Source organism: Antechinus flavipes, chromosome 2 (genome assembly GCF_016432865.1).
Source record: "Antechinus flavipes isolate AdamAnt ecotype Samford, QLD, Australia chromosome 2, AdamAnt_v2, whole genome shotgun sequence".
NCBI lineage: Eukaryota > Metazoa > Chordata > Mammalia > Dasyuromorphia > Dasyuridae > Antechinus > Antechinus flavipes.
This window is the reverse complement of record NC_067399.1, coordinates 613132689-613255515: the sequence shown is the minus strand read 5'-3', so window position 1 is coordinate 613255515 and position 122827 is coordinate 613132689. Positions and strand designations below refer to the sequence as shown.

The following is a 122827-nucleotide window of genomic DNA, read 5'->3' as shown; positions in this document are numbered from 1 at the left end:
AAAATTCCATATAAATGAGGTGATAGCAAGAACCAAAACAGTGAAATGGATGAGAGGAAGATAGCTGATAGTTTTGAAAAACTACTTGAATTGGGAATAGGTTAAAGAGGGAACCATACACAGACACACACATATACCAAGAAAGGTACAGCACTCTAAAATCTATAAAGAAATAAGGAGGCAGGAAATAGGATAACTTGGGAGTATAGAAGGGTATGTAGATGAATGGGGATGGGATAAGGTGTGTAGATTAATAGAAAAGGAATAATGGGGAGAAAGAGAGGATAAAGGAGTACAGAATGGTGTTTAGACTAATAGGGAATGGGATAAAGTACATAGACTAATAGGAATCGGATAAAGAGGGAGGGAAAAGGTGGGGAGGTGGCAAGGAGGTTAAGGAAATACCAAGGCATATTAACAGATAAAGGTAGGAGAGTTAGAAGGAATAGGAAATAAGAGATATACACAAACATAGCAATAATCAAGTCTCAAAGTCAAACTTTAAAGATTCAAAAGAGATAAACATATGTCAGCCATATTAATATTGTTTTAAATGTGTATATATGCATATGAATATATGTATCTATGTATAAGTATATGTGTAATATATAGACTTGCACATCAGTATATACACATAACTACAACACAAAATAAAAATAAATTCAAAATAGATACAAAGTAGTTGGGAGGAAGGACACTGGCCCTGGGAATAGATGAGGGAGGGCTTTATGGAGAAGACTGTGCTTGATCTGTGACTTGAAAGAAAAATTCTATAAGAGAGTTGAAGAATAGAGAGCATTCAATCATAAAGATGATTAGTGCAAATGTACAGAGAAAGAAGATGGAATGTCATATGTAAGAAAGGGAGATAAAGCTAATCTGGCTGAACCGAAGAGTATGGAATGGGAAATACCTAAAGGAGCTGGAAAGATATTTTGGGGTCATTTCATCAAGGATTTTAAAAGCTAGAGGATTCTAAATTTCATCCTGGATGCATCAGGTTGTCACTGAATATAGAGTAGGGCAGTGCTTAAGGAAAATCATTTTGCTAACTGTATGGAAAAAACTAGAGTGGAGGTAAGGGGATCAATTAGGAGGCTGTTGTAATAATCTAGGCAAGAAATAAGAGTAACAAATATGGAAATATGTTTAGAAGAATTGAACATGTTTAACTATATTGGATTATTTGCTATCTAGGGGAGGGCAGTAGGGAGAAGGGCAAGAGAAAAATTTGGAACATAAGACTTGCAAAGGTGAATGTTGAAAATTATCTTTGCATGTGTTAAAAAAAAAGACAAACCAAGTTATTATTAAAGAAGTGATAGAATTCTGAATTTAAAGTTGTGGTTAGGGAGAAGGGGTCAGATTAGAAAGATATTGTGGAGGTTAAAAAGACAAGCCATCTAGTTAATTTGAAAGGAGTGAAAGAATCCAATTTCAAAACTGGATGAAATTCAGAGATAGATACAGCTGAGGTTGCAAACCATGATTCTATTTATTTAGTGCCTACTGTGTGCATTTAATATACTTTTTACTCATCTCCTTACTCCGGCTCTTAAAGGGTTTCAGGTGAATGGCCACATGACAACCCAGGTTTCTAGAGAAGTCACTAGCATTCTATTTATTGACAAAACTCACTTTCAATGCTGCAAGGCAGTACATTGTCTACATTGTCCATAATTTCAGAATCTTTTTTATATTATGATGGTGACATGAAATGGTGAATACAGAGCTGGATTTAAAGCTAGGCTGGGTTCAAATCCAGCCTCCGACACACATACTGGCAATGTGATTTCTCAGTGTTCTAAGGAATGTTTTTCTAAGAGCATAAAATATAGATAAGATTGCATTAGTGGAGGGAGATTCCTTACCTGAGAATCCTCTAATCCAGTGGACTCATAAGTTCAATTCCCATCTTTATTTGCATGCTACAGCTCTAATTGATATGATCATGGGACAGTATTGCTAATTTCCTACCTCACAGTCTCCTCATCACTTCTTTTAATATGCTGTTTGTGAAAGTGTTTGAATTAAAATGTGACTTCCTATCTTTCAGAACAATAGCAAACATGTATTAAGTACTTCCTCTATGCGTTCTGAGTAGTTTATAGATAAGACACAGTCCCCTTCCTCAAAAAGTTTACAGTCTAGTAGAATAGAATAGTCAATACACAAAATAATACAAAAATGTATTTTTGAGTAAGGTTCCAAATTATTTTGTATTTTGCTGCTATATACATATTCCTTTAAGAAAATCTGATATATGACACTGAAATCTCAAAGAATTTAGTGCATGTGAATATATCTCACTTGAAAAAATTTTTTTTTTGCCTTTTAACTTGTTTTCATTTTAAGAATGGCTTTTTTAGAGAACAGTTTCTTAGGATCTCCGTCAAAGAAAACAATCTATAAGTTGTAGATTGTGGGGGCAACTTTCAATCCTAAAAGAAATACTACTATATATAAAAGATAGCTACTTGGCACAGTAGATAGAATGCCAATCCTGGAGTCAGGAAGACTCAGGTTTTTTTGAGTTCAAATCTGACCTCTGATATTTAATAGCTGTGAGATTTGGGCAAGCCACTTAACCCTATTTGACTTAGTTTCCCCATCTGTAAAATGAGGTGGAGAAGGTGCCATGCTACTCAATTTTGTCCAAATGGGGAAAAGTGTATTTAAAAGTTTAAAAGAAAAATTGGATTTACATTTGAAATTCATTATGATGCCATATGCATTCTTTGATCTTTTTTTTTTTTAATTGAAGCATTTTACATTCAAAACATGCAAGGATAATTTTTCAACACTGACCTTTGAAAAACCTTGTGTTCCAATTCCCCCTCTTATTCCCACCCTCTCCCCTAGATGGCAAGTAATCCAATTATATTCACATTTTAAAAGACAACTGTGTTATATCTGGCTTTATCTCAGTTCTCCCATCTCTTAAAATCCTCTTCTTCCTTCCATGATGAATAATACAGGGTTCAAGTTCTATATGACTCCTTCTTTGAGGATCCTAAGGGTTTCTTAAGCAGTACATCTTGTTGGTCCATGAGTCTTGTCTGAAATGACTAGATTTAGGTGTTCTTGGTGATAGAGGCATTGGAAATTTGGGTCATGATGCAAATGCTCTTTTTCTTTGAAAAATGTCAAGTTCCTTTCTTCTGCTTAAAGATAGTCATAAAGCTTCCCATTATCATTGTGAAGATACAGTTATGGTTAGGGTCCTTGCTTTCCGCTTTGGCCAGATGAAGGAAGAAGACACAAGGGAGTTAGGAGAAAACAGCTCTCAAACCTTTGTCCTGTCCTCACCATTGCCTTAATCCTGAAAACCAGGAAGGTCTATATTTCTCCCACATTATTTTCAAATTGAGCCCAATTCTGTTTGAGGGAGTACATAAGGAGCCTATATCAATCACTCTCTGGATCAATTCTTTTGCTCATCTTTGCCTTTCTTGATGCCGTAGCTGTTAGCAAGCACCCTCTGCCATTCACTTGATATTATTTTTTTATGTGTTCTAGATTTACTAACCTGTGAACATGTTTTATTCCCTCAGTAGAATTTAAACTCAGTTATATTCTCCTTGGCAATAACTGTCTCTTGTATTTTTGTATTATATTCTGTATTTTTATATTTTTATTCTCAGTTCCTGGCACATAATAAAAATAATAAAACAACATAAATCATCCTTATTTCTGTATGTTGTTAATAAAACACAGCAGGAAGAACTAGAAAAAGAAATCTTATTTAAAGTAATTACAGAATATACAAAATATTTCAGTCCTTCTATACACTTAGGACTTGGATAAATGCAACTATAAAACTTTTATAGAAATAGAGAAGGCAAATAATTAAAGATGCAGTAATTGTTTATAGTTGTAATATATCAACAAAATAAAATCTGAGGCATCACCTAAATTAATTTACAGATTTGACACACCAAACTATCAAGGAGTTACTTTAAAGGTCTATACAAAATAATAACCACACTATCTGGAAGAACAAAAATTCAAGAATGTTAAGGGAAATTATGAAGAAAATTATGAATTGTGAAAACTATGAAGGAATTTAGTGGGTTTAGCTGTATCAAATTTAAAACTTTATAATAAAGCAATTGTAGCCCATACAAATTCCGAGATCCTTATCCTAATACCTACTCTCACCAACAAATAGAGTACTCAGAGTTAGGACAGTATCTCTTCCTCGGGGGGGGAGGGAGGGGGGCACTGAGGAACAAAGGGGTAACTTTGTTTAATGTCTTAATCCCAGGATACAAAATTGGCCTCTACCCTCCTAAGATTATTGGTTGAGAAATCAATTAGTGAGCTAGCCTTAAATAGTTTTTAAAAGGCACATTTACTAATGTGGTCCAATAGGAACAAGTAGTAGAAAACCTCTCCTCCTTGGATATCTCATGTGGCAAATGGTAACTCTAGTCCTTTTCTCCCATTCATGGGATGCTCAAGAGATTCTCCTTAAGAACAGTGAATCTGTGTGTCTAGTCTATCCTTGGTTCCCAAGGCAGGCTCTCCCCTTAGCTGATCTGAAAATACCTTTGGAATACTAGTGAGAGAAGGATGGAAGGTCCCTCCTCCAGCCAAAGGAAAAGAGGGAAAAGGACCTAGCTGAGGCTGAAGCTGAGGACTCTTCTTCCATTAAGGCAATTCCTCTTCCGGGGTATGCTAAAAATCATACTTGGTACATTTTCTGGAATAATTCATCCTTTAACTTGTTTGATAATTTGTAGATAATCCCTGGGGCATAACCATATTCCTTTACCTACCCTATTTATTTTAGTTTTTTTTCTTAATTTTAGACTATATTTTTCTAAATTAATACAAATCTTATTTTCTGTCCCACCAGCACCCCATATGGAAGTAAAGAAAAAAGAAAAAAGGAAGCCCTTGTAATAAATATACATGGTCAAATATAACAAATTTCCACACTGATTATGTCCAAAAAGTAAAATCTCAGTCTGTCCCTTGAGTCCATCACCTGATAGCCTGCTTTATCATTAGTTTGTGGGAATTGTAGTTGGTCATTGTATTGATCAGAATTCTTAAGTTTTTCTAAGTTGCTTGTCTTTTATATATTGTTGTTATTTTACAAATTGATCTCCTTGTTCATTCTCCAATTGAGGGGTACCACCTTAGTTTCCAGCCTAACATGATTCTATCATTCCAAGCCTTCAGCATTTAGTCCAAAGGCTAGAAAGGACTGATTAATTGCGATGTTCCTAAGGTAGCAAGATGGGGTAGTTTCAACCTTCTTATACAGTATGTGAGGATCATTAAAACAGTGTAGTTCAGGTTAAAAAATTAATTAGTGAAATGGATTAAGTAAACAAGTCTTATACACAAATATAATAGGATATCAGCTAAACTCAGGGACACTTAATACTGGGTTAAGAATTCCTTGTTGGATAAAAATTACCTGAAAAAATTAGAAAATATTCTGGTAGTAGTTAGGTTTAAATGACTATGTCATACCACATACAATCATAAACTCCATAACACCTAAATATACAGGGTCGTATCAGTAAAAAATTCACCACCGTATCTTACCTAAATGAAGGACAGAAATGATTTAAAAAGATAAAATCAATTTTGTTTAAAATGTAAAAGCTTCCACACAAGCAAAATAAATGCAGCTAGATTATGTCCAAAGGTGATAAATCTTTGCATACCCTTACTGGATCTGCATCCCAAAAAGGTCATAAGAAAGGAAAAAGGACTCACATGTGCAAAAATATTTGTAGTAGCTCTTTTTGTAGTGGCAAGAAACTGAAAACTGAGTGGATGCTCATCATTTGGGGAATACTTCAATACAATATGGTATGTGAATGTAAGGCAATATTATTGTTCTGTAAGAAATGATAAAAAGGCTGATTTCAGAAAGGCCTGGAAAGACTTACATGAACTGATGCTAAGTGAAGTGAGCAGAACCAGAATATTGTACACAGAAACAACAAGACCAGTATGATGATCAAGAGTCTTAGCTCTTCTCAACAATACAGTAATATAAGACAATTCCAATGGACTTGTGATGGAAAATGCCATCCACATCTAGAGAAAGAACTATGGAGAATGAATGCAAATCAAAACATACCGTTTTCATTTTTTTCTTCCTTTCTTGTCGTTTTCCCTTTTATTCTGATTTTTCTTTCACAACATGACTAACATGGAAATTTAAAATGATTGCATATGTGTAACCTATAGATTGCTATGTGTCTTGGAGTGGGAGGAGGTAAGAAAAGGAGTTAAAAAATGCATGGAACTCAATCTTACAAAAATGAATGTTGAAGACTATCTTTACATGTAATTGAAAAAAATAAAATACTATTAAGTGGGAAAAATGCAGTTAGAGTCAGATGAGAAACAATTTGAAAAAATATAACAAATTTATCAGATAAAGGTCCAATATACTAGGAAATGATTAAAACATCAATGAGTGTGTGTGTATGTGTGTATATATATATATGTATATATATACATATATATGTATATATATATATAAGCACATACAGTATAAATATAAAGTAGATGGAAAATAGCTTTAGAGAAGACTATAGAAGAAAAAGACCCATTTCCCCATAGATAGATAAGTGGTCAAAGAAGTTAGACAGTTTTGAAATGAAAAAAAAAAAAAAAAAAAAAAGGAAACCAATTGTTTTTTATAGCTATTATTCTTATTCCTATCCCTCTCAATCCAACCTCCCCTAACATATCACTCTAAAGCTACTCCCTCCAGCCATGTGAAACCTACAGTGCCAGGCACATAGTAAGGGCTCAATCAATTCTGGTTGACTGACTGATTTCCACAGTCTTTTTTTAAATGCTTAAAACTTTTTTTTTCATACTCCCTCTATCTTCTTGCATTCACTGAGAGTTGTTTCCTCCTAAAGATGCTACTCCCTGGCTATTCTTTCCAGCACTCATTACACATTTTCCATGTCCCAACACACAAGTTATGACGGGAGAACACTCCTAGCTTCCCACTGCCACTTCCACACTTTTCCTCTACCATTCAGTAACCTCTCTTCTTTTGATTTTCATTCAATCTATGTTTCTTACTCAAGCAAGATCCTGGTACCTGTAACCACCAACCTATTAGGATATTCCTTTCCTCAGTGAGTTCGGTGCTTACAATTTCTCTCTTCTCAACTTTTGCATTCGTGTGAGGGTACTTCTACACATATATTGACATTCTCATTCAACATCCCAATTTTTCAGTTTACTTATTCCTCCACTTGACTTCAGCCACACACAGAAATAGTTATACCTTGATCTTATCATCATGCAAGAGTTCTACTACTATGATCATGAACCGTGAAATTCCTTTATCTGATCAGAATCTATGGTCATTCTATCTTTACCTTTGCCTTGCAGCCCTTAATTATGTTCTTTATTCTCATCATGACGTTCAATATCTTCTCTCAATTCTTTTCCCTGGAATTACTTGAATTACTTCTACCATCTTCTGCCTTCACTTCTACTCACATGCTATTGAAAAAAGCTAGAGAAGTTCACATAACTGTGCTCTTTGGGCCTCTACAAATGTATGCTACATAATCTCAACTGAGTTTGCATTATGGCAAGGCATATAACTTGCTAATTAATCCACTATCCCATTCACTCAGTAACTTTTTGAAGCTTTTTCATCTATTCTCAAATCTTTCAGGGTTTTCTCTCCAACCTCTCAGTTAAGAAATTTGCCTAATATTTTACTGAAAACATTGAAATCATTTGCCAAAAGCAACCTCTTACCTCTCCTCCTCATCTCATATTCTTCAGATATTTTCAAAACTGTCTCCTTTCACTTTGCCAAGAAATGGGCCTTGTCTGCGTGTCCAAGTGAGCCATTCCATCCAGTCTTCTCCAACAGATTATCCCCTCTGTCATCTCCACTTTCTCCTTAATCTCTCCTTCTTTACTGGATATTTCCCTGCTGCCTACAAACATGCTCGTGTCTCCCTCTTCTTCAAAAATGTCTAGTTCCTTCCATTCCCATTATCTACTACACTCTAGTTCTCATCCCTTTCATGGCTAAGTTCCTTAAGAAAGTAATCTACAATTAATGCTGCCATCTTTTTCCTTTTTCTTTTTCTTTTTAACTCTCTTCTGTTTTCCCACACTATCACTCAATTGAAACAACTTTCTACAAAGTTACCAAAAATCTTTTAATTGCCAAATCTCAGGACTTTTCAAATTTCATCTTTTTTTCATTCTTTTCCTTAATCTTAAATTTCTCTGATGGCTTTTGATTAATTATCCTATTCTTATTGATGTCCTCTTTTCTCTAGGATTTCATGACATTGCTTTTTCTTGGTTGATTTCTTTCCTGGATAATCTTTCTCAAGTCTTGTTCATTAACCTTGGGTATTAGCCATCACTCTTTCCAGGGACCTCCTTTCCCTGCATATTATCTTACTTGGTGATCTCATCAGCTTTCATTAATTCAATTATTATTTCTATGCAGATGATTCTCAGATGTTTATCCATTACTAACTTCTTTTCAGACTTCCAAATTTATAATTCTAATTGCCAATTGGTCGAAAACTGGATATCTCATAGTCATCTTAAACTCGATATGTCCAAAACTGAACTCACTATCTTTCTCTCTTTCTAATTTCCTTTTTACTGTTTTGATTACTACCATTCTCCTAATCACCCAAGCTTGCAACCTAGGTGTCATCCTTGATTCTTAACTCTGCCTTACCACTGCCATTACCCCATATCCAATCAGTTGGTAAGTCCTGTTGAATTGACCTTATTGACATTTGTCACATACACTGCCTTCTTTCCTCTGACAGCCACCCCCCTAGTGTAAATGCTCATCATCTTATGTCCAGGAGATTTTCCATTCAGCTATCAGATTGATCTTCCTAAAGCACATACGTGACCATGTTATCCCACTATTCAATAAACTCTGGTGGCTCCCTATTGTCTTCAGGCTCTTCTGTTTGGTTTTAAGACATCCATAACCTGACTTTTCTCTGCTTTTCTAATCTCCTTACATCTTACTTCCCTCTATATATTTTGCAATCCAGTGATATTGGCCACCTTGCTGTTCTAAGAACAAGACTCTCCATCTTGTGATTGTGCATTTTTGCCAGTTGTACCTCATGCCTGAAAGTCTTTCTTTCCTCACCTCCACCTCTTGCCTTTTCTAGCTTCCTTCAAGTATCAGGTAAAGTCAAAAAGCCTTTCCTGGTTTTTCTTAGTATTATCTCTTTCTGAGATTATCTCCAATTTATCATATATACGTATGTGCATATGTATGTATCTTGTTTGTACATAGTTGTTTGTATATCATATCTCTCATTAGACTGAGATCCTTGAAAGCAGGGGCTGTTGATTTTTTTTGTGTGTGTGTGTTTCTTTGTTTCTTCAGTGTGTAGCAAAGGTGATAGAAGAGGAAAATAGAGATTACTAGAGGACTTGTGGGGGACTATCATATTAGGGCACTGTTTTACACCTGTGAATTGGTTCAACCATTTTAGAAAATGATTTGGAACTATTCCCCCAGTCACTAAACTACTTAATCCTATAACTAAGAATACTATTAGACATGTACTCCAAAAAGGTAAGGAACCAAAGGAAGGAATCTTATATACAAGAATATTTATGGCAGCACTTTTTGTTTAGATAAAGAACTGAAAACAAAGCAGTAACTAAAAATTTTAATGGTCTATGTGACATGATTTATATTGTGAAACATTCACAGAAACATAAAAAGACATTTAAACTGATATGGAGTCAAGTTTCCAAAAGAAGGAGGACAACATACAAGATAGAAAAGGGAATAACTCTGAATGATTCTAGAACTTTGACATATCATATCTTTAGAAAACTGATAATGAAGCATATTTTCTACCTATTGATAGAGATGTGATTCACTAATGGCACATACATTCTTACATGTAACCAATATCTTGCTTTCTTTAGCTTTATTTGTTATAAGGGAGGGCTTCTACTTGTGGGGAGGTGAATTGATGGGCAAAAGGGACCTAAGTAATATCTTTTTAAAATTACAAAAAACAAACAGTTGTCTTTAGCTATGAATCTTTTAAATGAGCATTCAGTCTAATTGGGCTGCTTTTTTGGACTTTGTTCTCTATAGCATAAATTATAAGGATATCTGGGATTCTGATGTGAGATCCCACAATTAGTATTTCTTGCTTTACTTGATGGTGAAAAGTTTGTTATAAATATATTTGCACATCTTTTCTATTTTTCTTTTTTTTGTTGTTGTTGTTTTGTTTTTTTTCCGTTCTTGTCTTCAAATACACCAAGGATAGTTTTACTTAGTTGAATGTCCTGCCAAGTTTTCTTTAAACTGATTTTACTCTCCACCTTCTCTCTGTATTATGAAGAAATACTGTTCATAATCATCCTTTCTTTGTGAGATTTTGTAAAGGAGTTTATATTCTAAACTGGTATTGCCTTTGGCCTCCATCTCTGCTAGGAAAGTAAGTCAAATGTTGATTGACTAAGATGTTTTAGAGTTTTTTTGTCTATGTGTTTTATATATAACAATTGATTTATATTCATTAAATGTCTGTATAAAACAATGATAATTGATGTCTATGTCATTTACACTATTATCCTTCTTCACTGTTAATTATTTCTGATATTCAGGACTGATTTTTTCATTTATACATCATATGATTTTCTCATTATTATTCTTTCTTCTGTTTTTTTTTTGTTTTTGTTTTTGTTTTTGTTTTTTGTTTTGTTTTGTTTTACTAATTCTGATCTTTGCTCTAAATTGGTTGTCTGACTGTACACCAGCTACAGATTCAGGGCTGATGTCCACATAAAAATGAGTTCATAGGATCAGAGCTACGCCTTCTGGATGCAGTTGGGTCAGGACTCTTTCAGGTGATCCTTCTTTCAGATGATCTCTAAGATTGCCTTCCTTTTTGGTGATACATCATGCATAAATGAATGCATTATACAATGAATTTCTAAGTAAGCAAAGAAGACTATTAAATAGTTAGTGGGGCACTGAAGGTAGATAGGGCCTAGACAAGCTGATCTGGGACATGTGGTGGATCAGATGAGCAATAGATATGAGAAAATAATCACAAAAAGCCTAACCTGACTAAGATAGAATTAGCAATGAAATTGTTACCAAGAAAGGGAAGCCGTTAAATTGGTAAAATTTCAAAGATGAATTTAAAACCAGTTACATTGCAAGGAAATAAAGAAGAGAAAAATTAAAATTAATAATTATATAGGCACTTTCCAAGTTACACATGAACAAGTTCTTCAGGATCTAATGAAGTAATATTTGCAAAGTGCTTGTCACAGTACCTGGTGTATAATAGGTGCTATATGTTAACTATTATTGCCATCAATTGTTATTATTCTTGTTATTCAGAAATTTTCCCATTTTTTCCCTGTTATATGGTATCTGAGGGTGGAAGCATAGGGTTTACTTATTGAGTACAAACAAGTTGTAATTTTTGTTTAGGCTCTCTTAAATCACTCTAAAGTGGTCTCCCTGCTTCTGGTCTATCTCTTTTCCATTCTATTCTTTGCATTGCTGCCAAAGTAATCTTCTTAATACGTGGGTCTGATTGTATTAGTTTCTTCCTTAGCCTTATATAATTCCCTATTATAGAAGATAAAATGAAAATTCTATATTCTGGCACATAAGGAACTCCATAGTCTAACACAAACATATTTAGTTTATGCTGTTATATTCTCTATTCTAGTCAGATAGGACTACTCGATGTTCCCTGATCTTGTTCCACCACTCTTCCATCTCTGTACATTTGTGCTTATCACATCTAGAATACACTCCATTTGTATTATCGCTTATTGAAAGCCTTTACTTTTTTCAAAAACAAGCCCTAGGATTGCCCCTTTTTCCATGAGGCTTCCCCTGATGTCTTCAGCTAATAGTTTTCCCATCTTTCATGTCCATATGACCTCTCTGATATAGATTAGTTATAACTGGTCTCTTTACCCAGAAAAGGAGGAGGGAGATTCAGATAAAGGCAATTAGGACGATTGATGGCTACCTTTATTGCATCACAGGAACTTTCCTATCAACTCATGTCTAGCCTTAGAAAATCTACTGAAGATAAGTGCATTCAAAAGTATTTGAGGCCCATTTCCCCCAAGACTGGGACACATATGGGAAGTTCTAGATGCTTTTGTCTACCTCAGTGTGACCCAATCTTGGGCCATCACCCAGAAAAAGTCTTTTGCCTAGGGAGACTGCTCTGTTTTTGGCTGTGTGTCTGTGGCTTCATTTTCCCAAGAGGACAAAATGGAGAACTAAGATAGCCATGGTGTGATCCCTATCTCTTCTACCCTTCTTATATTAATATTTCAACTAAATTTATTTGCAAACTATGAATATATAAGGGGACAGCATGGACTCTATATAGACTCCTCACAGATAATATTTAAACTGTAACATCCACCCAATATTTCATTTCCTTTTAAAAATACTAAAATAATATCTAAAATCTCTGTGGGAGAAGTTATCGAACTAGTATTAGCTTTAAAGTATGACTGAATAAAAGGAACATAGGCCCAGACTCCTAAGCTATGGTTCTGAATAAAATTACCCTTATGGACCAAGATGTAGCTAAGAAGGAGAACACATCAAAGAGCATAGGCTGTGACAAAAGAACCCATGAATTAGATCAACTTAGTGTGAGCCTTTGTCTACGTTCTTTGGAATCTCACATCTTACTAATATACTTAATCATGCACTTTGCCATTATATTGCCTTATATTTACTTATGTGCTTGTTTTGTCCCTCTTGCTAAAATGCAAGAGTAACTACTATTTCTTACTTCTATTTCTCCAGACCCATGCACAGTGTGCCTTGCACATAGAAATCATTTAATAAATGCCTATTGAACTAAATATTGTCATAGGCATAGCTCAACAAAGGAAGAGACAATGTCTTAATTATTTTGCTCATCTACTGGTGTCACTATACAATTTAGGTTTTAAACTTTAAAAACAGAGAAGGCTATTTTCTGGCTATAAAGCTCACTAGCTCTGGTCTTTTGACATACTTTCCCTATGCTTCTTTAAGTCACTGAACAAGCCCATTAATAAAGATGAAGAAAAAAGGGAAATTATAGTGGTCATAGGTGTGACCCCATTAATGTCTTATTTGAAAGTTTGGTGAAGCAGTCCTAATTTATAATGTAATCTTGGGCCTGGTACAACCTGCTTTACCACATCTTTATCATCCCATTCCTGTGTCCTTTAGTCATCTTTGATTCAACATTCTCTTTCAATCTCCATATTGATCCATACCAAGTCCTACTAAATTGCTTTCAAACTATCTAAAGATCTTTTCTTCATTTTTATATTCATTGCCACTAACCTAGTCCAGGCTCATTTCCCCTCATAGTTAAATTATTCTAATAGCCTCCTAATCCACTTCCCTGCCTTTGACTTTTCAGCTTATTTTTCTCATACATTGAAACTAGAGTAATCTTAAAATTCTGTTTTCATTAAATCACTAACTTTAAAACAACAACAACTCATCCAAAACATCTTTAATGGTTGTGTTACCTGAAGGATAAAGTTTATATTCCTAAACTTGACATTCCAGAACTTCAGTAATTTGGCTTCCCCTCATCTAGCTCAAAGGTTCTTAAACTGTGGACTGTGACCCCTATGGGCTACTGTAACTGAATGTGGAGCTTGTAAAATTATGATTATCAGTAAATTCTTGATTTACCTATTTATTTTATACATCTACATATCTGAGACCATATAAAAATTTCTTGGGCAAAAAGGGGTCACTAGAAAACTAGAAGCCCTGATCTAACTAACCTCTTTTCCTAGGACTGCTTAATTCAGCCTTTTTATTCCAGTTAAGTCTAGAATCTTAATAATCAATTTTGTTCATCCCTTCTCGTGTGTATGTTGTTTCTCCCATTGAAATGCCTTATCTTTCCACTCAGAAGTGATCTTTCTCTCTCTTAGGGTTCTTTAACATTTATTTTCTGTAACATTCATAGGACAACCATGATAGGCTACCTCATATTATAATAATAGATGGCATTTATATAGCTTTTCAAGGCATGCACAGTGCTTTTTATATGTTATCTCATTTGATCTTCCTTGTGAAGTAAGTGCTATTATTATTCTCATTTTACAGCTAAAGAGAGGGGTTATAAAATTTGCTTACGGTCACTGGACAGCTAGCAAATGTCAGACAGGGTTTGAACTATCTTTCTGATTTCAAGTCCCATTTTGTTGCCACTGTACCATTTACCTGACTCTGCTTAATAAATGTTCTGTCAGCAACTTCTCTGTAGTTTAATGTCAGAATTAGCTAGGTACCAAGAGTGTAAGTGATTTGTCTGGGATCACACAATGAGGACACGTTGAAGGCAGACTTGCACCCAGGTTTTTATGCCTGAAAGCCAGTCATCTCCACTGTTACCCTGTGTCTCAGCCAGAGGATTTTTATTTTATTATTTATTATAAGATATAACAAAGAGAGAGAGTGACTTGCCTGTGGCTGCTCAGTAAGGAGGTTTGGACCAGCTTTCCTGGGTTTCCAGGTTTCCTGGGGTTAAGAATCCTTAGGATTCTTTCTACTACACGATCCTCAAGAGAGAGAACCTTCTCTGTATATGTTGTCCCTATGAAGTGGGCCTCTGGGGACTCACTCTTTCAGGACCCCTTCTGTCCCTGCTGTCAAGGGTCAACTCCAGTCGTCCTGATCTATATCTTGTAATTGGACCCAGATGGCTCTGGAAGAGTGAGGTTGGTGACTCTGTATGGGATTCCCTCCCTTAAATCCAATTCACTAGCCTATCATGGCATCCATCATCTCTCTGATGTCACATTTCTCTTCCAGAAGAAGGGACAAATAAGAGCAGCTGCTACTCCCAGAGAACTGATGCTTTACTAATGAAGAATCTTTGAAGGATTTAAGGAATAAGAATGATAATTTGATTTACTTTTCTTTCATTATCTGCAAAAATGAATTTTAGACAAAATGGAAACAAAAGCAATTAGGAGCCTTGAAAGCCACCTTAGTCTGCTTGTTTAACAAAATGGCTGGGCCCACAAATTTGCCTTAGTCCTTCTGGGTTACTGAAGTAAAACTTGGGGAACAATTTTGGGTATTCAACAAATACCACTTGGATTAAATGATCAAATGACTTAACATATGTAAAGCCCTTTGCAAATCTGAAAGTTTTATATAAATGTTAAGAGTTATTATTATTGTTATTTACCCCAAATTGTTGATTAATCTAGAGTTGGAGTGTTATGGTAAATTGAAATTTCTGGTTGTGAGTCTCCTGCTGGTGTTAACATCTGGCACTACTTTGTTGGAGCTGATTCTCTGTTCATAGCTTCTTGTTCATGGTCTTCAAAGATTGTATTTTGATCTATTGAGCTATTGATCCATTGCCCCCATTCATTCCTCCACCTGATTTTTGCATTTTCCAAGTCTCAGAAGTGGAATTCATTTTCTCCCTCTTTCCTTTTGTCCTTAAACAAGCATATTATCCTTTTGACTGCATAGTTAGTTAGCCAACTAGCATTTATTAATCACCTAATATGTGCCAGGTCTAAATGTTAAGCTTTGGGATACAAAGAAAGGCAAAAGGCAATTCTAGTTCATAAGTAATTCACAGTTTAACAGAGGAGATAATTTAGAAACAGCTAAGTATAAACAAGATATATAGGATAAATTATAGGTTACATTAGAAGGAAGCCTCTAGTGTAAGTGGTTAAAATATTTAGAGTTAGAATGAGGAGGACCTGAATTCAAATTCTACTTCCCATATCTAGCAGTGTTAGAAACTTGGGCAAGTTTCTTAACCTTTTAGTCTTAGTTTCCCTAGCTATAAAATGAAGATAAAAGCTTTTAACTCACAGGCTGTTGGAGGGATCAAAAGAGATAGCATATGTAGAGTGCTTTGCAAATGATTATATATATAAAACTATTCTTATTTTTGAGATTATCTAATGATTTTTATTGTTAGATTCTAAATTCTAAATCTCTAGCTAGATTGCTAGAGATTAAAAAATTACAAACACAGGAACATTTTACAAAGACTTGTTACTTATTTCCAGTCTTCAGTAACATGTCAGTCTATCCAGATATCATTTCTTAAGTCCTATTTTTCATTTTTTTCATTAATTGATCTTTCGTCTTCTATTGGGAATTAACTCTTCTAATCCCAAGAGCTGGTGTTCCTGAAGATCTAATTCCCTCCCATGAGAAAGACTGTGCTTCTCTGTAATTTCTTGCTTTCTTTGGACTTACAGATTGATACTAGAGAGAATGGCTGAAAGTAGGTTCTAGGGACTAACTGGTATTCAATCAGTTTCCTGGTTCAAGAGAAAATCAGAACAAAAGGGAAAAATCACTAGAGAAAAAAAGTAGAAAGGAAAAAAAACAAACACAAAATGTATTGATTTACTTTCAGTTTCCATAGTTCTCTCTCTGGATGCCGAAGGCATTTTTTTTTCAGAAGGCATTTTCCATCCAAAATTTATTGGGATTGCCCTGGACCACTAAACCACTGAGAAGAACCAAAATCTATCATAGTTGGTCATTACACAATCTTGCTGTTACAAGTACAATGTATTTCTGGTTCTGCTTGTTTCACTCAGCGTCAGTTCATGAAAATCTTTCCAGGCCTTTCTAAAATCAGCTTGTTCTTAATTTTTCATAGAACAATAATATTCCATTGCTTTCATATACTATAATTTATTCAGCCATTCCCCACTTGATGGACATTTAGTCATTTTCCAATTCTTTGCCTCTGCAAAAAGAGCTGCTATAAACAACTTTGCACATGTGAGTCTTTTTCCCTCTCCTGAAATGCTTCTTCCTTGAACCAGGAAAATAATTTTAGGTCATTTTCTGATCCTTATAAAATGAGGACTAACTAGAAAACCCTTTTAATTTCAATTCAAGATGCTGAAAAATCTTTCCTATGCCTACTTTTTCTGCTATATTAAGCAGAGTATGCTGAACCTAATTTAATCCTAGATTCAGGTCTTATAATACCACAGGGTCAATTTTTTGAACCTCAATTAATTGTTCAATACTGTGGATGTAACATTTTGAGAAAGTGTAGTAATCCTTAGAATTTAAAAAATTACTTAATCTGATAGAAAATCTTTCTTGAAAAGTGCGTTCTTCCCAAAATCAGTCTCCCTCTCCCTAATCTTGTTGATATCTTAATAAAAAGTGCCAGTTAGTGGAGATTTTTATTATAATATGAATTATGACTCAAGAAAAGTTCCTAAAGGGCAACAGAGAGAGATTTGGTGAGCCTATGATTATTCTTTTATTACTATTGAGTGCAAGAAGTGACATAAACGGGATCCATGTAAACATGTATTATCAAAAAAGAAGAAAGACAAAATAAACAAGTCTTGTAGTGAAAGTAAGCTATAATGCTGAAAATGAGGAAGAGGAGATGGATATTCCAAACCACTAGGATATACAACTTGATACAACATCAAGAAAAAGATGTGGATAGAATTTTTCATCATGAATGCTTTGAAATTTTCTTGGATCACTATTTCTGAGAACAACTACGCTATTCAATGTAACCATGCAATATTGCTGTTAGTACATACCATGTTCTCTTTATCCTGCTAATTTTACATCAGTTCATATAAATACTTCCAGGTTTTTCTGAAATCATCCTGCTTTGTCATTTTTTTGTATTGCTTTGAGATACAGACTTAGTAGGGCATTGATGCACCCCAGATTACACGGAGTCATTGTTATTTTAAGGGAATACTATAATAATTCCCATTAAAAAAACAAATATGACATTTTTGTACTTCTAGTAACATGCTACTGCTTTTAGTCTACCTTTCCAAATTTATTAAAAATATTTCACCTTTATACACTCTACTTACTAAATTGGCCTAGTTGCTATTCCCCAAACTTGCTGTTCCATTTCTGTTTGCCTTTGTAAGTATTGTTCCATGTGTCTAGAAGGTGCCCCTTACTCGCTTTTGCCTCTTAAAATCATCACTGTTCTTTAAGACTGTTCATTGTCAGGTGACATGTATGACCTTTCCTGATTCCCCCAGCTGTTACTGTTCTCTCCTCTCAAATTACAGTTTATACTTAGCCCAAAAATAGTTGTATATTTCACATAGAATGTAAGTTCTCTGTAGAAAGGGACACTTTTTCTTTTCTTTTTTTTGTCTTTGTATATCCCAAAAACCTAACACAGTACCTTTGATTGCCTCAGAATTAATGTAAATGTAAAAGAACAATGGTTTCTGTGTTAGCTAGAAACCTTGAGGGTCCTCCCTTCCCGAGAATGAATATATATATATATATATATATATATATATATATATATATATATATATATATATATATATATATATATATATACATACATACATATGCATATATATTTGTGTAGATAAAAGTGGTCATTTTTTGCCTCCTTTATTTCTTACCTAGTCTTAAAATTAAATGGGCAATTACCCAAACAGAGAACCATTAAAGACCTTAGCTTAACAAGGAAAATATCTCCCACAAGGAAAATATCATCCAGGGCTTTCTTTAGTCATCCGGATGTATATCTGGCCACTGGACACAGATAGCTCCAAAGGGAAATGTGACGCTAGTGACTTTGTACAACCTCACTTCAATGCACTTGTATGTCATGGCACAGCATCATCTCCCTGATGTCTTTGAGACTGAAGGACAAACAACAACTTAATAACTGTTTGGCTAAAAAGGTTGTGATCTGTAGTTAGCTACAAAATAATAGTTCCATGATTTATGTTTCTATCAACAACTTTTGTGACTAGCTGCTCCCTTTCAGTTTTCCCTTAACCTGTGCCACTCTGGGCCCTCCATCCAACCTGTAATACTTCTTTCCTTGTGAATCATGGTCACAAGCCTTCTTAGAAATTAAAGACCTTGAAAAATTGACAGCAGAGATTGAGATCTGGGAGTGAGTCCCACCCACAGCTAGCCCCAGACTGATTGTGTGGAGGCAATCAGTGCTAAAATTATTTAGTTCATGGTTTAGTTGGATTTAGTCCAGGGATTTAATTTCAGTCACATTGTAATTATTATTTTTATAGCTTTTTATTTATAAGTTATATGCATGGGTAATTTTACAGCATTGACAATTGCCAAACCTTTTGTTCCACTTTTTCCCCTCCTACTCCCCATTCCCTTCCCCTGATGTCAGGTTGGTCAATACATGTTAAATATGTTAAAGTATAAATTAAATACAATATAAGTATACATGTCTTAACAGTTATTTTGCTGTACAGAAAGAATCAGACTTTGATATAGTGTACAATTAGCCTGTGAAGGAAATAAAAAATGCGACGGACAAAAATATAGGGATTGGGAACTCTATGTAGTGATTCATAGTCATCTCCCAAAGTTCTTTCGCTGAGTGTAGCTGGTTCAATTCATTACTGCTCTATTGGAACTGATTTGGTTCATCTCATTGCTGAAGAGAGCCGCATCCATCAGAATTGATCATCATATAGCACCGTTGTTGAAGTGTATAATGATCTCCTGGTCCTGCTCATTTCACTCAGCATCAGTTCATATAAGTCTCTCCAGGCCTCTCTGAAATCATCCTCTTGATTGTTTCTTATAGAACAATAATATTCCACAACATTCATATAGTTATTCATCCATTCTCCAATTGATGGGCATCCACTCAATGTCCAGTTTCTGGCCACTACAAAGAGACCTGCCACAAACATTTTGGCACATACAGGTCCCTTTCCCTTCTTTAGTATCTCTTTGGGATATAAGCCCAGTAGTAGCACTGCTGAGTCAAAGGGTATGCACAGTTTGATAACTTTTTGAGCATAGTTCCAAATTGCTCTCCAGAATGGCTGGATGTGTTCACAGTTCCACCACAATGTATCAGTGTCCCTGTTTTCCCACATCCCCTCCAACATTCCGCATTATCTTTCCCTGTCACTCTAGCCAGACTGACAGGAATCGCATTATAATCAATTAGTAAACATTTATCAAATTAATACTATCATTCGCTTCACAGTATTATGGGAACTATAGCAGTATAAAATGTAGAGCCTGCCTTCAAAGACTTTACAATCTAGTTGAAGAGACAAGCCTGACATTACACAATACTGAATATAAGATGGTGCTGAATTAAGTGGTAGAGATTAGAAGGAATTTAGAGGAAAAGGTGGATCAATGAAGATTGGAGCAACTAAGCAAAGTTTCATATAGAAATATTTGAATTGTGAATAAAATCAGAACAGAATAATATACAAAAGAAGGCATTCCAGATAAGTAGAATCAATCAACCAATCAATAAGTATTTATTCAACTTAGAACTCAAAATCAACAAAAAAAAATTTAAAAATCTCAAACATTGCTTAAGTATCTATAATATAGTAGACACAACTACAGATAAAAAGACAAAAGCAAATCAGTTCCTCTTTCCCTTGAGAATCTTATAAGGGAAACCTCACATATATTTATTCAATATATATTGGGCAGCTTGATGGCACAGTGAATAGAGCACCTGCCCTGGAGTGAGGACCACCAAATCTGACCTCAGGCAGACCTCTCACACTTTCTAGGTGTGTGAAACTGTGCAAGTCACTTAACTCCAATTCTCTCCCTCCACAATAACATTTAAAAAACACATAGTAGCCTTGGAGGGGAGCATAGGTATTAGCAGCTAGGAAGCTAGGAAAGGCTACAAGAAGTATAAGCTGAGCCTTCAAGGAAACTAGAGATTCTAATAGGTGGAGGTAAGGAAGGCGAGGCATCCCAGAGTGGGTGACACCCAGTACAAAGGTACAGAGGTAGAACAAAGCTCTGTTGGAGAAACATCAAGGAGACCAGAATGACAGGCCCATTTACTGTGTCTGAGAGGAACGTATTATCATGCCAAATAGGCATAAGGGGCCAGGTTACAAAGTGCTCTAAGTGCCAAGAAGAGGGGACTGGAAGGAACATGTGTCAAGTGGCTTTTCCAGTTCTGTGTAGAACTGGAACTTTTGCGTTTCTAATGAGCTGTTCTCTTTTACTTCTTTGGAATGACTTGCTACAGTGGAGTCAAGTTTTTCTATTCTGATAATGACTGTAAAGGTCATAAAGTCTTCCATTTATTCTCTTGTAGCTTCCTTCAAGATTCTTATTTCTAATTAGAACATCTTAATGAAGTTCAGTGCTCTCTTGGAAGTCCATGTAGTTCTGCCTCGAGTGTTGGCTCAATGTCCTTTGTTTTGCACTATTTAGAGATATTTGCAGTCATTTAGATATCTTGGTAGTTATCTTCTTTTCTGTTTTAATAACTTGTCTGTTATTTTGTCTGTTTATTGTTGCGCCCTTACTTCAAACCTGAAGCAGTCCATAACTTCTTAGATTACTTCAATTCTTTCTCCTGTGGCATCCATGTCAGCCACGTTCCCCTCAAACAGGTATCGACCCATCATTCCCCAGACTCCCATCACCTCATCTTGCTCTCATGCTGTTGTTACCTTTCCCATCTCCCCCAATCTCATCGAATTTTCCATTTGAGTTGCCTATGGGTCATCCAGCTTAAAATGTCCAACAGACAAGTTGGTAATGTATAACAGGACTGAGTTAGGACTGGATATTTAGATCAAGAAGTCATCTATCTAGACATCTAAATCCATGGGAGCTGAATCACTATTCAATCAACAACCATTTATTAAATAAGCTCCTACATATCACAAGCATAGGTGCTGGGAATACAAAGATAAAGAGTCCCTGCTCTCACTGAATTTACATTTTGAGGGAAGATAGTATGGACATATGGAATATTTACAAAATAAATAGGTAATATTTGGAGGAGGGTCTCTAGGAGTTGGGGAGTGACCAGGGAGTGGTGCTTGAGTGACACTGTGAAGGTAACAAGGGGCTTGTAAGAGGTAGGGAGAGAATACATACCACCTATGGATGACCACTTGGGCAAAGGACAGAAAATCAAAAAAGCCAGTTTGATTGACTGGTAGAGATTGTGACAGAAAGCTGGAAAGGGAGGTTAATATCAGGATGTGAAAAGCTTTAAATGCCAAACAGGGTTTTTATTTTATCCAAGAGTCAATAGGAACCACAGAAGTTTATTGAATAGGGGAGCGACAGGGTCAGACCTGCACTTTAAGAAAATCACTGGCAGTTGAAAGAGGGAAGAGACTGGAAGGAGGAAGATTGTGAAGGAAGAGACAAGAGGCAGTGAGGCCAATTAGGAGGTGACTCCAATAATCCAGGTGAAAAGCGTTTGAGCTGAGTAACGAACACTTGCCTGTGTGGTATCTGGTGGAAGGAGAAATTGCAAGATTTGGAAAATGATTCGGTATATGTGATGAAAGATGAAGAGGAATAAAGAATAGCCCTAAAGTTGCAAACCTGGGAGGGGAAGGATAGTGGGTGCCTTTGATAGAAAAAAGGGGTGGTATTATGGGAAAGAAAGCTGAGTTCTATCTTGGATATGTTGAGTTGGAGATGTCAGCGGCAAATCTAGTTTGAAATGTCTGATGTTTGGTGCTGATGCTCTGGAGCTCAGGAGGAAAAAAAAACTATGGCTAGATACACAGATCTGCTAGAAGGGACCATCAAACCCGTGGGAAGTGATAAAGCCAGGAAAGAATGTGAAGGGAGAAGAGGCCCTACCAATGGGGAGGGAGAATCAGCACTTACACAATGCCATGTGCCAGGGACTGTGCAAAGTATGCCACAAATATTCTCTTCTTTGATCTTCACCCCAACTCTGCAAGATTAAGCGCCCTTATTATGCCCTTTTAACAGCTGAGGAAACTGGGCAGAGATTAAATAGTGCCTTGCCCTAGATCACCCAACTAGGAAATATCTGACGCTGAATTCGAAGTCTTCCTGATTTCAGGCCCCGGGCACTATCTGCCTCTAAGTGAGGCAGTGAAGAGTTAAGGAGAGCCTTGTCTTGAAGGATCAGCATAGCATCTAGGAAGCCTTAATATTAGTTTACATTTATACGGTACTTTGAAGATGAGAAAGCACTTTACATACAGCAACCTTATGAAGCAAGTAGAGAAATAAGTTTACACATTTTCTTGATTCCTCCTCCATTTGGAGCGCAAGCTGCATGCGGACCTTGCCTTGCCCTTCCGGGCCAGCTGGTGTGCATGCACTGCATGGGGGTGTGAATGCTCCTGTGTGCACGCATTCCTTGTGTGTGTGTATCTCACTGGCCCATCCTGTTTGGAGCACAAGCTGCATGCGGACCTTGCCTTGCCCTTCCGGGCCAGCTGGTGTGCATGCACTGCATGGGGGTGTGAATGCTCCTGTGTGCACGCCTACCTTGTGTGTGTGTATCTCACTGGCCCCATCCCGTTTGGAGCACAAGCTGCATGCGGACCTCGCCTTGCCCTTCCGGGCCAGCTGGTGTGCATGCACTGCATGGGGGTGTGAATGCTCCTGTGTGCACGCATTCCTTGTGTGTGTATATCTCACTGGCCCATCCCGTTTGGAGTGCAAGCTGCATGCGGACCTCGCCTTGCCCTTCCGGGCCAGCTGGTGTGCATGCACTGCATGGGGGTGTGAATGCTCCTGTGTGCACGCCTACCTTGTGTGTGTGTATCTCACTGGCCCCATCCCGTTTGGAGCACAAGCTGCATGCGGACCTTGCCTTGCCCTTCCGGGCCAGCTGGTGTGCATGCACTGCATGGGGGTGTGAATGCTCCTGTGTGCACGCATTCCTTGTGTGTGTATATCTCACTGGCCCCATCCCGTTTGGAGCACAAGCTGCATGCGGACCTCGCCTTGCCCTTCCGGGCCAGCTGGTGTGCATGCACTGCATGGGGGTGTGAATGCTCCTGTGTGCACGCCTACCTTGTGTGTGTGTATCTCACTGGCCCATCCTGTTTGGAGCGCAAGCTGCATGCGGACCTCGCCTTGCCCTTCCAGGCCAGCTGGTGTGCATGCACTGCATGGGGGAGTGCAAGCTGCATGCGGACCTTGCCTTGCCCTTCCGGGCCAGCTGGTGTGCATGCTCTGCATGGGGGAGCGCAAGCTGCATGCGGACCTCGCCTAGCCTTTCCGGGCCAGCTGGTGTGCATGCACTGCATGGGGGTGTGAATGTTCCTGTGTGCACGCATTCCTTGTGTGTGTGTATCTCACTGGCCCATCCTGTTTGGAGCGCAAGCTGCATGCGGACCTCGCCTAGCCTTTCCGGGCCAGCTGGTGTGCATGCACTGCATGGGGGTGTGAATGCTCCTGTGTGCACGCATTCCTTGTGTGTGTATATCTCACTGGCCCCATCCCGTTTGGAGCACAAGCTGCATGCGGACCTTGCCTTGCCCTTCCGGGCCAGCTGGTGTGCATGCACTGCATGGGGGTGTGAATGCTCCTGTGTGCACGCCTACCTTGTGTGTGTGTATCTCACTGGCCCATCCTGTTTGGAGCGCAAGCTGCATGCGGACCTCGCCTTGCCCTTCCAGGCCAGCTGGTGTGCATGCACTGCATGGGGGAGTGCAAGCTGCATGCGGACCTTGCCTTGCCCTTCCGGGCCAGCTGGTGTGCATGCACTGCATGGGGGAGCACAAGCTGCATGCGGACCTCGCCTTGCCCTTCCAGGCCAGCTGGTGTGCATGCACTGCATGGGGGAGTGCAAGCTGCATGCGGACCTCGCCTTGCCCTTCCAGGCCAGCTGGTGTGCATGCACTGCATGGGGGAGCACAAGCTGCATGCGGACCTCGCCTTGCCCTTCCAGGCCAGCTGGTGTGCATGCACTGCATGGGGGTGTGAATGCTCCTGTGTGCACGCCTACCTTGTGTGTGTGTATCTCACTGGCCCATCCCGTTTGGAGCACAAGCTGCATGCGGACCTTGCCTTGCCCTTTCGGGCCAGCTGGTGTGCATGCACTGCATGGGGGTGTGAATGCTCCTGTGTGCACGCCTACCTTGTGTGTGTGTATCTCACTGGCCCATCTCGTTTGGAGCACAAGCTGCATGCGGACCTCGCCTTGCCCTTCCGGGCCAGCTGGTGTGCATGCACTGCATGGGGGTGTGAATGCTCCTGTGTGCACGCCTACCTTGTGTGTGTGTATCTCACTGGCCCATCCCGTTTGGAGCGCAAGCTGCATGCGGACCTCGCCTTGCCCTTCCGGGCCAGGGGGGTGTATGTACGGACACAGACAGATATGCTAACTGTGCATGTACATATTGTTTGTTACATATGTGCACAGATGAATGTCTGTGTATGGACAACTCAGTCACAGTCTCTTCCCATCTGAGACGCGGACCTCATCTTTCTCATCTGTAAAACCCGGCAGTTGGACTCCGCGACCTCAAAGGTCCCACGAGATTACAAATCTACAAATTCACGATTATCCCCATCTCAGAGAGGGGAACGCTGGGAATCAGAGAGAAGTGCCCGGTTGTCCTCAGGGCTCTAATTAGTAGGGGGAAGGGGCAGGATTCGAACCTAGGTCTTCTACTCAGTTTTCCCAGTCCCCACGTGGTCTCTAAAAGGTTCTGGGACGCGGCGTTGAGAGCTTCGCCGCCTGGTTCTAGGAAGACTACTTCCGGCAGATTTCCTCCCTTCTCTTCTTCAGGCCTGGGCTCCGCCCTAGAGCAACCCGGGGGAACCAGCGCTTCACGCCCCGCCCCTCTCTGCGCGCGCGCCCTCCCTGCCCGCCCCGCCCCTCTCCGCGCGCGTCGTCCGCCCCTCCCCCCTCGCTCGCGCGCGCCCTCTCTTTCTCCCCAGCTCTAATTTCTCCTCCCTTCCCTCGGCTCGCGCACGCCCTCCTCCCCGCGGCGAGGTGGAGCAGGGCTCTCGTTTTCGCTAGCTCGCTCAGCCGCGGTCCGTGGCGGTTGCTGCCCCACGTTAGGGGAGGCACTTCCGGTGTGTGACTGGGTGGCCGGATGACGTGGCTGAGTCAGAGGAAGAAGCTGAGGCGAAGGCAGCGGCGGCGGAGCGGACTCGGCGGGGCGGGGGCTACGCTCGGCCGCGGGCGGTGACGGCAACGGCGACGGCGGGTCCGGCTCGGGCAGCGCCGAGGCGGCAGGGGCAGCGGCTGGGCCCCGGCCCTGTGCGTCCGTGTGCGCGCGCTCCTTGGATGTGAATCGGCGGCGGCGGCAGCGGCAGCGGCAGCGGCAGCGGAGGAGCCTCGGGCGGAGGGCCGGCCGGCGCCGGGCGGGGGGGGAGTGCGCACCATGGAGCCGCGGCGGGGGGTCGCCCGCGCGACGGCGGCGGCGGTGGCGCTACTGCTGCTGCTGCTGCCGCCCCGGGGCCGGGCGGACGAGCACGATCACACGGTGAGGCGCCGCGCGGCCTCGGCCTCGCTCCCGGGGGGCCCCGGGCGGGCCCGGCCCGGCCCGGCTCGGCTCGAACGAAGCCTCGGAGCTCTGCGTGCGGAGCGTCGGGCCTGGTCGGGCGCGGGAGGGGACCTGGGATACTTAATCCGTGGGGCGTGAGCTTTGGGGGGCGTCTTCCCGAGAGTCCGGATTTGGAGGAGGGTTTCCGCTGTCCCGGAGCCCAGGGTCTTATTACCGGTACTGCTTTGCCATACGATACAATGGGATTAAACACTGACCTAGCAAGCACATACTGGGAGGACAGAAAGCGCTGAGCACTTGTGGTGGCCGCCTCCGACCCCGGAGGGTTCGGTCTATGGGTCTGGAGGCGTGGGACGGGACCCGTGAGCCGTGTCAGGAAATGAGGGTCATTACACGTGTGCACGCCTCCACTTCCACCTCCACGCAGGCCCGCGCTGTGGCCGGGCCAGCAACTTTTCTCCCCCTCCCAGGCCTCGGCCCCGGTTCCGGATTCGGAGAAGCGCACTGGTTTGGCATTGTAGGCAAGTCTGGAGCAGGCTGGGGACAATTTACTTTTACCATTAATTGACTAGTTGACATAATCAACCCTTTAAAATCAAAGCAACTTTCTGCTCCTTGCTTAGGACGACTTTTCCTAGTGCTGGGGTGTTATTGACGAAATCTGAAAGTCTTACTTAGTTTATTCAGTGAGATAAAAAACGGGCTGGTCTTCTCCCGCATAGGCTTTCGGGTATTGAGTTGTTGCATTAGAAGTTACTGAAGTCCATGCCTTTGCATGGACAAGTCACTTCCCATATCCCTGAGCCTGTTTTCTCGGACAAGGTAGTGAAAGTTAATGACTTGATGAATGGGATTGGAATACCGATTTCGGTTATCTAATACAGTCATGGATAAATTAAAAAAACAAACACCACCACATGTGTGATCCTGTGATTCTGTTTGTCTATTTAATGGAACTTGAAAATCGAACTTGTTTACCCTGGTATTAGGCTAGCCCCTCGATCTGAGAACTTCTTGGGCTTCAAAAGTTAATATTAATTCCAGTATATGTAAATTATTATAATTGGTAAATGTCAAATGATTACATCAGGATACTTATTAGATTTGAAGAGCTATTTTAATATTGAAAATTTAAAAACGTATTTCGTTTTTTTTAGCGTTTATTTTGTTTAGAGGCAGTGTTTTGTAATAGAAGGGACACTAGTTTTGTAGTTATATTTCAGCTCCTTAGACTTAGTTTTTAAAAAAGTACATGACCTTGGGCAAGTTAAAAGTGAAGATAATAGAATTTGGGCCTTAGTTTTCTCATTTCTAAAGTAAGGAGATTGGGAATAGATAATTTTAAAAGTATTTTCTAATTGTAAATCTATGATTGGCTTTAAAAATATTTTGGTCCCCCTCCCATTTTTTTTTTTTTTTTGTTACTTTCCAGAGACTCAATCACAAGAGAACTTCTGTGTAGTAACTATAGTTAAATAAAAATATCAACAAGTTGGCAAGACCTACCTGTATGACTTAATATACACTCTTATTACACTAATTCTTTTAAAAGGGGGCAAGTCACTCCATTTATCATAGTTGTGAAGTTTTTAAATCTTGCTTTCCTTAATACCCTTGTGGACTTTGCATAAATTCTGGTTCTAGTCATTTGCTCTCCACTGGATAATGAACTTTTCCCCTTATGCTCTAAGTTCTTTGTTATTTGTGGTCTTTTATTGTTTTAACAGTATTTTAAATTCTCACATAAATTCTCACAAATTTGTTCACCCATTCGGTTGGTCAACGAGAGTAAATGCTAAGCTTTTGATGCTGGCGATACAGAGAATGGCAAAGATCACTGTGTACCCACAGGACACTGTTGGGGAGGGCCCAAGGACTGGGAACGACCTTCTCTGGAAAGTATTTGAATTGAGAGTCTTGAATGAAACTGGGAAATCTAGGAGAGATGGAAATTAAGAGGGAGGAGCTAGGCACTAAAGAAACAGGGGTTCAGCCAGTGCAAATGTTCAGTCAAGAGATGGAATGTCTTGTATTAGTAACAAGGAGCACAGTGTGATTAAGTCATAGTGTGTAGAATATAAAAAGACTGGAAAGATAGGAAATGGCCAGGTTATGAGGAATTTTTAAGTGCCAAAAGGAGGATTTTGTATTTGATCCTAGAGACAATAGGCAGCCACTGGAGTTTAATGAGTGGTGGGTGATATATTCAGACCTGCCCCTTAGGAAAATTATATATGGGTATTTTGAGTGGAAGATGAATTGGAACCCCCTTGGGGAAAACTGAAGCCAGTTGGGAAACCAATTAGAAGACTTATAATAATCCAATGGAAAGGTTATGAGGGCCTGAACTAGGGATGGCAGTTATGAGAATGGAAAGGGATGTTATAGGAGGGTTATCAAGTAGAAACAATAAAATTTGACAAAAAGTTGGGAATGAATTATTATTATACAATCTATTTCTTAGCCTCTTTTCCTTCACTCTTGCAGCATTAGTCCCAGTCAGTGGGTACTTACTTTCAGTTCTTTGTTACTACATAAAATGTTGCTGCATTTGACCTTGGTGGAGAAAAGGGGTGGGAATATATTCATTATATATCTCTAGTTGCTTGACTTAGTGTATCTACTATACACTTGATTTTTTTCCTAGTATGTTTCCAAATTGTTTTACAGGATCAATTCACATTGTACTTGTGTAATTCTACTTTCCATGTAAAAATGTTAAAAGAGAATTTTCATTTCTCTTTCCTAAATAATTGTAAAAGAGCTATTTTCAGTAACCACGTAGAACTTTCTTGGGTTAATTTACTTTTAATTTTTATTGGATGCTCTATTGGTTGAAAGGACAGTTGTTAAGTCTTTATTCTTTTGAATATTTAATAAAAGCCACTACTACATTTAGTTAGGGGAAAAACGTTCCTAAGTACAGGATATGCAAAGTTAACTTTCAACTCCCTTAGGTGCTTAGATCCAATAGGGAGGCATAACTGAAATACATTTAGGGAACTTACAGGGTCATAATTTTGAAACTTGGAAGGGACCTTAGCTGAAGCCCAATCCCTTTCATTTTACAGATGAACAAACTGAGCTCAGAAATGTTGTCATTTGCCTAGTATTCCATATTTGGAGTGGAAGTCAAATTCAGATGTTGACTACAAGAACAGTGCTATAGCTAAAACGCTATGTGCCTCTTATAAATTAGAATGATAGATAAGTTATTGTAAAGGAGAGGCCCAAACAAATTGTGAGTGAGAAAAATCACTCATAACATTGTTTCATTGTACCAGATGTGTACAAGTGTTCATGGGAAATGTTTGAACTTATATTTTATGATTTACAATACTATGCATAGGAAAAAGTTTGACCTGTACATTTAGTGAAGAAATGTTTTGAAAGTCTTTGGAATAATTAATCGTAAGTGATTAAGCAAAAACATGTTCTATTTTTAGGAATTTTCACTTCCAGGGATTTGTAGTAGTTCAGTGACATTTCAGAGATGAGAAAATTGTAGATAATAAATAATTTAATAATCATTGTAACTCATCATAGAAAGTAATATTTTGATGAGTTGCTGAGTAAAACTGGAGCCCATGTGCATGTCATTTCACTTAGCTGAACTGAATTGTACTCACTGATCTCCCATTACCAAGTATTAAATAAGTATAAAGTATTGTTTTAAAATTTGAGGAAATGTCCTTTGAAAATGGGCATTTACTTCAAGGACATAACAATGAATAAAAAAAAGAGATGAGGTACTGAGATCAATTGAAGTTTTTTCTCTTGTAGGAGAAATCTGTGCATTTTTGAAGACATAGAGGAAAAGGAATAAATGCAGAGGATATGCTGAGGGAGGGAGTGAAAGTTAAGAGACATGTTTTATGGGCCATGTAGGTGCTAGCTAAATGAGTACTTATGAATTGCATTTACAATTGGAAGGCAGTTTTTAATAGCTCAAGTCAAGTAACTTTGATGTGAAGGGTTTTCCAGTAGTAAAATTTAAAGACAAAAGCAGAATTAAGTAAAACTGTAAATTTTTATTGTTTGGGATGATGAAAAAGTCTTAGAAATGTTTAAGATTACTCATTTTGACTGTCAGCCACTTAATTTGTTGATTACATATTTGGCAGTGCCACAGAATGCAAATGCTATACTGTCTTTTATAAGTCATTTAGAGTAAAAGATTTAAGTGGGCAGCATGGACTATTCCCACCCAGCAGGACATTGCTTATATTTTTAAGTATGTAAATCTTTTGAGATTCTAGATCAGAGATTCTCATTCTGGGGTTCATGTGTTTATTAAAAAACAAATTGATAACTTTCAATACAATTGTTTTCCTTAGTAATCTTATGTATTTTATGCACTTAAAAACATTTTTTAAAAAAGGACATAGAAGCTTCAGCTTATTCAAAAGAATAAGCTTCCAGACTATCATAGGGAGTGTATGATGCAAAAAATATTAAGAACTGCTTTAAATGAAAATATGGCTAGAGTGGCTTCAGAACTCCAGTGGAGAAATCCTGGATTGTTTTGAAAAAACTTAGGATGCTTTGAAAATAGAACACTAGCAAAGTGAATCTTAAAGTCATTTCACTTTGTAAACCCCTTTTCTTAATCTATAAGAAGATAATATTGATCTTTTCTATTCTAATAACTTAAGATCCTATGAATTATGATATGAAGTACTTTATTTTATGTATATTTGTGTCAGCAAAATGACAGTGCATAGAGGCATTGGAATTGGATATGGAAGACTTGAATTCAAATTTGACCTCTGACCCTTGCTAGCTACATCAGCCAATAAACATTTATTAAGCTCCTACTGTGTGCCAGGCACTATGCTAAATACTAGGGATTCAAATACAAAAAGGAGTGACTTAAGGAACTTAGTAGCCAGAACTCAGGCCCTCTCACATGCCAGCCGCCCTTCCCCCGCCCCCCCCCCCCCCCAGACATCTTTGAAAAGGGGAGAAGGGAATGGGCCAGGGCATGGTAGAGAAGTGGGTGAGAAAATGAGCTATCTGAACTGAGCTGTCCACCTCTTTAAATGGAGGTTTGCAGTTCCTGGCCCTGCCCTTCCATTAGAGAAAGCAAGAAAGGTAGTGATGCAGGGGGTATATTGAAGGCTGATGAGGTCTTAGAAGAATTTATTACCCCAATAATGAGATTCCTGGGGTGTGGAAATCAGTCAAAGAAGTAAGACCGTAAGAATGAGTAGATGCTGAATAAGTCAGTTGTTGTCTACCTCAGTTTCTTCAACTGTAAGTTGATGATAATAGCACTTTCTCAGGATTGTTGTGAGGATAAAATGAGATAATAATTGCAAAATGCTTTTAATACCTTAAATGCTATATTCATGCTAGCATCCTCTTATGTTCTAGAGATGGGTTCTTACTAGGAATTCTTAAAGGGTTGTCTGTCAACTTCCTTTAAATATTTTTGTTACTGTGTCATAAATAGTCTCTTTGTACTCCTAATTATTTTATTTTATGCTTTCAAAAAAACATTCTGAGAAGGAATGCATATATATATAAGCTTCAACCAACCACTACTCAAGGTGAGGAATCAATGATTATTAGGTACAAATCCCTTTAGACATCTGTAAAATTTTTGGAAATTAAGTCACATTTTAAATACACTATTAGGATTTATACAAAAAGGAAAGCTGGTGCAGCATTTTGTAAAGAATTATTTTGTAAGGGAAGCTAATATTCTCTAATTTTAGGAGCTTTTGATATTTGATTCTGGGATGTGGGAGGCAATTGGGGTTAAATAACTTGCTCAAAGGTCACACAACTTACTAAGTGTTAAGTGTCTGAGATCAGATTTGAACTCTTGTCCTCTTGACTTCAGAGTTGGTGCTCTACCCACTGTGCCATTTAAGTGCCCCTGATCTTAATATGAAGCTTGATTTTAATTTTAAATTTATCATTATTTAATAGAACTATACTTCTGAATTGCATCAAGTGTTTTGTGTGTGTAAATGTGTATTTTTCTAGATGTACACATATAGATTTAAGAATCATAGAATGCTAGATCTGGAAAGAATTTGGGGGATTATTTAGTTTACTTCCCGGTTTTACTATTGAAGAAACTATGAGACCCAGCAAAAGGCTAGTCACTACTAAGACCTTGATGTTTGGATTATCAGTTCTTTGATACTGTCCCCTCCCCCCAATTTTGTGTTTTTTACAATTGTTATTAGAATTTTTATCTAGAAAGATCTCAGCATTAAAAACCAAAAAGCAAGTAAAAAGAATTACTGATAACACCTATTGAAGCTTTGCATTGCTTTGTATTTTTCTCTAGTTGAATGTTATGTCTTTTGTCAGTTAAAATAAGTTTCTCAAGGTCAGGGACTGAAAATTTTCTTTTGTGTCTCTCACATAGTGTTAAGATAAGATGTATCTTTATTGAATGTTTACTAAAATAAATTGATTGGGGCATGGCAGAGAAAAGAGTATTCAAAAAGGAAATTATTTTTATGGTAGCAGTCAGAACACAGGACGTTGTTTACCAGTCATGGGGCTCTACCTAGATACAGACTCAGATTAGAATTCTAATCCTTTATTTTGTGAGATTGTATATGTATTCTTTCTCCCTGGTCCTTTTGTGTCCTTGGCATTCTGAAGTCTCTAGTGTCAGAAGACTCTCCCTCCTGCTCAGTGCCCAATGAAGACAATACTCAACTCTTACCATAAAAACATATTACACCATTAGATAATTTCCAGAAATGACACTGTTACCTTGTGACTTTTGCTTGTATTTTTTTCAAGAAACTCTTGAAAACCGTAACGAAAGTAAAAATTAGCTCTTTCCAACAAGATCAACATCACCTGTGTTTTGTATAGATAGCAAGAAATCTTTTAATTTTGTTTTTATATCTCTACTGTTTTTGTGGACTGATGTGAACTAGGAAATGGTATAAATTTCTAGTGGGTTCATAGATAGAACCTGTTTACAAAAAGTTTGGAAGTGGGAAATTAATTTGAATAACTGAATGACTATAACCAAAACAAACTTTTAAAGCTTTTTATGTTGAAATTATGATATATTTACATAAGAGATATTGAAAGTTACTGAAATTATCATTTTTTTGCCTTTAATAATTTTAAAAAATATTTTATTTTATTTTATTTTATAATAACTTTATATTGACAGAATCCATGCCAGGGTAAATTTTTTACAATATTATCCCTTGCACTCATTTCTGTTCCAATTTTTCCCCTCCCTCCCTCCATCCCCTCCCCTAGATGGCAAGCAGTCCTATATATGTTAGATATGTTGCAGTATATCCTAGATACAATATATGTTTGCAGAACTGAACAGTTCTCTTGTTGCACAGGGAGAATTGGATTCAGAAGGTAAAAATAACCCGGGAAGAAAAACAAAAATGCAGATAGTTCACATTCATTTCCCAGTGTTCTTTCTTTGGGTGTAGCTGCTTCTGTCCATCATTTATCAATTGAAATGAGTTAGGACTCTTTGTCAAAGAAATCCACTTCCATCAGAATACATCCTCATACAATATCGTTGTCGACGTGTATCATGATCTCCTGGTTCTGTTCATTTCACATAGCATCAGTTCATGTAAGTCTTGCCAGTCTTCTCTGTATTCATCCTGTTGGTCATGAAATGATCATTTTCAAAACTTTCATAAATGAATTGTGCAATATTATGTTGTATATATATTCCTCTTAAGCCATGATAGTAAAAACTTGATTAATCATAAATCAAGCCTTCATTGATCTAATAATTTTTAGAATCATTTTATTTCAGAGTTTACATAGCTGCTATGCCATGAATTAGTGTTCTTCTCAGAGTAATTTAGGAAGAAAATAGTTTTCTTAGATGCACCAGCATAGTATACACAGTTTTAGATAAGTAAGGGGCTAACTATCACCCATGACCAGAGAATATTACTGGTTCCTTTTCAGAACAAAATTGCAGTTCCTTTTCTAGTGAATTTTAAAATTTTCTTTGTATTTTTTTCTTGAGATCAATTTCAAAGCTAAAAAATGGCAAAGTTTCTGTCACTTTAAGCTCTGTTTGCTTTTTCTTTTCATATTTACTTCCTAAACTTAGAATTTTATTATGTGTTAAAAGACTGGGAGTTAGATCTAAATGATTTCAGATTGAAATTCCAGATTATGTAAGACAAATTATTTCTTGTTTTATACATTTTTAAAAGTTCACAATTCTATATATCTAATTTACATAGTTACATATATTTGGGCCAATATATTATTGTGACTAGTGTCTTTGACCTTTGATAACATATAAAAAACTTTAGTAAAAAGTGAAATTGTCAAAATCCTTATTCGTGGGACTTCATGTACAAGAATTAAAATTTAGCTTTATTTCTCCTTTCTTGTTCTCTTTTTCATAGGAACACTAACTTAATCCAAATTATAAAATAAAGAAATTGGACTAAATCAGAGGTTTTTAACTCATGAGATTCATCCAAGGAATGGTATTTATGGATAGATTTCAGTGCATCTGTGAACTTGGATCAGAAAGAAATTTTCACTAACCTCTAACTGAAATACAGCTTTTCCTCTGATTATTTAAAATCATTATTCTGAGGTGTATATGATTGTCCAAGAGGAGTCCATACTCATAAAGGTTAATTTTTCTGACACGTTAATTCCTGAAAGTCCATTCTGATTCTAACATTCTGTGATCTTTGATAACTACATATTGATATTTTTCAAGTTTCTTTTAGTTTCTATTGAATCTTTACATTTAAACATTTCATAATATGTTTTTTCACTCTAATCCACAAATATTTAACACTTGTTTTGTGGCATTTTAAGGCAACCTAAATAGATATAGTCCTAATTCATTCAACAAATAACTGAGTTCCTACCAAATGATCTCATTATTAGTATTAGGAGGAGGGGTGGGAAATGCACAGAAATGTATAAGAAGAAAAAGTTATTGCCCCTAAAGATTATATATGTTTAGGGAAGAAAATAGACATTTGATATTTTCATTATTGAGATGCATATTTTATTAATGTCTATGTATAATGCTTCTTTTGGAGGGAGAGGGTCAAGTGCAGATGAGTCAGATACTTGGAAAGATCTAATTAGTTTATAATGAACTTAGTTAGAAAATAAGTCTGAAACTAGCATAATGAATCATTGGAGGCCAATGCTGGATAATATTGGAAGGAAAATTTTTTTTTAAAGAATACTAATGTCCACAACAGCAAATTTTCTCTGGGTCATAGTAAGTGAAAAACCTAAATGTGAACTAGCAATACAATGATAAGCATTTAAAAGAAAATTATTACAGTACAGATGTAGGTATATAGAAGAATATAGAGAAACTGGAGTAGTAGTGTGAATTATAACCAGCATTCATGTAGTGCTTTAAGGTTTGCTAAGCATTTCAAATACATTCTCTTATTTGATCCTTACAACACACTTTGAGGTGTATGCTATTATCTCAATTCACAAATGAAGATGTTGAGGATCAAATGATTTACCTATATATGGTAAATCAACTAATATCAAAAGAAATTTGTCATTCCAAGACCCCTGGGTGTTCTTTCCATTAAATCTTGTTTCTTTGAAAAGCTATAAGTTATAAGCTATGAAAAATTAGAAAATTTGGTAAAAATAAAGTTGGTTAACATGTAAAGTACTTTATAGATTTTAAAGTGATGTACAAATACAAGTTATTATTAATTAGCTTCAGACCATTGATTTCCTTGGTATATGGAATTCCTAGTGTGGATACTCCCCCTACTAATAATCAAACACCACCAACTATTTTTCATCTTAAACTCTTCAGATAGTTGCTTAGGACACCAAGAACTTAAGTGAGTTGCCCAGGAACATACCTAAGACTTGACCTTGAAAGGAATCTCAGAATCCCATTACTCTAATAAAAACTATTAAGGACCCTGAAGAGAAGAGAGCATTGGTTTATGCAGGTTGTTTTTACTGTAATTTACAAAACATCATAGTAGTATTATAAAAATAATTTTAACATTATGGACGTCATAAAAAAGTCCAGAAAACCTAGGGGTTCTGAACTACATTTTAAGAACTGCTATTATATACCATATGTTGCTGCTGCTTTTAAAAAGTTTTTATATTTCTTTAAGCAACTGACATTTTCAGAGAAAAGACAGTTTTTATGTTTATGACTATAAAGATATGAAATAGAGTTTAACAAGTATTTATTGTTATTGAGTCCCTACTACATGCAATACTTTAGGAGGTGCTAAGGGGCATGGGATAATAAATGACAGGGCCCATATCTCAAAGACCTGAGGTTTTTTTCCCTTGAGTTTTTAAATCAGTTAAAACATCTACAATTTTACTTTGAAGTTTAGTTGTTTTATGGAATAAGGAAAGGGAACTCATAACAAATATAGAAGATCAAGCCTTTTGCAACCTCAGAATAAATGGGATACATGTGTTTATACCATGTGTGTATATATGTATAGTTATTAGGAAAGACTTTGTCATAAATGTAATAGCGTCCATCTTGTTTTTTACTAAGTTTGGTAGCATTTTTTTTTTTTGATCACTCATTAAAGTTTTTCTAAAAAAAAAATAATAATAATAATCAGCATACTGTGTGGAACATGCACTAGATTGGCAGTCAAGAGATCATGCTTTGCCAGACAAGTTGTGTGGCTTTGAGAAAGTCACTTGTCTGGGCCTTGGTTTCCTTGTATGACAAATAACTGGTATCTGGAGCTCTAAAGTCCTCTGAACTATATTCCCCACCGGATTATAAACTGAAAGACTGTGTTTAGAATTGTTTTGTATTCCTAGTAACTTATAATGCCCCACATAACATGGTTTGACCTAAATATTTGTTGTTGACACACTCTCATTTGTATTGGATTAGAATGGTAGGGATAGAATGGGGGCTTAGTGCAACTGTGAGAAAGTTAGAACTTCCCTGGTTTTTTGCTTGTCATCTCTAAAATGATAGAGTTGGACTTGGCGGTCGTCAAGTTTCCTTGCAGCTTTAAATTTCTGATCTTATTATCATAAGATAAAAGAAAAAAGAATCAGCAGAATTTCCTCATTGAGTAGTATAGTGGTCAGAGTCTTGTGTTTGGAATCGTGAAATTTGGTTCAAATCTTGGTTCTGTACTTTAGTGAGTTTGTGGTTCTGAGCAAATGCTTTTGGAGCATTTTTCATCTGTAATATAATATTTGTCTTATCATATGAATTGTTGTGAGGAAGTTCTTTTTTTTTTTTTTGGTAAAGTGTAAAGGTCTATGCAAATGTAAACTATATATAGAATGAAAGAGGTTTGGTGAAGGTGAATATTAGTGTTAAGCCTGGGTGAATGAGTTGAAGATGACTATTAGTATTAAGTCTGGGTGACTGAAAGAATTATTATATTAAAGAAAAAAATTGTATAATTGGAAGAGAAAATATTTGACTAGATAAATGACAAGTTGTTCTTGTGACAGATTGAGTAGAAATATCTGGATATAAAGACCTGAAAACTTATATGACATACCACGGTTGAAGATAGAGATTAAGGAGGCATTCCTGCCTCAGTGCTAGAAAAGAGATCTCTGTAATCGCCTTCATTATAGTAATTGTGGAATGACCCTCTCTGGGAGACAGTGCAAAGGGAAGTAAAATAAGCATCGTCTTATAAATTGTTCAAATAAAAAGAGAAGCTAATGTCTTAACAATTCAGTGTCAATACGTATGTTAACATATGATTCTTTCCTCTAGGGCGCATGCATACACACATACAAATATTACTTTATATTTGATAGAAAACCAATTTAATGTTTGAATGAAAAAATTGAGGCAACATTTTTAGGAGTAGGAATTTTTTGTATTTATAACTAGAAGGGATATTAGAAGTCATCTACCTCCTTGATAGGGAAACTGAATCTTAGAGGTAATGACTTGCTTAAGGTCTCTGAGTAATAGAGCCTGAATTTGTATCCAGGTCCTTGACTTTGCATCCATGTTCTTGTTAAACTATATTTTTTGTTCATGACATATGCTAAAATTTATTCTACTTATAAAATAATCAGTTTACAGATGAGAAAATTTAGAACCCAGTCACACAGCTAGATTGAGGGGCTAATCTGAAATGAGGGGCTTGGATTCTCCAATTGATAAATGGTCAAAGGATATGAATAGACAATTTTCAGATGATGAAATTGAAATTATTTCCACTCATATGAAAGAGTGTTCCACATCACTATTGATCAGAGAAATACAAATTAAGACAACTCTGAGATAGCACTAAACACCTGTCAGATTGGCTAAGATGACAGGAAAAAACAATGACGAATGTTGGAGGGGATGCGGGAAAACTAGGACACTGGTGCATTGTTGGTGGAATTGTGAATACATCCAGCCATTCTGGAGAGCAATTTGGAGCTATGCTCAAAAAGTTGTCAAACTGTGCATACCCTTTGATCCAGCAGTGTTTCTAACTGGGCTTATACCCCAAAGAGATACTAAAGAAGGGAAAGGGACCTGTATGTGCCAAAATGTTTGTGGCAGCCTTGTTTATAGTGGCTAGAAGCTGGAAAGTGAATGAATGCCCATCAGTTGGAGAATGACTGGGTAAATTGTGGTATATGAATGTTATGGAATATTATTGTTCTGTAAGGCATGACCAGCAGGATGAATACAGAGAGGCTTGGCGAGACTTACATGAACTGATGCTAAGTGAAATGAACAGAACCAGGAGATCATTATATACCTCAACAACGATACTGTATGAGGATGTATTCTGATGGAAGTGGATTTCTTTGACAGAGAGAAGATCTAACTCAGTTTCAGTTGATCAAGGATGGACGGAAGCAGCTACACCCAAAGAAAGAACACTGGGAAATGAATGTAAACTGTTTGCATTTTGGTTTTTCTTTCCAGGTTATTTTTACCTTTTGAATCCAATTCTTCCTGTGCAACAAGAGAACTGTTTGGTTCTGCACACATATGTTGTATCTAGGATATACTGTGACATATTTAACATGTATAGGACTGCTTGCCTTGCCATCTGGGGGAAAGGTTGGAGGGAGGGAGGGGAAAAGTCGGAACAGAAGTGAGTGCAAAGGATAATGTAAAAAATTACCCAGGCATGGGTTCTGTCTATAAAAAAAGAAAAAGAAATGAAGGGCTTGGGCACTTTGATGGAACTCAGTTCTAGCAGATTCTTCCTTTCAATCTGCTTTGTGAATTGTCTGAATTTAGTATATTTACAATTCAATCTACTTTATTTTTAAATTGCATTTTTATTGACCTATGTTTACTATTAACTCCTCTCCTCTCCTTATAGAGAACCATGCTTTCTTATAGGGTAGAGACTAGATCTGTGATTTCAATGATACATGGGGAATCAATTTTTTTGTTTCTTTCATTTTCAATAGTATTTTATTTTTTCCAAATACATTCAAAAGATGAATTTTAAACATTCATTTTTATAAGACTTTGTATTCCAAATTTTTCTCCTCCTCTCTTTTACTTCCCCCTTCCCAACATAGCAAACAATCTGATTTAAACATATTTCCATATTTGTCATATGCAAGAAAAATCAGACTGAAAGGGACAAGAAACCAACCAACCAGTTAAAAAAAAAGGCAAAGTACTGTGTTTGGATCCATATTGTCTCCATAATTCTCTCTGGGTATGGCTATCATTTTTCATCCCAAATCTATTGGAATTGGCTTGAATCACCTCATTCTTGGGAAGAGTCATGTCCATTCCAGCTAATCATCACATAATCTTTTGTTGGTGTATACAATGTTCGCTTGGTTCTGCTCACTTTACTCAGCATCAGTACATGTAAATCTCTCCAGGCCTCTCTGAAATCATCCTGCTGATTGTTTCTTACAGAACAATAATATTCCATAATATTCGTGTACCATAACTTATTTCAACTGATGGGCATCCACTCAGTTTCCAGTTTATTGCCACTACAAAAAGGACTGCCACAAGTTTTTTTTTAAAATAACTTTTTATTGACAAAGCTCATGCCTGGGTAATTTTTTTACAACATTATCTCTTGCACTCACTTCTGTTCTGACTTTTCCCCTCTCTCCCTTTACCCCCTCCCCCAGATGGCAAGCAGTCCTATATAAGTTAAATATGTCGCAGTGTATCCTAGATACAATATATGTGTGCAGAACCGAACAGTTCTCTTGTTGCACAGGAAGAATTGGATTCAGAAGGTAAAAATAACCTGGAAAGAAAGACAAAAATGCAAGTAGTTTATATTCATTTCCCAGTGTTCTTTTTTTGGGTGTAGCTGCTTCTGTCCATCCTTGATCAATTGAAACTGAATTAGCTCTCTTTAACAGAGACCCACTTCCATCAGAATACATCCTCAAACAGTATTGTTGTTGAGGTATATAATGATCTCTTGGTTCTGTTCATTTCACTTAGCATCAGTTCATGTAAGTCTCGCCAGTCCTCTCTGTATTTATCCTGCTGGTCATTCCTTACAGAACAATAATATTCCATAACGTTCATATACCACAATTTACTCAACCATTCTCCAATTGATGGGCATCCATTCATTTTCCAGCTTCTAGCCACTACAAACAGGGCTGCCACAAACATTTTGGTACATACAGGTCCCTTTCCCTTCTTTAGTCTCTCTATGGGGTATAAGCCCAGTAGAAACACTGCTGGATCAAAGGGTATGTGCACAGTTTGATAACTTTCTGAACATAGTTCCAAATTGCTCTCCAGAATGGCTGGATGTATTCACAATTCCAACAATATATCAGTGTCCCTGTTTTCCCACATCCCCTCCAACATTCCGCATTATCTTTCCCTGTCATTCTAGCCAATCTGACAGGTGTGTAGTGGTATCTCAGAGTTGTCTTAATTTGCATTTCTCTGATTAATAATGACTTGGAGCATATTTTCATATGGCTAGAAATCGTTTCAATTTCTTCATCTGAGAATTGTCTGTTCATATCCTTTGACCATTTATCAACTGGAGAATGGCTTGATTTCTTATAAATTAGAGTCAATTCTCTATATATTTTGGAAATGAGGCCTTTATCAGAACTTTTGACTGTAAAAATGTTTTCCTAGTTTATTGTTTCCCTTCTAATCTTGTCTGCATTAGTTTTGTTTGTACAAAAACTTTTCAATTTGATATAATCAAAATTTTCTATTTTGTGGTCAGTAGTGATCTCTAGTTCTTCTTTGGTCATAAATTCCTCCCTCTTGCACAGGTCTGAGAGGTAAACTATCCTATGCTCTTCCAATTTATTTATAATCTCATTCTTTATGCCTAGGTCATGAATCCATTTTGACCTTATCTTGGTATACGGTGTCAAGTGTGGATCAATGCCTAGTTTCTGCCATACTAATTTCCAATTTTCCCAGCAATTTTTGTCAAATAATGCGTTCTTATCCCAAAGAGTGGGGTCTTTCAGTTTGTCAGACACTAGATTATTAAAGTTATTCGCTGTTTTGTCCTTTGAACCTAACCTATTCCATTTATCAACTAGTCTATTTTTAGTCAATACCAGATGGTTTTAGTAACCATTACTTTATAATATAATTTTAGATCTGGTACAGCTAGGCCACCTTCATTTGATTTTTTTTTTCATTAATTTCCTTGAAATTCTTGACCTTTTGTTTTTCCATATGAACTTTGTTGTTATTTTTCTAGGTCACCAAAATAGTTTTTTGGGAGTCTGATTGGTATAGCGCTAAATAAATAGATTAGTTTAGGTAATATTGTCATCTTTATTATATTTGCTCGCCCAATCCAAGAGCATTTAATATTTTTCCAGTTGTTTAGCTCAGACTTAATTTGTGTGGAAAGTGTTTCTTAGTTTTGCTCAAAAAGTTTCTGATTTTCCTCACAAGTTTTTTTTTTTTTTTTTTTTTTTTTTTTTTTTTTTTTTTTTTTAAATATGTGGGGCCTTTTCCCTCCTTTCTGATCTCTATGGAATTCAGGCCCAATAGTGAGACTTCTGGATCAAAGGGGGTACATAGTTTGATAGCCTTTTGGGCATGGTTCCAAATTGCTTTCCTGGATGGTTGGGTCAGTTCACAGCTCTATCAACAATTCATTAGTGATGAAATTCCTGCTTAAGGAAAATTCTTTCAGTGCAATTCAGCATCTTGGAATCTTAGAATCTTAGTCTGAGAACTTCTCTTGGATCACTCAGCCTGGAGGGTTCTTCCTGGCTTTGACTTTGGCTCTTTACTATACCACATAATACTGACCATTTTATTGAAAAAATATGCCATTTACTTAAGAAAAAATAGGTTTTTATTTTTTTTACTGTAGAGAGCTATTAATCTCCTTTATAATCTGACTCTGTAGTCCTACATTATTGTTCATTCTTTGATTTTTAAGGATTTCCTTCTGTAAATTGCCTTTTTTTCTTTTGCTTTTATAATAGGAACTATTAAAGTAGCCAGTATAGGAGAATGGAAAGTAGCTTTAAATATTCTTTTCAGTGTGCTGTGATTGTGCTTTAGGAAGAAGGTATTCTAGAGGGTATAAAGTTTTGATTGGTTAGAAAAGTTGATAGGAAATGGGTATTAAAGGTACAGATAATAGCCATGTATGTAAAGATACTATATGGTTTATTGGTGAATATTAAGAGCTAGGTATAGATCCCCTGGCAAATATTCAGAGTTAGAGAGTTGGTTTGGGATTAGAGTAAAGCATCTGGCAAAATAAAAATTAATACTTAAGGAATGCCTAAAAAAGGTATGAGAACTAAAATAGGGGGGAAAACCCCCCCAGAAATAATGGGCACGTGAACAGAATAAGGTACTTTTTGACTTTATTCCTGTGCTTCTACCAGCATTGAGATTCACAGATTCTCAGTATAGGAGAGAGATATGTAGTTTTTTAATGGTAGCCTCTTTTAACTTTTTTGTGCTATTTAAATTGATTTAATTTGTACATATCGTTTTAATATTCTTAACCTATGTCAATTAATTTTTGAAATAATCAAGTAGCGGGAAAATTAGAAATTCAAAAACTAGAAGGAATTTTGATCACATATGCAAAATTTTATAGAGAGAAGAAACCAAGATTCATAGGAATTAATTGATTTTTTTCCTCCATCAAGCCAGTTAGTGACTATCAGAACTAGTACCTGGAATTAGATATCTTGATGGATAATTGATCTTAGATGTTGGGGGAAATAATATGACTAATAAGAATAATGACTGAATCATTGTTTACAAAGTATTTTCACCACAACAGTACTGTAGATTAAATATTGAAGATATAGTCAGGAAATGCTCTGGCTTTTAGAGTTTATATGTTTTACCTTTGGTCATATAATAAGAGTTGGAGCTGAGACTAAATTTTTTGAGGTTTATATCATGGGAAAACAATGTTGGAATAGATAAACTGTGACATAATGCTGTACTAGAAGTTATATAGAAGTCTAAAGATGAAATTTCATAAATATGTATTTTTTACTTATTAATCTCATCTTTATTGGTGAAAGAAACCAATAGCTAAAATTAGTTTTTTGGACTGTCTTTCAATCTTGTGTCTCTTGGTTTGCTAGTTCCAGCAGTGAAGAGGTACAACAAGTCATGATGAGGTACAACAAATCACTAAGGTGGAGAGGTATCTGGAATGAATTCTTAGACTTAAACGTTTCCCCGGGCAAGAGACAAAGCTTTATTACAGTGGTTCTCAAAGTCTGGTCCAGAGCATCCTCGGAATCTCTGAAACCTTTCAGAGAGTCTACAAATTCATAATTGGTTTTTATTTTTAATGTGATCAATATCTATAACTATAACCCACACAAACAAAAACTCTTTGGACAGATCCTCAATCATTTTTAATAGGATAAAGCTATTGAGAACAAAAGTTTGAGGACCACTGCTTTATTATGATGCTTTTAAAAGTGGCAGAGTTTACTAATGAATTTGCAATTGATAAGAGGGAAGATGGGACTGGACTTTAAACAGTTATATCTCATTTCTTTAGTAAATGGTGGTTATGACCTCCCCATTTTTATAAGATAGCCTTGGAAGTTGGGATTCAACACATAGCTTATAAGTTAGCAGTGGGCTTCAATACAGGATAGTTCTGTCTGTACGTAATTCCACAGAATCATTTTGTTTCTCACAAGGGCCCACTTAGATACTGGGTGCAATTACGGGCATAGTATTTTGCTAGACTCCATTCATTCCATCAGTAGTATAGTGTGTGTGATTGTTTGTATACATGTATGTGTAATATAAGGAATTAATCTCTGTTTACCTTAGATATTTCTGACCAAAAAAGTACAATACTTTTAAGTTTATAATTTTATATTCTAATGTGCTTTCTTTTTAGTACCAAGATAAAGAAGAAGTTGTTTTATGGATGAATACCGTAGGACCATACCACAATCGACAAGAAACTTATAAATACTTCTCACTTCCTTTCTGTGTGGGATCGAAAAAAAGCATCAGCCATTACCATGAAACACTGGGAGAAGCTCTTCAAGGAGTTGAGTTGGAGTTTAGTGGCTTAGATATAAAATTCAAAGGTAACTATTTCAGAATTTACAAATTAGAAATTAGGCATTGGGAAATGCTTTAATCTGTAAATTAAATCTTTACTTAGAAAATTCTATACTTGGTTTTAATAAAGATTTTGAAACTTTTAGAAAACTTGATAGCTGGACTACTTTTTATAATCTATTTAGAAAATTTAAATAACATTTGTTTTCTTAGAGTTTAACTGACATTCTTTTTCTAGCAACCTGTAAATGTTTTTTGAATTAACAGAGGACTATGTTGAGGGAACTGGGTATTATTAGCCTGGAAAAAAATACTCAAGGAACATGTGATCAATGTCTTCAGGTATTTGAAGGAGTGTCATATAGTGGAAAGTGAAAGATTTAGCTTGTTTATTTGCCCCCATGGGGTAGAACTCAGACCTGTGGATTGAAGATGTAAAAGAGACCAATTTAGGATTGCTATGAGGAAGGACTGGGAATAGTTAGAGCTGCCCAGTAGTCGACTGGGTTAATATGTGAGGTGATGGAATGGGAGGGGAAGCATGTGCTCTAATTGCTTGTTCTTTGCTGAGCACTAGGAGAAATGCTAGAGATACAAATAGGACAGCAAAGATGTGCCAGCAGTGCTTAAATTGGTCACATTCTCATTGGATGAAACATTGTACAAAGGAGAATGTGTTTCGGTGGCCAGTGGTTTTTTTAGGGCCTGACAGCAAGCAAAGTAGATGGCAAGATTGCGGGGCCATGAGGATTATAGAGAACATAATAGCAGGGCAAATTTGGGTCCATGTGCTGATATAGACTTGGACTCTAGGGCACCTCAGATAGAGTTAGGGATTAGATAATGTGTCCTGCACTGGTGGGAGTGGGAAAAATTGGCTTTTCTTAGGCTAAGACAGAAGAAGGGAAGGTCCTTTGTGCTTCTCAGTGGTTACCCATTATTGGTTCTGTCTGCTCTGGATCATTTTAAGTAGATAGGAGCTCCTGATAGATTACTAAGGAAGAACCCAGGACAACGATTTGGGATCACTCAAAGTAAGGGGTGGGTGTAGATGATGATTTAGCAGATGATAATAAAGACTTATTAGACAAGGAGAAGATGACCTGTCTTTGCAACTCTTCCAATGTTGAACTGAATTGTGTGTGTATAATAAGTCAGATAGAATTTTGATTAGCATTTCTCTTATGATTTGGACTGATCTTTCATGTGGTTTGCTGGTAATTTGCTGGTTTTGAACAACTTTTTATGTGATTTATTAAAAGTTTTATTTTTAAAAAAATCATTTATTTCATAGGATCAGCATTGTGGATTTCAAGACCCATTTCTCCTTTAGGAGATTGTGCATGCTATTCTGATAGATATTATGTGAAAGTTATGTCTTTTATGTACTGCAGACCTTTTCTTTAATCTGTTTCTTTTTAATTGCTATTTTTTAGTCAAAATTTTTTAAATCATTTATAAAATCAATCCCATTAAAAATTTAATTTTTTTTAGTGACTAAAAATTTTATTTTTCTCTCTACTTGGGTAAAAAGATCATTCCTTTTTTTTCTTTTACTTTTTATAGATTAAGAAAATTTTGATCTTAATGAAGTTAAAGTTTCTGTAGTGTATATATGATGTAGGTTTGGCCCTGAATTCAATTTTTGCTATGCAACTTTACAAATTTCCTATGAGTTTTTTTAAAAATAAGTTTTTATTGATATCTTTGGCAGTTTCTATCAGTATAATTTCTCCAATGTCCTTCCTCCCACTCCCAGAGAGCAATACCATATATAATTAAAGGCAAAAAGAAGAAAATTAACATAACTGTTCAATTCCTTGAAAAAGTCTGAAAATATGTGCCATGTACTATACTTATGATTTTCCCACCTGTGGAGTAGGAAGAAGGTATCTTCTCATATTTCTTTCTTTCTTTGTTTTTTGGAGCCATACAATTCTACAACATTTATTTTTGATAGTTTTTTGTTGTTGAGTTTTGCTTTTTGTTTAACATTGTTATAATCATTAAGTAAAGGGTAGCTAGGTAATAGTGGCACAATGGGTAGAGTGCTAGAGCTAGAACCAAATTTGGCCTTGGATAGTAGTTCTGAGGCAAGTCACTTACCTTGTTTGCCTCATTTTTCTCATTTGTAAAATATGCTGGAGAAGGAAATGGCAAACCACTTCATTATCTTTGCCTAGAAAACTCCAAGAGTCAGATGAAACTGGACAATGTTGGTTGTCTTGTTCTGCATGTTTTATTTTGCATAAGTTCATTTAAATCTTTTCCATGCTTTACTGCATTTGTGGTATTTGTTAAAATATATGCTTCTTAAAGAACTTTTCTTTAAATTATACATGTATAGATAAATGCGGAAATATATTTAGAAGAATTTCACATATTTAAATTATATTGTATTACTTGCTGCCTTTGGGAGTAAGGGAGGGAGAAAAATTTGGAGCACAAGGTTTTATAAGGGTGAATATTGAAAATTATCTTTACATGTACTTTGAAAATAAAAGGCTATTAAAAATAAAATAAAATATACATACATAGTGCTTTCATCTTTATTACTTGAATGAATTTATCATCCATAGTTTAATAATTTAGTGACTGAAATAAAAATTAATAAATAATCATTTTTGTGGGCAAAATTTAAAAGGAAAATTAAAATTTATTTTTCTGAGAATTATTAACTAACTTATTAAGTTATGTAGACTGACCTCATGAAGAATCTTTTTAGGAGCTCAAACTGATGATCTTTTTATCTTAGTAGGCAGTGTATTGATCATTTTAGTCTCATCTTACTGTTACTCCCCTCCTATTTTATAAGAGATAAAACTACAGAAAAGTTTTTAAATTAGAAAATATTAAGCTTAGGAAAGGTGACTTTTTTAATGTGTGTTTTTCATTGTATATCTCACAAATTTGTGGTCTAATTAGACTATTTTAACTTAAGCAGATGACGTGCAAACCAACTACTGTGAAATTGACTTAGACAAAGCGAAAAGAGATGCTTTTGTATATGCTATCAAGAATCACTACTGGTACCAGATGTACATCGATGATTTACCAATATGGGGTAAAGTATAATTTAAAGTTCATTTTGACATTTTCTTTATCAGCATTATTTATTTAATCACTTGCACTGAATTGGTTACTGCCTTTATAGTGATTAAAGTAATTCTCTATAATATTTGCATCGTGTATAAAAGTAATTCATTTTAATATGTTGTCTTTGTCATCTATTACTAATGAATAAACATTAATCTTAATAAAAACCAAATTAATGAAAAAACTAAATCCGACATAGACTTCCCTAAGGAAAGAACATGTTTTACAGAGTAAAATTAGTAATTAAGACAGAATAATAAGCTCTTGTGAATATCCTTTACTTTTTCTTATGCTTTTTCCAAAATTCATTCAATCTCATTCATTTATTTGCTCTTTCTCCTCCGTAGGGGGTATGAATATATAGAATCATGTGTTGGGCAAATATAGAACACCAAAACTTAACCTGCTAAGCAAATATTCTACTAGTTCATCTATTTCCTTAGCTAGGAGAAGTACTAGTAGATGGAAATGAGGGCAGTAATTAAATACTTTCATTTTTTCTTAGTGACTGAATTGAATATAGGGCAGGAACTTTAAACTTTGGCTCCAGGTTACATTTTAATTGATTCAGCAGTTGATTTCATCTTATAAAACTAAGGCTTACAAGTAAGCATTTACATAGCCTTCAAGTCAAAGTGCCTACCTTTTATAAGAACATAAATGTTTAGTTTTAATCCTAATGTGAGAAAAAAAAATTTTTTTTTTAATTTAAGTGAAGTCTTTGTGGCTTAAATTAGCATAAATGTTATACAAAATACAAACTACACAGTTATATGGGGTTTTCATAGTCAGTTTCTTTGACTGTGATTTTCTCTTAAAGCTATGGACAGAGACAAATCTAGTGATTATTATTCTTTAAGCTGTGAGTGAATAATCATGCTATTTGAGCATCCTACCATGAAAACTAAGGTATTGTATTATAATCATATAATATTTTCAGTATGGTTTACCTGGCTTATGTTTATTCATTGTTGTTTGAATGTGTGAATGGTAAACAGTTCACATAAATGGCTATATAAAGTATCAGGGTGGCAACATGATGTAGTTGAAAAAATCTTGGATTTGGAATCAAAACAACTGGGTTCGTCTTCCAGCTGCATAGTGAGTGACCTTGAACATATTATTTCATCTTTCTGGGTCTCAGTTTCTTTGTCTGTTAAATGAGATCATTTGAGATCATTGATCTAGATGATCTCAGAAGTTCTTTTCAGATCTGTTCAGAACAGAACCTGTTCTTCTTAGAATCTTTTTTTTTATATTATGTGTGTATACATATACACATACACATACATAAACACACATACACACACACACACACACACACACACATATACTTTCCAGTTATATATAAAAACAATTTTTAACATTATTTTTAAATATTTTGAGTTCTAAAATCTCTCCTTTTCTCCTTTCCTTTCACCTTGAGAAGATAAGCGATTTGACTTGGATGATACATATTAGCCATGTTTTGAGAGAAAGCACGACCAAAAACCCCCAACATCTCCAAGTTTTAAAAAATGTGCTTGTTTTCAGACTCTCATAACTTATTTCTTTGGCAATGGATAGCATTTTTCATCATAAGTCCTATGGAATTGTCTTGATGAGAATAAGTCATTCAGAGTTGATCATTGTATAATATTGTTGTTATTATGTATACTATTCTCCTGGATCTGCTTACTTCACTTTGCAACAGTTCATATAAACTTTTTCTGAAAGTATCTCGTTCATCATGTCTTAAAGCACAGTAGTATTCCATCACAGTTATGTGTAGAGGACTGAAACTCTTGAGTCGTTGCACTGAGGTTGGTTCAAGCACTTAGGGCTAATTACTGATTGAACAGTACTCTATGGGCATATGCTCGGAAAATGGTCCTTCCCACTATCTTGTGCTGGCTCAATAATTGTTGTATACAGAGGATTGTAGGAGGGACTAGGGGGTGGAGTAAGACTAGCCAGAGTCAGTCTTTGGCAATAGACGAGCTAGAAGGCGGTCGCGGAGATTCTGCTTCCATCCTGTTCAATCCTGCGTCTAAAGACCAAGAATAAAGACTAAGGACTTTTGCTTATCCTGACTCCGGCTGATTCTGGGGTGTCCTGCATCTCTTCAGTTATCAATTCTTTGTCACTATAAAAGGAGCTGCTATAAATATTTTTGTACATACATGTTGGACAAGGTTCTTAATCAGGAGCCTGAACTTCCTAATCTCTTTTAAGGTTCCTTTTAGCTCCAAATTCTGTGATCATTTACGGTGTCTGGTGGGTGTATTTCTGTTTTCTATTATGTCTCCTTGGTTGGAAAGTTTAAGCAAGGGAAGATGAGTCAATTGCAGTGCTGACTCCACAGTGACCTTAGCAGGGATAGCTTGAGGTCTAGCTAGGTATAACAAATTGCAGTGACAGACTTTAATCAGGGTCTTTTTCTGTGTCTTCATGTATTTTATATATATTAAACTATGCTAGGTCCTAAGAACAATTTTTGGACTTATTGGGTTAGGAGAGTATTGTTATTTGAAGCACAAAAGCAAGCCAAACATAGAACATAAAATTATTGGGTGTTATTTAAATTCTCACAGGATAGTGGCTTCCTAATTTATGGGGTGGCAAATTATTGAGCAAAGTCCCCAAGCAGTGGGCTTTGAGCCTTTTTTTCCCCTCAGCACTGCCCCTCTGCTTTGTGCAAAGTGAACCATGCTATTAATGTGGACTGTTCTGGTGCTCATAATTGCTACTGGTGACTTGTGCAATCACTATATAATACATTTAATATGATATATCAAACCAATTCTCTTTTTAAATCTACTAATGACAGCGCTTCTTTAGAAGAACACCTTGGAAGCAAATCTAAACAAAATAATGATGTGGCCTAAGAAATTATCTGAATTTCTTAGTTCTTTGTGATTTGAAAACCAAGGAACGATCAACAGAATGATCTACTCTGTTCATTATGCTAGACTCTGAGAATGGTACAGACATAGAGAAGACAAGATCCTTGCCCTCACTGAGCTTAGTGTCTAATTGGTGCTTGTAGCAAACATCTACAATAAGTGATATGTAACAGCAATATTTGGCAATAGTAGGCAATAAATGATAAATCTTACAAAATTGTTAATGCAAATTGGAATAGTCAAGGCAGAAATTATTGAGGAAGGTTTGTTGGGAAGGGTACAATTTAGTATTTTTAAAGAGGGCCAGGATTTGAATGGATAAGGAGGGTGTATCAATCAGGAAAAATATAATGAACTGAGATATGGGAAGAAAGAGCATAAGCCTTTGCAGGGCAGAGAAGTAGGCCATTTGATTAGAGAGGGGTTTTATAGAAAGGAAATGTAGGGGATAAATTTTACACATGTTGACAACTATTCCAGATGTAATTTCTAGCCATGGGTATAAGAGTTAGGTGTTTATCTTACTTTGTGGACAGTGGGATGCCATATTCTAAGAATCTGACAAGGAAAACATTTTTAAAATGTTGCTAGAAGTAAAGTTGAAGTGGGAAATGTGCCAGGTATGCAATGTCACTAGTGCAGTGGTAGCAAGATAGGTGATAGTGATGTGTTTGAAAAACAGTAGGACTTCAGCTGTGCCAGAAATGGAGCCATGTATGACAGATGGAAAGACAATTTGAAACAAGGTTATGAAGGGTTTTAAAAGCTAAACAAAGGAAGTTATACTGATCCTTTAAGCAATGTGAGAGCCTTTGGAGTCTTTTGAGTAGAGCAGAGTGACATGGTCAGACTCATACACTTTAGGACAGTCTCTTCTCTTCCATAGTTGTGTAAAGGATGAATTAGATAGAGAAAGACTTGAGACATGGCAAAACCAACTAGAAAAGGAAGCTTTTTCAGAGTCCAAGTAAGAGGTGAATAGGATGTTTACTGGAGATATTGTGGAGAGAGGACTGGCAAATTTGATATGTGGGATGAACAAGTGTGAGGATTCACGGATAATGCCAATATTATGTTACTAAGTGATTGGAAGGATAGTAGTACTCTGAAAAGAAAGAGGTATGTTTAGAAGGGATTTTGGGAAAAATATAATGAGAATGAGTTTAGTTTTGGATTTGCTATGTCTCCAGAAACATCTAATTTGAGTGGGTGCTTAAGAGAGGTCCTATAGTTTGTGCGTATGTGTTTATTTGTTATAACACATGTATGTATATTTGTAAGTTATCTTTATAAAGGGGATAATTAAACTCATGTGTGCTAATGAAGTTGGTCATCCAAGTTAGAGAGTAAAAATAGAAAAGGACCCAAGACAGCCTCACAGAGGAATGATCAAAGTGGTATCTTATCAGCATTGCTGTGGTATAGACTAGATCGGAGGGTATATAAGACTCAAGGTGGGAAGATTTCATGGGAGACTATAGCAATAATTAAGGCTGAGGTTTTAAGGATTTAGATTCTGGTAGGGAGTAGTGAGCGTAAAAAGAAAAAAAAAGGAAGTGCAAAAACATTACTTTCATATGACCTATACTGTAAAGAAAAATCGGTAGCATTTGTAGGTTGAGTGGATATTGGCAGGTAAGAGAGTCAAAGATGATAACACGTTTTTGAGTAGCCTGGATTGCCGGGAAAATGGTAACAAGCCTTTCTAAATGTTTCCTTATCTGTAAAATGGGGATAATAATAAAAAACTATTATGCTCACAAGCTCTTTGAAGAGAGAGCTTGTGCCATTTTAGTATAGTGTTGACTTAGAATCAGGCGAGACTTGGGTTTCAACCAGGTTTTGGACCTTTAATAGCTGTCTGAATGGACAAGTCACATAATCTCTCTGAGCCTCAGAGACTCCATGTGTGTTATGGGTAGGGCTGGGCCTGGAGTCAGAAAGTTTCTATCTATCCTGAGACACTTAACTAGCTGGATGACCATGTGCCAAATCACTTAACCCTTGTTTGCCCCTGTTTTCTCATCTGTAAAGTTGGGGATAATAAGAGCACCAATTTTGCAGGATTATTGTGAGGATCAAATGCTTGTAAAGCACTTAGCCTCAGGGCTGGTACACAGCAACCACTACGTAAGTGCCAGCTAATATCATTGTTCTATTGTTCTTAATGCAATGAGTGTTCTTTTAAACTTATTTCATTATAATATATAGTCAGTTGCTGTGTGGACTTGGGCAGGTAGGTAGTTCAGCAGCTTAAGGCCTGCATGTGGAGCTTGGAAATGCTTGAAGTCCTTAGTTTGAAGCTAGCCTCAAACACTTAGTAGCTGTGTGACCCTGGGTAAGTCACTTAATCCATTTGTCTCAGTTTCCTCAGTTGTAAAATAGAGATAATAGTAATAGCACCTGTGTAAAGTTTGTTGGGAGAATCAAATGAGACAATATGTATAAACTGCTATATAACTTTTAGTTACTATTATTGTTGCTGTTGGACAAGTCACTTAACCTTTCTGAGCCTATTTCATAGTACTACTTGTTTCATAAGGATGCACTTGGTAAACTTTAAGATGATATTACATAAATGTGAATTGTTATTATTTAAGGACTGATCAATTCTGATTGTGCTTCAGCCAGAATCAAGAAAGATGTTATTTAAAAAAGGAGTTTGAAATAGGTCTTAACTTTCTGCTCGTATTTCAGTGGCATAGATTAATTAAGTTATAGACTATTGAAATAGTGGAAAATGGCCTCAATTGCAAGAAAATGTGAGACTTTACAGACTAACCAAATAAATGTTATACATTGTGATATCATTATCTAGGAATTCAGAAGAAAGGAAAGGGTCTTCAGTGAAGATTATGAAGGAAATGATATTTGTGGGATTTTGCAGGATGGATAGGATTTTTAGTTGCAAAGGAGAAAGGCTGAATTTAGACAGACCCTTACAGTCACCAAGCTAAACCTTGAAATTGTTAGTATGGTAAGTTGTGAGTATAAGCATTAGAGTCATATACTTTTAGGAAGTCTGGACCTTGACAGAGACAGTTGATCTGGAACATATCATAGTTACTTGTGCATTTTGCAGGGACTAAACATTTTTTAACTGGGGAAGAAAAAATGTACATGTGCCCCCTAAAAAATTAATTAGGACCTCTAAAATTCCTCTTTTATCTCCTTAAAAAGTATTATAATCCCTTGACAAGGTCAGTTCTGTCATAAGGAATAAATTCATTTGACTTGGTTAATTTCCTTGCTTTTAACAACAGGTAGAGATAATTGAAAATATGAGACTTAATGTTTGGAGTTAGAACTATGTTTTCTTCCAGCTCTGCTATTTAATATTTTTGGATTTGGTCAATACTTTATCTCAGTGGGTTTATCTATAAAAATAATGGAACATTAGGTGATGTTATGTGAGCTCTCTTCCAGTTCTAAATTTAAAATCTCTGATCCTATGAAGGTGTTTGAGGGGAAAAGAAAGGAAAGATTGAGCTAGAATGTGCAAAACCTTGAACAAATAGTTTGTGAAGTCAACAATGAGAAGACAAACTTGACAAATGGAAAGTAATTTTGTATCTCCTGCTACCCTCAAGTACATAGTTTATGCTTAGTGAATGGTTTTGAATGAGTTCAGTTAAAAATTCTAAGTCCCTTTCATGTGGTAGTGAATGGAATTAAAATAGTCCCTGTCCTCCAGGAACTTAAAATCTAATAAGGAAGATAAAGCATGTATGTTCACTAATTCTAAGTTGGTGTATTCAGAGTATAATGAGAAATTTGAGGTTGGAGAGATCTTTTATACAAAGACCTTCAAGAAACTGAAGTATTGGCTGAGGGGGTTGAAGGAATAGGTGACTGGAAGTGTTGATTGGTTGTTTATGCTTCTTACATTGACTTCCAGTTGGGGTCTTTCATCGTTTTGTCCTTTGTATTTGCTTGTGTTTCCAAAAAAAATAGAATGGTGGTGGAAAATTCAGGAATTCAAATTTTTAATCTAGGCTACCAAATGATTTTATTACTTTAAAAAAAATCATTCTCTTAGTGTCTGTTTCATTTTTGTCAAAATCATGGCACTTCCTTTCCTATATCATAGAATTGTAATGTAATTTAAGATAAGATAGATGTGTAGATCTCTACACGATTGTGAGCTAATAGACAAGGTAGGCCTTGCAAACAAGAAGATAGGGCTTTAGGACTATGTCTGACATATATTAGCTATGTGACTATGGATAAATCACTTAAGTCCTCAGTGCCCCTGCTAGCTTCTTTAAGACTGAATTATAAACAGATGGCTGTTCTGTATTATACTGTGAATTCCCCACACTGATGAAATCGTAGGACCGGTTAACAAAAATTTTTATCAGATTTGAGGGAGTCTCTTTCCTTCTAGTAGTAGTTATGGATTACCCTGAACTATACAACCAGTCTTCTTTTCTTCTTTATGACTTCTTATCTGGAATTGTAGAACAATTTTTTTTTCTGCTCTAAACTACTTGGCTTCTCTGAGGATCAACACACACACACACACACACACACACACACACACACACAGTTCATATTCCTCACAAACAGGTCTGAAGTTGATTAATAAGAAATTTATTGTAACTAAATACTATAACTTTTGTGTGTTTGATTTACTTGTTTCATCATCTTGAAATCAGGGTCTAATAAAGAAAAGGACATCTAGTACAGTTTTCTGTAGTGCACATAAATTCAGTTTTGTTCTGCAACACTTGCTTCTGTATGTAACAAAATTTGGCCTTAAAATTAGCCTTTTAGAGTAGAAAAACTATGCATGTTTTCATAATGCACATTATGAATTATGCTATTTTCTCTTTTCTAACAAAGAGTGCTGTTAAATACCACAAAGTTGGAGCCTACTGATGTTTGGCAGGACAGTTACAAAACAATTATTCTAAATAATTGGGCTTGATAGTATTTATTTACCTTTTTCCAATTGAATATTGTGGAAGTAACGTGCTCTCAGCTTTTAGGAAAACTAGAAAAAGATTTCTTTTTAGTAATTAGTGATACTGCGTTGTAAAATGTTAGCATTTGTCTTTTATAGGTATTGTTGGTGAAGCAGATGAAGATGCTGAAGATTACTATCTTTGGACCTACAAAAGGCTGGAAATAGGTTTCAATGGAAATAGAATTGTGGATGTTAACTTAACTAGTGAAGGAAAGGTGAAACTGATAGCAAATACTAAAATTTCAATGTCATATTCAGTAAGTATTAAAAATATACCATTCAGAGAGCAGTATTTAGTTCATATTCCTCACAGTTATTTGTTCTAGAATTGAAATAGATGAATAAAAAATTTGTTGTAACTAAATATTATAACTTTTGTCTATTTGACTTAATCTGTCCCATCATCTTGAAATTAGGTTGTAATTAAGAAAAGGACATCTTGAGTCCAGCTTTCTATAGTGCACATAAGTTCAGTTCTGTTCTGCAGGATTTGCTCTGGGATATAACAAAATTTATCCTCAAAACTAGCTTAGACTAGAAAAACTGTGTATGTATTCATAATACATATGAATTATTTTATCTCTTTTCTAAAAAAGAGTGCTATTAAGTACTCATTTTAACATTTGAGCCTATTGTTTGGCAGGGAAGATACAAACCAGTTTGCAATTCCTTCATACTCCCACCAGGTGGGATATGATCTGTCATTGAAATGTTCATAAGAGGGAAGATTTTTAACAATTGATGGCAAAATTACTCTTAATACTTTCTGAAATTGGTCAGGGTAAAAGAAAGTAACTTTTGTAGGGAGAGCCTTTCTTTCCTAATCACACTCTTTGACTTGGGTAACTAGAAAAATGAACTTAGTAGCCAATTTTCAATGTCTTTTTAAGTGTTGTATATATGTACTTTTGCAAATATTTGAAAAATTTTATTTATGAAATTCTTTTGGTGTGATCAAGTAGAAGTAATTCAATCTAAAAATGAAGTTCTCTTGGTTCTTATTTTGATTAATTTCAGATATTAAACTTATCCTAGATTAAAACATTAGCCAACAACAAATAGATCTTGAAAACTGAACTCTTGTCACTCTTAGAAGATGACAAATAATCTTAGAAGATATGACAAAGTTGTATTGATGTTGTATATATAGAGAAATATGCACTGACTCCTTTTTTTATACTTGTTTTGAAGTGCCAATAATGACAGCCATTTTCCATCCTGGCTCTAGTTTCTTAGTACTTTTAAATTTCTTTTAAAATTTTTATTCTAGTTCTTTGATTTTTGTAAATTATTCAAAATAAAATTTTATTTCAGGTGAAATGGAAAAAATCAGATATAAAATTTGAAGATCGATTTGACAAATATCTTGATCCATCTTTTTTTCAACACAGGGTATGTAAAATATTTTGTATATTTAAGCCATTTAATGCATATTAATTTCTTTCACTTTTTCCCCATTGAACTGACTTAATGAAGTATAGTGAAATTTGTAAGGCCATTCTTTGGAAATGAAACTTATTAAATGTCATTGATAGATAAATGACCATCCCTCTTTGAAATAAAATATAATTCTTTGAGATCTTAGTTAGATCTAACGTTAGAACATTAGAGTCCATAGGGTGAGTAGATAGAACATTTATTGGTACTAGGCTGCTGATCCCTGTGCTAAGAGTGTCCTGAAATCAAGGTCATTCCTGTCAGAAAGGTGCTTACATCTTAAAAGGGAAATTGAAAACAGACAAAGAGGAGCTGCTGAGGTGAGGGCAGTTATTGGAGGAGAGGGTACAAAGGAAGTGTGTCCTATAGGCATGAGGTGGGAAGGGAAAAGGAAAAGGACAGAAAGGGAAGGCTTCCTTGTCTCCAAGCTGGGGGGCTCGGGCAGGAAGTCTGAGTGAGCACATGTTGCATTGCAAGGTGGTCGTGCTGTTTTTGAGATGACTGATGGAAGATCTCTAGAGAGGGTACCCACTCACCAGCTTAGGATCAGGAAGTTGGGTATGGGAATCTGCTTCTCCCCCCCCAGCCAATTGTAAGACCCCCAGGCCCACTGCTTAACCACCGGGCTTCATTTCCCTCAGGTATAAAATAAGTGGGCTGGACTTGAGAACCTTCAGTTCTCTCTGATCCATAGCTGAATTCCTAGAGTGTCAGTAATGTCTTTTAGGTCTTGTATATTTTGCAGCTTTTTTTAGTCTCCCAGCTCTGAAGAAATCATGTGTTTCCCCTCTGAAAGCAAGAGGGCTTTTTATAACTTTATAAAAAGAGACAAATGAGAGCTGAGGATCGAGGGATGCCACCAAAGTTTAAAAACCTGAAGTGTGGAATAAGTTTTGTTTTTCTTCTACTACTTTGCTCATAGCACAGAGCTTTTGGTATGCCTAGGCTTTTGCCCAATCCTTCTATAGAGATCCCAGGCTGAAGTTCCATCGGAACTTCTATTGACCCATCCCTCTGTCATCTCTTCAGAAGAGAGCAAGGCTTAAATTTTTTCCATTTTGGAGGGAGGCACAAAAGATTATCCCAATAATCAGTGAAGTATATTTTAACTTGTTTATTCCTGGCTCTAGCTTTTACCACAGTCTGATTTACTGTTAGCACTTCTTATGCAGGTGAGGTGGGAAAACATGAAAATCTTTCCGCTCCCTCTTCCTTCAATTTCCTCCAAGCTCTTAGGGATGATGTTAGTTGCCAACTCAAGCTACTACCTGTAGTCATCTGACTCCTCTGCTTCTGTCCTACTCTTGTGATGACAATTGGTAGGGATATATGCCTGTGATATTCCCACAAACTTGGGAAGTGTCTGGTTGTTGCCTGATTAAATTCCAGAAAGTGTTGTTAAGTAGAACTCAATATAAATGGAATGTTTTGTTGAAAAATACATTATTAGTTATATTTAGGTTCCCATTCTGGATTACAGAAAACTTTTGTAAACAAAATAGAATACTAGAATTATAGAATTGTGGAACTGAAGAGAACTTTAAAGTTTCTCTAGTTTGGGGAATATTAATAATAACATGTTTCTCATTTGACACAGAAAAAAAGTTGAGACTCAGAGGTAAGATGATTTCCCTCCCCATGGTTACATTATCATTTGCAATTTTCTTTTTTTAGATAAAACTTTAGTTTCAACAGAACATACCATTCATCAAAAGAGAGAACTCCCTTACCTTGCACAATGAATCAGGGGTCTCTTGTTGGTATTGGTTGAAATGAAGAAGATGATAGAGCAGTGGCAGCAGCATTAGCACAGCTACAGTGGTGGGACTTTTTGATCTTTGAAAGGAATTTTGGGTAGTAACAGGGGTTACAGTGGTAGTAGTATGGGTGTGTTTGTACTTGTGTTGCTAGGAAAGTTTAAAGGCCAAACACTAACACTTTCTGCCAGTAAGGAATTTAAAATATAGAGAGATTTATATTTTTTCAGACATGGTCAACATTTTAAAGGGAAAAAAAGGTAAGGGCTAAGTAGTGAGCTCAGACTGCAAGTTTGCCTTGGTCTACCAATGTCTTTTATAGTTAGGAAGTCATTAGGTTTTTTTTTTGTTTGTTTGTTTTGTTTTGGGGTTTTTTTGCACTTAAATGTGCTTTGCCATGTTGATTGCAGTGTGGAGACAGCCTCTGTGTGAAATCATAAAAAGGTTATTGAACTTGGATGCTAGGACACTAAATTGCTAGTCTCATTTACGCTACCACTAGTGTCTCAAGTTTCCTAATCTGTTAATTGGTGATCATAATGTTTTCACTGAGAAGACAATGTATTCTGGCATTTAAGGAACCAGCCTTAGAATCTAGTAGGCAGACTGTGGTTGAAGTTCCATCTCTACTAGTCACTGTGACCTCTTGATGTCTCCATACCTTAAGACTTAGAATACTTTTCAGTTGCAGAATAAGTGCCTCTTAGTATTTATACATAGTACTTATCTGTGTTGTTAGATAGAATTTTCTCACTGGGAATTCTCCATCCTGAGGAAATCTCATGGCCTGGCAAAAAAAAAAAAATCAAAAATATTATTTGAACAATTTATTTCACAAAATTTTTGTGAAGATATAGTATGTTATAAATGGTAAAGTGCTAGGTAAAGTGTGTTGTTCTCATCATAGATTCTTAATAAAAATTGGGTTAATGATTGCTTTTTAGCCTATTATAAAAGAAATTAGGCTTTACTTATTCTCATAGGACTACTTGGTCAGGAAGAATAGTTTTTGCATAGTTGAGGGATTGTAGGATCCTTGGATTTAGGGCTGAGACGTTACTCAATATCTAGTCTGAATCCTGCATTTTAGAGAGAAGGAAATTGAAGCCCTAAGTGGTCTGACAACTTCCCTGAAGTTCACCTGGTAGTAAATAGCAGAAATGAAGTTTAAATCGAGCCCTTTGAAAATAGATCCTTTATCATTTTTTGGCTATTCCCCATTTAACTTCTGTAAATCATTAGTAAATTTGGTATTGTTGTTTAGATATAGCTTGCATGAGTGAGTGACAATTGAACTACTTCATTCCTGGATGTCCTATAGACTGTCATATTTTTGTTCTAAGATGTAAGTTGGTCATTTTGAACTTTGTCCTATAAGATCTCTTCCCATCAGAAGTTTTCCACTCACAGATAGGATTTTAATTTATACATAAAATTTCCCCTTTTAATTCAATTATTTTGAGTTTTGAAGAGAAGTTTTTATTGTACTATAAGCTGTAGGCTTCTTCACCGTAATTTTATCTTTTGGGAGCAAAAGGATAGCTTAATAAAATTGAGGCTGTAGGGTTTTTTCCCCCATTGTAGGTTTTTGTCAGTGATCTAAGTAGGGTCATAGTTCTGCTTTCATCTGTCTGCTAGATGTTTCATCTTGGATATCTTGTTGTCACCTTAAACTCATTTAACATCAAATTTTTTAGCTTCTCACCAAAATCATCTTCCTGTCATGACTTCTGTTATTATTTTTTCCAAGAAGGAAGAATACTCTTTTTGTTTGACTCTTGCTTTCCCACCATCATTGTTCCATTGAAATAAAATCATTTTGAATCAGAATATTAAACATTATCTATTAATAACTTTATAGGCAGTTTTGGAAAAATCTTCTGAAACATTTTTTTAAAAACACATAAACAATATAAATTCCTGTGGTTTCCTCACTGGGAATTGATTTAAAACATCTAAGTACTTCTTTATGTTATCATTTAATTTTTCCCTTTACATTCCTGCATAATATACTCACGAATAGAATCATTTCTTAGTACTAATTTATAGGTAACATAGAACTTATATATTATTAAGTATTTCCTGACTAAGTGAAATAATTTGTCCTTAGGAAAGAGATATTTGTAAACCTATACTGTATCCTCTGCGTTTCATATCATACATATATATATATATATATATATATATATATATATAAAAACCTGTTTTCAAAGCACTTAGTAAATTCTTAGGAAATCTTAATTTTTGGATATGGATGAATTAGAGTAGGAGGTAGGTTAAAGGAACAGAACTTAATTTTAAAAAATCCTTTACCTAAAACCCCAAAACTAATTTACTCTGGGCTAAGCTAGCAGAGAACAACTTTTTTTAGTTAATGTAATTAATGCCTATTATTTAGTACTTATAAGCTGTAGGAGATAATTATTATGTTATTTACTATAATGCTTACATTACTTATGAAATACTGAAATGTGGTCCTTGCCCTCACGAGGATCCTATTCCAACTGTTGAGACAGGACAAGATACATAAAGTAATGATAATGTTATCAAAACATGATTAAGTACTAAAATATGTGATTCATGTTATAAAAGAAGGGAAATAAGGGAAGCTCAAAACAGTTAAGAGTAGTTTTCATGTAGAATATGAAACTTGAGTTAGGCCTTTAAATTTGGGAGAGTTGAATAAGGGTAGGGGGAATACTTAGTTGAAAAAGTGTCCCAATACGAGCAGACATAGAGGCAAAAATAAAAAGGAACTGTGTGTAGGACAGTGAGATAGAAAGGAATGGAAAATAATTTTGAGTAGCTAGATTAGGCATGTTATAAATGTTACAAAACATCTGGAAAGTAAGAACCAGGCAATTTTTTTTTAAACAAAAAATTTATTAGTTATTTGCTTATTTTGCCAGGCAAGTTTTTTTAAATTAATTTTTCAATCAGCAAAAAACTTCCTTCTTACCCCCCCTTTAGCTCCTCTTTCTCCAAATAAAAATTAACGAAAAATAAAATCACAGTTACAAACATACATAGTCAAGCAAAACACATTTATTTTTGCATTAGTTATGTTTAGAAGGGGAAAAAAAATAAACATAGGGGGCTCTGTGTGTGTGTGTGTGTGTGTGTGTGTGTGTGTGTGAGAGAGAGAGAGAGAGAGAGAGAGATCTTGTTTTGCACTTTTAACTCTTTTACCCCTCTATCAGGTAAGAAGCATGGTTTCATTGTTACCTCTGTGGAATTGTGGTTGATTATTAGTCTGATCAGAGGTCCTAAATTGTTTTTCCAGGATTATTGTCACTGTATAAACGCTCTGTTCATTTTATTCTATATCAGTTCATACATACAGTTCTTGGCTTTTATTATTTCTTACGGCAGTATTCTGTGTCAATTTATACCCCTCAATTTGTTTAGCATTTCCTCTGTTGATGGTCCCATTTTTCTGTTACTTCAAGAAAAAGCTGTAAATATTTTAATATTTTTGTTTTGATTCAAAATACTCCTTCCCTTAATCTACCTTCGTCTCTATTTTTTCCTTCTCTCTGGCTTTTGAGTGAAATCTATCTCTATGGATATAGACCCAACTCTGGCGGGTAGGGTAAGGGTGTGTATGTGTATGTATGTGTGTGTGTGTGCGCGCGCAGTGCGCAGATGAAAATGTGGTTCAAGAATCAGTATCTTTTTTTTGTCCCTCCTCCCTTTTGCATAAACTTTAAATTGTATTCTCTGATTGTATGAGAGAATTTCCCTTAACCTTTCTTTCCCTTCCTTTCCAGTGAATTAGGAAAGCAGTGAACACTATAAATTTCAGATTATAAGGAAACTTTTAGATTATTTTTCTTTAATTTATGAGTATCTTAAATAGAAATGTGATCCACTGATAGCAGTTATAGCAAATGTTATCTTTTTTTTATATGACACACAATTTTGGTGTTCCTCAATTTAAGCATTTAGTTTGTTGTGGAGAAGTTTTCTGTGTATCATAATATGTCTAAAACTAGAATGAGGAAATTGCTTTTTAACAGTCAGTTGCTAGTTTAAGTCATTTATCCTCCAGGTTCTTAAAACTGTGGGTTGTGACTCCCATATGGGTTCTGATAATTGAATGTGAAGGTTGCAAAATTATGGTATCATCAGTAAATGTTTGCTTTATTTACCTATTTTATCTATTTTATATACTTACATACCTGCGATAACATAAACATTTCTCAAATAAAGAGGGGTTGCAAATGGGGGGGGGGAGCTTAAGAACCCTTGGTTTATCATATGTTATTGGTAATTTTTTTAAATGTAGTAAGTTAAGCTGTTGTGTTTATAAATAAAAATTTTATATTTTTATAAAACTTGTTGAATTTTATGACTGCTATTTTATGTTGGTAATATTTGTATTTTTTAGATTCACTGGTTTTCAATTTTCAATTCTTTTATGATGGTTATCTTCTTGGTGGGCTTAGTTTCGATGATTTTAATGAGAACTTTAAGAAAAGATTATGCACGATATAGTAAAGAGGAAGAAATGGATGATATGGTGAGTAAATATTTTCTAATTTTCCAAAGTTCATTTTAAAAACTTACATAAATTTATTAAGAAATTTTGAGAAGCATCAGAATATTGAATTTTTTCTTATGTTGAAGAATATTATTTAGGATTTAAGAAAATTAGTAATATTTGTTAAGTTTTACATGTAAATAGGGAAGATGGGTCTTTTTGTCAAATCTTTCATAACTTATTGGGATTATTTGGTTTATTAATATTTTGTGGGGGGTAAATGTTTATTAAGGGTGATATTTAAGAGAGTGCATCAGTTTTTAAAAATCGTGGCATGGTACAGCGATCACTGGGATTTGTAAGTAGGATACCTGAGCTATGTATGCTGGTTGTACTTTTAACCATGACAACCTTTCTTGAGTCCATTTCCCCATTTGGTTTAGTTGATTTCGAAGATCCATTCCAAATGAATATTCTATAATTGTCTGCTATTTTACCCTAGGGCTTTTCTAGCCTTTAACTAGGATTCTTGCATTTAGTTTTCATTTTTTGACTTACTAGTCACATGAACCTGGGCAAGTCGCTTCTCTATAAAATGATGATACTAGTCTCCCAATGTTTTTTGAAGATTAATGAAAGAGTGGTTGTGAAAGCACTTTAAAAATTTTCAGACACATGAGATTATTAATGTCATTGGGAGCTCCAAATTCATGGCAGTAGTGTACTCCACATATGATCCCTGTTTATGTAGAACAACAAGTGCTGCAGTACTAATCATATACTTGTGAAATTATCTTCTAAAGGAAGATTAAGAATTGCAGACAGTAACTTCTCCCAGGTTGATCTTTCTTCTTACTCTTTCTCAAACTTTTTTCAATCTCTATTACCTAAAATACCCAGGATTGGTGCTGTACTTAAGCAGATGACTTTGCCCTTTACTATCATGATATGTCAGAGATAACAGCTATTTTTTAATATGTGTTGAATTTTTTTATAAGTTTTACATATATTTTTAATTTTTAGGATGTTTTAATTTTGTTACCTTTATATATATATATCATATCATATTTATTTGGAAATATGTGAAATTGGGCATTTCTTTATAACAAAGAAAAAGTTAAAATACCATATACATGTCATCATTTCTGACATTGTATAGACTATTCTAAGTAATGTCCTCTTTGTTGAGAGAGGAGTGAGGTATTCAGCCCCCAAATTAAGTGATTTATATTGAAGAAGAAAGCTTTTAATTTTCATTTTTATCACTTCATTGTATCTAACACTTTATAATTTTCCCCCATTATACATAGGACAGAGACCTAGGAGATGAGTATGGCTGGAAACAGGTACATGGAGATGTATTTAGACCATCAAGTCACCCTCTGATATTTTCCTCACTTATTGGTTCTGGATGCCAGATATTTGCAGTATCTTTCATTGTCATTATTGTTGCAATGATAGAGGATTTATACACAGAGTAAGTGAGCTCAAATATATTTCCAGTTTTGTTCCTGTAGCAGACTTGATTATTCATCATCCTGATTATATATTTCTGTGTACTTGATACCTTGTTATTTAGGATAAAATCTTATTTTTTTCTCTCAAGGATGATTGACTATTCATATTTACTATTTAGTGAGGATTATTATAACCTAAATATTAGTCTTTTTACTAGAAACAAAAAGAACATAATCTTTTTAAAAAGCAGTGTTGGACTGTAATACATTATACTTTAGAGCTTTACTATATTATACTTTTGTAGAAAGGTAAAAAAGTCTGATAGTCATTATCGACTGAATAAAAGATACTAATATCTGAGTCACCAGATACTGTAAACATTTGGATCTATCAACAAAATAATGGTGTATATCATTTGTTGCACTGTTTGAGAAAATTGTGAATGAATCCATTTTTTTGAATAAATAGAAATCAGTTATTACTGCCATTATCTTAATCTAGAGTTTATATTTATGGCTGATGTAAAATGAAAAACTAGGTGTACTTTTGTGTAAAACAAGCAAGTAAGTATCAACATATTAGAAATGAAATGTAAACTCTGCTTTCTTCATACTTTTTCACTGGTTATTGCTCATGTTTGGAAAGTAAGTTTTTCCTTACCTCTCTGTCTTATAGATTCCCTCATTTCCTTTTAAATTAAATATAAATCCTACCTTCCACATAAAATTTTTCCTTAACTCCCTGTCCTCAGTCATTTTATATATTAATACATATTTTGAATAGATTTATAAAGAGTTACATGTTGTTTCCCTTAGTAAATTCAATCAGTTAGTTTCCTGAGGATAGGTCTCATTCCATATTTGTATTTTTAGTGTTAACATCTAGCACAGTGCCTGGTATATAATAGGTGTTTAATAGATATTTATTGATTGATGGTCCCCCCCCAGGCTTCCAGGTTAGTGAAAGTGGAGTAGAGGCACCCTACTGATCCCATCTATTTCATATTGGTGACCAGAGTCTTTCTATACCCAGTAGAAGGAATAACATTCCCTCTGGCCTTCCTAGATTTTTCAAGAGAGGAGGAAAGACAGTGAGGGAGAGAGGGTTGTCTCTTATAAGCTTGAAGATTTATAGTGTACCATGAAAGGAGACCCAAATGATCCCTAGATGCAGGTACTTAAAATATATAGTTCTCTGTCAATGTCTTATCTAGATACAGGGCTGTAGATAAAGACATGATTCTATATGTCAAAACTGGAAACAATTCATTATGTGGTTATTACCAGACTTTTTTTGATCACCTTTCTACCATATTTGGCTATAGATCATTTCCTTTCCTTATTATTTCCTTTCTCTATCACAAAATTCATAGAACTATTTACTGTTGATTGGGACCTGAGTTCGTTAGTCAGAACTGGAATGGAATCCTTTTATAATTATTTTAAAGAAATAGTCATTTCTCTTCCATCTTATCCTTTGAACCTTCCATCCTATTCTTTCCTTTCTATTTCTATTTTCTACCATTGCTTTAATCTTTTGTCCCTATAGTGAGAGTTCTGATTGCGTTTAATATCCAGAGATCTGCTTTTCCCTCTACTCTGCAGTGAGAAAGCTGATTTCGTTGTTTAAATGCAGAATTTTATTGCCTGGATGTATAGTTTTTCTTAGAAGTGGGAGAGATTAATTAACATCTACTAACTGGTACCTGTACAGAGCAAAATACACTTAAAAATATTAGGGTCAGTTCACACTGCTTGATTGTACTTATTTTGCAAGTTTGTATGTTTTGTTACTCTTATTCTTTTTATTTTTTTTTTATAATGTTCCATAAGATTTTTGTATGATTTTTATGTTTTAGATCATATGTTGTGTTGGTAAAGTAATTTTGAAATCCTGTCAAGTTTGCTACTTAACTCTTCAAGCCTTTAAGGAATTTTCAACTGAAATGAAAGCAATTATTCTTACCTGTATGGGAAATGAAACCTCAAAATAGCCTTGCAGCCTGCTTTTGGAAATTTAAGTAACAGGATATTAGTGACTTGTCACTTCAGGGTTAATAATAACTTCACTTCCAATTTATCTTTTCTCAGCACAGAGTAAAAGAATAATAATTCACATTTTTGTTGATCTCTTCCTTCCCCAATTTTCTACAATATTTTTGAATAATTTGTACTCTTTCATAAGCTTCTTGATAGCAGGAGCATTCCTGCCTTTATATTCTTGGCAACTTGTACAATGCCTTGGTGCTTATTGAATTGAATATGGCCTTTTTTTTATGGACCATACTGATATATGAAGTAGGTAATGTAAATATTATGCCTACTTTCAGGTGAACAATCTGAGTTTACAATTCTCTTTAATAGGTCAGGGAGTATGGTATCAAAGTACAAACACTTTAAAATTCATCACTGTTGAATCAGAAGGATTTGATTATGTGTTTGGAGTTACTATTGTATTAATGGAATGTTGATCTATCACCAGAACACCAGTTGTCCTGATCTTGTTGGACTTGGATGATTCCCTAGACTGAGAGAAGCTGAGACCTTGCATAGCCTTGCCTTACTTAAATCTGATTCACTTGCTGATCATGGCATCTCCTTCCTGATGTCATGATCCTCTCTGGGAACAGCCACAGTCTGTCTTTGACTTACATTGTATTGGAATGACCAGAGCTTCCAGACTAGTTTATAATCTAGGGAGAGTCATTTAATCTCCCTAGGTCTCAGTTTCCTCATCTATAAAAATTGGAATAATCATGAATCTGCCTCAGGTGTTTGTAAGAATCATAGAGAACTGGAAGTACCCTTAAAGGTCATTTCCATTCTCCTCTTACCAATTAGGGACCTTAGGTCCAGAGAAGATACAGGGCTTGCTGTAATGTCTCAGAGTGTAAGAAACCCAGTGATATACTGTGAAGTGTTTTTTGTTTAGCTTTAAAGGACTATATTCATATCTAGTTCTCATTGTTTTTGGATAGGCACAATCCTGGAAAAAGTTGCTGTTGTGCCATTTTTTTTCATACATCATGTTCTACATGTTATATGGGTGGTTAAAAGAAACGCATCACTTATTTACTTTATCCTGTTTTCACATGATTTTTATCTTCTCTGCTAGGTTTCTATATTTTGATGACTTTTCTTCCATATAGTTTGGAGATTATTTGTATTTGGTATAGTGGCAGCTTTTAAAAAATATTCCTAAACTTTGATGGATTAATTGTTATGTTTGGATTATTTATAGCAATAATCAGATCAGTGATGATAACCTGGTTCCAATACAAGGTATTGGCTGATCTTCCACGATATTTTTAAGGCGTTTATTCATTTATTTATTTATTTATTTATTTACTTATAGAGATTTGATAACTATCCATCCGTGAAGCATATATAGCAAGCTTTGGATATAGAATTCTAGCCCCCAGGTCATGCCTAGCAGGCACCAACTGCTTATAGCCTGAGTTGTGTTGTAGTTTCTACCTTTTTTTTTTTTTTTTTTGCATAATTTACATTGATCTTTAGTATGAGGTTGCTCAGGATTATAGACCGTTAATTTTTGGTTGTAATGATTTGGTTCTATGTTATAACAAACCCCTCTGTTTCCACAAATCTGCATGACTCAGCCATTTATTTGATTTTTTTTTTTCTTTTGACCAATTACTGAGTTCATGTGGATATTGCCCATTGATTGATTCTGTTTTTAGATCACAACTGTTTCAGACTGTATCCAGTGGTAGAACTTTCAATTAGATTTGATGAATCCAGTGACAAATACCTGTTCTCAGGCTTTATTACTTTAATCCTACTCTTAGATCTTTTTGTTATTATTGTTATTAATGATAAACTGTTCTAATAGTGGCAAATATAACATTTTGCCAAACTCCTTGGCTTAGATGTTTCAGTATTACCCATGTCAGTATTCACTTCAGATTTTTGGATAGGGAGTGGCTAGGATTTTTTAACAAGTAGAAAAAAGCCTGCTTATTTTTATTCCTATATACATAAACACAGATATATGTATAAATATATCTTTTGTGAATGTATATGTGTGTGTGTATGTGTATATGTAAGAGAGTCACAAATGATATTGTATATCTGGGCTAAATTATACATTTCTAAACATGTATGAACATTTTTAAAATATACTGACAAAAAAAGTTCAGAAGATACAAACAGCCTTATCACCTTGCAAAATTTAATATATGCTTTTTAAAATAAGCAGTACTTAACATAAGTTCAGTTTTGTAAATCCTTTTTTAAAAAATATTTCTGCTTATTATTGGATTTTTAATTTTAAAATTTATAAAATTTTTAATGTCATCACATTCTGTAGTCGTGGATATTATAATAAGGTGAATATTCATTAATCTATAGCTATGGGTAATTTGTACAAAGTATGTACATGTACTCATTTTGGGGATAAAATCTCCTAAACGCTATTATCAATTAAAGCTAAGAAAGCTTTAGCCAACATAATTGTATTATACACATTTGAAATACTTACTACATTTGTTTTTAACTCCATTTACTATATTGTAAATAAAATGGATTTCTAGTGTCAATGCTTGTTATATTGTTTGAGCTCTTTTATTTGTTTCATTTTGAAACCAAAGTTAAATGGGAAAATTTCTAAATGTTTTAGTGACATTTAAAATAATAGCTTTGTATTTGATAGTAGAATCATTTCTGCCAGGAAATCAGGCTGTTAGCCTATTTTCATTATCCCTTGAAATAAGTTGTGGAAAAGAAGTAATCCAGTAAGTTATTTAATAGTTAATTATCCTGAATCTTATCATTGAGGTTAATAAGCAGTTTTTCATAAATCCATGTTCTTACCATATAAATATCTTCTTACCATGTGAAATAAAAAGCTGCTTGAGGTTATATCTTTCCTCTATTACTCAGTATGGAGTCTTGTATATAGTCATCAGTTAAACACTTATTGAATTGAAGGATTATGAGAAGAAGGTTAATGAAGTGTCTTCTTCACAGATCTCAAAATAGGACAGAATCTCACTGGATATATTAAAATATAATCTTAATGCTATAAGATTGATTAGATCTCGGAATGGTTACCTTTGTATCAGCATAAGTATTGGATGCATTTGTACATAAACAAAGACTAAGATAATTGAATTTATTAAATTGCCTTTAAGTTGGTTTTGATATTTAAATCAAATGTATTTGTCTTAACTTTCAGGAGGGGATCAATGCTCAGTACAGCTATATTTGTTTATGCTGCCACATCCCCAGTGAATGGTTACTTTGGAGGAAGCCTTTATGCTAGACAAGGAGGTAAATTTCGCATATTATTGCTCTGCATTTTAAAATGTGGTCCTTTTTTTTGTATGTGTGATTTTAGTATTTTATTATGTGAGTGGCACACAGGAGTTAGCAAGCAAAGGTTTTTTGGTTTGTTTGTTTGATTTTTAAACAAATTAACAAGGGGAAAGACAAGTTCCCTAGTGGAATTCACAATCAGGAGGAAGAAGCCATTAAAAGGAAGATTCCAAGAAGTGGATAAATCCATAGAGAAATTTAGCAGACTGATCCCAAAAGGAGGTTAGCAGATTATACCTTTGATTAGCAGGTTAACCTGAAAGGGATGTATCTATAACAAGGAGAAAGATACCATGAAGTGGAAGTTATACATGGCAAACAATATAACAATATAATTAAATAAAGATAGGGATTTTCTATATAAGGTATTTGAAATTTAGCTATATTTTGTGAAATCCAGTATAGTTTTGTGAAATTTGTGAAATAATTAGCTTATATAAATACAGAGTAAGGGATTGAAGTTTCAGAAGAGATTATTTTTCTTTGTGTAAAGAACTTTTTGAATTCAAACTATGCTAAACTTATTAAACTTCTGTAGATCTAGTGGGTTCCCCTTAACTTGAGGTCTTCAAGTAAAAAATGAGAGTTCTGTATAAAAGAAATTGGGGACTAAATTGTTCCATTGTGCATGTAGTTGGTGATGTTTTTGTATCTCCTTGCTTCTACCAGCTTCCTCCCTAAAATCCCTACCTTTTCCTTCCCCACAGAAGTGGCATTTTAGATACTTCTGAATGTGTCAATCCACTGTTAAAGGATCATAAAACTAAAGAGCTAAAGAGTTTTTCTAGTATAGAACTTCTAATTTTCAACTGGCTAGCTGATATGATGTTCTAAGACAAACCTAAAAATATTAGGAAGTCTTTTCCTGTTTGGGGAAAAAAAAAGTTTTTGTTTTGCTAAGAATAGAAGTATGTATTCATATAATTCTTCCCCTTATTCTGCTGTCTTTGAATGCTGGTATAGTAGACCTAGGCCCAATATTTTGATATCTTTTGAAAGTTAATTTAGACAATCTGGGTTTGGTTTGGTGGCCCTGTAACATTTGGCCTTAGCCTATATCCTACCTGCTCTGGAAAATCCGGGTTAATGCAGTGATAGATGCTTGATGTGCTTGAGGATTGTCTCATGACTCTCATCAAAGTGTAGGCCTCATATTATTCAACGCTGATCCTAGGACTCTTCCCAAGGACCTGGAATATCTCCAGGTTTATTGAGATAATGAACTGGGGGTTACTTAAATACTTGCTATTTTGTACAACTCTGCCATGGCTTGTTTACTAAGCCATACTGATTATATCCGTTGTACTTTGAATATTAAAGAAATTGAAAGAGCATAGAACTTAAAATACACACACACACACACACACACACACACACACACACACACATGTATATGTATATTTCCCCCCCAATTGAATTATTCAGAAATTATTTTACTGAGTTAGGAATCATAAGAAAGTTCATTTGGAAGGAAAAAAAAAACAGGAATTTCAGGGAAGTAAAGTAATTTTTGAGTAATTTACTTGGGGTGGCATTGAATAAGTAGATTGGATAAAATTGTCATTTTTTTATTAATTACTTTACCCATGAACAATAATATTACTCCATTTGTTTAGATCTGATTTAATTTGTATAAGAAGAATTTTATATTTATCTTCATGTAGTTCTGGTATCTGTTTGGCAGATTTATTCTGAGATATTTTATAATATCTTCTCTTTTTAAAGTTTCAGTTTTATTTTATTCTCAGTTTCAAATCATCTCCCTTCTTCTTTACTCCCCTATAACTACGTCAAAAAAACAAGAAATATAAAGCCTATTCATAAATATGAAGTTAAGTAAAATAAATTTCTGCATTAGTCATGTTCTAAAAAGGAAGAAAAAGATGCTTCATTGAGCAGTCTGGGTCCAGAATTGAGATGGATTATTGTATAAATTAGAACAACTAAGTTTTTTCTAGTTGATTATTCTTAGCAGTATTGCTATAATTATATAAATTGTTCATCTGGTCTGCTCATTTTATTTTGCATCAATTCACTTAAGTCTTCCCAGGCTTTTTGAAACTATTTAGGTCATCATTTCCTACAACACAATAATGTTTTATCACATTCATGTAGCATATTTTGTTCAGCTATTGTGCAATTAATTGATAGGCATCCCCTCAGTTGTCACCATGAAAAGAGCTGCTATAAATATTTTTATACATGTAGGTAGATCTTTTTCCTTTTTCTTTGCTCTGTTTGGCAGTATTATTGGAGCCAAAGGGCATGCAGAGTTATATAGCTCTTTGCTTACAGTTCCAAATTGTTCTTTAGAGTGGTTGGATCACCATTGTACCTATTTTTCCACACCCTTCCAGCATTTGTCTTTTTTTTTTTTTTTGGCCCTATTAGCTAATCTGATGGGTGTGAGGCACTAGTTTTAATTAGCATTTCTCTAATTATTAGTGATTTTTTTATGTGACTGTTAATAGCTTTGATTTTTTTTCCTCTGAAAACTGCCTGTTCATATGCTTTGACTATCAATTGGGAAAAAGCTTATGTTTTTATAAGTTTCACTAAGTCCTCTACATACTTGAGAAATGAGACTTTATTGGAGAAACTGTTCCAAAGATTTCTCTCCTCCCTCAGTTTCCTGCTTTTCTTATAATTTTAGTTGAATTAGTTTTGTTTGTGCAAAATTTTTAAAATTTTATGTAGTCAAAATTATCCATTTTTACTTGCTATGAACTTCTCTTTATCTTGTTTAGTTATGAAGTCTTCCTTTAGCCAGACTTCACAGATAATCTCTTTCATGCCCTCCTAATTTGCTTTTGATTTCACTCTTTATGTCTAATTCATGAACCCATTTTGAACTTCTCTTTGCATATACAGGATATATTAATCCATCTCTGCATAGTTTCTATCAGAATACTTTCTAGTTTTCCTAGTAGTTTTTATCAAGTAGTTCCCAATAATTGGAATCTTTTTGGTTTATCGAAAACCACGGGGTCTGTGCTCATTTGCTTTGTATTGTTTACTGATCTGTTCCATTCATTAATCACTTAATTTCTTACCTGGTACCAAATTGTTTTGACAGTTACATTTTTGTAGCATAATTTGAGATCAAGTACTGTTAGGCCTTTTCCTTCATGTTTTTTTACCCCTCAATTGATTATGTTGATATTATCAACCTTTTGTTCCTGCAGATTATTTTGCTTTTATTTTTACTAACTCTTTCAAGTATTTCTTTGCAATTTGGTGTGATATTAAATAAAAAGATTAACTTATGTAGAATTGTAATTTTTATTACATTGACTTGGCCTGTCCGTGAATAATTAATATTTCTTTAGTTATTTAGATATATGTGTGCAGAGTTTTCCCAAATGTTTTTATATTGTTCCTATGTGTGTCTTGGCAGGTAGGCTTCCAATTGCTTTATACTGTCAACATGTATTTTATTTTATTTTATTTTTATTTATTTATTTGCTGTTGTTGTTGTATGTACTTTACTTTTATTTATTTATTTATTTATTTTTATAATAATTTTTTATTGACAGAACCCATGCCAGGGTAATGTTTTTTTTTTTTACATTATCCCTTGCACTCGCTTCTGTGCCGATTTTCCCCTCCCTTCCTCCACCCTCTCCCCTAGATGGCAAGCAGTCCTATATATGTTAAATATGTCAACATTTATTTTAAATGGAGTTTCTCTTTCTTTCTCTTCCTGCTGGGTTTTGTTAGAAAAATATATTATAATATTGATTACTTGTGTGGATTTAATTTCTGTTCTGCAACTGTATTGCAAATGTTTGCCAGAAACTCCTTACAAATTTTTTCCCTACCTTACTACTTTCGAAATAATAATTTCTCAAAATTGTACTGGGAAAGTAGAAATAAAAAAGGAAGAAAATTTAAAAATTTGACAGTTTATATATTCAGAACTGTCAGGATTTTGAAAGGTAGTATTCTATGAATAAAAAGTATAAGTAAAAGAAAAATCTGTGAAAGAAAATAAGATTGGTCACCTTTTTTTTTCTCTTTTCTGCTCTACCATCACATGTATCTGTATAGATAGAGTTTATTCAGTTAATTATGTTATAGTTAATAATGATATGGAATTTGTGTCCCTCTGTTCCTTCTAAGTCCATGCATTATTAGATATTCCTGTGATAATTATCTCTTTCTGAGTTGCTTTTTTTATGGCTGTGTTGGTAGCTCTCTGATAATTTGTACTAAAGTTCTTGTGCTTTATTTAAAGTGTGTGATATAAATGCGATTAACTGGCTCTGTAGTCAGGAAATCTGGGGTAGGGCTGCCTCATACACTAGCTATATAATCTTGCCTAAATGTTGTAGTCTCAAAAATGGAGTAATAACACATGAACTACCTATCTCAGAGGTTTTTTTTTTTTTTTTTTTTTTTTTAATACCTTTATAAACGTTACAGGATAGTTTTTGGTTGCCTAAAAAAAAGTTGTCTTAAAAATTATACCCAGTACCCTATTTGTATACAATTAGTAATAAAAGCAACTCACATTAATGATACTTTTAAGGTTTGAATAGTGTTTCCTGTATAACATTCATTGGGGGTGGAGGGGAAGTATTGTGGGATTGTTGTTTCCCTTTATAGATAAGGAAAATGAGTCTCTAAGAGGTTGACTTTCCCATAGTTATATGGGTAATGATTGTTGGGAATTGAATCTAAGGCTTTGGGCTCAGGGTTTGGCATACTACCTGTATTAATTACTTTTGGATACTTGGCATATTTACAATCATTAAGATCTAAGAGGGACCTACAGCCCTGCCACTGGGCAGATGAGAGCAGAGGCCCTGGGGATTCAAGGAGGTTTGCTTGAGGTAACACAGCTAATGAGGGAAAAAGGCTAGGACCCTCGGATTTGAAGTACTAGCTTAGGTAATTGAGATGAATGGACTGTGATATTAAGAATTTAGTGATTAACTTAGTATTTAGTAGTTATTTGATTTATACATTGCATTTACTTATTTGTTTGTTTATTGAAGGAAGGAGATGGATAAAGCAGATGTTTGTTGGGGCTTTCCTAGTTCCTGCAATGGTGTGTGGCACTGCTTTCTTCATTAATTTTATAGCCATATATTACCATGCTTCAAGAGCTATTCCATTTGGGACAATGGTAAGTTGCTTGATATAAAACTTGTTCAGATTTTATTTTTAAATTGGAAAGTCAAGACCTGAGCATTCTTTTGTGTATGTGTAACTTGTCCAATTCCTTGCTTTCCAAAGAATTCTTTTTCACATTTTTTGATGAGTATTGCTGATTTTTTTTTTTTTCTTAAAATGCATTTCTAGAAAGCATCTAGGGATCTTTTGGTCCTTTTTGTCATGTTGGTGCCTCCACATTGATGAGGGAGGTAATTAAGATCTTCAAAAATTCTACTTGAAAAAAGCAGTAACTCTGATTTGTCTTACCTCACTAGAAAGTCTTCAAGTAGAATCCTTGTAGCTTTCCTCTGATAATCTGTCCAACTAAATTAAATTTATCACTAGCCACAACAACTCTTGGAGACCATCTGCCAATTAGATAAGGATTGTGATCTACTATTATAGATAGTGTTCACATGATATTTCAAATTTATGAAGAATTAAAATCTAGTTTGGGTTAAATATAAGATTACTTATGAATTATCCATCCTGATTAAATTTAAATTGAAGGCCACCTCCATTTTTCCTTCCCTCCCATTTTGTCGTTGCTACTTTTGGGCTCTAGTTGCTATGTCTTTGTGAGTATGATGTAATGTCCTAGCATATTCTAACTTTTTTCATTAAGGGACAAAAATTGCATAATAAATAAAGTTTACTTGATAAGAAATGAAGTTTTTTTAGTGTGTATGTATGTATGTGTGTGTGTGTGTGACTATCAGATGATCAAGCAGAAAAAATTTAAATAATGAAAAGTGAGGCTACTTGTAGATCTGTGTAGTAAATTTTTAACCTATATTTTTCCTTTGTACAGGATGCTTTTTGTAGTTCAAAATATATAAATTCAGTGACATTCATTTTAACATTATTGATATACTTCTATTTAAAATTATTTGATGTCCCAATAGTACAAACTTTCCTATTTTACCTGTTGCAGCAATTTTTGTTTGTTTGTTTTTTTTTAATAACCTTTTATTGATAGAACCCATGCCAGGGTAATTTTTTACAGCATTATCCCTTGCATTCACTTCTGTTCCGATTTTTCTCCTCCCTCCCTCCACCCCCTCCCCCAGGTGGCAAGCAGTTCTTTACATGTTGAATAGGTTACAGTATGCAATTGTTGTTTTTCTTAGAATTCCTTTGATAACTTTCTTCCCTGGATTTCCTTCTATATCAAAAGAACCCTTTATCAAATATAGTTGCTAATTAAGTTAAATTTTCAAAATCTCCAGTTGAGAATTTTAATGAGTAATTGAGAAGTATTCCCATTTCCACTATTAAGGGAGAATAGAAAATGACTGGTAAAAAACTAAACTGAGTTCAAGTAACATTCACTAATTGTGATAGGGGAAAACTCATTTGGGTTCTTAAAACTTCAATTTTCTCATCTCTAAACTGGAATAGTGTCAGTCCTGTTCGGGTATATTTTTGTGTAACTCAAATGAGATGATATATTTTTGGTAACTTGTCCAGTGCTCTGCATATGTCATGTGTTCCCCTCCTCCCTCCTTCTGGGAAAGACATGAAGAAAGAACAAACTAACACTTACTAGGAACTACTTCAGGTAGATTTTTGTTAAGCTCATTGTAAGGTGTGGGGCTATAGTGAGTTTTTTCCTAGTATTTTGTACTAGGATAGAAAGTTCCCCTGTTTTATTTCCATTCAGGATATTTTAGGAAATTTAGGAAACCAAATAATTTTTGTAGAAATCAAGATTCTTGTAGGTTGGCAGGAATAGTCAAGGAACTGAGTTCTTAAATATGTGGGTAACTATATAAACCCTTAATTTCTCCTATAACGCTAAAATCTGGTGAGTTGATAAAGATCCTTGGCTTGTACATTAAAGAGCTCTAGTGTGTTTTTGGTTTTGGTTTTGGTTTTGGGTTTTTTTGGTAGCAAGGTCTCTTAAGGTCATCAACTACTTTGTGATTCAAGTCTGGGGAGATCATTTGGGATTTGTATAACTAGGCCATGAGGTGCTGGAAAAGGAGATGTTCATATCCAGTTTATTTGCCCTTTTCCTTCCTCTTTCCTTTTTTTTTGGCCTGGCAGGTGTTTTGATGGAAGTTTAGTCATGGCCTCTTCTATCCTCTAGAGGGCACTTTGATTGTATTCTGGTTGTTTCCAGTTTTCAGACAGTGCTACAACTTCGGTAGATCAGCCCCATTTTTGGTCCCTAAATTGATACATTATTATGAGCTTCTTCGGAGATATTCTTGATATGCCTGGGCATTTTTATTTGAATTTTGCCAAAGAAATACCAAGTTATCAAGGAAACACCAAATTTTTTCTTAAATCTCATTATTTTAAACCCTTGTGTAAAAAAAAGTTAAAATTTAGGGGTGACTAGATGTCATGGGATACAGAGTCAGTCTTGGAGTCAGGAGGACCCAAATGCAAATTCAGTCTTAGACACTTGACACCTGTGTGAGCATGGGCAAGTCATTTAGCTCTAATTATTTGTGCAACTTCTTCCCTCCCCAAAAAAATTTTTTTTAAAAGTTTTTTTAGAAGATGATTGAACAGTGATACTTCTTTAAAAAAAAATACAGAATAGATGAATCTATATTCCCATTCATTAGGCTCAGTCTGTCAGAAAACCAGAATATTATGGAGGTTTTAAATGAATGAAGGTTTTAAAACAAATTTCAGGATGGTTTTATAATAGCTGCTTCAGAATTGTGCTAACAGTTTTTTAATAATCCAGACTTAACTTTATTTGAGCCTCAGAATCAAATTAGATAATGCTTGTAACAATGCATTTTACATATATGTATGTATATATATAGTGTGTGTGTGTGTGTGTGTGTGTGTATTTTAATTTTATTTTATCATGCTTTTATTTTCTCAGCTATAGAGTCTTATTAAGTCCTATCCATAGAACTTGTTTGTTTGGTTTTTTTCCCCCCAATATTTTTAAGTTTATCTGATTGCAGGCTACCTAATTTAGTGACATAACTGTTATCTGCAGATACCCTTTTTCACCACTAGATGGTAGTTTTGTTCTGATTTAAGGTAGTTGATATGTGAGCCCCTTTAAATTTACCAGCTTGGAATAAGAGCGCCTTTTCCTCTCTCCCAAATTTTGCTTTATTTTTTAGGAATTCCAGATTTTCATGGTGGATCTTTCATAAGTCTCATTTTATTATAAGGCACTGTATATTACATGTTTCCTAAATAAATGTATTTGTATTGCTATAAATTTCAGGAACTGCTATATAATTTCCAAAATACTAGATTCCAAAAGAATAGAAATGCAACATAATATAGTGGATAGAGAGCTGACTTAGGAAAACTGGGGCTCAATTCTATTGTCTTATAGTTGTGTAATGATAATCCTGGTCAGATTATTTCATCTTTCAGGGATCTAGGCAACTCAATTTAAGATTTGAAGTTGCAAAAGTTCTGCATTGGTAGAAGGAGATTCCTTGCCTCCCTCTTTCCCCTACTCCTACTGGATAAACACTTACTGGATAGTGACTTTTTTTTGGGGGGGGGTAATAAATATGGCAAATGCTATGTGGTTATAGGTAGCTGATTAATTGGAGGGAGTGCTAAGAAATAATAAGAAATTAATTTAATGATGAAAGAAAAATTTTTCTCTTCAGAGCATGACAATTCAAGAGTAGAGAAATAGTTGTAATAGAAACAAGGTAGAAAAGTAGGAGGAAAAGTCTTGTAACCACATCTATATTTATATAGTCCAAGTGTTGGGCTGGTGTAATGGAAAGAATAATCATTTTAGAAGCACAATTCTGGCTCTACTACTTAAGGTCTTCTGACCTTAGGAATATTTTTTTGAGATCTAAGGAGATGATATCTGTGGAAGTGCTACTAAATAAGTTATTATTATAGCTAAATATTGATATTTTTGAAAGTAGGATTTTTTTTTTTGGATCACTTTCAGTTTCTTATTTTACACACTATATAGCTAATCCAGACAGTTTGAGGGATTTTATATGTAATAATTTTATGATTAAAGAGTGATAAAAGTACTTTTCATGTTACTTTAATTTATCCTTGTTGATATTATTGTAAGCTGTATTTTTTGTAACAGACATTTTGTTTAATTTGCAGGTTGCTGTTTGTTGCATCTGTTTTTTTGTTATTCTTCCCTTGAATCTTGTTGGTACAATTCTAGGCCGAAACCTGTCAGGTCAACCCAACTTTCCTTGTCGTGTCAATGCTGTGCCTCGTCCTATACCAGAAAAAAAATGGTAAAGAGAAAATTAAGACTTATATTTGTTTCTCAGAATGAAACAGTCTTCACTTCTTCACTATTATAGGATTTTCCTACAGATTATAGAAATTTGCAAGTTTTGATTTATTTCAGTTTGTATTCCAGTCCAAATTGACATTTAATTGAAATGGCATGATGATTTCAGATAAGTTAAAGTGATGATAGAATTGGAGTGGAAAGATGACTTGGCACTAAAGCTTCCCATTTCTTAATTTATGCACAATATTGGTCAAAACAATAATTGATAGGCACTTATTTCTTTGCTTTGATATGTAAGTTCTTTCCCTTTATATTTGAATCATTATTGAAGCACAGGTTAAAAAAAAAACTGTACCTTAAACATTATATTTATTCTTGGCATAGTTTGGAATTATTCACAAATTTTTTAGTGTAAAAGAAAAATGCCCAACTTTCATCTACTAGTGTTAATTTTGGTCGTGTCACACAACAAAATTATCTGAGATATTAAAAGCAGACAAAAATAGAAGAATTTTGTTATGGCATTATAATCTATTTCAACCCTTTGTGACTCATAAGATTAGAAAAAATGGTGCATGAGAATTTAGATACAGAAAGGAAAATTTCTTGAAAAAGTTTTTATACAAAGCTTTTTAACATTTTATAAATGCTATTCTTAAAACAATTCTTGGACATGTTGATATCTATTATTCTTACAATTCTGTCCCTACTGTTTGAGAAGCCAAGACCCACAATGAGCTTTTATGTGACCAAACAAATTAATAATTTCCTTCATTTTCGAGAGGAAAGTGTCTATCTCCTCTGTTAGAGTAATAATTGTCTGTGCCCCTTTTTTTAGGTTACTCAGTGAAGAAAAATTCCTAGTTAGGGAAGGTGTTAAAGCTAAACTTATAAATCAGTTGATTCTATTATAATTGAAAAACTGAAGAGTCCAACTTTTGACTTATTTATAAACACCACTTATAATCAGAAATGAAAGGACTATAAAATACCTGTGTGTTAGGTCTAGCTTAGTTGTATTTGGAGAGGTTCTTCATAAGATTATCTTTAGGGTAATGATTGACCAGAGTGTCTCAATAAATATGCTTCCAAGTGATTGAAATATTTATTGATGGAGGAACTATTCATAGTTGCAAAAAACAGAGATCTATGAAGTTGAAGTCATGGCAGTGATTAGTTACTTATAGAACTCTGTTAATAGTTTGTGTATTTTGCCTATTTCTCTGCGTCTATGTATTTGGTTTTAATGAAGATTTGCATTTTCCAAAAACTGTATTATAAATAAAGTTGTCATTTTTTTCAGGTTCATGGAACCAGCAGTTATTGTTTGTCTTGGAGGAATTTTACCCTTTGGGTCAATTTTCATTGAAATGTAAGTTTTAATGATAAATTTCTTTTCTTGAAGGATTAGAATAGAATAAGTTAGAAAATTGGGTAGACATAGAATCAGAGAACATTTCATTGGGCTTCATAGTTGAACCTCAACTTTTGAGAAAAAGGACTTCTCACCTCAAAGGTTATCAACCTTATTTTATTTGGAAATCCATAAATTTTTAGTTATGTTTAGAGTATAATATAATTAATAAGAGGTTTAGAAATTTAGGCCCAAGTTCCAGAGCATGGTCTATTATCATATGACTATAGCTTTCAACTGCCATGTTTACCAGATATCCAGGAGTGTGGGTAGGGGAATTCTCTTGAACTTCACCTTATTCTCTCTGGGATGGCAGAAATGGGTGGGTGAGCTAAGACCAAGACTCTGCTAGAACAAAGAGAATATAAAAGAATTGAGAATAATAGCAGTATGCTTATTTCTCCAATTTTTTTTAGGTACTTCATTTTCACATCTTTCTGGGCGTACAAGATCTATTACGTTTATGGTTTCATGATGCTGGTGCTGGTTATCCTTTGCATTGTGACTGTTTGTGTAACCATTGTATGTACATACTTCCTACTAAATGCAGAGGATTATAGGTGGTAAGTATTTAAAGCAAAGACACCAGAATAATATTTTAATCAGTCCTAGGCATAAGGAGAATAAGAAAAATGTTATTTTTGAAAGCTTTGATTCTTAAGTTATAATTTTTTGCCCAGATGTATTGAAACTGATTGAAATTTATAAAAATGAGAGCAGTTGCTCAATTGATAAAAGATCAAAAATTAGAAAGCTTCCCAAAGAAATGGGAAGCTTTAGTGCCAAGTCATCTTTCCACTCCAATTCTATCATCACTTTAACTTATCTGAGATCATCATGCCATTTCAATTAAATATCAGTTTGGACTGGAATACAAACTGAAATAAATCAAAACTTGCAAATTCCTATAATCACAATAGCCATGTGAAAAAAATCTCCAAATCACTCACTAATAATTAGGGAAATGAAACTTAAAAGCTACTTTGAGGTTTCACTTAAGAACCATTGGAATAGCAAAGTGACTGAAAATAGAGGAGAATGACAAATATTAGATGAGCTTTGGGAAAACAGACTCAGCAGTAGACTGTTGTTGGAACTGTGAAATGCTCTGGGCCATTATGGAAAGCAATTTGTAACTATGCTTCAAAGCTTAGTAAACTGAATACATACCTTTTGGTCCTGAAAGATCACTACTTGAATAACTGCAAAAAGATCAAAAAAAGAGGAAAAAAACCCATATGTATAAAACTAATTTAGAGGCAGCTTTGTGACCTATTGGATAGAATACTTGACTTGAAGTCAGTTAAGACCTAAGTTCAAATCTGCCCTCAGATACTTACTGATTGTATGACTACTGACAGAGCACTTAATATTTTCCAGCCTCATTTTCTTCATCTATAAAATGAGCACAATAATAACTTCTAAGTTCCATGGTTGTTGTGAGGATAAAATAAGGCAGTAATGCTAATAAAGCACCATATAAACCTCAAAGTTATTATCCGCATCATCATTATCATTATAGCAGGTTTTTGTAGTAGCAAAAAACTAGATGACTTGTGGAGTGGCTGAACCAATAAATTGTGGTATGAGAATATAATAGAATACTATTGTGATATAAGAAATAATTAAAGGGATGTTTTCAGAAAGACTGGGAAGATTTGTAAGATCTGATGGGATAGTGAAAAGAACAGAACAAGGAGAATAACTTCTACAATAAAAATAGCATTATGAAGACAAATAACTATAAAAAAAACTTAAAAGAACCCTAATCATTGCAGTTAACCCCAATGTAGGCAATCTCTGTTGATTTATTATTTTTTGAATTAATGAGCCTATTTGAGTTTGACATCCCTGCAATGAACAGTGGTGACTCTGGAGGACTGACCTCCTTACAGAGGTGACAGACTCAGGGTACAGACTGACATGGACATGACCAGTGGGGAAAATTGTTTTATTGGCCATGTATTTGTTCAAAGGGCTGTTGTTTTTCTTTGGTTATTTCAGTTGTGGAGAGGAAGCAAGAAGAAAAAACAGATTTTTGTAAAAATAAAAATTCAAAAAGATACAATTCTATCAAAAATATTCTAAAATTGAAATAATCAGGTGGATATTTTAGTAAGGCTACTTTGGTGGTAATTTTTACAAATTTCATGATCCTCCTACATATCTAGAGATAAGAAACAGGCAGAATGTTACAAACTGGGAAAGTATAGGCAGAAAAATTATTCTCTTTAGGGCATTATATAATGGTGAATACATCAAGAAAAAAAGTAGAACATCTGTGGTTCTGACATTTTTGTATTTCTATTGTCCTTATTCTGTGATATTACATTCATGTGTATTTTTTTTTAAATTCAGCTTTCTTATCCAGTATAGCATTTGAAAAATTGCTATCTAATTAAAAGAAATACTTTGTTGTGAGATTTTTGTTTAACTGCTGTTCATTTGATAGAGATGTGTTTGTTTTTTTAGGCAATGGACAAGCTTTCTTTCTGCTGCATCAACTGCAATCTATGTTTACATGTATTCCTTTTACTACTATTTTTTCAAAACAAAGTAAGTGGTAATTTTTTTCTTCTATACATAGAGTAAGCTAAACCTATTCATTTCTCTGTAGATACAAAACTAAATATTGTGATTTGTCTATATGTTAATGTGGGAAATTTCCAACAAGAAAAATCTACATAATAATTTTTATTTCCTTTCAGGATGTATGGCTTGTTTCAAACAGCATTTTACTTTGGTTATATGGCGGTATTTAGCACAGCCTTGGGGATAATGTGTGGTAAGTAGAGAATTGTTTGGAAGCTAATCTTCCAATCTGTTCATCTGTAAAATTTGTTAAATTTACCAAAAGTATAATAGTTGAAAAGTAAGAAATTACATTCGGTGCCATATTTTTTATGATCAGGAAGGTTGAAAAAATAATCTTTAATGCCCCCTTATGTCTAAAAAGGTCTTCTGAAGATTACAAAACTCAATTTTAAATGTTCCAATTTTTATTTTGTATTTCAAAATTGAGGGGAAAATTGAATGGAAACAAAAGGGTAAAATGAGTTGTATATATTTCCTATGAATTTTAATTCTTCATGTTCTTCCTGCTTCTGTGACCCTCATTTTTAATTTTTAGGAGATTAATTTTACCTGTTGAACTCTTATAGCAATATTTCCTGTTTTGTTTTATCACCAGCTTATAGTTATTTAATAAATATCCAAAATCAAAAATGTTTTGATTAAACAGAGGAATAAATATTTAATACTTTTCTATTGATTAATTCATTTTATTTCAATATGGGATTATTTTTCTATGCCTTTTTTAAAAGATGAAGTCACATCAGTTATTTATGACTTTATATTTTTATCTTGGGAAAACCTAGAGTGGTAGCATAACATCTTACTGTTTATAAAGAAAATGGAATGAATAGCAAAAATTTTTGAGTACTTTTCCTGTGAAAATTTTATTTTATTGCTGGATATCCTTGGCACATTCCATGGCCTCTTGCTATTTTGGCAGTTCTCAATCATTTATTCTATAATAGGCTTATAGGCTTTCAGTTTTGATCTTTTTTTTTTTTTTTTAAACTGTTCAGGCTGCTACTGATTAAAATGTCACCATAATGTAGGAATTGTATACTTTTATTTCTGTTGCTAAGATTTGTTAGAGAAATTTATAATGAAGGAAAAATATATACTTTACTTTTTTTTTTAATTGAGGGAAAAGCAATAAGCATGTTAAGGTAGAAAATATATTTTTTATCTTGATACTTTTTAAACTATGGAATTTTATGTAGATTGAGAAATTGTCACTGGAATCATGAAAAAAATTATAACACATATTACTTGAAATAATGTAATATGTACAGAACATTCATTTTTGTTATAAATAATTATTTAATCCAACCAATACACAAAAAGAACTTAACAGTAACAGTAACCTGTTAACCTGTTAACAGGTGATTGTCTAAACTCTACCCGAAGCTACAGTGTCTTTAAGCCTTTTTAATAAACAATTTTTTTTTCAAAAAATGTCCCACATTAATTTTTTTCTTTATCTTTTGCCTAAAAGTGAATTTTTTATCAAAAGCCTAGAAAATTGCATTTGGCTTTAAGCTAGTCTTATGTGTTATTGTTTGTTAGATTTTCTATTAGTATTTTTATAAGACGTTAAATTTTTAAATTATCCATTATCCACAGACTTAGAGTGTAAATTTGTCTGTGAACTATCTTTGTGACACGGTTGACCAACTCTTTGTATTAAAAAGTATGGGAAACACCAATTATCTTTAGTAAGAGAACGATTTAGTTCTTTTACTAATGATTTTAGAATTTTGAGCTTCATTTGGCTCAAAGATAAGCATGGAGTATGAAGAATAGAGAGTAGACCTGTGATTTCATTTGTAAAGGGAACTTCCTGGTAAGAAAATGTTCTCTACCAGTATAGGGCACTTCCTGCTCTTCTACTTTAGAGTCTCAGAGAGTTGCCTGGGGCATTGAAAAGGACTTACTCATGGTAGCATCTGTCTTATAGACATGGAATCAAAAGTGGAACTTGAACCCAAATGTGTCTTCTTAACTTTGAGGCTGGCTCTCTACTATGCCACATTATCTCTTAAGATGATTTCTTAAAAATCTAATAAAAACCAACAAACCTGCTTACATATTTAAAAGATAGTAATTCCCAGAAAAAAGTTTTATGAAGCCATATAGTCTCTGTCTTTACATAATAATTCATCAGCAAATATTAGAATATTAAGAATAAAAATGTCAGTAGAAAATGCTTCTTTTTAAAGCTAACATAGAGAACAGCTCAGATCTTGTAATTAGCACTGAAATTTCCTATGAATCACACTAATTTCACCTAACATATCCTGTACTGAGATATAAAATGTCATTAGGCAAATGGTCAATTCCATAAGCAATTAATGACATTTTTATCTTCATTTATGCCAAATTTACTTTGCCCTATAAATGCATAAAAAACCCAAACAATTTATGTTTAAGGTATTATCAAATCAAAAACTGATCTCATTTGTGTTGTGTGTGTGTATGTGTACATCAACAAAATAGATCTAATAGCTTATATTTTTTTAGATATCTTTATTTTGAAGAACTTAGAGATCCTTCATGTGGACATTCTTGATTATTAATTTTTGTCTCACTGTTGAGATCCTTACCCTGGATCACACAGTCCCAAGCCATGCAAAATTCTCTTTGATGTTTGAATTTCAAAAACACATAGTCATATTAATACATAATACTTGATTTGTGTTAGTGGAGTTATTCATTTTGCAGAATAACAGACAAAATGTTTCTGTAAGCATCAGTAACTTAAAATTACTAAGCTTAATTATAAATTGTAGAAGATGAATACTGTTTAAAATATTTTTCTTTGCTTTTTCAGGAGCAATTGGTTACATGGGAACAAGTGCCTTTGTCCGAAAAATCTATACTAATGTGAAAATTGACTAGAAAAACAAGAAAACTGAGAACTCTGGATCAGTTACTGTTTCATAGGGGTGGAACTTGCACAACTGTAAAGCGCAAGAAGATAATTGGGCTTTAACACTGGGTACTTTGTGGGTCTCTGTTTCATGGATGGCTTAAAGTAACATCTATTTTCATTGATCCTAGGTTCTTACTGACTGCTTTCTCCAACTGTTCACAGCAAATGCTTGGATTGTATGCTATAGGCATTACCACAGTACATGGCTAATCTTCCCAAAAACTAGCTCATTAAAGATGAATAGACTAGCTCTCTTCAGTGAAGAGGACAAACAGTTTATTTAAAGCATTTGTTCCATTATAAATAAAAAGTGGGAAACTTGGCTGCTAAAATTATATGAATAGAAATCTTTCTGGAATTTAGATATTGAAAAAGTAATGTTCCAGAAGATTACTTTTCCCTTATTTTTGCTGCCATTGTCAGGATAGTGGGATGTTTTTATATTTTGGATCTGGGCTCTCTATTTTTTTTTCCAGTTCATTTGCCATATCAACTATACCTACATTCATTTGTTTAAGAGAATTAAAAAGTATATATATTAAAACCTGCATGTAATATATCTGCTGTCGTTCTATTTGGACCAATTTCCCATTTATTTATCTTTAAAATAAATATCCAATTACATCTTAATTCCATCCAAAGAAGATTATACAGTCTGAAGACAGAGATGTATTCTCTACAATTCAATTACTGTACAGTTAGAAAGCAAAATGTTAAAGGGAGAGAATGTTTGTTTTTATCAAACATTTTGAATTCTACAGAACATTTGAATTGAATGTTTAAAGTGATTTATCTTCCTTCCTTCTCCCCCTCCCCCCAACTTAGTCTTATATCTTTTGTTTGAATTTGAATGAAGGCTTTACTTAAGACATTATAAGAAAAAAATTGGGAGGGGGGAGAGGGTAATAAATGTATATAACATTAAATAATGTAACTTAGTTGTAGGTCCCAAATGCATTTGGATGTACAGATTTACTACGGAGTACTTTTTCTGATGATGATCTGGTGTAGAAATATGTGAATTTGGGTAGCTTTTTACATCTTGCTTACCATTGCATGAAACATTGGGGTTTCTCCACAGTGTGTGTGTGTGTGTGTGTGTGTGTGTGTGTGTGTGTGTGTGTGTTAGTGTTACTTATTTTTCAGGGGAGGGTTAATTTTTTCTCTTTATTTCTAAGGCTTTCACTGGAGCCAAATTTGTAATTTAGATCATTTAATTTTGTTAATCTTGTCTGGACACATAGAATATCTAAAGCATTGCTGCTTTAGAGTGTTCAGAAAATTAAAATAAAATTTCCTGACAAAATTGTTTTGATTGTGAAAATAGATGTTTTTGCAATTTAAAAAGTCTATTCAAAAAGGCAATTATTACTGAATGCCAGTTTTTGTATACAGTGTTGTTTTCAAATCCAGAGACCCTACACTTGAGTCCAAAGTCCTTGCTTACATTTAGGTTATCCAGTACAATTCCAAAATTAATGACTATCCCTTCTTGACTGACCTTTTGGAAGATGGTGTATTCAGCTTGGTATACTGTGTGAACAGTAGGGGTGTGTGGTGTGAAGATTTTTTAAAACAGGCAAATAAAGGTCACAAATTCCCAAGCGTGGTGATGGTCAATTTTACAATGTACCTGGCCAGAGAGTATTTGAAATTGCTTCCTTGGCATGATAAAATTGCTAATTATAATCTTTTGTTTAATCAATATGACCACATAGGGCAATATAACATATTTATGTTTTTAAAGACACAAAACATCTGTGTTTAAGCCTAATAATGTGTCACATTCATGCAACTCATAATGAATAACGGGTGTTGTAGTAGGATGGAGTTTCTCTAAGGTATATTTCTGTAAACTGACTATATGGTGCATCTTTCATGTTGTATGTAAGGTGTATGAATGATAAAGTAGTTGGAAAAAAAAAAGGAAATAGTATTTGCTTGCCATTGGATAAGGATACTATGAGAAAATGGGAATGATTTTTGAAAGTAGAAAATAAATCTTAAAAGGAAAACATTCACCAAGCTGAAAAAGGTACACTAAAATATATTCCAGAAGTAAGTTTTGATTCTTATCCTCCTTATTCTCAACTACTTTGATAACTAAGGTATCTAATTTTATGAAAATATAGTTGTTTATGATTTTAACTTTAAATGTATCAATGTTACAGTACTATAAAGATAAAAGCACAGGTCTGGTCAAGGATAAATTGAATAGCAGGTGTTTTGTCTTATTGTGATTTATTTGACGTGATTGGATCTATGGAAGGAAAATAGATTTTAAAATTTAGTTCCTTTTTAAGTGAAGATAATTATACTAAAGTCTGCTTCTATTTTTTTCTTTTCTTAATCTAAAATGGAAAAGGTTTCCTTAACTTTAAATCCACTAAAGATGAAAGAAGGGCTTTTTGATTCTTGGTGCCTCAATAAGTTACAGGTATATAGATCACTATGTAGTGTGAAATAATTCACAGATGGATTACTTATATTTCTTAATGTTGAAGTGGGAAAGTGAATAGAATTGATTATTGGAAATGGAGATTGTTTATATCATCCCCAAAGTGTTATGTGAATTTTCTTTTGTTTGTGAACATTTTTTCCGTCACCATATTCTAAGTGCATTATCAATGCAAAGATTGTTAAAAGGGACAAACCTTACCTTTGTTTCTGTAAGCATGTTTCTATTGAAACAATTGCATAATGAATGGCATCCCTTTTTGTATATCCTAGCATAGGATAGGGTGAAAGTAGAGGAGTCTATTTAAGGGGATGTAAAGCCTTATTTATACAATGTATTACACTTTTTTGAGTATCACCCTTAAATAGAGACTGAATAACTCATGAATTTATTGTAGTATGATGATAACCTGAGCTGGGCCGTATGCTCAGGTTTTCTATGTAATCACTCTACAAGTTGCAGATTAATGACAGCCACTTTAGTTAGATTCCTTTTACTTGGAACTATAAGCAGATTTTGTTCACTTGATGCAGAGCTTTTCATTCTTAGATTCTTAAAACTCTCTAGTAACCATTTGCTGCCAAATGTCCAAGCGAATGTTTGAAAGCATCCTGAATTATGGGAAAAAGTGAATAGTTTACAGATGTAACTTGTGTTGTGTAGAAAAAGCTAAATTCCAAAAGGGCTTTTTCTATATGAATTCTTGAAAACAGCTTCTTTGAAGCTATATAGCGGAGTTCCATCTGGATTTAAGTACAAATTAATGACATATCTTGGTATTTAACTCCATTTATTGGTTTGAACATAGGGAATGAGTAATTAACACACAAAATGCTTGAAAAATTTTGTCTTCATTCACAACTAGATAATTATGAAACTGTTTCAGCAGCTGAAATAAGAGAGGACAGGGCCCTAAAAGGTTATGGAAAAGTATTCACTTAGTTTAGGTCATTTGGAAATTCAGTTCAAAGGGTTATAGAGAATAGATACTAGCTGTAGATCATACAGAGATTTACATAATGTATTTTAGCTGCAGAATGTTTATAGGAATGCTATAGTTCTATCCTATATAAGGAGCCATTTGTCTATTTTCCCTGAAGATTGTAGATGGAGTCATACAAAAGAAGAATAGAAAAGTTTTATATGGGAATTCAGTATTTCAGGAAAAGCTATCTCCATGTCTTTAATATGGGAGGTTTAGTTGAATTAATTTGGGGGAGTATTTTGCTAATAATTTAGTGACAGTGCAATATACTGTATATTCATCCTAGGAAATCATTTTGCGCTTTCTTGTTTGGCTGGAGTAGCATGACATGGTTGAGGCAAGGCAGAAATAACATTCGATTCTGTGTAAAGGACAATAGTGGGTTAATCTTCTTAAAAGCCACCTGCTGTGAATTAGCACGCATGGAAGGGCAATTATACTTGGGCTTTTTTAAATGTTTGAAACTTGAATTTATAAATCCCCATAGGGCAAGGATGATCAGTGACAAAATTGGGAGGAAACAGTTGTTGCTTGCTGATTATATTCATTTTATACACACTCCTGCTCTGTGCAAGCCATAATTTGCCACCTGGCTTTTTTGAGTACTAGCAAACCAGTATAATGTATCAAGTACCTCTCTGAGGTTCTGGTGTGTTGTACCTTAATTGAAGTTGTTTTTTTTTAAGTAATAAAAAATGTTAAACTTATGATTTTATGGATGCTTGGTTTCTTTTTGCTTTCTGAAAAATTAGTTTATTTTAAGGTAATCTTTGGGGTAAAATAAAATACTATCACACCAGTGTGAGTGTAAGGATGTGACCAACTTTTCATATAAAATATAAATGTTTATGAAAATAGTTTTAAAATTTAACTTTAAATTTTCTTTCTCTTAAAATTAATCATTTCATCCTTTTTTTTTTTTTTTTTGATAGTTCCTGATGTTTTAGATTTAAGAACATTCCTTTAAAGTCTATTCCTATGAATCTTATTACTCCATAGGTTCTGACCCAGGACATATAACCTTACATTCTTGAAATTTTTATTACTTTCTGAAAGGAGCGTTCCCTACATCCTGTTTTACTTGGAAAAATTCTGTGGGATACATAGAGCCTTGATTTATTCAATTTATTAATAGGAGAGATTTACTAAAGGCATAGAAATAGTAGGGGCAATCTAGATGAAAAGCCAGGTCTCTCATGCTCTGTTCTATGTTCTGTCATTTAGAAAACTGTATAAACTGATCAATTCATGGTGGTTGTGAGAATCAGTTGATAATGTGAAAACATTTTTAAGGATGTGTAGGATCTTAGCTTTAGGGAGAGAAGGGACTTGAAATGTTATGTACTTAATAAAGATTTGTTAATTGATTGAGTTATTTTACAATTGGGCAAACTGACATTGAAAGATTGGGTAACTTACCCCAAATTTCATGTCAGCATTTGAACCCAAGTTTTTTGACACCAGGTCCTTCTTTAAACTATACCACAACAGTATTGATTTGCTGGTTGAATTTTCCTATCATTACTTAACTTTTCTTTTTGTTTTTCATTCTTTTAAAAAAACAGCCCTCAATTTTCCCAAATGTAAAGTGAGAATAATAATATGTCCATACTATCTACTACATCAGCTTGTTTGAGAATAGATGAACTAATTATGTAAGTGAAAACTCTTGGCAAACTGTTAACTTCCAAATAGAGATCTAAGGGTTTAAAGCTAAAGGGATGTTAGCAATTACTTAAGGCTCTGAGAAGCTAAGCCCAAGTTACCCATGTTAGTAGCATAGTGGGGATGTATACTCAGGTTTTTGGATTCCAAATTAACCCTCTTTCCATCATCTTTACCTTAAAGTATTATTCACTTGATACTTCATATTTATTTGCTGAAGTCCTCTAAAAATCTGTGGTGATTTCTTTTGGGGTGTAAAGTGCTTATCTTTCTAGTTGAAGAGTGAGAGTAAAGGAAGTTTCCATTACTTAACCTCAACTTTTTACCCCCACTTAATATTTTGTTTCCTCAGTTATATGTAAAAATAATTTTCAACTCAACATTCATTTTTGTAAAATTTTGAGTTCCAGGTTTTTTCCCCCTTTCTCCCTTAACTTTCCCCTCCCTAAGACAGTAAACAGTATAAGGTTATACATGTAACAATCACTTTAAGTATATTTCCATATTGGGCACATTGTAAAAGAAAAATCAGAACAAAAGGGGAAAAAATTACAAGAAAGAAATAAAAAATTAATATAGTATGCTTTGATCTATATTTAGTCTTTATAATAAAGTTTTTTCTTGAGATGCAAATGTAGTTTTCCATTCTGAGGCTATTGGAGTTGTCTTGGGTCACTATTGCTGAGAAGAGTCATAGTTGCTCATCACACAATCTTGCTGTTACTGTATACAATATTCTGCTTATTTAATATTTTATTTTCCCTAGTTACATGTAAAACAGTTTTTAACTTTTGTTTTAAAAACTGAGTTCCAGATTTTCTATTGGCACATGTGAGGTTATGTAAAACATTTCCAAAAAAGCCAAATTGCCCTAGATCTCTTCTCCCCTCCCCCCTCATTTTCCTCCCACTAACAAAAAATTCCATCAAAACCTCAAGAAAAATCAAGTTTGTTTGTTTTGTTTTTTAAAATATGTTTCAGTCTGTATTTAGACACAATTATTTCTTTCTCTGGTTATGGATAGCATTTTTTCATTAAAAATCCTTCAGAGTTATCTTGGATCACTGTATTGCTGAGAACAGCAAAGTCATTCACAACTGATCCATCCCACAATATTGCTGTTACTTTGTACACAGTACACTTCACTTTTGCATGAAGTCTTAGAAGTCTTTCTAGGTCCTATTCATCATTTCTATAGAACAATCAATGTTCTGAATTTTAAAAAGGGAAAAAAATGGACTTATAAATATGGCTAATTTTTTAAAAGTGTGTTAATAGATGTAAAGGCCCCTGAAGAATTCATATGTTAAAAACAAAGTTAATTTGAAGAGAATTCTAACCATTTGAGCATGACTCAATAGTGACTCAACACATTCAACAGTGTTCTTAGTTGTTCAGTATAGGAATTGTAGAAGAATTTTGAAGGAGGAAGGCTTGGGAGAAGAGAACTGAATGAATTCTGGAATAAGGAAGTTATATTTGTTTGACTAGATCATATTCTGTCTGATTTGCTAGTAAAAATCATTAAAATCTTGGAAAGGTGAAGATATCATTTTCATTTAGGTAATGTGCAAGGAAAGGGGTATTTCAGGCTTCAAAGTGATACTTGGGAAATAGAATTATTTGACAGAAGGAGCACTGGCATAGGTCATCATAGAGAGTGAATCTTAGTAGATTGGAGTATGGTGTCAGGATTTTCTTAGTTTATTGTATGTATATGGATATGTATGAGAAGGAAACAGAAGGATAGATATTGAGTGGGGTCGGGAGCTTCCAAATATTTTTAAAAAGTAATAACATGACTTTCCTTATACATGAATATAGCAACCATTGTCTCACAGATATACTTAGGGGTATAGTGATGGATTCCATCTAGCTTTACTAGATTATTTAGCTTTTTATTCTGAATTTACCTATTTCTGTTTCATGGGACTTACAATTGGGATCATTTCATGCAATTAAAAATTTTAACTTATGAAACTGATGGGCAAATGCAGAAGCCTAAGAAAAAGATCATCAAAATGTAGACTATTGAATCAGGAATTTTGGAGCTGAAACTGATCTTAAAGATAGTCACATCTTCATAGGTCATACACTAACATTCAGGTTTCCAAACTACTAGGATAATGCTGTGTTCACCATTTCATACTGTGTTATAACCCAAATATATTTTAATTGGAGATCAAAATAATACATGAGCATGGAACAAAGCTCCATGGAACCTTGGAACAAGTTACAAAAGGAACAAAAATTCAATAGCCCATTCACTAAACTTGGAACACATTAAAGTCTAGGAGTGGATTGGGGGGGAGCAAAAAAAAAAAAATGATAGCTATTCACTATGGTAATTTGGGCAGCCTATACATTGCACACAGTGGGCTTTTAGTTAAGCCTAATCTCGTTTTTGGGTTGAAGATATCAGGTTGGCTTGAATTGAAAAAGAGTGTGTCTACATAATTTTAAAATGTATATATGTCTGTATGTGTATGTATCTATGGTGTAAACATATATGTAGAAATGATTACATATGTATGTGTATTTTTAAAATTTAAGGCACTTTATATAACCCTTATATTTTAAAATTGTAAGGGTTATATAAAGTGCTAATGCTTGACATCTCAGAGGAATAGGTTTAATAGTTTTAGTTTGTAAGTCTAAGTCTGTTTTGTTTTGTAGAGTGCTTATCACTGAGGGAAAATGCTTATAGTATTATATTCTCAGCAGTGCTTGTTCTAAATATTTTTTTCATACACCCAAGTTTTCATTCTGTGAGCTGATAATCTCATGTCTTTCTGACAAAGTTAAGGTCATTGTGAACTCAACTCCTCAGATACTTATTTATCCTTTCAATTTGTCACAGAAATACTAAGTGCTAAAGAAGATGAGTGCTGGTGAAGTCAGGAAGACTTGAGTTTAAATATAGACTCGGATACTACCTGTATGATATTGATCTAGTCACTTGACTTCTGTTTGCCTTAATTTTCTTGCCTGGTAAGGCACCTCCCTATTGGTATGGTGGGAATCAAATCAGCTGATATTTGTAAGATCTATGTGCCTAGGCACCTAGTGGGTGCTAAATAAATGCTAGCAATTATTATTTTCTAATCAAACTGTACTTCTTTTGCCATTCTTATGCTCCTAAATTTACATTTTAATATCCCCTCTCCTCAAACTGATTCTTTCCAAATGCTTCAGGACCCTTGATCATCTCTTTTTTTCCCACTGATTCCTTCCCTGGACCCTTTAAAAAATATTCAGGTATTGCCTGTCTTCAAAACAAAAACTTAGCCAATTCTCAGCTCTAACTGTGTCTTGATCTTTCCCTTTGATTAAGTTACTTCAGTCAATATACATTTACTAAGCTTATGATGGTGGGGGCATTGTGTTATGAACTAGTTTCAAAGAAACCCAAAACCCTGACTCCCAAACCTTGCCCTCAAGGAGCTCACAGGCTAACGGTGACAAGATACAAGCACCCAGATATAAAATGATATGTGGAAGGTAAATTGTTAAGAGATGATCTCAATAGGAAGATGGTAATATTAAAAATTGAGAAAAGCTTTCTATAGAAGCTAAGGTTTTTGCTGAGACTTGGCTCATTATGAGAATGTCCAGAATTTGGGAGATGGATTGTCTTTTGTGAGGAATAGCAAGAAGGCCCTTGTTGCTGGCTGACAAAGTTTGTGGGGGCAGGGATTAGATTGAGGTGTAAGAACACTGGAAAGATAAGGGGAGGGGGTCAGGTTATAAAGGGCTTTTCAAAGCCAAATGCGATTATATATTTGATCCTTGGGATGATCCATTAGGGAGCCAATAGAATTTTAAAATTTGGGACAGGGGTGGCAAGCTAAGACCTGTGCTTTGTGAAGGTCACTTTGACAGTAGAGAGGAGAATGAACTAGAATGGAGAGAGATTTGGCAGACCCCCAAGCTGGCTACTGCAGTAGTCCAGATCAAAGGTGATGATGGCATGTGTTAAGTGGTGGCAGTTTCAGAGCAGAGCACATATGAGATGAAGGTAAAATAAATGGGACTAGATTCTTGGATTCATCTATATCATTTATTGGTCTCGTATGTACTAGATATATAACTTTTTGGAGACCAACAGTAATCAAACGTGAGCTTAACCACCACCTTTACTGACCTTTCCGGTTGTGGGATGGCTTACTTAATACTCCCTTCCCTTTGCTTCCATAGCATTCTTTGTTGATAGCTTTTCTGTTTCTCATAATAGAGTTATCTCCTCCAGTCCCTCTTGACACTAGTGTTCCTGCTTTTATCCTTTCCTTTCTAGATCATTTCTTTTGGACCTTTCCAGTTTACCTCTGTGAAGAATATTCTCAACTCATCCAGCCTTAAATCTGCTTTTCTGACCTGTAGACTCCCCAGTTTCAGGGTTTTTTGTTTTTTATTAAACATACAGTATTCAAAATGAGTAGAACAGAAAAAATGTGAAACTGCAGACTACTAGCCATTCTTCCAGACTTTTAACATTTAAACCTAAAGCATTAAAAAAAAAAAAAAAGTGCTTTGATAGTACTAAAAGTCCCACTAGGACCTCAAGTTTCGTGTCAAAACAATTTATTACCTTTCACTCAAGATTTGTTCCTATTATGTGTTTCTGAACTTCTGATGGCTTTTTAGTTTTTGCAGTAATCAGTGCTGATAATCTTAGCTTTTCTCATTTCAGTAAGTTTATTTCCTGTTTTCTCATCATGACTCTTGCTACCACTGTATTTCAGGCACTTATTAATTGGACTGGTCTCAAATTTTGTTTCTCTCTGCCATACATTTTTGTCAACAAATGCATTGACTGCTTGAAAGTAAATCCTCATTGCTTACTAAATGCAAACTTCCTGGGTTCCTGGGCAGTGCTGTCTATAGTCTGGTGAAAGTGGACATTCCCCTTTTTTTGTCTTTTCCTAGTTATGGGGAATGTGCCAACCAACTTGCTCATTGGTCCACTGTGCTTACCTCCTTATGTCTAGAGTATCCTTTCTTTACCTCAGTTCCTCTTCGCGGTCTCTTTTAAAATGCCACCTTATCCTTTAAACCTGTGCCCAAACATAGCACTTTCAAGAACTTGATCATTTTGCCGGCAGAAGTGATTTGACCCTTAACTTTTTTTTAACTCAGTACATATTTGTATTCAGTCTTTTGATATGTAACTTATGTAATTACCCATCTAGGTTGCAAACTTTATTGCAGGACCGTATTTGATCGGTTGCAGTGTTACTATCTAATAATGCATAGCATTTTGCTATAGTATATATGCTACTTATAGTAGATACTAGGAAGTCTTTGTTGAAATTTGTTGAAAGAATGAAGAAAACAAAGAATGGGGAGAAAAGCTCTGACTCATCATCATGAAATAAAAGATGAAAAGTTCAGGTTCTTTGACTTCATCTAAAGAATTTGTTTTAGTGACATAAAGCTAGAAAGGTTTTGAAGTCACTGTCAGTGGCAGTTGGAACTGTAAAGGTCCTTGGAATTCATCTAATTCAATCCTCCTCATTTGATGTAGAGGAAACACAAGGGTGCTGCAGCTCCTAAGGAACATTGTTTATTAGGGCCATATTAGGATGATTAATCAAGTTTTCCAGCATCCATTGAAATGATAGATAGTTCTACTTGGGTTAATAATAAAACATCAGCACATTTGATGTATTTTAATCTATTTTAAGAAAACAACAGAACAACCAAGAATACCTTTGCTATTCCATTTTTAGAGACTATTGACTAAGTTGTAAATTGGAGTCTGGGAGAAAGACAAGCTGATTTCCAGACATAGTCCAGAATTAGATGGCACAGTTCTGTTTGGTGGTGTGTTTTGGGTTTTGTTTTGTTTTGTTTTGTTTTTTTTGCTATCTTTTCTACTTTCTATTTATGTTAATATACACATCACTATTAAGAGTTTCACACCTGTGGATCAACAAAATGGTTTAATTGGAGTATCAAAGTTTCAGAAATTTATAGTATCTCTTCATGCAAATGGAAGTATTTTTGCTACTGCAACATTTTTTCAACAATTTGCTTATAGTAAGTTATTAATTGTAGTAGTATATAAGACAGCTAGTGTAAAGAGCCATGAACTTGTAAAGCAGAGGCCATTGGTACACGTCTTGGCTCCTGCAGTGTATAAACTTGACTTTCTAAGTCCCTTTGCCCCTTACTGATTTCTCGTTACTTTGCGGGACCAAGTGAGATAAAGTAGAGAGCTTTGTACTACTCTGCTATTGGGAGGTTTTTGTCAGGTTACAGACTCCTAGAAACTAAAGGACTATGTTCTTTTATCACCCTAGTGTGAAATCATCTATGTGAAAAAGCTGAATCATCTTTTCCTCCCCCCTGCCGAATAGATGTATCTTCTCAGGGTCAAAACAAGTACTAGGCAAATGGGGCCCTTTCCTCGAGCCATAAAGGTTCCCCAAAAAACATTACCCCCCCCAACAACAACACTAGACCATTTGGATAGGAGGCTGGAATGGACAGAAGCAATAATAGTTGTATATTCACTTGAGTGCTAGTTACATGAGGCTACCTTGAGTGTAAGCTTGCGCTTACACTGTGTACTAGGTCGAGAGAGAAGGGAACCGAGCTAGGCTGCTTCGGCGGCTTAACCGGTGAGGAGGAATGGAGAGCTGGCTAAGGTGCCAGAGGCCACACACAAGCTGATGCCTTGTTGGAGACTTAGAAATGAGTTGTGCGGGATGGAGCCGAACGACGGAGACCAGAACTTTATTTTGCCTTTTTACGGGATCGGCGTGGGGAGCCGAGGTGCCTTCAGAAACACCCTCGCCAGCTCCTGTCCCTCGGTCTTGGTCCCCCTTTCCCACGAATGCCTAGAGGTGCATAGCGGAGGAGGGGCCTTCCTGCGAGCTTCGGTGTGATTGGCTTTCCGACCTCCCTGAGGGGCGAAGGCGGTGTGGTCCTGCTGGGGCGGGGGAGAAGAGGCGGAGCGGCCCCTCCTAGTGCAGCTTTAGCGGCAGCTTGGGCGGTGGGTACCCTGAGCGCGGGTAGAGGGCGCAGCGCTGGGCACGCACTGGGCGCTCGGAGCCATGCACAGCCGCCGCGCTTAGCAGTCTGAGCCTGCGGCGGTCCCGGCTCACCACCTCGCCTGCCTCCTGGTCCGGCAGCTGCGTTCTGTATGTGGCGCGCGCTGAGCGCCCCTATGGCGCGCCGGACCCTGTGCACTCTGCTGCTGCTGCTCCTGCTGCGCCCCCTGCCTCTGGGGCTCACCCCCGGCCGAGCCGCGGAGCTGGAGTACCCCTGGGATGCTGCCTTCGATTACTCGGCGCTGGAAGAAGGGGACGGTGCCCAGGAGCCGCTGGAGTATCACGATCCCTGCAAAGCCGGTAGGTACCGCAGGAAGTGGAGCTGAAGTTTGCTCCCCCTTTGCCCCGTGGCAGGGATGGCCATTGAGATGGAAATGAGAGGTTAACATTCCTGTGCAGCTGTGTTTCTGGAGAGTCCTCAGCTCCCATCTCCTAGAGTGCATCTGCGGGTGTTGCTGGGGGAGAAGAGAACAATACTCAGCGAGGAACTCGGATAACATCCCGTAGGGGTGCTCAGACTTCGGCTGCTTCTGAAGCTCGGGCGGGGGACGGCGGGTTAGGAGGGCTTCTGTGCGAGAGGAGATGCTGGTCTGAGCTAGGGGGCTTGGGAGAGAAGATGGAAAACGGAGGAGAGAGCTGGGGAGGGGGGAGGGAGAATATAGACCGCCAGGTGTCCGGGACCAGACGCTTATCCCGCAGTCCGAAATGGAAGTAGGAGAATGGCGGTGGAGGGCAGTTTTTGCCAGTCTCGGAAGAAGTTGGTAGCTCCAATTTCATTCTATTTGCGCATTTCGTCCAAACTTTCCCAGGATCTTTATGTGGTTCTTGGAAAAGACTAAAAAGCCTCCCCCGCACAACCACAACCAATACAAGAATGCGAGTGAACGAAGTGGGTTGTATGTTTCTAATTAGCCATCAATTCATCCCTGGAAAAGCACCGTAGCCCAAGCGTCCCGGAGCAGAGATGGAAACCAGCAGGTGTCCTAATCTCCCCAGTAAACCAATCTCGAAGGGAGTCTGCCAGCCGGCTAGTTTTCAGTTGTGCGGAGCTCTGCCTGTATTCTCTTTCACTCACCAGGCAGTTAGCGAATGGAAATATGCCCCAAATTTTAATTGTGGAGAAATATAGTTCTAAATGTGTGTGTGTGTGTGTGTGTGTGTGTCTATGCCCATCCAAAGTCCCTATCCAAAGTAGACTACTTGAAAAGTATGTTTTAGATCTATGGCAATTCCTACATGGAAAAGACTGCACTGGATTAATGAGGGCCCTCGATTAGGAAAAGATCTGATTGGCCTTCTGATTGGCTTTTGGCCAGAATCCAGTAGTGCTAAATTATTTCCTATCCACCACTCGGCAATCTATAGTGATGAAATCAGCATTCTCACCCATTTTGATTTCCTCTCCTTCACGGACAAATTATAAGAGGAAAGGAAAAAAAAAAAAACCCCAAAAACGAACATCATTTAAAGAAAGTTACTCAGTCTTTTTCATAAAGGGACAGACTGGTTTCTGAAGATTTCTTAGGTCATTGTTGTCTGAGTCAGAGAGCCTGAGTTCAAATGTTGACTCCCCCCACTTAGTCTTTGACCTTAGCTAATTAACTTAATTTCCCAGAATCCCAGACTCAATCAGGACCTCAGAGACGTTATAATCCAACCTGTTAGTGAACAACCTGCTTTAGGTCAGTCCCCCTAAAATGTCCTTGACAAATAGTCCTTCATCCAGGCTTTGCCTAATGAAAGGGTCCTCTGCCTGATTAGACAACATCTGGATTATTGCGTGCACTTCTGGACCTTACATTTTAGAATGTAGGATAAACTGTAGAGCATCCAAAGCAAGAGTGTCAGTTTGGGGGAAGTATTTGAGATCTTGTCGTATGAGTAATAGCTGGAGGAATGGGGCCTTCTCTCCCTAGAAAAGAGGAGCAATATATCTTTTGTAAAATGAGGGTAGTATTCATGCTACCTACCAGTTTGTAGGGTTGAGGTGAGGGAAGCACTTTGTAAACTTAAAGCAATATGTAAAAGCAGATTGTATTATGCTTTTTCATAGAAGCATGTGTGTGTATGGGGGGGAGTATGCCATGGTACCAATGTTTCTCCAAAGGAATATCCATTTCTTCACTTCTGGAAATTAATCTGGTTCTGATCTTAGATGAGGTCCTGAACTAAATAGTTGCTATGGGATTCCATCTGCTCTTGCCTCCGGACTAGAGGATTCCTGAGGGTTTGGATCAGCTTTAGGACAGTTCTAAGATAGCTATGGGGTCCAAAATCAAACCAGAATGTGAGTTGGACCATCTATTTTCCAGTAATAGATAAATCTCATTGCATTTACCCTGATAATGCAGTTATTCTTCCTTATGTTTTACATTTAAGGAATTAGGATGGGATGATAGATTTCATACTCAATGTCCTAGCTAAAAGTAAGGGCATATCAGTAAGTGGTTAATCTCTCATCTTGAGAGAATTAATCTTATATTCAGGGAGAAAGACTATTGTCTTTACTATTAGAAGACTGACCTTGTTCAAGCAAGAAGGAAGCTGCTTACAACAGCCATTGTGAAGTTCTGAAGAAGTCTAGGAAATAGTGTGGTCAGTGGCTAAGATTGGGCCTGGGTCTGGGGGAAATCTTGCAAAAAGGGCAAGAATGGCATTGAATCTCCCTTCTTTGACCCAGTGCTGCCACTTTCCTTTCCTTTCTTGGGTCTCATTTCTTTTTGTAAATGGGCTGGTGACTCTGAAATGCATCAGTGCACAGTGGAGTCAAGGTTGCTGGGATTGGACTCAGAGATATTACTTTCAATCCTGTCTTAGATATTCACAAGTGTGATCATGGGTAAGTCCACTTCACCGGGGATTTTCTTCACACTTCCACGATTTATCATACAAGCTTGTTATAAGGAATTCTTTACAAACTTTCACGTGCCAAAGAAATGTAAATTATCATTCTGGAATTCCATGATTATATAAAATACTGTTTTTCTCCCTTGCCTTTTCTGAAGGCGCTTAGAGCTGACAATGTGGGAAAGCCCGGGCAGAAGATGAAAGCTACAGTTTTCCTGTGCCTGTTGCATCCTTGGCAGCCTCCTTTCATCTTCATAGTTCTTCTTAACCCCCTCCCTCCTTAAACTGCCTCTGGGGGAAGGGGGTAGAGAAGGGGAGGGAGGAAGTGTCCAGGCTTAAGCAAGAACGGTGCTCAAAAGTTTATCTTTGTTATCCCTTACATTCTTAGGATTCTGAGTTCCCCCATCCTCTTTTGTCGTCTGTGCCCCTACTTAGCTCAGCATAGTTGGGACTTTTTCCAGACCCTCTTCTCCCAGTCAAAATGGTGCTGTGCTCCTTTCTATTTGCCCCAATCTTCTGTTAGTTGATGTTATGAATGAATCCATATTAAGAGATTCCAATGCTACAAACAATAACGTGTTTGCATTTTGACAGGTATCATCTGGGGTTAATGGCTTATCTCTGGAATGTTCTCCTTCCTTCCCTCCACCTCTCAGAATCCTTAGCATCTTCCCAAGTTCAGTCCAAATGCCATCTTCTACCTGAAGCCTCCTTTCCTGATTTCCCAAGATGTTAGTGCCTCCTTAACCCATCCCAATTACCTTGTCTTTATTTTGTATATACTCATATATTATTATTTTGTATCTTCTAATTTGCATTTTCCCCCAAAATATCAATTCCTTGAAGGTAGATATTGTTTTGTTTTTGTCTATTTTTCTAGTGCTTGGCACATAACAGGTGCTTAACAAATGCTTATTCATTGTTCCAAGATTTCAGCAGCCTTTCATAGATGTCACATATATTGAGTTATCAGACCTTTCTCAAAGTATGGTCTAGAGAATCCTGGGGATCTATGAAACCCTTTTAGAGGGTCTATAAATTCAAAAATAGTTTTTATTTCCAATATGGTAAATATCTATAAATATAACCCAGCTAAACAAAAACTCTTTGGAGAGATCCTCAATCATTTTTAATAGGATAAAGAAAACAAAAGTTTGAGAACCACTGCCCTATAGTATTCCTGGTGTCAAATCACAAGGAAGGAAGAACTCCAAAGAGAATGGAATTAAAAGTTTTGTTCAAGAGGACCAAACTTCAAACACCAGGCATACAGCCTATTACCTGCACAGGCTTCCAGCTACATATAGAAATAATAGCAGTCATGGAAAAGCATAAAGGAAAAATCATAAGGTTATAGATGTAGATTGCAAGGACCCCTAGAAATCTTCTTGTCCAATTCTCTCATTTTATAGATGGGGAAACTGAGGTTTGGAGAGATTTGCCCAAGTTTACATAGTAAGTAATAGATTCAATATTGGAACTCACGTATACATGACCCAAGCCAGAAGAGCTTTTGATCCTAAGTGCCTTAAACTCCAAAGCCAGTTTTATATCCAGGGAAGGTCCTTTGACTCCATTAAAGGATTAGTTTTACTCAAGTAGGGAATCAAAAGCAGTCAAAAATAAACAATGATTGCTAAAGGTAAGAGTTAGTGAATATCCAATTGTATCCATTTCTATTTTTTAAAATTTTCTTGTGATTTTGTATATCTTTAATAAAAATAGTGATTAGTAATATTAACATTTAGGTTTACTTGTTTTATAAAGAGTTCCATTAAAAATACTTGAATAAAAAAATTAGGTGAAACCACAGCAGAAAATAAATAAAAATAATTGCCAATACCTACCATACAATTATGCCAACAAAGTTAAGAATTTAAAATTTAAAAGATTATCAAAAATACAAAATAACCAATTTAACAGAACCCTCAAAAGTGATCTTTAAAAAAAATCTGGTGAGGACAATGAAAGTTGTAAATGGATTTGTTAGGTAAATTAGATTTAACTTTCAAAGAACAATAAGTACCTAAAATATAAAAATTATTCTCAAAAATTGAGAAAGAAAACACTTCACTAAACTCCTTTTAAGAGATATCTAAATCTAATGCCCAAACTAGGGAAGGATATAACAAAGAAAGAGAACTGTGGTAAAAATGATTGATTCAAAAAATATTGATTCAAAAATTTTAAGCATATTCCCAAGCAATAATAGGTGAAATAAAATTCATGGTTCTGATTTGGAGAGAGAGAGAGAGAAACAGACAGAATGTCTTGTCACTTGGATCATGATGTCACTATAACCAAAGAAGGATTTGTCATATAGGGATAACAGTAGCACCTACCTCATAGGGTTGTTGTGGGGATCAAATGAGATAAGATATGGAATGTATTGTAGTACATTTTAGAGCATCAATAGCAGGGGTTAGAACAAAAGGGATGTGTTGGAGGTTTAAGGGGAAGACATGTTGGGATGTGTATGTAATAGCCCTCGAGCAGAAACTGAATTTACCACTTTTAATTCATGCCCTAAGTAAGGTTTCAGAGTATCAGGGTTGCTGTTTGTCTTTCCAAAACTGATTGGTGTGGGATTTAAAATTCTTTCAGTTGAGGGAACCAAAGATTTTGAGCCTAGAGAAAAGGGGACTTAACAGTCATTAAGTATTTGAAAAGCTGGTATTTGGAAGGGGAGATTAGAGTTGTTCTGCAAGGCAAAAAATGTCAAAAGGAAAACATGGAAGATGCTCTGTTGTAGTTCAGTCATTTTTCAGTTGTGTCCATCTATTCATTAGGGGATTTCTTGGCAAAGATAATGGAGTGATTTATCATTTCCTTCTCTACTTCATTTTATACATGAGGAAATAGGGTTAAGTGACTTCGCAGGATCACACAGCTAGTACATTTCTGAGACTAGTTTTCAGCTCAGGAAAATGAGTCTTCTCGATTCTAAGCCTAGGCTCCCTCCACTGTGTCATCTAGCTGCCCCAGAAAATACTGTAAGGTTACTATATTTTAATAATGATTTACAGTGATAGTTATCTTGATAAGAACATGCTCAGAAGACCTGTTTTTGGAAGCACTGTGGAACAGTAGAAAGCTCTGGATTTGGAGCTAAAGAATCAGGATTCAGAACCTGAAATTCAGTTCTTACTAGAACAAATCACTTAATCCCACTGGGTCTCGGTTTCTTCATTAGCAGAATGAGAAGATTGAACTAGACAAGGTCTCTCAATCTGTTTTTATGTTCCTAGTCCTACCATTTACTGCATGACTTGGGACAGTTCACTTAATCCATTTTCTTATCCATAAAATGGGGATATATTTTCCCCTCATTTCATAGAGATGTGTGAGAATCAATATAGATTATATAAATTAAATGAAATATTGTGATCTATATCCCTATTTTTAAAAGTTATTTGGAAGCCTGAAATTACCTCTTCATTTCATTTCATTCTCTGAGGAATAGGATTATCTCTAATTATTTACTGGTAGTTAATGAGCTCTATAACAGTACAGGCAGTGTCCAAGACAAAGCACTTGAGGACAGAATTCTGACTTTGGGAGCTCTCATCTCCATTTAATGCTGTAGGAGGAGAAAGGAGGGAGCCAGGAGCATGCTCTTGAGAGGCATGGAAATTCATTGCTTATTCCACCACCACTTATTAAATGCCTACTGTATGTCAGGCACTAGCTAGACCTTAGGGATACGAAGACAGAAATTATATTTTCAAGAAGCGTTAACAACATTACCATACCATAATAAATGCCTATGATCACATAGCTAGAAAATATGAGAGCTGGGATTTGAAATGTTATCTTCTGACTCCAACTCTTACTATTACATGAAAATACTACATGAAGATCCAGGTTTAAAATTCAAGAATTCCTAGCTTCCTGCATCTCAGCTACATTTCCCTACCGGATTGAGAGGGTGGTGATTTAAAACAAACAAAACAACAACCAACTTTCATAATGTTGGCACTGCAGAGATGCTTAAGTTGTTGCTGCATGACAAAAATCCCATTATGTGTGACTGGCTATTTCTGTTTGAGTCTGGGTTCAGTTGTAAAGTCTTCTCAGTTCACCTTATGTCCTTAAATCTCCAGATGTGTGATAAGGTATCCAAAAAAGTCCATATAGTTTTAGGCTGCATTGAGAAATACCTTGAATTGTTTAAGATATATTGGATTACTTGTTGTCTAAGGGAGGGAGGTAGGGAGAAGGGAGAGAGAAAAACTTGGAACACAGGTTTTGTACGGGTGAATGTTGAAAACTATGTTTGCATGTATTTTGAAAATTAAAAAAAAAACTTTTTTTTTTTTTAAAGAAGTACTGTGTATTGTGGGAATGGGAGTGAAGAGGGAATACTCTTTTGTTCTGTGCTTTGGTCAAGCTGCATTTACTCTTCTGTATTTACTATATTCTGTATTTTGGAATCACATTGGTAAGTTGGAGATTACCCAAGAGAGAAAAAATTGCATGGCAGCCAAGATGATGACGGGCCATCTGAGCATCAATTGAAAGAACAGAGGCAGTTTAACTTGGAAAAGACAAAACATGGCAGGAAGAGTTGAGTCTGACTGAAGTCTTCATGTAGGTGAAGGGCCCCAGTAATGAAGAGATTGGATTGAATCTGCTTGGCTCCAGAGGACAGAACTAGAAACAGGGTGTCAGGAAAACTTCAAAATTTCTCTCCAAAAATGGAATGAAATTCACCTTAAATTCCTCGTCCTTGAAGGGATACCTTCAAGGAAAGGCTGCATGACCATGGAAGAGAAGATTCTTCTTGATGTTCTAGTTGGATCTGATGCCTCTGAGGTCTCTTTCAATTCTTTTTTTGCTTATCAGGTTCTGGATCTGTGAGAGTGTGGGGGCACCAGTCACCATCACATGACTTTTATAAAATGCCTACCTGTGTTTGGTGCTCTCCTGGGTGCTGAACAGCTAGCTCAGACAGATGGTTCCTCTGAGTCATTGGCAACTTGCAGATTGTGGCTGGTTTCACACTGCGCACACTTCCTCCCCCCAAGTTCTGGCTCTAAGTGGCAAAGTCAACTGAAATCCAAAAGTAGGAGGAAAACCCCCCAAACATTTTCCATTAAGAGCTCCTGAATTAGAACAGATGCTAGTTGATTGAGGGGAGGGAAAAGTTGTTCTTAGAATTGACTGTGAGGTGGAGAGTCAAAAGATCTCTCCTTTTCTGTTACTCCACCTCCTTTTATCCCACCAAAATTACCTCCTGTACTTTGTAAATATCTTGAGTTTCCCTATATGCAGATATGTTGTGTCCCCTCAAAAGTATATGAGCTTCCTAAAGTCAGGTAGTCCTCCCTCCCTTTCTCCCTTCCTTCCTTCCTCCTTCCCTCCCTTCCTTCCTTCCTCCCTCCCTTCCCTCCTTCTTTCCTTTCTTCCCTCCTTCCTTCTTTTTTTCCTCCCTCTCTTCCTTCCTCCTTTTCCTCCTTCCTTCCTTCCTCCTTCTTCCCTTCCCTCCTTCCTTTTCTTCCTTCCTTCCTTCTCTCCTTCCTCCCTTCTTTCTTTTCCTCCCTTCCTTTCTTTCTCCCTTCCCTCCCTCCCTCATTCCTCCTTCCCTCCTTCCTGCCTTCCCTCCCTCCCTCCTTCCTGCCTTCCCTCCCTCCCTCCTTCTCTCCTTCTATCCCTTCCTCCCTTCCATCCCTCCCTTTTTTCTTTCTCCCTCCCTCCTTCCTCCTTTCCTTTCTTCTTCCCTCCCTCTTTCCTCCCTTCTTCCTTCTTTCTTCCCTCCTTCTTTCTTTCCTTCCTCCCTTCCTTCCTCCTTCCTTCCTTTTTCCTTCCTCCCTCCCTTTTTCTTCCTCCCTCCCTCCCTTCCTTCATTTCTCCCTCCTTCCTTTTCTTCCTTCCCCTTCATCCTCCCCCCTTAATTACTCAATAAATGTTTCATTTAATGAATGAAATTATAATAGCCTGCCTCTCCTACTAACAAATTATATGACCTTCCTTTTGAATGCCTCATTTTCTTCATCTGTCACATAAGATTTGGGGGGAGCCCCAATAATTTCTATGGCTGCTTCCAAATCAAATTTTCTGTGATGCAAACAAATCTTTAAACTCTAAGATAGCTATATAGAGAGCTATATCTATATCTCTATTTTTCTGTCTTTGTCTCTCTTTTTGTCTGTCTGTCTTTCTGTAAAAATTCAACAACTCAGTCAAAAATTCAATGGCTATCATTCTCCATCAGAGAAAAGCCATTTCCCCAGGGTTGGGGGCAGCTGGGAACCCCAAAGACAGGATGCCTTCCATTCTAAACAGATTTTATACTTAATCTCAGTCAAAAGAGAATCCCATTTTGCTTCCATTTCCTCTCCTGTGTAGCCTTCCCCCACCCGACCCCATCCCCCGGCTTGCTAACATGCATGAATGCTAAGTCCTGAAATTTAGGTTCGTGGTTTCAGAGTTCATGGTCCTGAGAATAAACAAAAAACCAATTGTGGCTGCATAGAGCGATGGACCCCATTAATGGGGACTCATGAATATTTATAGGGGGGCCACAAAAGAACATAGAGACGATATTGTATTTCCTAGAACTTTCTTTCCAGGGCACCCTTTCTCTGCATCCTTTAATGTAAGCTTTGCTTATTTAGTTGCACACTTTAAGCCGATTAACTTTTTACAGGGAGGAAAAAACCCCCTTGTTTGTTTGTACATATGCTCCCTGGACAAAGATTCATAGAAAACAGCTTTAAGCATCCTAAGTCCCTCTGTTGGAAACCTTAAGTGAACTAAGCATGTCCAGGAGTCTGTTGAGTACTTTTTCCTGCCTCTCTTTTTCTCTCTCACACCCTACAAGATTATATCTTGACTGGAATTTTAATGTTTTTAATGTTCCATAAATTGATGTTCAGCTGGAAGGGGCTTTGAGATCTTTTCTTCCAGTCTTAACATTTTACAGATGAGGAAACTAAGACCTGTCCTGGGAATTGAGTCCTGGCTGTGACATCAAGTTCAGAGCAGAGAGATGGAGTCAGGGAGACGTGAGTTTGAATCTAGACACTTACTAACTGTGTATTTCTGGGAAAGTCAGAGTTGCTGAACCTTGCTTTCTTCATCTGCAAAATGGGAAGGATAATAGCTTTGTTGTTGTTCAGTCACATCCAACTCTCCATGGTCCCATTTGTGATTTTCTTGGCAAAGATGCTGAAATGGTTTTCCATTTTCTTCTCCAGCTCATTTGACATTGAGGAAACTGAGGCAAATGGGGTAAAGTGGCTTGCTCAGGGTCACACTGGTAAGTGTCTGAGGCCACATTTTGAACTCAGATCCTTCTGACCCCAAGGTGAGCACTCTATCCACTGTACCACCTATCTGCCCTATTTAGTGCTTATTATGTGCCAGACATTGTGCTGTGCTAGGGGTATTAAAAATAGTCCCTCTCCTCAAGGTGTCTAATCTAATGAAGGAGACAGCATGGAAACATATATACAAATTATCTATCTACAAGATAAATAGGCAATAATTAATAGAGAGAAGGCACTAGAATTAAGAGATGCTGGGAAAGGCTTTCTTTATTAGATGGGCTGTCAGTTGGTACTTAAAGGGAAGAATAGATGAAGAGACTATGGTGAAAATGAACTTTGAAGGAGACCTTTGATGAAAACCACTCACTTCAAGGGACTTACACCAAAGGGAGAAAGGAGGAGAGAGGAAGCCCTCTTTTCTTAAAAAAAAAAAAAAAAGAAAAGAAAAAAAAGAAGATGGGATTTCAATAAGGATAAAATGTAAAGTATCTGAAACTTTGATGAAATAAGAGAGGAAGGAATTTAGAGCCTTAAAAGAAGGCAGAAGAGGAGACAGTAATATCCAACTTTATTTGGATTTGGAGACAGACATGTATAATAGCCTCAAAGGAGAAGGATTAACATAGTACTAAAAAGCTATCAAGACTTATCCTTTTGCTGGTACCATTTGTCATATGAACTGAACTGGTTCTGTGGAACGGAGGGACTCTATCAGGGAGAATTTCTAGAAATTCTCCTGGTAATTGAAGGATTCAGATATAAATCCATTCTGCATTTTTTTCCATGTTCAGTCAAATCTATTTTTTATCTGATCTTATTAGTCTGGGTGCTTGCGGGGAACCAAGGACTCTTGTGGGGAAAATCCAAAATGGACTAGATACTGATATTCAGTTTGCCTGAATAGGGACAGGAGCCAGAAAGATTTTTGTGGGAAACATGAGCTCCACATACTAACATTCTCAAGGTTTCTGTAGCTTGAGAATATGAACCAGATTGTATAGAAGTGATCCTCCTTTCTCTTAATGCATTTGAAGCCAGAGTCTAGTTGACCCAAGGAGTTATAGGCATGTGAGTGTGAATGTGAATGTGAGAGAAAGAGAGAGAGAAGGAGGGAGGGACAGAAAAGAGAAAGGGAGGGAAGAAAGAGCAGGAAGTATTACCTGAAGTAAGGTTACCACATAGATGGCATGTATGTACCATGGCTAGAAATTAAGACCTTACTGCTACTTAATAGGGTAATGGCAGTGACTTCAGCTGTCAGTCAGTGAACATTTATGAAGCACTTATTATGTGCCATACATTGTGCTAAGTACCAGAAATACAAAGAAAGGCAAAAGACAGTCCCTCAAGAAGGTTGTAGTCTAATGGGAGAAGACAACACATAAAAAGAACTGAAAGGGGAGAGGGGCAGGGTCCGCAGTGCAAGCAGCATGATAAAGTCCAGAGGCACGTAGCTTGTAGGAAATGTGAGATGGCTGCCCTAGTTATCCTTCTTAAATGGAGGATTTGGGAGGAGCTTTCCTTCCAGCTAAACATATCTTCCCAGAGTTGCCTGAGAATACAGGTCCTGTCAGCACTAGGTCAATCAAGTCTTTCCTGATTCCATTCTGAAACTTCAGTGTCAGAGATTATAGGCAGTAAGGAGAGACTCTGGAGCAGTAGTATATAATGCTTGTTAGAAGAAGACAGACACAATTGTATTCTGTTCCATTCAAAAACCATAATTTGTTCAGTTATTCCCAAAATTAAGTGTACTCTCTATCCAGTTCTTTGCGACAGCAAAAAAAGAGTGGTTTTAAATATTTTTGTACGTATGAATTCTTGTGCTTTCTTTGATTTCTTGGGTTATAGACCTGCACAGTTTATTAACTTTTGGGGCATGTTTCCAAATGACTTTTCTGAATAGCTGGATTAGTTCACAGCCTCATCAATAGTACATTAATGAGCCTGTTTTCCCACAGCCCCTCCAGCATTTGTCATTTTCCTTTTTTGCCACCTTTACCAATCTGAGAGGCATGAAGTAGAATCTCACTGATGCAGAATGAAAAGAACAACTTATACCCTAACAACAACATTGTAAAGACAAACAACTTTGAAAATTTTAAGAACTCTGAGCAATAAAATGACCAACCACAATTCTAGAGGACTAATGAATCATTGTTCTCATCTCCTGACAAGAGTAATGGATCAGGGTATAGATGGGGCATATACTTTTCGGACGTGACCAGTGGAGGAATTTGTTTTGTTCAGCCATGCATATTTGTTACAAGACTTTCTTCTTTCTTTTTTCCTATTGCCTAGGGAAGTTAGGAGGGAGATCTATATTTATATTTTTAATTAAAAAATAAATTCAAAAAAGAACATGAAAAAAAAAAGAACATGAAAAAGTCAGAGGCTGAAACAGGACATGTGTGCCTTTTTCTCTCTAACCGTCTCAGGATTATCTCAAACAATAAATCTGGGAGTGAAGAAGCCAAGAGATTTCATAGTATCACTGAGTTTAGATATTAGGAAGGATTTCAGTAGCCCTCTTGTCCAACCTATAAAAGAAACCTCTATTGTAATGTGCTGGACAAGTGGTTGTCTAGCACTTGTTTGAAGAGCTCCAAGGAAGTGCAGTGGACAAGCTTCTGAGGCACTTTGTTTCACTTTTGGGTCATTCTAATTGTTAGCAAGTTTTTTTCTGACATGAAACCTAATTGGCCTCTTCTACCCATTGCTCCAGGCTCTGCTTTCTGGGGCAAAACTGAAGAAGCTGAATCCCTGATCCAGGAGAAAACCCTTCAAATACTTGAAGACAGCTATTAAATCCTCCCTGCCCTCTCACTCCCCTCAGTCTTCTTATCTCCCGGCTACACAGGCAGAGTTCCTTCAGCAAATATTCCTGTGACAATGGACTTAGAACCTTTCACTATATCTGCCCTCTCCTGGAGACTGAATTTTCTTTCTGACTATGGTGCCCAAAATTGAACTCATTCTAGATGGGGTCTGAGCAGGAAGATTTTGAGGGAACGATCACTTCCATATTCCTGAAAGACAACTATATCTCTCTTAATATAGTCCAAGATCACATCCGCCTTTCTGGCGAGCTTTCAATCCAATAGAGCCCCCAGATCCTTTTCAGAACAACTGCTGTCCCTCCTTGTCTCACGGATATTGTATTTTTGAAGTTGATTTTTTGTACCCAAGTACAAGACTTTACACTGATTTCTGTTGAATTTCAGTCTAATTTTTTACCTAACTTATCAATATTCTTTTAGAGCTTGGCTCTGTCATCCAATGTATTAGCTCTCCTTTCCAGTTTTGAGTCATTTGCAAATTTGATGAGTCCATCACCTATGCCTTTATCTAAGCCACTGATAATACCATTAAACATCATTCATTAGCATTTATTAGCTTTTTTACATGGTTTGATGTTGCCCCTTTGCACCCTGTCCTCCTTTCTCCTGGGAGATTTAAATGATCTGGCACCTTGCATCTAGCATCACTAAATGATTCATTAGCTCTTGCAAGCTCACCACTTCTTGTTATTTCCATGGCCACCACTTATTTTTGACCCTTATTATCTGTTGACTGAATCATTACAATACCTTCTTACATTACATTTACCTTCCTGCTTTCAATCATTCTGTGTGGCTATCCTACATACATCCTATTGCCATCTTGTCATTCTTATGCTCAAGAAATTTCAATGACTCCCTAATGGCTACTGAATAAAAATCCAGATTTTTTTAGCTTGGCCTTCAAGGCCTTTCTGACACTGGCTTTAACTTAAATCTCTTGATTTTTTTTTTTTAATTGTTCTGTGCTTTAGTTAAACAAAGCTACTCCAAAATTTCCTATATGTGACCTTTACTTTTGTGTTTTTCTTTATTGCTCTTTCTTCTTCCTGCAATGATCTCCTTATTTTCCCAGCTGAAATCATGCTCATCTTTAAATGCTGCTATATCCATGAAACTTTCTTAGCTTCTCCTGGCTGGAAGTTATCCTTCTTGCTTGGGTCACTCTTTAGTCAGCCCTTCTCTCTTGGCACCTCTACTTCATTGACTTTCTAGATTGTAATCTACCTAAAGCAGTAACTATCTTGCATAGATAACTCCAGGTTTCTGTTTTACAAATAGATTGTGTTTCTAAAGCACCTTTTTTATGTTTATTATTTGGAATTCTCTCGTGAAAACCAGGTTCCACATGGTACAAAGGTTTCCAGTCTAGCCTACAAGTAACTACCTAAATAGTCTGCTTTTGAATTTTTTTTTTTAAAAAGAATAAATGCTGGGGCAGTTAGATGGCACAGTGAATAGAGCATCGGCCCTGAAGTCAGGAGAACCTGAGTTCAAATTCAGCCTCTGACACTTAACACTTCCTGGCTATGTGACTCTGGGCAAGTCACTTAACCCCAATTACCTCAGCAAAAAAAAAAAAAAAAAAAAAAAAAGGATAAATGCCAATTTCCCAATTAATAAATGGTCAAAGGATATGCACAGGCAATGTTCAGATGAAGAAATCAAAGCTATCTATAGGCATATGAAGAAATGCTCCAAATGACTTTTGATTAGAGAAATGTAAATTAAGACATCTTTGAGCTACCACTTCACAGTGGTGAGACTGGTCAATGTACAAAAAAGGAAAGTGATAAATGTTGGAGAGGGTGTGGGAAAACTGGGACACTAATGCATTATTAATGGAGTTGTGAATTAATCTAACATTTCTGGAGAGCAATTTGGAACTATGCCCAAAGGCAAACAAATTCTGCATACCCTTTGACCCAGCAGTACCACTTCGAGGTCTATATTCCAAAGAGATCATAAAAAAGGGGAAATGTGCACATGTGCAAAAATATTGGTAGCAGTCCTTTTTGTAGTGGCAAAGAATTGGAAATTGAGGGGATGTCCATCAGTTGGAGATGGATGAACAAGCTGTGGTGTATGAATGCAATAGAATACGATTGTGACATAAGAAATGATGACTCTAGGCAGATTTCAGAAAAACCTGCAAATACTTGTACAAACTGATGCAAAATAAAATGAGCAGAACCTGGAAAACATTGTGTGATGACCAACTATGATTGAATCAGCTCTTTTTAGCAACACAATGACCCAAGACAAGTACAAAGGATTCACAAAAGAAAATGCTATCTTATAACTAGAGAACTGATAGACTCTAAGTGCAGATCAAAGCATATTTTTTTACTTTCTTTATTCTTTCTTGTACTTTTCCCTTTTATGATCTGTCTTCTTGCACAACTGTTATTAATATGGAAATGTTTTACATGATAGCACATGTATAAACTATATCAAACTGTCTACCATCTTGGGAAGAAGGGAAGGAGGGAAAGAAGGAGAAAAATTTGGAACTCAAAATCCTGCAAAAATGAATGTTAATTTTCTTGATATATAACTGGAGGAAAAGAATGTTAAAAAAGGATAAATGCCAACAGTTTCACTACTAATTAAAAAAAAAAAACCATGGGGATCAAACATGTGTGTGTTTTTAAATTATCTTAAATTCTAGAATTTCTTAAAAAAAAAAAAAAAGCAAGTTTAAATTTACACTAAGAGCACTTCTTCATATGCCTATAGATGGCTTTGATTTCTTAATCTAAACACTGCCTGTTCATATCCTTTGACCATTTATCAATTGAGGAATTGGTATTTATTCTTAAAAGAAAAAAAAATTCAAATGCACATTATTTTAGTAGTTACTTGTGGACCAGTCTGGAAACCCATGTACTATGTGGAACCTTTTTTTTTCATGAGAGAATTTCAATTACTGAACACTGAACAGGATTCTTAGACACCTTCAAGAAGTAGAGAGGTTAATGGTCCTGGTTTTTTACTCAATGTAATTTCACTTTTCCACTTATGACTTCCCCCTTTCTTGATATAGGTGTCTCACCAACACCTATATTTGGTTGAGGTGAGAGTGGAGTAGGATATTCTTTGTTTCCTTTTGCCATTTCCAGATTTTTTCTCCATCACTCAGTAACCTCTCCTTGGAGGTTCACTCAATCCATATTTACCACTCAATAAAAATTCTGATGGTTGTTGTCTATTGACCTCTAGGATATTCTCCTTTTTTCCTCAGTGAATTCAGTGCCTGCCTCAGCTCTGTTCTCATATTAGGAGACTTCATTATATAAAATGGAAACTCTTTCAAATACTCAACCTCACAGTGCCTCAATGTACTAATTTAATTTCCCTTTGATTTACTCCACCCCACTCAGCACAGGGATGGTCATACTTTTGACCTTCCTGTCATCCACAAATGAACCACTTCCGTTATCTCTGAAATTCCCTTTTATTATCACAATCTATTGTCATTGTACCTCTTCTTCTGGCCTGTCACCTTTTACCCTGATTCAGTGACACTGTGCTCTTCAGTTTCTCAATCTCATCAATTCTTTCCCTGGCCGTCACCTCAGCACTAGCTACACTTTCCATCTTTCCCTATATTTCTGTCTTGGTGAGTCAGTTCAACTTCACATTGACATTGTTTCTTGAGTAATCTTGTCCTCATATTATATTTCTGATCCTTGCCAAGCCTTAGGCCTTGGATCACAACTACCATCAGCTGCGTTTGTTCCTGTACAAATACTGTTGAATAAAGGTGGAGAAGATTTTGGAACTGTGCTAAGTACACTACAAAGTTATGTCTTATAACTTCAACTGGGCACTCACTACTGCAAGGAAATTCTTTTATGCCTTCCTAATTATCTTACTATTCCATTCACCACAATGATTCTTCTAAACCTTTATATTTCTTCTGAAATCTCCCACCCTTTTGTCCTCTCAGCTGAAAATCTTGCTTCCTATTTTACTGGGGGGAAAATTGAGACTATTTGCTGAGAGCTCCTTTTTCCCCCTTCCTCTTTATTTTATATTACCTGGATTTCTTCTTTTCCTGCACTCTTATCTCACACAATAAAGTGGTTTTTCTTCTCACCAAGACAAACATCTCCATATGCACAAGTGACCCCATTCCATTCCTTCTTCTTCAGCAGACTAGCCCTCCTACTTCCCCAACTCTCTCACTTAATTTTAATTTCTGTCTGTCCATTGACTGTTTCCCTATTGCCTACAAATCAAAAACTCCTTGCTTGATCCACCAGCCCCTTTACCTATCATCTCATCTTCCCTCCCCGTTTTGTAGCTAAACTACTTGAGAAGGTTGTTTATAATAGGTGACTCCATTTTTTTCCTTCTCATTCTCAAACTCTCTACAATCTAATTTTTGACCTTATCATTCAACTGGAACTACTTTCTCCACAGTTACCAATGATCTCTTAATGGCCAAATCTAATAGCCTTTTCTCAGTCTTCTTTGTACTTGACCTCTCAGCAGCCTTTGATGCTGGATTGCCTTTTTCTTGGTGCTCCTTTCTCCACCTATAATTCTCTTTTGGTTCTCCTACCTTTCTGACCACTCCATCTCAGTCTCTTTGCTGGACCTTCATCTAGGTCCCAAAGGAGTCTGTCTTAGATTTTCTCATTTTTTCTCTCCATACTATTTTACTTGGTGCATTTAATTATCTATGTTGATGATTCTCTCCTGTATTTATCCAGTTCTAACCTCTTTTCTGACTTTATCTCACCTCTCTAATTGCCTATTTTAGATCTTATACACAGCTGGATATTCCATAGAAGTCTTTAACTTAACATGTTGAAAACTGGACTAATTTTCTCCTCTCCCCCAATTTCCCTTTTACTATTGAAGTTACTGCCATGCTAGCAGTCACCCTGGAGCACAACTTGTGATCACTTTTGAATCTTCACACTTTCTCACCAGCTTTCCCCTCCACCCCTGTAAATTCCCTAATATCCAATCAATATTTTCACTGTTGCAAACCCTCATTACTTTATGCTTGGGTCGCTGTAATAGCTTGCTAGTTGATCTCTCTGACATAAGTCTGTCCCTGTTCTAGTCTATCCTTCATTTGGCTGTCAAAGTAATTTTCCTCAAGTTCTCCTCCCCAACCCAATAAACTTCAGTGGGTCTCTCTCACCTCCAGGATCAAACACACAATCACAGCCCTTCATGACTTTCCCTCTTTCTCCTACACAGACCTTTCCAGGCTTCTAACACCTTACACATTCTATATATTCTGAGATCCAATGACACTGATTTCCTTGCTGTCCTTGAACAAAAAGCTCCATTTCCAGACTCTGGACATTTTCACTTTCCATTTCCGAGACTTGGAATCTTCTGGCTTCTGACTTCCTTGGCTTCCTTCTAGTACCAGCTGAAATCCTACCTCCCACAGGTCCCCTTAGTTCTAATTGATCTCTTTTCTTACATCTAATTTTTACTTGTTTGTATATAGTTATTCACATATTGTCTTTCTCATTAGAATGTGAGCGTCTTAATTTTTCTTTGTAGCTTTGTATTCATAGCTCTTAATACATAGTAGCTACTTAATGTTTCCTGAATGGCTGAAAATTGATGAGGATTCTTGTTTTTTGAGGGTAGTCGTGATGTGCAGCATGGAATAAAGGGAGATAAAAATATTCCCGTAATACCTGGGGCAAGAGGTGGAAGAGTACCAGAAATCAAGTTGACGTAACTGTGGGTAGTAGAAGGGAAAAGGAACAATAGTGGACAGAACGTTGATCAAGATCTGGATTCCAGTTCTTAGCCATATGCCTGTAGGCAAACTATTTTACTCTTCTAGGCTGTAAAATGGGAATAGTCATAACTGCACTGTTTTGCTCTACGATACTGTGATGAATGTGCATCGGCAACTTTGTTACAGAAATGTGGACACTTTTTAACGGGTAGAAAGGTAATAAGATATAAGATCAGGGTATTTCCAGTGCTGACCACCAGGTGGCTCCATCAGCCCAGCTCACCCAGCTTTCTGTTTGGGGGCTCCGGGGGTCGCGTGTAGTTTCCTGAATGGGACGGGAAGGTGATGTTCAAATAAGCTTTGGCAGAAATGGGATGTTTACAGATGGAGGCTTTGCAAAGGGATGGCCGTAGTGCTTTCTTCTTTCACTCCCATAAGCACATAGTAGGCTCGGCAAGTACTTGTTGAGTGACTAAAACGTTGAAAATATTATATAATTGTCAGATGGAACAAGCATGTTACAGGAATTATGGTTCCATGAGTGTGTATCTACTTGACTAAATATTTTGGTGATAAAGGAAATGACTTCACGGAATACGTTTTCCTCTTAGTAAATTAGGGTTCTATGGGTGCAGAATGTGGTATACACTGTGGAACATGGCCGCTGGGTTGGTTTTCTTGTTTTTCTTTGTTACAAGAGAAGGCTCACAAGGTCGGTGAGTCTATCTGGAAATGATCGTAATGTAAAGTCATCAATAAAACAAGCAAAAAATAGATAAATATCACAATTGGCCATTTATTGATATTTATATAGACAGAAAAGGAAATGGCCTTGAGTTCATCCCATCTAAGGAATAACTGAGGGATGTTTAGCCTAGGGAAGATTCAGAAGGATCATGATAGATATTGATGTATTTGAAAGACTGTTATGTGGGAGACAGGTTAGACTTGCTCTGTTTGGTTCCAAGGGGAAGACACAGAAACAATGATTGCAAAAAAGCAAATAAGAAAAGTGAATTTAGTCTTGATATAAGGGGGAGAGCATCTTAATTAGAGAGATCCAAAGGTGAAAGGGGATGCTATGGAAATAGTGGGTCTCCCATCACTAGATACTTTTTCTTCTTTTTTTGTTTGAATATTAGATAGGTAGTATTATTTCCTTTCTTTTTCTCTCCTCACTGGAAACTTCCTTCTTTTTTTTTTTTTAAATTGAAGATTAAATGGGTTGTATTATAATTGTCTTTATTTTCCCCTCACTTTTTTAAACCAATATTTTATTTTTTAATAATAGTAGATTTTTATTTTTCAAAATACATGCAAAGATATAGTTTTCAACATTCAAACTGATGAGTGACCACTTCTCAGTAAGTTGTGATGAGAATGCTTTTGAGGCAGCTGGGTGGTTCAATGGATGGAGTGCTAAACTTCGGAATCCTACCCTAGGCATTTACTAGCTATGGGTCCCAGACAAGTCTCTTTACCTGTGCCTGCTTCAGGTTCCTTATTCCCCCTTATGGAGAGACAATAATAGCATCAAAAGATTATTGTGAGGGTCAAATGAACTAATATTTATCAAGTACTTTGCAAAACTTCAAGCACTAAATAAATACTAGTTGTTGGGGTGAGGTATGAGTTGGACTAATTGACTGCAGAGGTTTCGTTCAACTCTGAAATTCTATGATTCTGTGGGGAAAAAACCCCAGAGGGGCAGCTAGATGACACAATGCATAGAGCAGCAGCCCTGAAGTCAGGAGGACCTGAGTTCAACTTCAGGCTCAGACACTTAACACTTCCTGGCTGTGTGACCCTGGGTCTCTTAACCCCAGTTGCTTCAGCAAACAAACAAACAAACAAACAAACAAAGAAACCCCAGAGAAATAATGTCATGTAATCTAACTGGTCACAAGGTGGTATAGTAGATAGAGCACTGGCTTTGGAAACAGGAAGAACTGAGTTCAAACCCAGTCTCAGACACTTATTAGCGGTGTGATCCTGGGCAAGACACTTAATTAACCCTTTTATCTCAGTTTCTCATCCATAAAATGGGAGCACATTAGATTAGGAAATGGCAAACCATTCTAGTATCCTTGTCAAAAAAAACCTGCATGGACTTTGTGCTTGGCGTCATGTTAAATAAGATATAACTCAACAACAATAATCTATTTAAACATCAAAGTGGGGACATATTTGGCATGTCCTCTGCAGTCACCCTAGCTCTCTCTCAACAGGACTGGCAAAGGTAAGAATAATTTAGAGAATCTCTTTAGTCCCTTTCATATCTAAATCAATGGATTTATGAATCTTTCATTAGACAATTATAAAATTCTTCTGACAGCAATGTCTCAATGATTCCAGCCTCTCCTATTTCTTTTTTTCTTCAATTGTATGTTATTTTTTCAAATACACATATAGTTTTCAGCATATACTTTTGCAAGTTTTGAGTTCCAATTTTTTCTTCTCCCTCCCTGACAGCAAGCAATCTGATACATGTACAATCCTTTTAAACATATTTCCATAATTGTTATGTTGTGGAAGAAACATCAGACCAAAAAGGGAAAAAAACACAAGAAAGAAAAGCAAACAAATAAATAAAAGGCAAAAATACTATGCTTTGTTCCACATTCAGTTTTCATAGTTCTATCTTTGGAAGTGGATGGCATTTTCTATCCCAAGTTCCAAGAATTGTCTTGGAACACTGTATTGCTGAGAAGAACTAAATCTATCATAGTTGACCATAACATAATCTTGCTGTTGCTATGTACAGTGTTCTCCTGGTTCTGGTCACTTCACTTCGCATCAATTCATGGAAGTCTTTCCGGCTCTTCTGAAATCAGTCTATTCATCATTTCTTATAGAACAGTAATATTTCATTACATTCATATACTATTTAGCCATGCCCCAATTGATGAGAATCCATTTAATTTCTAGTTCCTTGCCACTACAAAAAGGATTGCTACAAACATTTTTTGCAAAAGTGGGTCCTTTTGCTTCTTTTATGATCCTTTTGGGATATAGATCCAGTATTCAGCTTTGCCTATTTCTGATCAGTCTTTTGTACAGCTGAAAAGAATATCTTTTCTAATATATAGGTATAGTCAAACATCCCCTTACTGTTTATAGGAGAAAGTACATACTATGTCTGGCATTTAAGAGCCTCAATGGTGTAATATCAACCTTTCCAGTCTTCCTTCATTCTATTTTATTGCTTTAAGTACAAACTAAACTGGACTACATGTTCTTCAGTCTTGTCCAATCCTCATCTATCTTTTCTCACTTCTGCAGGTTCTCCCCACCTATCTGAAACATGTTTCCTTCACATTTCTACCTTTTGAAACCTTTTTTATTCTATTAAGACCCAGCTCAGGTGCCATGTCCTCCAGGAGCACATTGTTTGAAAATTGGAAGGGACTTCAGGAGCCTTCTAACCCAAACCATTCCATAAAGGAATCCCTGTTCCTACAGTTATGACAAGGTTACTTAGCACTTGCATGAAATACTCCAAGGAGGGGTGGGGACCAAACACCTCTCCAAGGAATCTATTCCATTTTTGTATGGTTCATCTCAGAAAGTTTTCCCTGACAGTAAGCCTTAAACTGGCCTCTTTGCAACTTCCGTTCGTTGCTCCTAAAATCTGCCCTTTGGGGCCAAGCAGAAAAAGTCAAATGCCTTCTCCATGTGATATCTCTTCAGATATTTGAAGGCCATTATCATGTGCTCTTGAGTCTTTTCTTGTCTAAGTTAAATGTAGAGAATCCCTTCAACTAACCTTAAGGGCTCTTTTTTTCATCCTGATTGTACTCTTCTGGAAACTCGAGCTTATCCATTTTCTTCTTAAATTGTGATGCCCCAAATTGAATACAATACAGTCTGAGTACGGGAGATTATGATGGAATGATTACTTCCCTATTCGTGTAAAATAGCTCTGTCTCTCTTAATGCAGCCCACACTCATATTAGCTTTTTTGGCTAATACATCACACTCTTATATTATGATGAGCTGGCAGTTCACTAAAACCTCTACATCTTCTTCAGAATAACTGTTTTCTGGCAAAGAAGTGGAAAAAGAGTGGATGCCCATCAATTGGGGAATGGCTGAACAAGTTGTGGTACATGAAGGCAATGGAATGTTTTATAAAAATGATGAACAAACTGATTTTAGAAAGGCCTGGAAAGATTTACGTGAACTAATGCTGAGTGAAACAAGCACAACCAGGAATACATTGTACATAATAACAGCAAGAATGTGCAATGATCATCTATGAAAAGCTTGGTTCTTCTCAGTAGTTCAGTGATCCAAAGGAATCCCAATAGATTTTGGACAGAAAATGCCATCTGCAACCAGAGAAAGAGCTAAGACACTGAATGTAAATCAAAACATGCTATGTTCACTTCTTTTGTCTTTTTTTTTTTTAATCTTTCCCATGGTTTTTCATTTGCTCTGATTTTTCTCTCCTAATATAATTTATAAAACAACGTGTATTAAAAATAAGTAAACTAAAAAAAGAATAACTGGTTTCTCTCCATGTCTTGATTATTTTATGCTTGTGAAGTCGATTTTTTAATGAAAGGTTTTTTTTTTTTTTTTTTTTTTTGGCACCTAAGCAGACTTTGTATTGGTCTCTGTTGAATTTTATCTCATTAGATTCAGCCTAATGTTCATTGGCCTAAAGCTCTACCTAACCTGTTAAAATCTTTTTGGATCATAACTATTGTTAACCAATCCTCCCAACTTTGAGTTATCATTAGATTTGATGAATGAATATCCCATTTCTGTCTTAAAGTCATTGCTAAAAATGTGAATTAGCCCTGAATCAAGCCTGGATCCCTAGGGTTTCCTGATAAGGACCTTATGTCACCTATCTAATTATATTATTGCCTAATATATATCTCTCCATCTGCTGCACAAAAATAGTATGAGATATTTTATCAAAAAGCTTGGCTGATATCTGGATTTATTGTATCTGCTGTATTCTCCTCATCTGATGACTTAGCAATCTTATCAAAAGTGAAATAAAGTTAGGTTGACATGACACATTTTTGGAAAAGCCATGCTGGATTTTTGTCATCTTAATTTCTTTGCCAATTATCTCTTTAGTTAATATCTTTTAGTTTTCCCCCAGGAATTACAATTAAGCTCACTGGTGCATAGTTTGTAGACTCTGTGCTTATCTCTCTTGCTTTATCTCTCCCTCTCTATTTCTCTTTCTCTAATTCTTTTGCTCTCTCTGTGTCTCCATCTCTAGTCTGTCTGTCTTTCTGCTTGAAGTAGGTATATTTGCCCATTTCTAGTTTTTCCTGATTATTCAAATAATTTTGACAGCATTCCTGATAATGTTTTTATGGGAATGTGTCATACCTATTCCCTAGTTCTATTTCTATTTTGTGTGTATATTATATATATATATATATATATATATATATATATCTATATATATATATATCTATTTCTATTTCTTGTATATAAGATACATATGTGTGTGTGTATACATATATATATATATACACACACATATATATATATATATATATAT

General features: G+C 35.7%; 1 protein-coding gene and 1 long non-coding RNA gene across 3 annotated transcripts; one reads left to right on the top strand and one right to left on the bottom strand.

Moving 5' to 3' along the window:
- Window positions 1–23079: 23079 nt before the first annotated feature.
- LOC127547152 (uncharacterized) lies at window positions 23080–25561 on the bottom strand. The gene is made up of 4 exons (XR_007950082.1): window positions 25092–25561; window positions 23959–24158; window positions 23493–23890; window positions 23080–23227 (listed from the first exon to the last, which is right to left on the bottom strand). It is a non-coding gene; the product is annotated as an uncharacterized LOC127547152 (long non-coding RNA).
- A 406-nt stretch (window positions 25562–25967) lies between these two features.
- Window positions 25968–87011, top strand: TM9SF3 (transmembrane 9 superfamily member 3). 2 transcript variants are annotated; one of them, XM_051981764.1, is made up of 15 exons: window positions 25968–26259; window positions 44571–44766; window positions 47682–47804; window positions 55787–55947; window positions 57005–57082; window positions 63275–63406; window positions 64678–64844; window positions 70022–70116; window positions 75162–75292; window positions 79396–79535; window positions 80841–80909; window positions 81368–81514; window positions 83424–83507; window positions 83660–83736; window positions 86353–87011. In XM_051981764.1, the coding sequence occupies exons 1-15, from the start codon at window positions 26158–26160 to the stop codon at window positions 86418–86420; spliced, it is 1770 nt and encodes a 589-aa protein (XP_051837724.1). In that variant the 5' UTR covers window positions 25968–26157; the 3' UTR covers window positions 86421–87011. The 2 variants fall into 2 exon arrangements, with proteins under 2 accessions (XP_051837724.1, XP_051837723.1); XM_051981763.1 differs by having other exon boundaries at window positions 26143–26259; window positions 47685–47804.
- The last annotated feature ends 35816 nt before the right edge of the window (window positions 87012–122827 follow it).

What these genes read in the sequence shown, in the direction of transcription:
- TM9SF3 (XM_051981764.1), top strand. Translation starts at nt 26,158, where the DNA reads ATGGAGCCGCGGCGGGGGGTCGCCCGCGCGACGGCGGCGGCGGTGGCG. An exon ending in CGATGATTTACCAATATGGG is followed by an intron (nt 47,805 to 55,786) that starts GTAAAGTATAAT and finishes TGTCTTTTATAG; the next exon opens with GTATTGTTGGTGAAGCAGAT. An exon ending in ATAGAGGATTTATACACAGA is followed by an intron (nt 64,845 to 70,021) that starts GTAAGTGAGCTC and finishes CTTAACTTTCAG; the next exon opens with GAGGGGATCAATGCTCAGTA.